The following is a 105,190-nucleotide window of genomic DNA, read 5'->3' as shown; positions in this document are numbered from 1 at the left end:
GCTTGCACTCGCAGCAGATCGAGACAGAGACAGGGCGAGTGAGAATGAGCGTTAAATGTTTTAAGATTTACGGCTCTAATTACACACCGCACGGGGCCATGCGGTAGCTGGTGGTCCTTCCCGCCGCCTTAAGGTGATACGTCACCCCTGTTACTGCACCGGAGGCCCCAGACACCGGAGACCCGAGGGTTTCCCGGGGCCATCTTAACAAACAGGAGCTTCTGCCGGGTGTACTGCCTCGATCGACTTAATTACTTCTGGCAAGCTTCCGGGGACATGGCTACCGGCTAGTGCAGTGTATTGCTGCTTCGCTCGGTAAGTTTATTGCTAATCTCAAATGTAATCAAAAGTTTACAATGCATTCAACCGGATACATGCACATACATGTGGGTGTGTGTATGTGTACACCGGAAGCTGTCCTTCTGTGCTGACGCTGTGCGAGAAGAGGGTAAAACGAGGTGAAGACATAGAAGAAGTCGTGATCATAAACGTTTCAGGACGAATATTTACAACCTGCATTTCGGTGGTGGGGAGGTCACGCTGTAAGATTGAAAGGAAACGATCGGGCGTAGGTTTTTAGTGCAATTATCAGATTTAAAGAGGTTCGTTGCTTGGGTTTTTGTTTGTGTCACTCTTTAAGTTACTCTTTTTATACTTTATTTTAATTTTTTATTTTATTTTATTTTTTTTTTTGTTAAATTAGGCATTTGATTGGTTTTACTCCAAATCTTATAACACTAATTTTACTTTAATTACTCTTTAAGGTACTTTTTCAGTACTTTTATTATTTTTTTGCACATCCCTACAAGCTTCTGTTCAACTTTGATGCGTTTGTTGGCTTGTTTGCTCAAGTTTTTTTTCTGGCCCACTCTGCCTCGCACTCTCCCGTTCCACTTCAAAACAGTTCATCAAAATACTTTGAAAATTGAAAATGAGTTCCAAATCTACTCCGCACCCACATTGCTCCCGCTTATTCCCTCTATTCAAAAAAGTGTCATAGCCAAATCGAATGTGCACACACACACACACACACACACAGAGAAACAAAAAAGAAAATCACTGGAGAGAGCAAAAAAAGCCCCCGAAACCGAAGAAGAGTTTTGTATAGAACTTTTACACTTTTTCTTTGCGCATCCGGTTCTTTATTCGTTCGGTGCTCGGGTCGGGCCCTGGCCCTCCCGGCACGTGCCCACCCCGGGAGGAAGTGGTGGTCTGTTCTTGCTGTGCTGTGCCTTCAAGCTCTGCTAGCGAGACGAACTGAAACCTCCGAAATTTGTCAACTGGCTGTAAAACTTTCAAACAGGCTGGCAATAAGCAAAAGTCAAACGATGCACGGGGACAGGAGAAGAAATTGAACGGTACCATCGAACGTGGCGGCATGCAAGGCGTGTGGTAGAGAGGGTCTCATTTTCCGGTTTTGTGTCCCTGTGTTTTGGTGTTGGCTTCTCCGCTTTCTAAACTGTTTTTCCGCTCCCGGTTTTTGGGTATTTTTGTGCCCTTGTTTGGCAGGGTTTTGTTTTTCGCTGCGCGTGGTGTGATTTTGTGTTCTTGAATTTTTTTTCTTTCATTTTTCAATTCCTTTACCGTTCCCACGCGGACAAGAAAATTTACTCCACTGCTCAAACCGCTGTGAAAATGTGCTTTGCGTGAAATATCCTATCCGTTGCTTAGCAATCGTCAATAACCCTTGGTGCGTGAAAATGTTCAAGAAGCATCGTGTACCGTGCGTTGCTTAGCAAAAGCACTTGGTAACCAGATGTATAACGGCACGCAAAAGGGTTAGTTTCTGATGATTAGGATGGAACACGTGTGATTAAAAACTTGTTAAATATATTATATTAAAGAACATTATTATATCACCATGTTAGGGAGATGAATTAAAATTACGTGCGAATTGTTATTTTTTTGATGAACTTATTCTAAACCTTTTGACATTTTCGGTATTGTCTAATCAATAATATTTGCGATTCAATCCTATGGGCTAGTAATTATTACTAAGATGAAAAGCAATTAATTTTCACCGTCTTGTCTACCCATTGCTTTTTGACTAATGAAAATTTGAGGAAAATTAGAATTAAAAGGCCGCTATATTTAAATTTTCGTGAATTTTTCCACCTTCAAAAACTCACTTAATCTCCAATACTATTACACGTTTCATCAAACAACACTTTTTATAACTTCTTTTAGTCAACGAATGCTAATTTACCATGAAAATGAGCAAGTAAAATCATATTATTTGTCATATTTTTATCTATTTGGTTGGTATCACACATCACAAGCGAACCGAAACGAAAGAAATGGCTTCCCATTGGGTTGGAATTTCAATGGCCTGCCAGCTCCCCCCTCCCCCCCATTGTTTCATACCGCTAGATTGGCTCAATCTATAGGCAGTGTAGAAATGTTAGAATGCGGCCCAGTATATTGCTCCGTATGCCGCTCAGAAGCCTAAGACAACGCCAATCATTCTCCGACAATGCCCCGTGCGGTGGAATACATTCCGAGCTGTTGTGCTGGATGAGCCGCTGCGGTGTAAGGTGAGTCGCAAGTGAGTGAAGAAATGAAAAATGTTTATGAGATTTTTTTTGGCGTAATGCGATGAAACGGAAAACAAACCCCCCTAGCCAGGGAATTAGGAATAAGAAGAGGGGGGTGGAAGAGGGGATGGAAATGGATGTGACTGTGGTGGTGATTCCGGTGTCGTGTAGGATTTATCGAGAATTTCACGTGCCGCACGAAGGCGAGCGGTTCAACAATGAAATCATGTTTTATTGTTCTTGTGCGCATACCGTACTGGCAAACGTGACTTTTGCTAAGAAAAGGGGGAACAAAGGGAAGGAAATGAGAAATGAGAAATGGTAGCATTACGCGTGGTAGGTGTTTTCTACGGAAGCGCTTAGCGTTTTTTGGGTTAACGGTATAAAATTAAATCGTTCGTTGAAACGCTGAGCAATGCTCCTCTGCAAAGGGAAAGCAATTTGTCTGTGATTGGTGTTTCGTTTAGATGAAGATGTTATGCAACGGTAAAGCATAATTTTGACGGTACAGTACAGTAAGAATTTCACCATACATTAAAATTTTAGTAAGAGAAGCACTCTAACGATAACATAGAACTTTCAAGTGGCTTGAAGCATTGATAATAAAGAGATTTGGAGTTGAAGAGATCCCATTTTGGATGGAGTATTATAGGGCTTAAATGAAACAAGCAGAACGCATGCATAAAACATGCGTAACGATTGATATTTCATTACATTACATTACGCCTAAAAGTATGCAAATACAAAGTTTTCATTATTTCCCACGAATATCACGCATATCGGATGGTTTATCACGGAACACCGTTTAACATGAGCAATATTATTTAGTAAAATAATTTTAAAATCAAGTGTTTTGCCGCACAAAATTGAAAATAACATATTGCATACCTTCAGGCGTAAAAGACAAACTGGCGAAGATGTAGCAGTATTCTGAAAACGATTATATGTAAAACGTTTAATATTCTTCAGATTTGATGGCATCAAGTCCAAAATATGTTTATGATAAATTGAACATTCAGAAAAACAAAGTCTTGAATTTCACGCCTTCAACGCCTGTTCCTTAAATATAGGACAACTACTTCGGCTGCACTTTACTCCGTTCGGCTTCAAACTTCCGTTCGAACCGTTTTAAACACTGTGAAATGGAGCAATTCTATATAAAACGGTAAAGCTTGCGTGCAGCAGACACACTTTTTTCGCTCTCCCAGCGCGCTGACCTTGGCAAATTCACCCGGTTCAGTTGATGCACTTGGCTTGCAAACCGAGCGGAAGCAGGTCACCAACGCCAACAGAAGCACGAAAGAGAAGACAAGAAAGTGATAACAAAAAAGAAATAGTCAAACCAAAACAAAAAACATACAACAAATTCCCATCATTCCCCATGCAACATAAGTTTGATGCTTTCATTTTTATTTTTACTTTTTTCGTCTGCGACCGTTTCGTTGCATTGCATGCGCCGCAGGCGACAGCGCCCGGGCGATGTAGACACGAACCACGCAAATAAGGATGGAGAGTGTGAAAAATTCATTCAAATTAATTCATTTTATGCGCGCCTCCGTCTGACACTCTGGCTTTTTGTGTTTGTGCTTTGCCGTGTGCTCGTTGGGGCACACCCCGGTCGAGTGGGTGTCGCCGCAAGAAGGAAGGCCCTCGTCGACTCACTGCGGTGACTTTCGGTGACTTGTTTTTCGTCCTTGAGCTGAGAGTTTGAGCACTCAAGACAGAGAGAGAGACGGAGAGCGCGCACGTGGAAATAAGGAAAGAAAGTTTCCCTTTTTCCCCGCAACGCAACGAGAAGCGGTGGTTGATCATGGGCGAAAGCAATGTTTTCTTAAGGCTTATGCTTATCCCGGTGCTTCGCAGGCGTCCCTCAAACGAAAACGCAACGCAAACACTCACACAATCCTCGATAACTTGTTGTCAATAGGACGAGAGAGCAGGGAATAGAAATCTTATTCAAAAGCCCGTTTGAATCACAGCCAAGGTAGGGCTTGATGGCTGGATGGCAACACCATCGGCATAATGATGGCGCTTAGCTCCACCAGCCGAGGAGGACGATGATGATGATGTTGTAGCAATCAAGTGACAGCAAATTGGTTTGTTGTACAGGCAAGGCAGTGCTGTCCAGCCGCAGTACAGGTGTCGGTGGTCGCATCTAAATTGTTCATCTGGTTTTATTTCCTGCCTTTCGGTATTGTTAGCAACAGGACACAAAAAAGGGTTGCTCTCTGGCGTGGTGATGGTACTAAAGAAAACGTGTAGAATTTCTTAAAAACAATCTAAAGCACAACTGCTGCTGAACAGCTGAATGAATATGCAATGAGCGCAAACTGGTCGTGCTCGTGACGGACCAGCAACCAGCCCAGAGAAGCAGCTGTACGAAGCGCCAGCGATTGCGATTATGATAAACTCCAACACTAACAAGGCCGCTTTACTATCTCCTGCCCCATCATGCCCCATGCCCGCTCCACTACTGTCGTGTTCTCTTATTAAAGGAACAAACTCATCCAAACTTGCCCCTTCTCACGGCTTTCGTGGCTTGTTTTTGGGATAATTTTGCCGAACTCCATGCCCCTCTCCCACCCCACAGACCCTCAAAAACCGAACCGGAACCGGCCAAAAATATTAGGAAGCACATTAACACACCCGTCGGCCGCTCGGAGCTCGCCGTCAGAACGGTGGACTGAACGAGGGCGAACAGCCAAGCTAATCACTGCGAAGGGTCGTACCATTATCTTCATTACCATCCGAAAAGGCAATTATTTGATACTGAAGTAATGCACCCGACCGGGTCAGGACCGCGCCGTGGTAGGTGGTTGGGAAAGTTTTATGGGAAATAATTTACCATGCAACTTCCTGGTAAATGATCACAATGCTGCCGATCTCGCGTGCTCGTGGTTTGGCGGTTCACGGCTGCACCAGTTGACGACGCGGGGTAACCTTAATCCGTGCAACACGCTGCTGTGCAAACGCCCAAACCCTTTTGGCTGCCGAAGCGCAGACGTGTCGAACGTCGGAATGTGCACGACCCCTAGTCTTCCATCCCTGGCCCAGACAATCCATGCCGGTGGAAAAGCCACGATCTCTGTTGACCTTTAGCATGGCTCACGTTTATGCGCCCAGTGTCATGATTTATGCGTCCGGATCCGGTGCGCCCGGACCAGCTCACAAACACTGTGTGTGTGTGTGTGTGTGTGTGTGAGAGAGAGAGAGAGAGCGAGTCCTCGCGTGGGTTTGAAACGACATTGGTACGGTGTCCGGTTCCGAGCGAAAGTGCACCGGATGCAGAAGGTGCAGAACGCAATGTTGGCTAACCCTGGGATGCGAAAGGAATGGGTTGCGGACCATGCCGGATTCGCCTTTTCCCACGCTTCGCGTGTAGGAGACGTGCGGTGTGCTGCGAGTTGGACGAACCGTCCGGGTCCGGAACGACAAAGCGAGGGTCGTGACAAACGAGAACGAGAATGAGAACAATGCTGCTGCATACAGTCGTACGCTTGTGCCGTCTATGGAGCACTATGCAACAATATTGGGACAAAACTTAATTGGTTTAATGGTACAAGCATTTCAATATGCTTGTTCATATTTAAATGAGTGCCTTTAAGAGTGGCCTGTTTAAAGAAGGTTGATAAACACGTAATAAAATATCCTTAAGAAAGGATGTTTAAATGGATTATAATCTACAAATATATTGCAAAGTCGAAACAAATGCATTATAAAATTTAAACAAACATGATGCAAAGTGTTTTCTCCTAATCTGCATTCTTCACAGTTGCATGGATATAACAAACGCCTAAAAGTATGCAAAGTTTAATACATTTTTTTGTTCGCTAAATTATTGTTCTGCAGATTAAAATAAAGACAATTAGATCAATTTTAAACATGATTAAAATATTACGCAGTCCAGTAAAGCTTATTTTTTTTTATTCAGAAAGGACAATAACAATAACAAAATTATAAAAATTACGACCGATTATGTTTAATATGTTGCCTACTTTCGGGCGTTGCACGGCTCTTGTGGAGCAAATGGTGTATTAGCTTAAAAAAATCCTTTTGCATAAATTTAGGCGTTTTGGAGACTTGTAAGCGTAATGGGCAGCGAATCTCAAATTAAGATTCAAACCTGCGTTAATTTGTACCACTATGCAGGTAATGCCGGCGTTCTATTAAACATCATCCACTGTTGCAGTAAGCTCATCCCATGACGCTTATTAAGGCACAAAGACACAATTGCCGGTCCAAATTACACAAAGTAGATAATGGTGGTGGTACCATGGTGGATCCGTTGTACGGTTTAAAGGAGCAAGCTACGAGTGGGTGGGTGTGTTGTGTTCGTGGTGGTCTTTTTGTTTTCAATAATCTTGTAACACTTTGTAGCTTGTAGCTTTGCATCGCCAGACCTTAATGGCGTTAAGGAAATGTTTATACAATCTGTACTGATTAATGGAGTTTTTTTAGCTAATTTGTCGTTTTGTGAGCTACCAGTCTTGGTACATTCTTTGACCAGTTATATTTCAAATGACACAGAATAGCTATAATGGCGACAGGTATAAAGGCTCATCTATTCGATTCGCTCTCTTTTTGGAACCATAAAATAGCAAAAATATATTATTGTACCTAGCTATATGTCTTGTTATGATTAGACCTGATGGGAGGTAAAATTTGAGTTGGGTAAAAATCTTATTTTTCTCAGATTCATTCAAAAAATTCAACAACTCGTTTGCCGGATTTGTCCCATCTAGCAGTGCAGCCAGAATCGAGGTAAATCCACCACAACAAAACCAACTCAACAGCCAGCTACATTAAAGCCTGCACCCGTGCACACGAGCCTATTAAAATGCATTCCGAGCAGTGTCTCGCGTCGTACGGCCGTACTACCTGAACCATGGCGCAGCCGTGCCACACTGCAGATGCTGTATTTATGTCAAGGTTCAACGAAACAGGGTAACGATTTGCACTCTCTTTATACACCCGGTGACCCTATAATCGCTGGTTCAATCTGGCGCCGTCGTTTCGGAAGCTGCAACTTTGCATCAAACACGCGTCTGGATGGCACAAAACGGGAGAAAAGGGGAAAACTTTTAACAGCTTTTAACTTTGACCCGTTCAAGGTTGGTGATTTTTTCCGGTTATTTTAAATGGGAATGCAATTGAGAAAAAAGCTGCTTAATGGTACATTGGTGCAAATGTTTTTGACCTTTGTCGAGTTTTTTTATTAAAGGTACACTTTTAAAGCATCATGAATAGGAGAAAAATGCTATTAAAGATTCAATTGTGCCAGAGATGTCAATTGGTATTCGTGCAGTACAGAAATAGTAGCTGATCAATAGCAAATGCCATCAATATTTTAACGCAAATTTTTAGGATGAAAAAGGTTTTCAACCATTTTTTCATTTATATCCTTCTCCAGCATGAAACAAATTCCTTCATTATTGAAACATAAATTCTTTCTTCTTTTATTCAGAACGAACGACTTCGGCCTTTATTGCCTGATATAAAATCTTTTTTCAAGATTCGCGTTTTTCGGCATTCCATTTAAGAAGGGTCAGATCATATGTCATTTAAAGGTATGGGTTGCCTTTAAAATCACACAAAAATAACCCTCATGGGTCATGGGCCCTATGTGTAATTTCAACAGTTTGATCTCTCCAAACACCTTGTAGAGCACCTGGGTGGCACAGAAGCATTCAATCGGGATGGAGATTGAGCCCCATATCCTCCAAAGCGAAGTGCCTAATCAAATCAAACACATCAAACGCGTACGGATAGCGTCGTTGCATCGGCTTTTTCTAAGCCGTAAAAATTGGTCGAATTCGTGTTTTATTAGATGCTATAAATAGTAAAGACAACTTGAAGCTTTTTTAGAACCATTTGTTTGATATAAATAATGCAAGGCATCTAAAACCAAAACATATTTTGACACGCGCACAAAAAAAACCTGTCGGATTAAAATAAACCAACAAAAAAATCCATAAAACCAATTTTGCTCCAGTCTGGGTTTTTTTAAAAGGCCACCAAGCGTGTCTGTTTGCGTGAACGTTCTTCTTTCGCAATTCATCAAAACAGAGCAAACGAACAAATAGCTCGTTTGTTACTTTCTACGCGCTAAAGTGCCTCCAAGTGCCAAGTTCTGGGTGAAAAATAAGAATCATTTTTTGCCCACCCATTCGCTCGCCAGCCGCCGCCGGATGGTCAACCAGAACCCCGATGTCGCCCCTCGAGCCAACGAAGAGAGCTGGTGGAACTTTTACCCTCAAAAATAAATATTTTCTTGCCCTAGCCGGCAAGCAAAGGTAATAGCGATAAAGCTGACCACGAAGATGACGAGGATGATGATGATGATGATGATGATGGGATTCCTGGGGGACCATCGCGACCAATCTCGATGCTAGGCACGTTTCTTGCGGTACGATTAATTGTGCCCAATGAAGCCAACTGTCCCCGTGACGGATGAGGAACGCTTACTGGCAAGCAGTGCAGTGTAAGAGCAGAATATAATTATGCTATTAATTTCTTCTCCCTATCCGGCCGGGCATGGTCAAACATTGCTCCAACAATTTCCTCCCCAATAGACTTCACACCGTCGTCGGGGTGCTTGTGTTGAGATATGACTCTTTTTATGCAAAGAAATGTACCGCAAACATATTTGTAGAGTCATTTTTTAACCCTCTTTACTCACAGCTCACACTTTTCGTCGCTAAAACATGCTGCGTTGTAGTGTAAAAGTGTTCAAATGCTTTACAACTTCGTTGGAACATTCTAAAACTATGATCGAGAGTATGTGAGGTTCTATACAAAAAAAAGAGCGAACCACACTCCTTCCCTTCTACCCAACTCATGCCTGAGCTCGTTTAAAAGCGTTCGATCGTAAAACTATCCACACTTCCTTTCAACCCCCTGTTTGGATTGGGTTACGCGGTACTACGTGTATTTTTTTACGACCTACCATCATTGGATAAGTGCTTTACGGGCTTTTGTCGATGTTTTACGACGTGTCGATGATAGTAGTTTTTCATCTCTCTCTCTCACACTCTCTCGCGCGAGAACTTTCACTTGCAACAGCAGGTCCAACCCTTCACGGGGAAGTGCATTTTTCTGGGCAAATGTTGTTGCTGTTGCACCACGTATATGGGTTCATTCTTGCTGTGTGTGGGATAACCAAGTACACAGCAATAATGCTCTTTGAGAACTAACAAGCTACGACAGGCCCTTAGCGTTCGAGTGGAACCGCAACGTGGGCATGGCTTAATGGTTACAATATAATAGAAGAGGGAGTTTTAAAGCTTTTCTTCAGCTTACGAACAGGTTTAACGTTATTATCATTACATAAAAACCTTCTAATTGGATTTATTTTCCAACAAACGAGCTTATAACCTTAAAATAACAAAAATTGTTCTGGTTGCATTCGCTTTCAGCGACACTTTTTGGAAAAACGGATATACAGTCTATTCCCGAGTTACACGGTTCTCGACTTACGCGGATTCGGAGATACGCGGTTTTCTAAATTTGACAGATTAAATGTCAAATCAGTACAATTTGCTTCATATTCGGTATAAATTGCATTTCTGCTAACAAATTGGAACCGCTTAAAAGTCAGAAATATTAAAATTTTCTGCACGAATCATATCAAATATATGATAAAGTGCATAAAAGTACTAAATTAAATAAAAAAACTCCGAGTAATCAATAGTATTTTAGTCAAAAAACATGAAATTCGACTTACGCGGATATTCGAGTTACGCGGATTCGTCGGGAACGCAGAAACCGCGTAACTCGGGAACAGACTGTAACTGGCATTGGTTAAAATTCAAATTTAACGGCTTACGAACGGATTTTAACCAAACAAAAGGCCTTTTGATTTTAATCTTTTAAAAATTAAATAACTCAGCTAAAAAAAGGATAAAATAAACGATAATCATAAGAACAGAAGATTTTCAACTGTTAAATTCGTAAAAACATTTCAAAATAATACAAAAACAACGTTCACGACACGAGGGGTAGGACACCACCGCAACGCGATCAATCACAGCCGCCAGCTCCGATGTTGACAACTGATCGGCCCGTTTGACAGCTACGCCAACCGTCAACACGGCTCCGTAACGGTCGGCGGCGGCGGCTAAATATTCGAAACGAGCGGCCGCTTCCGTGCCATTGTGTGTGCTGTCCGTCCCGTCAGAAGGACGCGTTCCCCGTAAGTTTTGTATTCATAACGGAAAATCACCCACCGAATGGTGGTGCACCGATGGTTGTAGTGATGGAGTTGTCTCTGGTGGCTCAATTCGATGAGCTTCGGCGTTCGTGCGATGTGCTGCTGGACGGGACGGCCGAGGTGGAGTTTCTGCGCTTCGTCCAGCTGCAGGACGAGTGCCGGATGCAGTGGCTGAAGTCGATCGAGGAAGCCAAGCGCCTGCAGCGCGAGTTGGACAATGCGCTGCGCAGCATCACCAACCTCGAGTCGAAGCTGTTCCACGCCCGCAAGCTGCTCGAGACGGAAACGAAGGCCCGCCGGCACGCGGAACACGAGCGCGACACGATGGAGCGCAAGATGATGGCCGTGTGCGAGATCGTGCGGAACGAGCAGACGCTGCGGGACGAGACGCGCGAACAGTTGGCCGTGTTTGCGACGGAACCGAGGCGCCGATCGCGCCACGCCGGGCACGATGACCGTGAAATGACGGGCGGCGGAGGAGGCGGGGGCGTGGACAACGATATCAACTCCACCGGGTCGTTCCTGGTGGACCTGTCGCTGACGCAATCGGAGGACGACTTCCTGGAGCCGCTGAAACTGCAGGCGAAGCGCAAATCGTGGAAGAAGCACCGTCCGTCGTACAACAACAACGCCAGCTTCAAGATGCCACAGGAGCCAACAAAGCGCGTGATGGAAATCAGCACGACAGCGAACGCGATGGAACCGCGCACGGAGGGTGAGATCATCGCACACGCCAAGGTAACGGTACCGACCGGACCGGACGGTGGACCGATACAGGCCGAATCGACCTTCCGCACGTTGGCACCGCAAAGACAGCCTGCGGTCGTGACGAGCTGCGCATCGTCCAACTCGACCGCCGCAACCGTCGTGAACGTACCGACGGCTGCAACACCAACGGCGCCGGAAAAGCACCACGAGCCCATGAGGACGGTCATCCAGCGCCAGCACGACCTCGTCAGCCGTACCCTCATCAGCTCGGTTACGTGCAACCAGTGCCAGCAGCGCATTCGCTTCGGCAACAGCAGTCTGCGGTGCCGCGAATGTAAGGCCATGTTCCATGCGTACTGTCGCGAAAAGATATCGTTCCCGTGCGTACCGCAGTCGCAAACGAAGAACGGACGTCGCGGCACAGCCAGCACAGCCACGCCCAACGGTGGCCCGCAGACACCGCAAGCTGCCGGTGCCATCAGCTGTCTCGACGATTACTGTCCCTCGTCCAGCCCGCGCATCCCGGCACTGATCGTGCACTGCGTGAGCGAGATCGAAAACCGTGGCCTGACCGAGGTCGGTCTGTACCGGCTGTCCGGCTCGGAGCGGGAGGTGCGTGCGCTGAAGGAAAAGTTCCTGCACGGCAAAACCATCCCGACGCTCGGCCAGATCGACGTGAACGTGCTGTGCAGCTGCATCAAGGACTTTTTGCGCACGCTGCGCGAACCGCTCATCCCGAACGCGCTGCTGGGCGAGTTTAGCAGCGCCGTGTCCGGCGCCACCAGCCCGAACGGTGGCCAGCGCATGCGGCAACAGCTCTGCCAGCTGATCGAGCGTCTGCCAGCGCCGAACCGCGACACGCTTGCCTTCCTGATGCTTCACTTTCAGCGCGTCGCCCAATCGGAGGCGGCCAAGATGCCGATCGACAATCTGGCGCGCGTGTTCGCCCCAACGATCGTCGGCTACACCCGGGCCGATCTGGACATGAACGAGATGTGTGCGGAAACGTACGTCCAGTTTAGCATCGTGCAGGCGATGCTGCACATCTCCACCGACTACTGGAGCCAGTTCATCATGCTGCAGCCGGTCGACCAGGGTGGCGACGGGGGCAGCAACATGGGCGCACCGACGCCGAGGCGCGGTGGTGCGGGCGATCTGATGATGCAGTCGCTCTCGAAGGATCGGCGCATGGAGACGCCGATATTGCGCCGACCGCGCAAGGACAGGAAGTATTATGCGACACCGCCGTACAAGACGTCGAAAGATTAATCAAAGCGAGCGACCGCGCCGCACGGGCTTAGTTATATAGTTACTTAAATTAACCTTTATTATATAGTTACTGATGAACCATTTTTCTCTGTACTTTCCTCTTATCCCCGATCGAGGGTGTATAAACTTGTTGTTCCATCCACATTTTTGATTAATAAAAAAGAAAGCAATTCACTAACCACAACAAACCGAAAGGGATGTAATCGAATGAGCAATTTAACACTTCAGTCCAATATATCACTAAACATTTACAATTATCACCAGTTAAAAGAGATTAGCTAATTTGAGAAATAGAAAAACGTTGAACCTACACGATGCATCGCCTAATTTTGAGGTTTTTAGGAATTAGGTAATTCGCCGTAGTACATAGAACCGTATGCACACCAAATACGATATATTGTGAGCAAACAGAACAGTTTTTAAACGGCATTCTTATTGTAAATGATGCAAACATGTGAAAGTTAACAAAGCTTTTCTAATATCTACATCTCTCAAGATCGCAATCAAGCTACAAATTGCAGCTTTGTTAGTTAGTATGATATTTTATTCTTTTCTTTTGTTTTTGTGTGTACTGATTAACACAATTTTTCTACCAAAAATTATACTTAAACCCTTAAAAGCCTTTTCGAGACCTATATGACTTATGATACATTTTTTCTACGAAATGCTTTGAATAATTCGCAATATTACAGAAAATGTCCAACAAATAGTTTAACAAAATAGCTTCAAACCCTTGTACATGAGGTCTACCTTCCCTAGAGAGTATAGAAACTCAGAAGAACTCAGTTAACTTCAACTTGAAAAATTAATCATCATTCAACCACTGACACTGGTTCTGCCATCCCCATCCCATCGACTTGCCCTTGATAACCCTCAAAAGCCAAACAGCGATCACTCGTGTGTCGTAAAAGAGATTGATTAATTTCCTCGATACGTTTCGAATTATTACTCCTTTTTCCTTTAGCAGCTCTTCTAGATCGTTTTATCATCATTCGTCGAAGGACACACGACGAACACACCCGCCAACATTCCATGGCGATGACCACCGGCCGTTCGGTCGTTCGTTCGATCGTTTTTTTAATTCCTACGTGGTATTTGATCCTTGGAACGTTCCAATTTGATATCCTGTCGACACAAGCTTCCCAAGCGTCCGGCAGAAAAGAGAAGAAGCGAAAAAACTACAATTGATCGACCAATAGCAGCGAACCTTTCCCAGCTCTCTGTTGTCCCCCGGAGCAAAAGAGAAGATTGGCTAAATTAGAAGAATATAATCTCAGCGGGATATGATTCAATTTGTTTTCATCAACAACTTCCACGGTTCAGTAGACACCACAGCACCACCACACCCGGTTTGCCGGTCAAAGAATCATTTTCCTTTCCCCACAGACGGAACAAAGTTCCTAAACAGTGTGTGTGTGTGCCATGGCTCTCGATGTCACCCTCCCCATCCACAACCGGTATAGATTGTGGGCCGAAGAATTACTTACGCAGCGGAGTCGTCGTCCCACAAGTGATAAATTTTTGATGAAATTGGAAATAGAACGGTTTATGCTCCGGGGTTTCTCCGTTCCGTTTTGTGAGCGAAACACGGCGAGACACGGTGCGAGTCCGGTTTGCCCAAACACAGGCATAGGCATTGGCATTGGTGGCACGTGGAAGATGCGGAAGGATTGGGAAAGGATACTTGGTCTAATTTAATTACGTATGTCCTTAATTAGCGGCAACCGGAGGAATGCTGCAAAGCTAATTCGTCACTTTGGCACTAACTTTGGGTTTCGTGCGACACATAGCAGTGGCCGGTCCCAATTTGGATATGTGTTGGGTGTGTGTATGTATGTTCTTTTTTTCTTCCCTCATTACGCCATCCGATAACTTTCGTCCACTGAATGAAGTCCTCATTTACGATTCATCAATGGTTAAATTAGACGTGGGAGGGTTTATACAGCAGCAGCAGCAGTGTGACTTCAACGGGGCAATCGACACGTTTGATAAATTAATTATCCCTTCATCCCAAACCCCAGGCACACGAAAATGCGATATTCGGGGAACAAGTGCAGATACCCTCCCCTTCAAGGGCGTAGAGCGGATTGTTATCCTTTCGGTGTGTCCCACGGGTGTGTCGGGTGAATGAGTCTCTGCCGACATCCACCTCGGTCAGGATATCACACCTTGATGGAAATTTTCACACATTAGAGAGTACTAGAATTAGCGATGTATCTTGGAATTATTGAATTTAATTTTAACATTGTATCACTTGTACTTTTTTGTCAAATGATTCCATATTAACAGGGTACCAGGGTGTGGTACGGTCTTGATGACTTAGGAGAGTATAGTTTCGTCCAGGAAATTCGTATATTGTTTGAATAGATTAACGGCTTTTTGGACTTCAGGAAGAGTCGATGGTCTATGGATCCTACGAAGCAGGACTACGTGCAGCGTCTTGGATTCCAGGATTCCACATACAAGACTGACTATCATTCGCTAGATTCTTCAAAATTTCTCAGTTCCTCAAAGACAGATTAGAGTGATTGTCCGGTGTCGGATGAATGACATGACCAGCTGCACTTAACGCTAGCGAGCCTTTGAGTGCACTCTAGGGCAGTGCTCTACAACCTTTTTAGGTTCGCGGATCACTTGGTTTTGAAAATAAATTTGCCGCGGCCCACATCGATTAAGAGCATGTATTTTGTAGACTTAGTTCAACGTTTTTGATCAAAAATATGTTTTTATCTTATTCTAGACATGCCTGTTTAATACTTAATCTTGATTGTGGGGAAAAAATGCACGATATGTATAATAATTAGCTTTTCTTCTCCAAACATAAATTGTTCCGCGGACCACATCTGTTAACGCCACAGGTTGAAGACCACTGCTCTAGGACACTATTATTTAGGCAAAAGTTGCGGACGATAGATCTTTGTACTAGTGATGGGTAAAGTTGGCAAAAATCCGGAGTCGACTCCGATCCGACTCCGATAAATTCAATCGACTCCGGAAGGTAGGTCCGCGTTGCAATATCCGGAGTCGTTCGGAATCGTCCGGATTTGTCCGGAGTCGTCCGGAGTCGTTTGGAATCACCCAGAGTTGGAGTCGTCCGGAGTCGTCTGGAGTCATCCGGAGTCGTTCGGAGTCGTTCGGAATCGTCCGGAGTCGTCTGGAGTCATACAGCATTGGCTGCAGACGGAGTCATCCGGAGTAATCTGGCGTCGGCCGAGGTCGACTTTTATAGGAAGTGCACGTGCAAAGTGAAAGGCAAAAAACTCCGAACGAGTCCGAACGACTCCGGACGACTCCGGACGACTCCGACTCCGGGCGACTCCGGACGACTCCGAACGACTCCGAATGACTCCGAACGATTCCGGACTACTCCGACTCCGAGCGGATCTAGTGATTCCATTTTGCCGGAGTCGGAATCGGACTAACAATAGTCGGAGTCGGATCGGAGTCGTGGGTGCGCTCCATACAGCTCATCAGTATTTTGTACTCAATTTCATCTCCAAACTATTGCCAGTGGTCTAGTATGATGACCTAAGTTAGCATAAGAAGATCCATAATTTCTACCTTTAACGTCCTTTGTTATTAGTGATTGGTCCTATTCTGTTTAATATGTAACTCGTGATTCGTAAACATAAGATTTTTCATTATTTAATTGGCCTTCTAATGGGACCGGGACTCTAAACAGCGCCTCTTTGATGCTATGAAAAGATAAAAGCACTTTCGTTGGTTGCTGTTATGTCCTCTTCTCCAAAATTTGACTCATGTTGAGGACCTTGTGAGCAGTGAACTTCCTGTGACAATCTTGTTGAAGTCTTTCATAATTCCAAACTAGTTTGCGGGATAAGTTACTCGTAACCAAAGAACAAAGATGCCTTGATGTTGCGAATGTCCTTTCTGTTCTAAATGCATAGGACAATATTTGCAATATTATTTCCAATTCTCAATAAACTAGTAAAAAGAATATATGATAAAAAGTTAAAAAGGGAACACACACACAGTACTTCAAACCCTTTCAAACCCTCCCCATGCAGGACAGGCAAAACAAATTCCTATACCACCTTCTACGAAGGTCACGATGTTGCGATGAGAACGATTTGTTCTACAGCGCGATACGTTTCAGTGGCGCGCTAATCAGAATCTGCCATCCGTTCCGCTGTTTTTTTTTTCCTCGTACACTTTCGTGCAGTAAACTTTCAACATTAATCTTACCACAGCCGGATATGGTGGTGCTGGCGGGAGAAGATTTGATTTTACCGTGCCGAGCTTTCCCCAACTTCCGGCTGGGTCAGAAAGGAAAACATCACCGTTATTCTTCTCCCATTTACCCCGTTTAAACTGCCTCATCGCCATCATCTACAGTGCAGAAAATGTGTTCTTGTATTTTTTCCTTCTTCTTCTTCTTCTTTGCTGCTGCATCCGAGGACTGACCCGACTCCCGGGAACGACTTGCTAATCCATCCCCGTCATCTAACGTTTCACCCCTGGTGATAATCTCGGAGCCATCGGAGCGCTTCACGGTAGCCCACGGTTATTACTAGCCGGTCGGTCGGTCGGTCGGGTGGTCGTAGAACAATATCCTCCCTGACAGAACCTGCCAGCCGATGAAAGCCCTAGCGAAAGCGTTCTGTGTCACTAAAGCAAGCGGAACGGGGAAGAAAAAAAAACACACACAGTAAAAGGTAACCCAAGTCCTTCGTGGAACAAGGCCAACCCTCGGCTGAAGAATGTTGGACGCGGGAATTTCCTTTCCCCGTAACGACCCCGCCCGCTCGGTCGGCATGACAGCGAGAGCCGCATAGAATATCACCCCCCAGCCGTCACGAAAGGTTCTGCAGCGCGGCCACCGTTGCGGCATGTCTTCAAATTAATCTTGAAATAAAAATAGATTGCAGACTAAATTGGTCCGGAAGTGTTTTATAATCTGCGGTCTGCCTGCGTGCACACGCCAATCGGCGGTGTTTCCTCCGACGGCAATTCATAGTTGGGACGATTACCCAGCCCGCCCATCCGTGGCCCATTTTTCATCGGTCCATCGTTACACGCTTCGGTTGAAATGTGGGGGGGGGGCGGGGGTTGAAAGGAGAGGTTGCTTGCTACTTGGTAAAGAATTTTATCCCGTTTTCCCCCCACCCCGTACGTGGCTGGCTAACGAGGATTGGCAACATTGTTATCACGCCGTGTTCTTTTCCAGAGTTCCTTTTTCACATTGCGCGATACCATTTTTTCTCACCACTCTCACTCTGTAGAACTGCAATATTCTAATATTTATGTTATTTCATCTCGTTTTTAGTACCTTTTTTAATGTCTCTCTCACTTCGTTTCTTCCAGGTAGACGTCTCATTAGTTCATCATTATTGCTGATGAGAAAAAATGATGACCCTTTTCATCGAATAACGCTTCAAACGACGACGTAGCAGTTCCCTTAAAAAAGGATACCTTTTCACATTCAAATTCCACGCAAAATACGCACCAACCTCTCCACGCCGGTAGAGCAAACGCATTCGACAATCGCGATGCGTTCCGATCTGTCCGACGACAAGCACAGCGTGCAGTTGGCTGCGGCAGAAATAGCCGAATCGTCCGACACCAGCGGATTCTACGAGCTGGCCTCGAACGGTTCCACCAACGGTATCATCAGCGGCACTGGACACCATTCCCATCATCATCATTCGCAGCAGCAGCAGCAGCAGCAGCAACATCATTCGCCGCACCAACCACATCACCATCATCACCATCACAGTGGCCATGCCCAACAGCATCATCACCAACCTCATCATCACCAGCATGAGCTGCAGCAGGACAAGAACGCTAACCTGCTGTCGGTTGACTCCCTTACGACACATTCGACCGGCGGTGCAACGCTGAGGGCAACATCACGACCGAAAAGGGCCACCAGACGGATGCAAATGGTAAGCGTTGTGGCCAAGCGAGTAACTTGTGTCCTTTTGCCGGTTTTTTTTACAGAGCCCTTTAAGGTGGATTGTGTTGTGCAGGGTTACTTCATATCGTTGTTTTCAAGCGTTTGAACGCGCTACCTTACCAACCATGGCATACTTTACACACCGTTTAATCGACTTTCTTCGTAAAAACAACTCGTCCTCATACTACCCGGTCTCTTTCTCTCTCGCTCTATGCTCCCCAAGCACCCTGAAATTTCGCCCTTGCATGATGGGGTTTTTATTTTGCGATAAAAATAAGCTGATAGTCCACACTTTTTACGACTCTAATTACTGAAATCGATATCGCAACCCACAAACGTACCGGCAGACCACTCCGCACCGAAACGTATCGGGGCGCTAGGTCAGGCCACCATAACAGATGCCAGGTGCCACACTTGCGGGGGGTTGTTGTGGGCGCATCGACGAATGCGAAAATTCAATCAACCTAGTGGCGGAAAAGGCTGTACCTGGGGAACTGCCGAAAAGAAGCGACAAATGCTCCAAAGCCCTCCCAAGTGCCACCGTTGAATCCGGTCGGTATCGTGTGTCCGACGTGGCGGATATTAAACGCTTTTGTTTACTCTGTCATAATGATAATCGTGCCTTGAATCCGGTTCACGAATATTGGCAAACGGTGGGTACGCTCTCCCATTGGGCCATGGTTTGTGTGGAACAGCAGAAAACGAATGCACCACTCCAACCGGGGCTTTAGTAAGGTTTGGACTCACCTGCATCTATTTTTGCTGCTGAGTACTGGACTTGCGTTTTTGTGGGCTATAATATTTTCTCCCGTTTACTTTTTCTAATTCCACATTCTTCCGAACCAACGAAGGCCTGTTGAACGCGCAACGAAAGTGAAAGTCATAAACAGCTAGAAGTAAAAGGAAAGCGAAAGTGAAATGAGTTTTCTATCGTGGGATTGTAATCTTGTTCAATTTATGGCGCTATTAGAGCCTCGAGAACGGTTTGCAATGGATGATCCATCGGTATAGAGGTATCGTTTGAAGGGGAAAGGGATCAAACAGCTAGGAAAGTTAAGTGGAAATGGGGAGAGCAGAATTAAAATGAATTAGATAGGCTATTACTAATCGATGCAATAACTTTCGCATACATTGCTGAGTAATGAAGAATAAAACAAACACATTTCGATAAAACAAGTTAACAGCGTTGAAAGAACATTAGTTAGTTCAGGAGACCTTGGTCTTGGACTTCAGAGCAGTTGCTCCCAACCATAGACTAGGAATTAGTCTAATAGTGGCGAGTAATTAAGAATTGAGTCGCATATTCTCTCTTACTCTGCCTCTGATAAAAAGAATGCGGCTCCAAATCAATACCGGATTCCACTCCAAAATTCCGAAAGACTCTGCAAGACTCCGGAAGATGAACTCAACCGAGTCCAGACGATCGGATTGGTCCGGATTTATTCGGATTCTGGATATCTAGGATTGGACATCCAGGAATACCCTAATACCATGTTTCTGTCACTGTTCTGATCTAATTCTACATCTGCGAGAGTGTATCTGATCCTGTGTTTCAGGAAATGTATCTGCTAATGTTCCCAGATATTGCCCCATTGCACTTCCTCTGTGCCAAGCCTAAGTCACCAGTTCTGTTAGACTTTTACTGGTTTTGTTTACGTACTGAGCATATTTTCTTTAATAGAAATCGTAGATTTGTTGAAAGTTACTAAAGATGCACAGGGATCTAGTATATGCAGCTACTGACCATTCAAATTAGCCAGAATTCTGATCTCAAGGGAACGACCATTGTCATTTGTAGAATCCAAGATCATTGTAGAAACACCTGAACCTAAGTACAACTTTGAACTTTACCATTTATCCTATCACATTCTATTGATTCTATTCCAAATAAAAAAAAACACGGTTCGAACTACCAACTCCCATCCATGTGCAAACTTTTCTTACGTCCTAAAAACCCCGCTTTCCCTCATTCACGCAGGAAGCTACCATCGATCCGGACATGACGGATTCCAGCTCGCAGAGTGACGACACGAGCTGCGGTAGTAGCCGCACGGGCAGCCGGGGCAGTAACGGCGGTGGCCGTTCGGGCCAGGGCGCCGCCGGCAATGGTAACAGCAGCAGCAGCAGTGCGGCCCGCCGTCGCAAGGGCGCCATGAACGCAAAGGAACGCAACCTGCGACGGCTCGAGTCGAACGAACGCGAGCGAATGCGAATGCACAGCTTAAACGATGCGTTTCAGGTGAGATTTCCCAGCACGCGTGGTATTGTTGGTACGCGAAATTGTTTAGTTCTTTCTTCCGGCTCAAATATCGCACACGCCCTTGAGAAGTTGTGCGATGCTACTGCTCTTCAACTTGCCTTAATACGTTCTTCCGTTTGTTTGTTTTTCTTTTTAATGTCCAACTTGACTTGATGGCCGGCATTTGGATCGATCGGGAATTTGATATGGTGCGAATTCTAACGCCGGGTTTTCATCAATCGTGGAATCTACTATCTATCCTACCTAACCTACCTACCCCAGTCCCTGCGGGAAGTCATACCGCATGTGAAAAAGGAGCGCCGGCTGTCAAAGATCGAGACGCTTACGCTGGCGAAGAACTACATCACCGCGCTAACCGACGTCATTATCGTGATGCGGGGCGAAGGCGAAGCGGCCGCAGCCGCCAATGCTGGCCTTCCGCTGGCAGGTAGCAGCAGCAGCAGCACGTTACCGCTAACCGATGCTGGCACACTCGCCCTGCAGAACAACTGTCTTGCAGCAATCCCGACCAAAGCGCAGCAACCGGAAGTCGTGGGTCCGTGTCATGCAGCCGATGTGGATCCGATTACCACCTCGCTCGATCTTATCTCCGCGTCCGTCGGTACGGCGCTCGACTGCCACGAGCGCGTCCTGCAGCATCATCATCTGTCGCTAGTGCCGCATCATCCTCATCATCATCATCATCAGCAGGTGCAGGACGGTGCAGGCAGTGGTGGTGGTAGCAATAGTAGCAGCAACAGCAGCACCAGCACAACAAGCAATGGCAGTCGCAGTAACGCGAGTGTAACGCCAAATCCACCAGCCAACTCCACCGGCAGCATCGTGGATGTGTCCGCCGTGACGGGAACGAATGGGCACCATCCGCACCATCACCATCACCACCAGCAGCAGCAGCAGCAACAGCAGCACGGTAGCATAAACAACAATCACCTTAATACCCACCATTTCAATAACAATAGCGCTAGCAGTATAGATATCGAAAACAGCTTCTACGAGGATCCATTTCAGATGATGTAATCCCCCATTCTTGACTCCAACTGTACACCGCTCCCAAGAGGGGGGCATCCCATACACCCATGCTGCTACACACACACACTGATAAATTCTACCTGAATGCAAAGGAAAAGAACGAATCAGCGTGAAGGACATTACCCACCTACCCGATAGTCCGCCATATTGGTGAATTGTTTTGTGGCAGCTGGTTTCTTTTTTTATCAAAACTTTCGGAGTTTCTGGAGCGAACCGCCAATGTGGAAAGAGTGTTGATTTAAGGTTCTTTCTGCCGCGAAAAGAAATTGATTTCTTTCTGCCGCGAGATGTGTGCCTCCTGAAAAATGGAGTAGCTATATTGAGTTAATTTTCCTAAACTTCCCAGTTAATTCAGTCCTTACCCCAGTACTGTTTGCTAGAATTGCGTGCAGGTCACTGTTACTTGACAGCTCATGTCAACATCCAACAAAAAAGCCATGGCCTACTTTAGTACCTTCATTGAACCTCCCAACTTCAGGATCTCTTGCTTCTTGTCTTGTGGTCTCCAATTGTGCTCCAACAATTCTACAGTATATTTTAAAAATTAGAACAACACAAAAGGGTGAGTGTGAGTCTACAGCGAACATATTTGTGTTGTGTTTTCCCTTTACTTTGTAACTTCAGCTCCCGCCGTGTGCTACATTTTGATTTGAATTTATACGCTTCCGTTCCCAAGCCCGGGTTCGGGATTGGTTCTTAAAATCTCTCGGCTTGTATCTGATGCACGTTTCCACTTTCCAAGGGATCCGCGCTCGTCGTCCACGAACCTTCGTTCTTCCGACAAACGTTCCTCCGCAACCTACGCGCACGCCTGGTACCTGGCCACTGTTGGTTTCAATGTAGGCCACCGTGTCTTGGGCAATTTTAAGCGCACCAGCCTTCTACGATCCTGTGTGTCTGTGTTTCGTTTGCAGAACGTGGACACATTCAAGTGTAACCTGCACCGGGCGAATACAGTTTGTCCAATCGGTGTGCGCGATGTCTTCTTCTTATGCTTGAGGGGATAGTTGGATTTTTTTTTCTTCCTTTTTTCACCTCAGTTTTGTCCGTTGTTGGTGATTTATTATTATTCCACGTGCGGGCTGAAATTCTACTCCACTGGCAACGCCTTCCCTGCCTCAGCCAGCCAGCCAGCCAGCCAGCCCGTGGGTCAGCAACCAGTGGGTGGTCGTCCTTGAGTTCTGTTACAACGGCCTGGAACTGCTGGAAAATGGGACAAGGGGATGTTGTGTGGTGAAGGGAAGATTCTTTTCATTTTCCCTCATATAAAGAAAGTCCTGTGTGTGGGATGATGATGGTATGGAAAATGGAATCGGATGAGGCAAATAATGCACGTGTTATGTTTCAACGGAAAGAGAGAGAGAGAGAGAGAGAGAGAGAGAGAGAGAGAGAGAGAGAGAGAGAGAGAGAGAGAGGGGGAAGGTAGAGCATTTTAGTGTTCCAGATTGCTTCTAATCTTTGCATGCATATTCGGGGAAAAACTGTGCTGTCCATTCTTATTGTTTGCTTATGTGGAGTGGTAGCAAAATACATCACTAGCAGCAGTTGTAGGATAAAGACAGTTATTATATTGTTTTCTTTGTAATGGATTTTTGGGGTATAGTATTGTTTCCTTGTTTTCAATGATGATGTGCTAGATTTTGGAGCATCACTATCATAAAAAGGCAATTTTTTGGGGCAAGGTTTTGAAAACAGCATATGGGAATGTTAAGCGAAGAAGTAATACAGGGTTTCCTAACAATTCTTTATCTCGCTGAAAGAGTCTATTATATGCCTGAACGAATCTACAACTCGCTGAACATGTCTATATAATCCTCGAAACCGCTGTAAGCGGTTTACACGAATGTAGGCCTTTCCGAAGTGCGAAGTAGTATGAGAAATTGGCTGGTATCATTTAATCCGTTTGTAGCGGGAACGTACGACGATCACAAAAAATTCTAGCGATGGCAACACATTTTTTGGGCCCGGTCCTTCAACCCCACGATAAATAACTGTAGCAACCATCTAGTATGCCAGGAAAATGAGTTTCGGGACGAACGCCGCCGCTACGAACGTATTCAATGATACCATCCATTATAAGCCAGAGAATGATTGGAAAGCAAATTTTCTTGTGAACTCAAGACTTCGGTGCCCGGCCTTTATACGATTTTTGTTTGACTTTGGTTCTACTTCGTGAGTTTTGAACAGGTCGTGGACGCTAGAGTGTCTGCTGCCTAATCTGCCTATTAGCGCGCAGGCAAGTAGAGCAGCATAGCGCATAGTATCTGATTGTATGGCTCATATGCGCGTGTTGATTAGCACTGATAAAAGATACAAATACGTGGAGAGCAAACGACGCGCCAGGGTAGCTGAATGCCGTACCGTATGAAGTACCGCTGCCGTACCGTATGGAATTTACGTCCTATTGGACACGCTGTACTATGCTCGCGTGCTGTAATGAAGCCAACCAAACTAAACGATTTTTACAATTGGGAAAACTATGTATAGAAGAAGATAAGAGATGAGAAGAAGATGATTACACACAAAAAAAGAAAGAATTTTATTCCTTACGTTCGAACGTGGTTGTGCGTCTTATGATAACAAAGTATATTTACTTATCGCTGAATATAAGCTTCTCTCGTAGATCGAAAGGAAGCGCTGGCCGCTGCTCCATAGTGTCCAATATCCAATCCAGATAGGCATCTGTGTTGATGTAAACATCGGGATAGTAACTTTTTGCATGCATAGCTTTAAACACAGCAAAACCGCGCAGATACTCTCTTTCACTCAATGCTGCACTTTGTCGTGAGTGAAGCGCGAATCCAATACGTATATCGATTAGCGCATCTTCTTCTATCGTTCGTTTACGAGTCACGCAATGATTCGTCCTGTCTACGCTGAGTTGAACCTTCAATCCTTCCCACCGTTGTTGGCAATCTGTATGATCGATGTACCTATCACCAGCATTGACTACGTTGTAGCCCCACAATGAAGAATCATAATAGTCCATCGATAGGCTTGATAGATCATAGCTGCGAATAGTGTCGCTGATCGGCAAGCAGATGGGCTGCACGTTCGGTAAAGAGGTATCCACAGCGGCGACGAGCCGAGCTAATGCAATGTCGTTAGCATGGTTGGCTGCATCGTGCCGTGGATGAACAAAGACCTTGTCGATTGCAATGAATGGCTCAGGAAGGCCATCGAATCTTACAAAGATAGGGCAACTGGAAAACAAGATTTGAAAGAACATTTCTAATACATATTCAAACTACGCAACCGTATACTTACACTGCACTAGCATCACCATCACAAGCATATACTGGACCAACAACGTACCGGTCACTTATGAGTGTCACATATCCGAGTGGGAAACCGAAAGATGGTTTGTTTACTAATGCTACGATCCAAGGCGTTGGATATCTGTTCGTTGATACGCCGCAAGTTCCATTAATCTTAAGCAGAGCGCGCCTGGATGCATTGCGCTGAACTGGGTTCAAAGTCACCCGTTCATTGCGTACCTTGCTAGGGAACGAAGATTGACGTTCATTTTTTCGTACGTTCTCCATTATCCATGCAACATCTGCCTGCTCGATCTTGTGAAATAGGTATGGGCCGTGGTGCAGGGTTGAGAAAATGGATGACTCATTGACATGCATACCGTACAGAAAGTAGCGCGGCCGTTCTCCGTACCATACCGCGGACTGGAACGGACTTCCCGGATCGGAAGCCAATGACGCTTGGTAAACATCTTCTAAATCCTCTACCGCACACGAAGGCTCGGTGTCAAAGGTGATCGGCTGATCGATGTACAACAGTCGCCGTAGGCAACGTTGGTAGTCGGTCGTCTTTAGCTTTTTGAATGAGTTTATCAACCTTGTCGACAAAATCACCTCCGCGGGTTTGTTGCGATGCAGTCCGTCCAAGAAGGGCAAGCAGATCGGTTTGATGTGCGGAATCGTCAGATCAGCTGGCTCGAGCAGCTCGATCAGTGCAAACAGCTGCCTAGGATGATCGGGCGGCGGAAGGATTATGTTCTTGATATCTGCAAAGAACGTGTCGAAATGTGAGCCTACTCCCAGGACGAGATATCGCCTGCAACGAGAAGTAGGAGGAGGGAGAGAATGATAAGTACGGAGTAGTGGTGAGAGTTCGGAATCGGACCTACCGATTCCGATGCTGGAATCGATTTCGATTCCGAATCTAATTCCGGAGCCGATTCCAGAGCCGATTTCGGAGTTGACTTCGGAGCCGATTTCGGAGTTGATTCCGGAGCCGATTCCAGAGATGACTCCGGAGCCGATTCCGGAGTTGACTCCGGAGCTGATTCCCGAATCGGCACTGGAATCGATTCCGCAATCAGAATCGGCTCCGGAATCGGAATTGTCCTGGGAATCGCTATTTGCCCCGATAACGAAATCATAATTGACTCCAGAATTAGAATTAGCTCCGGAATGTGAATTAGTTCTTGAATTAAAAAAAGAAGTTTTAGAAGCGAAATCAGTCAGGGAATCTCCATAAGAATGGATCTTTTATAAGTACATTTTGATTTTTGCGGTTATCAATACGCAGTATGAATGGACCCAAACGCCGATCTAGTGGCGATACCGAAACTGACTCCGTTTGGAAGCCGTTTCTAATATAGGAGCCAATTCCAATTCGAGAGCCGATTTCGATTCCGGAACCGATTTCAATTCTGGAACCGATTCCGATTCCAATTCTGGAACCGATTCCGATTCCGATTCCGATTCCGGAATTGATTCCGATTCCGATTCCAGAATTGATTCCGATTCCGGAACTGATTCCGATTCTGGAGCCAACTTCGATTCCGGAGCCGATTCCGATTCGACAAAAACATCATTTTTCCCATCACTAGTATGGAGAGACAAGAGACATAGAGAGAGAGAGAGAGAGAGAGAGAAAGAGAGAGAGAGAGAGAGAGAGAGAGAGAGAGAGAGAAATAGAAAGAGACATAGAGAGAGAGAGTGTGTGTGGGAGAGAGAGAGTGAGAGGGAGAGATAGAGAGAGGAGAGAGAGAGAGAGAGAGAGAGAGAGAGAGAGAGAGAGAGCTTGGGGCAGTCATACTCCGCACAAAGATACTCACGAAACAACATTTTTCTGCACACTGGTTTTGGCCGCCAAGGCGTACCATTCACTGATAAGCACGGCTGTGCTACTGATTACTTCATCAACGTTAGCTGATCTTTTGTGTACCTTGTCAAAGGATACGATCCACGGAGCGAAAGTTGCTTCTTTGCCTGTCTGGCTGTTGCTTTCGAGGCTGAATAAGCCACATGTATCCAAATTGAACAGCTGCAAATTATCACTTCCCGGCTGTTGCTGCAACTTGTTCCACTCCGACTCGAGTGTCGGTGGAGTTATTTCAGCGTCTGGTACATCCGTCTCTTCTACCACGTTGTACCTCATCATGTTGTACAGTATCCAGTCGACATATGGTTCGATACTGAGGTAAATTGCTGGCGCAGATGAACGACAAGCCATCCCAGCCAGCTCAAATCCACGCAGAACGTATTGCTCCTTACCACGGAACCGCTTCGTTTCTTGGAGCGGTGCACCTGCCACCAGTGGCTTGCAAGCTTCTTCGTCCTCCCAGCGCTCTATTACGGCACACAGTCGCTTGTGCAGGTCCAGATTCAGCACAATTTGCACTTCCGCGTACACTTTCGTGCACTCATCGGGCTCCAGATACCGGACGGGAACGTTTTTTGCTACAGCACCGTGCATTTCGGCGGTTGCCACGTGTAAATTGGTCTTTGTTTGCGTTCTAAGCTCGGGCATTACGGGCATGCAGATAGGCAGCACGTTCGGGTGGCTAGTGTTTGCCGGACTCAGCAGCTCGATCAGTGCAATATTGTCTGTCGAATTGTTTTGGCCGTAGTTTGGATGTACAATAACCCGCTGAATTTTTCGCCTTTGTTTAAAAGCGGTACACGTTGAGGACTCATTACCATTGGAATAGCATTCCAAATAGTCATTAAGGACGACACCGTCTAGCGAAATGTAAGGTCTTCGATGGGGAGGGGGTGTACAATGGAAAACCACAATTAAGTTTGTTATTGTATGTACCTTTCGCAGGAATTACCACAAAATACTTACGTGCTACCGACGAAGCAATGGGCCGGCCCGACAGCGTACCGATCGCTGATCAGTGTAACTATACATCTAACACTGTCTGCATTCGGTGGTACCATGACTTCCCCCAACCACGGTAAAGTTAAATTATGTTGACCATACAAAGCGACGGATGATGTTAAACCGCAGCTGTCAAAGTTGAACAGCCGACGGAGCTGCTCCTCGTAGTCCACCCCCGTTGTTAGCACGCCATTCTCGCCCGGTAGCACACGCGGATCGACGTACCGCTTAATCCATTGCACGTACTTGGCCACGTCGGTGTAGACGGTGTACTGGAGCGGATCGCACAGACCGTCACTCCCGCGCACTGGTTGGAGCCGCGCCACCAAGCCGCGCACGAACCATCGGCCGCTGACCTCGAAGAACAGGCCATCGCCGCTATCACCATTGCACGTGCCCACACCGTTCTGTCTTCCTTTGCCACAGAACGTCTCCACCGGGAGATGGGTGCCGAAAACGGCCGGATCACTTGCAATACACGTTTGCGGATCCACCACACCAATCGTGGCTTGCTGCAGCTGCTCCTTTGACACAGCATCCCGCTGTTCGTTCGGCCCAAATCCAACAACCGTTCCATTTCTGCCCACGATCAACTCCAGCGCACTGTCCATCGTCCACAGACAGACGGGCTGCACGTACTCGGTGGTCAGGGTGATGCTGGCGGTAAGCTTGATCAGCGCAATGTCGTTGACGGTGCTGGCTTCGCTAAACCCAGGGTGTACCACTATCTCGCGCACACCGTACGTCTGCGCATATGCGCTGGCCTGCTTCGGGTGGATTTGTCCCACGTGTACTGTCACGAGCGCTGCCGAGATCACACCGCTTGGAGTGTACACGCAATTAGATGCTTGAGTGTGAAAAGGGGGGAAGAAAAAAAATCAATCATATCGTTTTCCGTCTCGCGCATCACTTCTTACCCGTGAGAATGGTCGTTTCATCGAGGATGGATCCACCGCACGCGTATTCTTGCTTCTCGCCTTTTCGGTGGTAGATAGCCGCATACCACGGCCAGTGACCAGCAATGGCATCACCGTTGTTGTTCGTGGAATTTGTTTGCACTTTGCGTCTGCCGCACGACAATTGATCCTCGTGTCCACGTGTTTGGGTCACCAAATACAAACATCCCATTAGCAGGAGATACTGTTTAACAGAATAATACATAATGGCACTATAAAACACACAGAAATGCACCACAAGGGAGCTCGAGTATAGCTTGCGATCGCACTCAACCGTAGCTGAGCTGGAAGTGATCTCCGCGACCGGTCGATATGGTACGAGAATAAACGATCAACGCTAATGCTGTGTGTGGTGGTCGCTAGAATTTTGGGAAATCCCCAGAACTGGTTCCAAATCGAAACATAATCATAACCGTGGTTTGGGAATCTTCATCGAGCAAGGTCAAATTGATAGCTCGATATGCGAGTTATGCAAATCAAGAATCTTCGCGCGTGAAGAAGACACAACCAAACTAGTGTTTGGTCGCGTATGGTGGTTTACAGCGCGTGAACCATTCGAAATCAGCGGTCGTTAAAACGTGTTTCGATCAGCACAAGGTCGTACACTTGTGGTCGTACACTTAATTTTTTTTTTATTGTTTGCAATTAAAAGGAATGTTTTATGGGTTGATAAACCATCGTATTGTTATGCTATTTTTGATATCTCATTTTAAGAACAGTAAGCTCTGTTTTTGTTACTATTTTCGGCAGGCTGTTTTAATTATTGTAAAAAGGTAAAACATATGTTTTTGATAGTTTATTGGACCATTTTTTAATAATTGATATCAAAAGAAGTCAACATTGGCAAATTACGTGGTCATTTTGCTATGAAATTAAGAGTGTACTGACTGTAGGAAGACTGTAAGGAAGCCGCATTCGAAGGTTAATGCAAGCGGTCAAACAATCCTTGAAATGTTAGGGTATCTAGAATGTTATGGGGATGGATGAGCGCTTATGGCACGTCTTAATCATTACTGTGCTAGACATAGATACGATGCATGTTATTAGCATTGTTGCCACGGTTGTAGCAATCTATTTATTTGAGTAGTGTTTTAGACCTTCTTAGAACTGGCGCTCGCGTATTATAAATTTTCGCCGCACAGTTTAAAAATTGGTCTGTTTTCTCTCGCTTGACTTTTGCTACTAACTTCCTCGATGGCGCCTATTCTTCGTCAGCTGATCCGTCTTGACCCCGCTTGACCCTGTTTTGTGACCGCTGCCGAACTTGTTTCTCATTGGCCCTATTTTTGGATCAGCTTGTTGTCTCGCCTTAAGGGTTATCTTTTCATTCTTTTCTCCTTTCCTAGCGCCATCTGGTGTTATTTGCTATAGCTATTCGAGCTGTCAGCTGACAGCTCGTTGTTTTGATATTGTTTGGTGCATCTAATATGCACGAGGATGATATCGTGCCAAAAAGCATGTTCAAACATGCTCAGTTACCAAACCGGGAATGAAAATGTTCAACCAATTCGATGCAGTAATTATTCTATCTGCATGATGAACAACGGCATTGAGGCAATTAGGTATTTAATGGCAAGTAAGACAGTATATTTCCATTACTCCTTCATTTCTGATGCTTCTAAAAGTTTAAGTAACTCTAAACTTATGAAAAACAATAACTGTCTTCAAAATTATTATGCTACTTTTGTTGGAGCCTTCCACCAAAGTTAATTGTCCTAGGTTTTGTAATACGCAGATTACCACTCAAAACAGTCGATGGACCTTTAATAACTGATATCAAATCATTTTAGCATCATATGGGCCAATATTGGCAAGGTACGTGGTCATTTTTAAGTGTCTTCAACGATGGATGAAAAAAGTTTTCCGAAAAGTGGTCTGGGGAACTGTCCAGGGTGCCGCAAAGTCAGATAATAGGTGATAATATGATGTGTCCGACTTTAGGTGGCCGCCACTGTACCTACTTTCGGTACTACTTAAATTGAAAAAATATTTGTTTATCGTGATTTTAAAATTCAAAACAGTTCTATCCTGCAATCAAATAATCTTTATTGAAAATCACACCTTCATTACTTTTCTGTTCTGGTTCTCATAATAACGGAATTGGTCAAACTATTGGCTGACAGCAAATCTGCCGAAAAATCTTGAACTTTGCGCTTTTTGTATGATATTTCGGAAAATACGCAAGGAAATGATGTGAAACTTCGTATATCAATTACAAACGCTTTTTTTTAATTCAAAATTTTAATATGAGCCAAATTTTAATGCGTTTTTGCATCATTTCAGGTTTTTGTTACACTGCTAATAATAGGTACAGTTATTCTACTGCATTCGATATAGACCAGTCGTATCTCATGGCAAAACAATACTTGTAATTATTTTCAATTAAGATGAAAAGGTTTTTTCACATGTTTTACATAAATTATGAGATTACTGTTATATTCTTTCGAATTAGCCTCGAATAATGGAAGGAATTTCAGTAAATTTAGCCTCATATCAGGTTTATCGAACAGCCAATACTAATATCATTCAAGTTTAATTCAATCATACTTTAGTAATGCCCTATACTTTGAAGTACAGTTTTTACCCCTCCTTTCCTTTCCTCAAACTTTCTCTACACGCACACAGCTCTGTCCCTGTCTAAATATATATAGATCTCAAATCTTTCAGTAACGAAAAACACCAACTTTCTCCTAAGCCCTTCAAATTCAATTACAACCCACCCCAAATACGCTTGTGTACGAAATGGACTAGCTCTGGAGACTGCCGTACTGGCTGGATGGAAGCTGGAGCCTAAAGATCTAAAATGGATTGAGGATATTTTTGCCCAAATACCTTCATGTGCATCTTTCTTCCGTTGTCAACGCAAAACGTACAAAACAAAAAAACGCTAAACGAATCAACGAGTTCCCTCTATTGGGCACTACTGCAAGCCTTCAAGGATGTCCTTTACGTCCTTCGATGATGAAGCATACAAAACCTGGGCCGGTAAAGAAGTTAGCGGATTGAAATTAGGTGACACGTTTTTACCTTAAGGAACACTTCGAGGACTTAAGGGACGAGACGCAGGCTTTCGAACACGTAAAACGTGTCCCTGCTTTGCCTACTAGCACTGTCGTCACCTTAAAGCACAGCAATTGGGCAGCAGGTACGGTGATACTGTAGCCCAGCCGCCAGGCGTTCGTTCTCGTTATCGCCGCCGACGTAACGTATCTTCGTCAAAAGGCGACAGATAATAAATTTATCGAAAATATTTTTCCCCACCCTACCAGGGTGCCTCATTCCTCAGCACTAACGCTTTTACGAGCTTTCCTGCATCATAAAGAGCAGACCCCACCCTGCGCCTTCGTTCTTACCGTTCGTTCTTTGCATATCTCCGTACACCTTTAGAAAGAGATAGATTTGTGTATGGTTCACCTTTCTGCAAGCCCAACCTTTGCGCAGTGCCCTACACCAAATAGGAGACTTTTTCTTGGCTGTTGGTATAATACGCTGCTTCTGCTCTAAAGAGCTTCCTTTTTGTTAGAGTTAGATACCCTCGTCAACTCGGGTCGAACCCGGGGTGAACTTGTTATACGCACCTTTCATTTTTCTTTTTTTTTTTACACGACCTTGGAATTCATTGCTTCTGCTCAAGTTCCGCAATTTTATTCCCACTTTCCACAACCCTCCCGTGGCACCGTGCACGGCAATGATTCTGTTGCGAAAGAATTCAAAAGCTGTAAAACGATTTAGAACGTGACAGGGAAGCAGCAAACTCGCCGGCGGCCGGGGTTTAACCATGGTTCCGTCCCTGTTTGTCATGGCAAATCGATTCCTGTTCCTTTTTTGGTCGTTTATTTGCCTACTTCGAACCTCCATCCTCCTACCCCTTACCTATCCAGAACGTCTTCCAGGGCATCATTCGATGAGGAAGGACGAAGCGGGTTTATCGGGCAATCGTTATCACCAATGACGACCGTGCGTGCGTGTGAAAGTATTATATTATTGCCGTTCTTGTACACCGTTCCACCCCGTCTATCTGCAGCCCGTCCCGAGATGGAAGTAATTTCATTCTAACCCGGATCGAATAGGATAATTTGACGATCGTGCGACAGACACACACACCACCACCACCACCAAGCCGGGGTTCCGGTGGAATGAATGTCAGTGTGGCAATGGGGAGAAATGATACACCGTGTGGGCCGTATCGGAACGATTGTGGAAAGAATCTGAATACATCAATCATAATTTTATCTTTTTCTCCTCCTTCACTTTCTCGTTTCAACTCGAGCAACTGGCGCCAATGTTGAAGAATAAAGGGCAAGGCGTCTCCATTTAAAGGGAAAGTGTAAAAGCAGCGCCTGCTATAGATGGCTCTTGCGTTGCCACGTGCGATACAATTAGAATTTTGTGCTTTTTCCTATAATCAAATAGAGTTATTGATTGTTATATCCTATTAGAATATAATTTATTGTTTTTTTATTTAACATTTCAATCCAGTTAATTGATTTTTTACGATTTTGCTCAACTTGTTGTGATCGGTTATTAAACAATACAAGTATTTCCCGATATACGCTGTTCATGCGGCAATAGTGTATCTCATATACTAACATAAGCCGAATTTCGAGGTTTTCAGTCAAATTATAGCTAGTTTTCGAACAATTGAGCTTGAAGTGGTAAGTTTAGTTATTTGATTTGTTATTTTTTACTAAATTAGTTATTTGATCTGATTTCAAGTGAAAATTACAATTTTGTACTTTTTAAAATGGTTTTTAAAATTCGACCAAAAGGAAATTTATTTTGCATTTCACATTTGATGTGTCAAATCGGTACGAGTTGCTTAAAGAGCTGTCAAATTTATAAAATCGCGTGTGTTGAGTTAGGCGTATATCTGGGAATACCTGTATAAGATCTTTCTCTAAATTTACTTTATTTTTTTTACCCGTACTAAAGGTTATAAAACAATTCAGGTTTAATGTTATAAGTAATCGCTTATTTTCTCGAATCGTTCTTGTTTTGGCTGATTTGGGTCCTCTGCAATTGGTTAGTAAACTAGTTTTAACACTTTTCAGAAATGTCTATAGCTAAAAACGCTTCAAAACGCTAAACTCTAGACAACCCTTTATAACATTGAAGTGTTTATATCATGTATTTAATTGTGAAATGATTTACCTTGCAATTTTTAAATTGTATTATTTTTTACATTTTGCAAAGGTTTTACTTACCTTTTGTCAGCTACCAAGCGTCTCCATTGAAGGTGTAGAAGCTGTTCGTCCTCGAGTTTTCCATTAATATTCACTATAAAAACAACGCTTCACGACATTCAATACCGCCAACTTATGTCTCCTTCTACTAAATTACATTTGGCACATGCTTTGTTATTAAAAAAACTCTCTTTCTCGCTCTCTCAAGCGTAAAAGACCTCCGTTTACATCTCCCATTTATTGTTTTATCACTCCCACTTGAACCACGACAATCAACAGGTGGCAATCATTCTTAGAGGCTCAATTATTTCTCACTGTCACGTCACGCCTCGCAATGCTTCCAACTTAACTCGAGTGTATTCTCAATTTGCTCAATCTTCTAATCCTTCCCAATCCGACACATCCTCATTCATCACACATCCCACCACTTGGTTGAAGCGATGTGCAAACGGCTTCACATCAATCTGTTCACACCACCCAATCCATGCGCCATTCCGGCCACGTGTTGCCGCCTGTGTTGGCAGGCGTGTTGTTGTCTTTTCGGCACAAAGACGCAAAAGCAGATAAACACGCATTTATGTGTTATAGGGCTAATTCTATCAAACCGATTCTTCGCCCCACTCACTCGGTTCGGCATGGTGAGGGATGTATTGAATGCTGTACCCCGAGCCTCGTACGACCCTGTATAATGCACTCACCCCCATTGGATGGGGTTAGATATCACGAAGCGAAGCGAGCGCAAAACAAAAAGATGTGTTCTTCAACTCCAACGCCTCCTTGGTGTGTCTGATGTTGGGGGATCCTTCCAAGAATTGCTTCGCCTGTTGCCTGCTTTTTTGCTGTTGTTTTTCATATCGAAAGTTGAACCGAAAGGAAAAATCCTTTAAGGAACCGTTTATAATAACATTACACGCAGATTTACGCCCTTTCTACAAAGACGTGCAGTAGCGCAACACACAACGTCTCGACGACTCGAGAGATAGGGGTTGCCTCCCTCGGGGCATGCGGGTGTCCCACGCACTTCCCCTCCTCTACTCGAAGGTGTGAAACACCATTAGCAACCGAAAAGTGTATATATGGGCAAGCTCCAGCTTTTGCTTGTGGAGCCAACCAACGTGATAACGCCAACGGGGAATTGAAAAAAAACAGGGCCCAAATTCCAACCCACCCAAGAAACGATGGAAAAGATTTCGTTCACAAGAGGGCAAAGGACATTCCCCCAGTTTACCCGTTTGTTCCGTGGGATGTGTGTACTTGTGTTAGCTTCGCTCCTGTGGAAGAATTCTCCGGTACGAGACATACGCCGGGTTTCACTCTCGCCGTGCAAATATGGAAGCTTTCCCTTTACCCTGCTACTACCCTCCACCCCCTTTTCAACGCTCTTTTTCTTGTTGTTGTTAAGCATATCATTCATCACCAAAGTGCCATAACGAAACGGTGCGAGGAGAGAGAGAGAGAGAGAGAGAGAACATAAAACACCCCCCAATCTTAGACCGAACGAACAAGGGACGCAACGGGACAAAATACGGAGAACACGGAGCAGCGGGTACGACGACGATTTATCAGGATTTTTGTCAGTTCAACGCGTCAACGAATTTGTTATTCTATTTCTTGGCGTCTGTGTGTTTGTGTTTCCCCATTTTTTAACTCCCTCCCAGTTCACGCGGTTCATTCAAACAAAATGCTGCAACAAAAAAGAAAAGGAGTTTGTTTGGTGAGGAAGGTTGTCAAACCCTTTCTTCCCTGTCAAAGCAGGCCGAGAAATGGGGTTGGTTGGTTGCTGCTTGAAAAGTAATAACTTCAGCCAACATGACGCGAAGCGCCGTTGTTTGCGGTTCGCGTGACACTCGTCGTTTGGAGTTGGTGTGCCACATTTGTATGTTTTTTTTCTTCTTCTTCAAGCAAACCTCTCGTCCTCCTCCATCTCGAGAATCATCCGAATCATCTGTTATCTGTTTGGATATGATTCAGCGGGACAACGCCGGGCGGGACAGTGACACACATCGCTGTGTGCTTGTGTTGGGGCGCCGCCGGTGCGGTCTGCCAACGACATGAGGACATTTCACTCGCGCAAAAGTGTCATGCTGTGTTAGCGAAAGGAGAAAAAAAACTCACATATTTATGTTAATCAAATTTGACATGCCGATTTCCTGGAATCAAACAACGCACTTCCGTGTTCCGTGGCGCTTCTCCTTCTCCTGTTGTAGTGAGATATCTGGTGGGAGAACTTGATGTAACGCTTCAAAATACACTCCATCACAACCAAGCAAGAAGAAGGGCTGAAGAGACGCGGGTGTTTGTTTGTACACAAGGAAAAGGCTTGCTTGGAGCAGTGCTTTTCCTCTTAACGGATGAGTTCTGCTCCTTAAATAGTCATCGCGCATCATCGCGGATTTGCCTCCAGTGCCAAAGCACACACACACAAGACAGCGGACCTCCTCATCCTCAGAGTGGGGTCTAATTATTGCTTGGTAATCAAATTATTTTTGGAACAGGGATTTACAGGTTGGGTAGTCTTGTAGAGAGGATACAAGAGAAAAGCAGCACCCCTGTAAACAGCAGTAACAACGAAACTGTGTTTTTAAATATCCTACTCGATAAGATGAGTAACTTTTCGAGGAAATGGTAGCAAACGCGATGCTGTCGGTTGTATTTAGACACTTTTTTGCACTTTTCACAACAGTTGTTTTGTTAAATCCATTTCGGAAGATCACTTTCGCTTTTCGAGTACGTTCTGTAGCAGATAAGTAGGCTTGGACACGACAGTTGTCACCAACAGGCTTTATATGCAGCTTTTAAAAAGGTCTTTAACACTTTGACCGCCAGCCTGACGTCACAGTTTTTGAGTGAGCACGTAGCGCATGGCAAGAGAGCGATGAGAGCGACAGTTTCTCGTGCGATTGTTATCACTCTTTTGTTTCATTGCGATAAGCGGCGTAGCACATGTCGTTCTCGTTCTCTCTTTCCTACCTCATTCGTTCTCAAGAGAATCACTGAGCGTCAGATGCAAAGCTGAACGGTGAGCAAAACCGTCATGCGAATTTATATGACACGGCGCTTAAAGTGTTAACATACAAAATTCGATCGTACAGGACGGGTTATGTGTCCCTTTTAAGGGGTTTCCAGGAGTTCTCATAGTTGTGGGACACTTCCTTGACTCTTTCTTATGAGAAGTGAACTTCATATGATGGAAATTGGACGCTATGGCATCCTTATTGAACAGGCCCCTTGGAAATTCTTATTGGATTTGTCCAACAAGGGTGCTATAGAGTCTAATTCCCATTGCATTACTTTCATTTCACGCAAGAAGGAGTCAATAAAGTCTCCCACAGTTATGAGAAACCCTGTAAATGGCAATTTGGAAGATTTTCTATTTCTGTTTAAATTTGTGTTCCACATGTTCCACCATTTGAACAATTAATCCTTTTTGTTCCATACCCCAAACATTAGTTTAAATTCTCTATTTATGGTCTGTTTACTCGCTGCATAACGCACATCTTGCACCTCGGTCACTGAACTGCATGCACACACAAACACCCTCTCTGTGGGTGTCTTTGAATGCAGTAATATTTTCTCATCCATTCCACACGTGCTGTTTGGCATGGTGCTCTTCCCAAGCCCACACTCCACCGAGTATGAGTTGCACAGAAACAGCCGGTTTAATGGAGCTGTATAATGCAATTATTTTTAACCCATCGGTGAAAAAGCACAACAACATTCCATTCCTTTCGAACGGGTTGATCTCAAAAGGGACACACACACCCGCCTAGAGGTGTGGAAGCTTAACGAGACTATTTTCTAGCAAACGACCATCATCATCATAACCATTTGGTTCGTATTTTCAACACACCATAGTGTGAAGCTCAGAGACGGAAACCAGAAAGTTGCACAAAACAAATTCATTAAAGGCAGAAAAGGGACGGTATCTGATGTTTTAAATTTACAAAGCAACATTATCGAGCTAGATGATTTTCTGTTTTTTTTATCATTACCGGTATAATTTTCTCGTTTTATCTTGCATTTAAGTTACCACATTAAACGGCTCGCTACGGGTAGAGACGCTCGATCGCTTGCAACATTGAACCATGGGCTCTAAAACAAACCAAAATTGTAAAATAATAGTTTAAAGCTTTAAATGTTAAGTAAACAAACTTCCTCCATGCGATATAAAATAAAAAGAGAAATAAAAAAATAAACCATTTTAAATAAAACAACGACGTCAAATGATACAGTCGCTGACTCATAATTGATGAGAAAATGGTATGGAAAATGTAGAAAAATAAGCCAAAAAAGAATAAGCAAAACATGTTAATTAAAATTTAAACATTACACATTATTTAGTAAAATTCGTTACTAAACCAACGATGCTGTGCGAATAAATAATTAAATCATAAGAACCTAACGAGAATGGTGAAATGCAGAGCTGCTACAGCAAACTTGCTATTGTTTGTTGAAAAGAGATTAGTTAAAAATGGAAATATTTTTTATTACTATAATTTGTACAGTGTAGTACAGTGTAATGAGCAACAGAAGTAAAAAAAATGAAACGATCATTTATTAAATAAAGAACATTATTTTTAATTTGTTTAATACAACAAAGCAAACAATTACCTAATTCCCCGCAAAGATGTAACGCAAGCTGTCCAGAAACGATGTGTAAATAAGGGGAACTAGTAAACCACCCGCGCAAACCAAACATACAACATAGCTGCTGGTACCAACACGAACAAGTACAAATGGATGATAAAGAAACGAATTGCCAAACAAAACAAAAAATGCAATGAAAAAATGCACAAAAACATGATAACAAAACAAACAAACATTCCAATGAAATGTGAAACAATGAAATAAAATGTAGAAGAGAAAATAAAACTTAAGATTAGTAAGGAAATTAAGCATAGCGAGCGAGCGAGCGCATGTCAAATGGCATAGAAGAAAGTACGGTTGAGTACGGAAAGAGTTGATTAATTTTAAGCGATCGTTAACGAACTTCAATAATAATTTTTGCCATTGAAAATAAGCTTATTAAATTGTGCGTAAAATAAGGAAACAAAAAATTCAGAACGTTGTAAAGCTATCTTGCTGGAATTTAGTCAAACAGTTGGTGCCAACATACAACACAGAACTTAAGACGAATAATGTTAATTAACTAATTTCCAGCCCTTAACAGTTATTATTATAAGTAATAGCTTGTCCACTTTTAGCAGTAAACTAAACCAAACCAGTAGCAATGCTTACCGTTTACCCGACACATTGTTATAGTTAAAATAGCAACAGAGCGAGCGAAAAAACAAGAGTGAACACATGGGATCTCCGTTTGTACATGTGTCGATGTCCTTCCATGGTGCAGCTATCTAAAAAAAATCACATTCACTAGCTATTAGAGAAACATGTAAGCAAAACGGACTAAAACTGACACCGCAGCCCCCCTTCTGGGGAGCAAATTCAGATGAACGTGTTTCATCGCACTGTAAAGTAAAACAAAAAAAAGCTTTGTTATATTAGTAGTGGTAAATGTATATTAAGCTCTATTCGATAAGAAACATTGATCGCTTTTAACACGGCAACGCAGCGTTGCAAGCATATTAGCATTAGAAAACATTTTACACTGCACTGCAGCATTAGACGGCCATCTGTGTACCATCTTGTTCGACCTTTAACCTTAACCTTCGTCCCTTTAGCTACCACCGATCACCATCATCTTGCACCGGGGCACGCATCGCTCGCTTGCACCCTCTCTAATTCGTGAGTAAATGTGTTTCGGTGCTCACACATCTAGCGTGTCTGTCGCGTGTTTTCTTAAACTGTTCTACCAAACCAATCTTCCTATTCTCGTGTGTATCTGAATGTTAGTAGAATGAAAGTTGAGCCAACACAATGGCAAAGCATAAGCAAAAAACCCCGGGCTACATGCGCATACAGCTTACCGTGAGTGTGTGTGTGTTGGGGTCAATAATAAAACCACATTCAAATAATGTTAACCGATTTTGTTTTACTGTGTTTTATTTGTAGTGTTTGTAAAATGATAAGTTGATATGTCGCCGACATCTTATTTATAGCATTTGCAACACTAATCTCTATTCTTCATGGTAGGTATTTCGAATCTTTTGAGACATTAATTATTTAATTCCTGTTTTTCGCTTCTTCTATAATCTATAATTATATTATTCTATAATTCTGTAGTTCTTTAGATCTTTAGTTCTTTAGTTCTTTAGTTCTTTAGTTCTTTAGTTCTTTAGTTCTTTAGTTCTTTAGTTCTTTAGTTATTTAGTTCTTTAGTTCTTTAGTTCTTTAGTTCTTTAGTTCTTTAGTTCTTTAGTTCTTTAGTTCATCAGTTCATCAGTTCATCAGTTCTTTAGTTCTTTAGTTCTTTCATTCTTTAGTTCTTTAGTTATTTGGTTCTTTAGTTCTTTAGTTCTTTAGTTCTTTAGTTCTTTAATTCTTTAGTTCTGTTACGAACCGAGCTTCTCCGGCAGGCCACGCGAAGGTTTGGCCCTCAGCAAGAGTTGCAGGGTTGTAACGGAGGAGAAACAAACAGCAGCAGAGTGGACAGAGTATTTGATACTTCGCCTACTAACCAGTCCTTCCCGCTAGTTGCTTCTGATCCAAGGTTGGGAAGCCTATGCAGACGGAAGGGGGCGTTTGGCTCGGAAATCCAGGGGCTCTGTCCTATTTCGGATATTTAGAATTAAACCTCTTTACTCCAAGAGCTTCTGCGTTTGAATCCTGCTTTATTCAAAATATGGCCTACTTTTATACTAAAATTATCCTCCCAAGTTTACCCGAATATCCGTTCGGACGGGATAATTCGTGTTTCCAGAAACATCTTATTTTGACTTGGAAGGATAAACAATGGTTACTACGATTAGATTGGTAAAAAAAAGAAATTTAGAATCGCGTGCGTAACATTCTCCCCACCATAATTCATCCCAATGGATTATGCTATATTGGCCGCGATTCATACATCATCTTCTTTTTTCAACTGTTGCACAAGTTTCGGAGCCCAATTGCATGGAGCTATCATACGTTTCTTTGGCGGGACTTTCTGCAAATTTTCTTCAGATAGCACTTTTCTTTTTGTTGGTGAATGCGGAGTCTTCTTCACAAACAAGTTCCTTAGTTCTTTAGTTCTTTAGTTCTTTAGTTCTTCAGATCTTCAGTTCTTTAGTTCTTTAGTTCTTTAGTTCTTTAGTTTTTTAGTTTTTTAGTTCTTTAGTTCTTTAGTTCTTTAGTTCTTTAGTTCTTTAGTTCTTCAGATCTTCAGTTCTTTAGTTCTTTAGTTCTTTAGTTCTTTAGTTTTTTAGTTCTTTAGTTCTTTAGTTCTTTAGTTCTTTAGTTCTTTAGTTCTTTAGTTCTTTAGTTCTTTAGTTATTTAGTTCTTTAGTTCTTTAGTTCTTCAGTTCATCAGTTCATCAGTTCATCAGTTCTTTAGTTCTTTAGTTCTTTAGTTCTTTCATTCTTTAGTTCTTTAGTTCTTTAGTTCTTTAGTTCTTTAGTTCTTTAGTTCTTTAGTTCTTTAGTTCTTTAGTTCTTTAGTTCTTTAGTTCTTTAGTTCTTTAGTTCTTTAGTTCTTTAGTTCTTTAGTTCTTTAGTTCTTTAGTTCTTTAGTTCTCTAGTTCTACAGTTCTTTAGTTCTTTCATTCTTTATTTTCACAAATTATTTTCGGTTTTTTGGAGTATTTCAGGTTTTTTGGTAGTAAGTTCCTTACTTTTTTAGTGTCTTAGTTCTTTGGCTTTTCAGTTATTTTATGTTTCAACTAATTACTTACTTTTAATGATGGGTAATCCGGAGTGGAGTCATGGATAAACTCCGACACCGGTGCTCAAAATAAGAATCCGGCCCTGGATCATAACCGGCTTTCCGCAATTCCGGATTAGTTCGGAGTCCGGATAAGTCCGGATCAGTCCAGATGAGTACGGATCAATCCGGATGAGTCCGGATGAGTCCAGATCAATTCGGATCAGTCCGGATCAGTTCGGATGAGTCGGGATCAGTCCTGATCTGTCGAATCCGGGCGGGTAGGATGGCGATGCAATTGCTAAATCCCAAAAGGACTGTCAGTTATCGTTCAGACAATTCTTGATGAGTGCGTTCCCTTTCAAATAGGCATCGAATATGTACGATTCCGTATAAGACCGAAAATACACGGACCGGAATTTCCGAAATTCCGCCTGCTGCCAAACCTATGTACAAACTGGCAACTGCAGCTTTTTCCGACTCCCGGAAACAATGGTATTTACCCATCAGCACTTCCTTGCCTTTAAAGTTCATTAGAAGTTTAGTTAATTAATGCATTGGTTCTAACAAATGTAATCAGTGAAAGATACACAAAATGTAGCTACTAGTAGAAAAGGGTTGACGTTTCTTAAACATCGTATATAAAAAGAAAGGTAAGTCAGCAACATTTTCTCAACTACAGCACAATTATATGAAATCAGAACGATTAATTATGAAAAATTGAGATTTTATATTAAACACACTACACTTCACACTTCACTCCTCTCCCTCAAACCCACCGACCTTGAAGCTAACCTTGCGGCACTCCATCGTACGCAGATTGACAACGGCAACGGTTTGACTGTCCGCAAACGATGGTACACAAACCAGCCGTGTCTGCTGTCCACCAGCACCCGTCCACATTTCCGTGCTAAATTCTCCCACATTCCCAGCGAAGTAAACGTGCGGACATTCACCAATAATGAACGGATCCTTCTCATAGTACGGATAGCATGGTAGCGTGTCCGGCGCGGTCGGTATCAGATGGCCCCAGCGCAGCGTAGCCTTCAGCGCTTCTAGCGGGCTCTCAATCTTGGAGTAGCGCATCACATCGAGCACATTTTGCCCCGACGTGCCCACGACGTATCGGTCCGCTAGATCAAACGCGTACGGATTCGGCACACCCCTGAACGAGGCAAATCCCTTCGACCGTGGAAACAGACAGTGGTGCATCGGTTGCTGCGGTAGCATATGATTGGCCGGATCGAACTCACCCGGCATCAGATCGATCGGGACGGATTGGGCGAGGTTGTGTATGAGCGAATCGACCGTTTTTACCGCGCCGAGCAGTGCATCCGTTTCGGTCGTTACCTTTGAGGAATGATGGTTTTTTGGCTTTGGGCTTGCTTTCACCGAATTGCCAGCGATAACGATGCGCACAATACTGGCCGCTTCCCAATCGTGACCGTCGAGCAGACCTTCGAGATTACCGAACACCCACTGCTGCAGTAGCTCCAGTGGGGTGGAGAAATCGTTCGCTGCTGACTGGAATCGGAAGAAAAAGTGTTAATTTGAATACATTGCTAAATCCATTACGTTCATATTACCTCATTAAGGCCCGAAATTAGAACCAGCAATGGGGAAGTTTGAAGTGATGGCAGTTCTTTCTGCGGCGCTCCTTGATAGAAGATGTAATCCTCCACGAAGAATCGTCCATCGCTTTCCTCGTACCCTTCGGTGGTTAAATTCGTGGTTTTAGGTGTGATAAAATGAGTAATTAGTTGCAATACTTTGAACATTATTTAGATTCAAATGCAAAAAACATAAGTTTGAAGTGTAATGACGTGTTAACATTAGGGAAACCATTTTTGATATTGAATTTGAAGAATGCTCTGTTATAAAGCATTAACATTTCCAATCATATTTACATTAACATTCACATAATGAGCTTTAGTAGTAGGAAAAATTCATAAGATTTAGTAAAATTAGATCATTATATGTGAAATTTTCATGTCGATTAAATTATATATTAGTTTATGTGATCGACTAGGGAAAAGCCGCTACGATCTCTTAGACGTTCAGAGTATCAAGCATGAAACTGGATGACTTTACCAGCTCGTAAAGTTCTTTGAGATCGTCCACATGGACAAAAAGGGGTGGAAGGGGGGAGGGGGAGTGAAGTTGGCCGACAATGGCAGGAGACCAAATGTCGAACGTTCCTGCAGCAGGTTGACATGGCAAAAACGGTGCTACGGTGCGACGAATAAGTAAGTAATTTTGGTTTGCTACAGTTTGATGAAATATTCACAGGTATGCTAAAGATGTATACATTCACTTACATGTATGAACATAACATGGAATTGAATTAGAACTGAGAGTGTTAATAAAATTCTCCCAAAATGTATGGTTTTTTTTAAAGGAAGACTCTAATTATGTAGGTAATTGTGGTGAATGGCAAAAAAATTAATAGCTTAGCTTAGTATGAGCAGCAAAACAGAAAAGCCTCCATGCTTGTATATCGTGTATGTACAAATAAGTGATTTTGTGTAAAAAAAAAACAGCATGAATGCTTAAAGCTAAGGAGTGCTAATAAGACCTTAAAAATACAAAAAAAATGTAACCACACACATACTCGTGAGAAAACAGTGAAGCTAGATGCGATTGTTTCACTTACTGTCTTGGCCTTGTGGTGGTGGTGTGGAAATAGGTTCAGAGAGAAGATATTTAATTCGAGAGAGGTTTCGCATTGCAATGGAACGAATAGAATATGGCATTAGGATTCAAATCGTTTGTTGCGTTGCTTTCTTCATCATTCGTTTTCACTGTTCTTCTTCGCAAAAGGGACCCAAGCAAGGTGTGGAACAAAACTTACCCATAACGGCACAGACAACTCCCGTCACAATCGAGTGCACATCGATTTTGCCCACCAGCTTGATGCGTTGCAGTGCGTCCTCCAGGATCAGAATATCGTTGTCGTTCGTGTAGTGTGACCGTGGCGGTTGCGGTGCTAGCTGATTTTCTTCCGAAATTTCACGCAATATGCTTGGTTTTAGTTCCTAAAAATGCAAAGTAAATGAAACATTCATCTCAAACCGACCGCCCAGCTGCAGCCTTTCATGCTCTCATACCTGGTGCTTAAACAGTGTACCGATGATGACGCACTTATGCGGACAGTCTTCCCTCAGATCGGCCAACCGCTTGATCGGCATCTCGGTGCCCCACTTCTTCTGTACACTGTCCTCCAGCAGCTTCAGCATTTCCTCCAGCCGGGAAGCGTAGATGAACGCGAACTGTTTGGAGAAATCTTTCTTCACGAAATGGTAACACTCCGACCGGTACGTGTACGGCACTTTTAGTCGCTCAAAAGCACCACCCTCCGAAGAGGGGCTGGAAAAGTTTGTATCGTCGGGAAATAACATGATGCTGGTAGAGTGGATTCGTGTTTTCTCTTCGGCGCGTTTCACTGCAGACCTTTGTAAAAGTGATGCTACGTGAACAGACCAAAACAAACCATTTTTGCGCCTACTTTGACAGCGCGCGAGGAATGACAGCACAGGGTGATTCGTTCCTTCCTTTCCAGGAATGCAAAACAATGGCCGTTTTTTATGAATTTGTGAAGGAATTCGGGCTTTTTAAATGCCTTTATGTTCTATTTTGCATTGTCTTTACATGATTTATGATGCGAAATATCCAATCCTCGCTTTGTTTGAATGCTTTCAACGTACACAAATGACAGCACAGGTAACAACACCCCCTGCAGGAGTGCACTCCTTTCGTTGCCTTTCGCTAGCTCGCCCCATTACAAAAAAAGCCTGTGCTCCCCTCCGCACAGTTGCGAGACAGCATCCAACGACGAAGTTATGTCAATCTGCCGGCTGCAAACGCGTGCATCGTCCATCTTTACCACCTCGATCCGGCTGTTCAGTTCTGCGATTGCGAAAAGCATGGAGAAGCACGAGGTCGTCCCCGACGTGGTGCCGGTCGCCCCGGCCGAGGTGGCCAAGGTAACCTACCCGAGCGGTGCCGTCGTCAGCGAGGGCAACGTACTCACCCCCACGCAGGTAAAGGACGTGCCGAAGGTGGAATGGAACGCGGACGGTGGCGCCCTGTACACGCTCTGCATGACCGATCCGGATGCGCCGAGCCGCAAGGAACCAACGTACCGCGAGTGGCACCACTGGCTGGTCGGCAACATTCCCGGGGCCGACGTAGCGCAGGGCGAAACGCTGTCGGCGTACGTGGGCTCGGGCCCACCGCAGGGAACCGGCCTCCATCGGTACGTGTTTCTGGTGTACAAACAGAACGGCAAGCTGACGTTCGATGAGCCGCGGCTGACCAACACGAGCGCGGACAACCGTGGTGGATTCGCCATCCGCAAGTTTGCCGAGAAGTACCAGCTGGGCAATCCGGTGGCGGGCAACTTCTACCAGGCCGAGTGGGACGATTATGTGCCGCTGCTCTACAAGCAGCTGGGTGCATAAAAATGGTGCCCGAAACCGAAGCCAGTGCTCTAAATTGGCTTAATTGGAGGTTCTGGAAACCCTCGTACCATATTGCACTTATTGCCCAATACGGGGAAGGAAAATGGTGGCGTCCCGGTTGCATCGGTAGAAATTGCTAGAAGCAAATGATGGACAAGAAAAAAGGAAAAAAACAAGGCAAACAAGAATAAAAATAAACACTACTGATAAACCCCCCGCTGTGTTCGCTGTGTCATAATGAGAAGGTGTGGGGGGGGGGGGGGGGGGGGGGGCAAAAAAGCAATGCTATGTTGATGGTAAGTTGTTAGAATTAGTGGTGGGAGCTCCGAATCGGACCTACCCGATACAGATTCCAATTCCGGAGCCAGTCCGGAGTTGACTTTACAATCTATTCCAAAATTGTAATTGGCTCTGGAATCAGAATCGGCTCGATTAACAGAATCAGAATTGATTTCAGAATTGGAATTAGCTCCGGAATGAGAACCAGTTCTTGAATTGAAATAAGACGTTTCAGAAGCTAAATCTATCCTGGAATCTCCAAGAGAATGGATCTTTTACAAGTAAATTTTGATTCTTTGTGGCTATCAATACGTAGCATCATAGGATCCAAACGTCTATTCTTATGGAGATGTCAAAACCGACTCCGATTTCGGAACCAATTTCTATTCCGAAACCGATTATGATTCCAGAGTCAATTCCGGAATCAATTCCGGAATCCGATTCTGGACCTACTATCAGGAATCTATTGCAGAAAGCTTTGATTTTGGCTGGAATGAAGTATTTATTTGCAACGATTCTCGTTCTCGGAAGTAGAGCTATTAAAATGCACTAAAACAATCCTATGAGAAAAAGGGAAATACTTTTAACCAGGTGATAGTAATGGACCCGCGAGGGAAAGAGAGGCCTGCTCCTCCAACTCCTCCCCTCCTGCATTCCCCGCTGACAAGCCCCATTTAAAGCTTCAACCCCTGCATGGATCGGGTAAGCGTGTCGATGTCCCAAATGACCAGTTGCCCATCCAGCCCGGACGTGCTGACGCGCTGCACATTACCCTTTTCCCCGCTGTACAAACACACGCAGGTGATCGCATTCTGGTGGATCGACTCCAGGTTGGTGTCCGAGTTTTCCGTGCGCAAATTGCGATCCAACGACTGGAAGATGCGCATCGCCGAAATGCCACTCTGCTCCTTCTTCGTCGACTGGTCCAGCTTGGCCGCCAGCAAAACCTTACCGTCCTCGCCCACCGTGTAGATCAGCGGCACGCAGCTATGGCCCGCCACCAGTATCGACTGGGGCGAAATCCACTCGCAGCACAGAAACGGCAGGTACTCCGTCTTCTGCTTCACGGTCACGTTGCCCCCGTTCGCCATGCCGATGTTGATCGCACTGTCGTGACCCACCCAGCAGATCCGGTTGCCGTCGGCCGAGAAGCTCACGCTGTGCACCCAGCCGCCACCGGTGGAAGAGTTCTTAAACTCGGCCAGTATCTGGCCGAGTGGCTTTTTCGGGCCCCAGGCCGTCGGTTCCGGGTGCTGCTCGATGTCCTTGATGAAGGCGGAAAACACGCGCACCTTGTAGTCGGTCGAGCCCGCCACCAGCAGCATATTGTTCGGGTGCCAGTCGAGCGACGTCACCGTCGAGCGGATCGGCTTCTTGATGTGCTTCGACACCCACCAATCGTTCTCCGACTCGAAGTAGCACACCGAGATCAACCGGGCGCCCGAACCGACCGCGAACTTGTTCTCCAGCGGCGACCAGCGGACGCAGGTGGCCGCACGATTGATGCGCAGCAGCACCAGCGTCGGTTTCCACTTGCCATCGTCGCCCTGCGTCCAGACGTACGCGTTCCGGTCGACGGCACAGGTCACGATGCGGTTCGTGTTCGGCGCCCAGTCGATGCCCATCACGCGCAGATCGTGCTGGTTCAGCACGTCCGTCAGCTTCCATTCCGAGCCGGTGCGCTTGTAGATGTGCACCTCGTTGTTGTTCGGCGAGATGGCAATTTCTGTTTGGAGTGAGGTTTAGAGAGTGAGTCGGCGCCGTTTTACATGACTAATCATCTCAGCAGGGGGGGTGGAAAGACAGTTCAAGCCTACTTACGGGAACGATCCTTATTCCAGGCATGGCAAGTGATGGGGCTCACCGTGCCACCAAACGTATGGCGCTCCGTCATTGCGTAAAATACTTTACAGTAGATGAGATCGAAACTTTAAAAATCACTTCCCGTAAGATAATGCTGCACAGCACCACGGAAGGAGGAAACGCCCAGCTTTTATCGCAGGAAACGGGAACCTTTGCTTTTCCTTCACCGGGATCCCCAACTCCAGTAGGGCAGTTTTATGAAAAAACGAAGCAAGTTACGCCGAAAGCGGGAAGAGGTGATAAAATTCGCGGACTCTGGTCCGTCTACACGAATTTTATCCGCAAAAACCCCGGGAGGAATCCGAAAAACGGGACACAATCGCTGCAAATGCAAAACACGCACTCACACAGCCGTAGAAAGATGATTCACCAAGAAGAAGCGGACGAGTGCTGTCGTCGACAGCTGTCAGTTGGCCGTGCTGCCAGATTAAACCGTCGCTTGGTGTTCAATTTGGTAATTGTTTACAATTTTCAATATTAACGTTTGTAAAGCATTGAAAATTTATAGAAAATGTTTGATTATTCCTGTAATGATTAGAATTAATTTGAATTAATTCAAATCAACCGATGAACTCAAACTGAGCACAGTCCGAAGGCAGAAGAATAAAGGCAGAAGAAATAAACCGACACAGAAGAAGACTGAAGATGTTGCCGGTACGACGATCCGTAAACGAATGACGTTTATTGTTCATTGCCGCGCGCACGATGATCATGACAGCGGTCATGATCAAGTTTGACACACGAAGCACAGTGGCCGCATCGTGGTCATATGTCTAAGATATTACAGCTCGGCTATCCTGACCTAGGATTGACCTCAATTCTATTCTAATTAAAGCAATACGATGCTGTCTAGTAATACATCATGTTATATGTTATTAGACCATTTCCTAAGTTTGTCTACCTCTAAAACTCCGTCATAAGGCATCTGCGTGATCTGAAATCCATCAACATCTCTAATTACATAACGGTCGTGGGGAAGTACTTTATGAACTATATAAGGGCCGCGGAACTTGCAGACGAGTTTCTTATTTGCATTAGTGGAATCTGTGTATTTGATAGCTACCAGATCTCCTTCAGAGAAACTAGGGGCTGGCTTGGTTCTATTGGCTACGTATTGTTCGTTTCGATATTGTGAATATTCAATGTTAGATAACGCTTCAGAACGAAGAAGGTTTAAGTCACGGTTTGTTGTAACATGCTTATCATTAAGGAATTCATGTAATTCGTCTAAGATCTGGCCTCGTTGCTCAATGCCGAAAAGAAGAATCGAAGGAAGAAAGCTTGTGGAACTATGGACAGTATTGTTGAGGGCATGTTCAGCGGATCTCAAATGCGAACTCCAATCAGAATGGTCAGAAGAATTGCATAATTTGCTTAAAATGGGGCGAAGTACACGATTAACACGTTCCACCTGCCCGTTCGCTTGAGGGGAACCGGTTGCATTAAGAACATGAGTGATATCATTAGAATCAACAAACTCTTTGAATGCGGTTGAAGTAAAGCATGTTGCACGGTCACTTATAATTCGCTTCGGTCTGCTATAATATGACATATATTGAGTGAGAGCTTCACATACTTCATTAGTATTAGTTGTAGCGGTAGCGTATAATTTTGTAAATTTGGTGAAGGCATCTATGACAACCAATATATATTTCTTGCGAGATGTAATGTTGGGTAGGGGTCCTAAATGATCAATATGCAACGTGTCGAATGGTACGGGTGTCTTTGGAATACTGTACATATTTCGGTTGTTAGTTCTTGGAGGTGCTGAATAGACGATGCATTTTAAACAATTTTTAATGAAGTTCTCAACTCTTGGTTTCATATGAGGGAACCAATAGTGTTGGCTAATGGTTTGGCAAGTTTTGCTGATGGCAAGATGACCAATCTTTTCGTGATTGTGTCGGATAATATTGTCTACCATTTCTCGTGGCACATATAATTGAAGATGATTTGTGGAAGACTGACGATATACCAAACCATCTTGGAGGATAAATCCTTGAACAGAACCAGCTTCAAGTTTTTGTCGTAGGGTATTTATTAAGGGGTCTTGGGATTGAGCAATCTGAAGTTGAAAATCAAGATCTAAGTCGCTGATTGCTCCAACGGCTTCAGTTCGGCTTAGAGCGTCTACATGAGCCATAGAAGTTCCAGATCGGTAATGAATTGTGTAATCATAGTTTTCTAAAAACAAAGACCATCTTGCTATTTTAGCCGATGCATTCCTGTTTTTTAAGGTTTCGACCAATGAATTGCAGTCAGTAAAGATTTTTAAAGGCAACCCATGTACGTATACATGGAATCTTTTAAGTGCATAGATAACGGAAAGCGTCTCTAGCTCGTAGCTATGCAACTTTGCCTCTTCTTTTGATGTTGTCTTCGAGAAATAAGCTACAGGATGAAGTTTATTATCTTCTTGTTTCTGTAATAATACAGCACCAAAGCCGAACGAGCTGGCATCGCAATGAAGCTCAGTCTCCTTTTTGGGATCAAAAATAGCAAGGATAGGGGATTGAGTAAGTTTCTCTCGCAATGTTTCAAATGCTTCACAACAGCTTGTATCAAAGTTAAATAATTCATCTTTTTGAAGTAAGTTAGTGAGTGGTTTAGCAATGCAAGAAAACGAAGGGACAAAGCGTCGAAAATAAGAGAAGAGTCCTAAACATCTTCTGAGTTGTTTAACATTAATAGGCATCGGATAATTTCTAATGGCTTGAATGTGCCGATCACTAGGTCGAATACCGAAAGCATTTGCTTTGTATCCTAGATAGTCAAGTTCTTGATGCGCAAATTTACACTTGTCAACGCGAAGCTCAAGGCCACATTGTTTGATTCTCTCTAGAACTGCCTGAAGGGTTTTTAAGTGAGACTGAAAGTCCAAGGAGGCTATTATAATGTCGTCCAAGTAGACGACCACTTTTTCATCATCGATAAATTCACGAAGAATGGAGTTAATAAATCTCTGGAACTCAGAGGGGGCATTCTTAAGACCGAAGGGCATTTTGGTGTACTCGTACTGACCATCAGGGGTGACGAAAGAAGTGTAGGGAATGGAAGATTCTTCCATCCTTATCTGGTGGAAGCCACTTTTGAGATCTAGTAAACTGAAAAACTTTTTGTTGCTAAGATGCTCTAAACATGTTTCAATCAACGGTAGTGGGTAATTATCCCTCACAGTAATTTTGTTTAACGGTCGATAGTCCACGCACATTCGAACCTCTCCATTCTTCTTTCGCACGAGTACCAGAGCCGAAGCATAAGGAGAATTGCTAGGTCTTATAACCTTTTCTTTAAGTAAGTTTGAAACGATTTCCTTCACTTGATTACGTTCCCCGTATGATAATCTCCGAGGTTTTGTGAAAATAGGAGTTTGATTAGTTAGATTAATTTTCATACAGTGATTTGATAGTTCATTATTTTTAGAAGTATTATTTATATAAGAATTTTCAAAAATAGACAAAATGGTTGAAGTCTCTTCGAGGGATAGAGAAGGGCCAGTATCAAGTTTAAATTCAGATTCAAATGTATCAATAGCACAGATTTCACTAAAGGCATTATCTAATATACCAGATTTGCTAACGTTCCTTTTTTGTTCCTCTATAGTTTTTGTAGGGATAATGCAAGTTCGTTTAAGCGGGATGTGATCTTTGAAATACATAAGATGAACATTAAGTGCTGGAAGTAGATCCTTCCCTATGATTATTGGCCATGCCATAGATGTATGTGGCAGTATAACAAACATGTGATGGAGAATCGTCTCCCTGAATTGAATTCGGCAGTGTATTTGGCCACGAGTATAAAGATGCGAATTTCCTAAACCTTTGTAGTTGGAAGGAACTGGATCAGATAGCAGGCATAAAGGTACGATCTTCTCATTAATAAAGCTTACTGGGCTACCTGTATCAAATAAGGAATATTCTTTGACTGTCATGATTATATTCCCTGACTTAAGAAAAGAAGCACTCACCTCGTGCAATTCATTTAATGGCAGTGTTTCTGCATTATCGATATCAACGCGATTGGCCGCATCCGGATAAGCAGCAGCGCTGGTTTCAGCATTCGGACAGCTTTTATAGTTGTGTCCCAGCTGGAAGCAACGGAAACAAGCTCCTGGTGGGCGGCGTTGGCGTGTACAAGCACTCTGATGATGACCAAACTGAGAGCAATTGAAACAACGGACAGTTGTTGGTGTTGTTCCCCGATTAGTTGTAACCCGTTTGCGATCACTGGGAAAGGGCGTCTCGGATGATTTAGCAACATATCGTGGTCGAATCGCCTCGAACTTGTTCAAAAGTGGCTTCAAATCCTCCACTTTTTCGACCAGAAAACGCATTCCAGCGGTGTGGGACGGACTGCCAAGCCCTTCGAAGATGATGTTAATTAATTCAGGCTCAGGAACGGATGCGCGACTGGCGATTCGCTGCATATCTAATACGTAACGCAGGGCTGTCTCATGGGGCGAGAGACGACGGTTACGCAGCTGTCGGTAGACGCCTTCGGTCGTGGGTGTCACATAAAAGTTTGCAACCAGCTCGTCTTTTAATTGTTGCAGTGTTGAAGCACGAGAGGCTTTAGCGACCATAGCAGCAGATCCTTTCAGTAAACGGTACACGTAGAAGAATTTATCAGAATCTTGGACGCGGCACAGAGAAAAGTGATGATCTAGCTCGTCAAGCCATTCAATGATGCACTTTGATGCATCGTCTCCAGTAAAAGGCTCAATAATTCCATCTAGCTTCAAATCGCTTGCCGAAAATTTTCCCGATTGATATTCAAGGGTTTGGACCCTTTGGCGAAGCTCTAAAAGTTCCAAGCGTCGTCGCATTTCGTTGAGTTCATTTTCGTTGTCGGCGTTAGCAGGAAGCGAAGAAGAATTCTCATTGTTAAGCGCGATGGGAGCACAAGCTACGGAAGCACTCAAAATGGTGGCAGAATCGGTATCGTTGTCGCCTTTCAAAATGGTGGATGCGCAATTTGCCGCGACGGTAGCTACGGAGGTGGTGGTGGTGGCGGCTATGGCGGTGCTCGACGGGGGGCATATCTCACCTCGTGAGGTTGTTGCGACTGCTTCCGCTGATGTTAGTTGTAGAACGTTTTCAGAAAACATATTCCGAATTTGTGGAATAGAAGCCGTAACGGGGACTTCTATGCCCTTACTTTCAAGAGCACACAACATCTCATCTTTTGTAGGCATCGCGATGGCGGATCGTGGCGTCACCTCGCACACACATACACACGCACACACTTTTCGCTATACTTTTTATCGTGAGGGTGCAAACAGCAAAACAGGTGTAGTCGATAGGACGTATCCCACTTCTGAGATGTAATGATTAGAATTAATTTGAATTAATTCAAATCAACCGATGAACTCAAACTGAGCACAGTCCGAAGGCAGAAGAATAAAGGCAGAAGAAATAAACCGACACAGAAGAAGACTGAAGATGTTGCCGGTACGACGATCCGTAAACGAATGACGTTTATTGTTCATTGCCGCGCGCACGATGATCATGACAGCGGTCATGATCAAGTTTGACACACGAAGCACAGTGGCCGCATCGTGGTCATATGTCTAAGATATTACATTCCCTTATTAAAATGTTTTGTCATTTTATTCGAATATTGTTTCACTGATCTCGCATTCTAGCAAAGATTTTTTGGATATTATTCAAACATCCCAACGGTCGAATAGAACACACCCTTGAACAGTATCGGAAGGGTTTGTTTGTTGGTATTGGATCAGCTGCCAGCGGCTGAAAAAGACACGAAACAAATCCCACTTTTCACCCCCCACCACGATACATATCTGCTCCACCACCCCCGGGATTATTGCCCGTTGTCTAGTTTTGTAGTTTAATCTTTTCGACCGTGTTTTTGGTTCTTGGTGTAGCATTGCTCCTTCTTTTTTGTGTGTCTGTGGTTTGATAAGATTACGAGAGTTCAAAGCCTCGTCACCTGTTGTATTCCTCCACTGTACAAGTGAAATCAAAGGAAGGTGAACTTTGAACCAAGAGACAGCACACAGCTCCATTCATTCGTTTAACACAGTGCATTGTGCGCGGGGTGTCGTCGTAGTGCCTTAATTTTATACACAATTTAAAGCCAAACCAAAGAACTGTCCCCAACCATGTTACGTGTACCGAAAACGCAATGGCTTGCATGTCTCGCCCGTAGCCAGTCTACCTCGGCCCGCCCAACCACCGGCGAGGAGTATCAGTATCTGCAGCGGTCCAAGATACCGATGCTCCACTTTCAACCCTCCCTGCCACGCTTACCCATACCGGAGCTGGAGAAAACGTGCGCCCGCTATCTGGCCGCTCAGCAGCCACTCCTGTCGCCCGATGCATTTGAGCGCACGAAGGAGCTGGTCAACCAGTTCTCCCGGCAGGACGGACCGAAGCTGCAGACACTGCTGAAGGAGTTCGATGCGGCCAACAAGCATACGAGCTACATCTCCGAACCGTGGTTCGATATGTACCTGCGGGATCGGGCACCACTCCCACTGAACTACAACCCATTGCTGATGATGAATCCCGACCCGCGGCCGCAGTTTAACGATCAGCTGCTGCGTACGACCAATCTGGTGATTAGCTCGCTTCGCTTCATGAAATCGTTGCGGGCAAAAATCCTCGAGCCGGAAGTGTTCCACATGAATCCGGCGAAAAGCGATACGCCCATGTTCCGCACGGTCACTTCCATGATGCCGTCCTTCATCTCGACGTACGTGGCGTACGCGTTCAAGGCGTTCCCGCTCGATATGAGCCAGTATCAGGGACTGTTCGGGGGTACGCGCATACCCGAGCTGGGCAAGGATCGCATCTATCGGACGGATTCGTCCCGCCACGTGGTTGTGATGCGCAACGGGAACATGTACGCGGTGGATGTGTTAGACGCGCAGGGTAAGAACCTGTTGGTGGGTTGGTCTTTGGGAAGATTAACACCAATTCTCTCTTGTTTTAGGCAACATTGAACAACCCGCTACACTGCTGGCCCGGTTCGAAAGGGTACTGAAGGACGCGAAAGCTCCGGCCGCCGATCCGCTTGGTCTGCTGACGACGGAAAACCGTGACACGTGGGCAACTGCCCGAACGCACCTTACCCAGCTCGGCACCAATGCCCGTTCGCTCGAGCTGGTCGATTCGGCCCTGTTCTGCATCTGTCTCGACGATTCGACGATCGAGCCGGAAAATCTCATCCCGGCCATCCGCGAGTTCCTGTTCGGCGACGGCACCAACCGTTGGTTCGACAAATCGTTCACGCTGATCGTGGCCAAGGACGGAACGGCGGGCATCAACTTTGAGCATTCCTGGGGCGATGGTGTGGCCGTGCTGCGCTACTTCCAGGAGATCTTTAAGGAAACCACAACGGCACCGTTCGCCCAGGTCGGACTGCAAGGCGTGGACAATCAGTCGAAGGACGCAGTCGTACCGATCGAGTTCACGCTGGACGATCGGGTGAAGGCGGCCATCCGGACGGCGGAAAACAATCACAACGCGGTGATCGATTCGCTCGACATGAACTACATGAAGTACGAAGCGATCAACAAGAGCGTGTGCAAGAGGCAACGCATCAGCCCGGACTCGGTGATGCAGCTCGGCTTTCAGCTGGCGTACTACAAGCAGCACGGTGCGTTCGTGGGCACGTACGAATCGTGCAGTACGGCCGCCTTCCGGCACGGGCGCACGGAAACGATGCGGCCGTGCACGGTCGCGACGAAAACGTTCTGCCAGGAGGTGGAGCGGCGCGATTCGGGCAAGAAGAAAAGCATGGCCGAGCTGCGCGACATGATGAACCAATGCTCGACGGTGCACGGTCAGCTGACGAAGGAAGCGGCCATGGGGCAAGGGTTCGATAGGCATCTGTTCGGGCTGAAGCATACGGCGCAGAGGAACGGTTTGCCGCTGCCGGCACTGTACGAAGATCCGGCGTATGGTGCGATTAACCATAACATCCTGTCGACCAGTACGCTCTCTTCGCCCGCCCTGCTGGCCGGTGGATTTGGGCCGGTTGTGAAGGATGGGTATGGCATCGGGTACAACATCCAGGACGGGTACTTGGGCAGCGTCGTGACGAGCTACAAACCGCACCGGAATGGGCGCGAATTTGTCGACTGTCTGCGGGCGGCGTACGAGGACATTGGCAAGGTGTTGGCCGCCACCGGACCATCGCCTAAGGAAAAGTGATTGTAAACAGAGGCAGACAGCGAGAGAGAGGCAACAACAGTACTGAGCAAATTGATTATTGTTGCCGAAAAAAGGTTAAAGGGTTGAATGTTTAAGAGCGAAAATCCTGTTAATTTTGTATTTTAGCTGTGTTGGTTTTTGGGATAGTTTATCTAATTGGTTATTCCTGTACGCTGTAGACGAAATAAAGACAAAAGTTGAATTGTGTAATACTCTACTACAAGTGCACTTTAAGAAGGTAGGGATGTTGAAATTTAGGGGAAAAATAGATTCAAGTTCCACATTTCCTTTTTCCCGAGCATTTTAGAGCTCTCTCGCTTTCACCAAATCCGAAGAGTAAATAACATTAACCTCCAAACCTAATCCATTTGTTGTTTTAATCATATGCATTTCGTTAGTATACATTATACTCTATATATACTGTATATTCTCTTTCGATAATAATTTCACATAACAAATAAATGATTAGTTTATCACCTTCTATATATCGACGCTTCACTGCAGTACGTTTTTTCTTTTAGTTTGTTTTTGCCTCGGCATCGATCACAGAGTATAATGCTACCAACGTACATCATTCATTTGTCTTATGTTTTTTGTTGTTGTTATTTGCTCTACATATTGCTGGACCAATCCCATCTTATGTTAGAGCTGCTGTGCCGAGTGCTTGGAAATGCCAAAATGTAACATAATTCCTATCAACCGAAACACGTACACGGTGCCGCCCTCAGACTGACGGAATCGGAAGTCGAACCACCACTCTCTCCCCTATTACTATAGGTTGTAAGCCCCTTAGTAGGATTTGATTCTATTTCCACACAAAAAAAAACCGTTCCGATTGCACTGAAATCTCATCCGTCGCGGCGCGCGTGGCCGTGTATCCCTGTTTACAAAAGCGATTTGCTAGTTTAGTATGCTTCTTTTTGCTTCGTTTTTATCTATGCATTAACCACACACACACACAACCGTTTGAAGAGTTGTGCCTGTTTTTGTTTAATTATTTGTTTGTTTGTTTTTTTTAATCATCATTTCTTGCTATCTGTTCTATTTCATTTAATTTCTATCTGTTTTTGTTTTGTTCTCTAACTTTACTGATTAAATAATGTTACTTTTGCGACGACACTGCGTTCCGTTTCCTATTTTGAGTTTCTTTTCTTTCGTACTACACATCGCCAAACACACAGGGCTTTCTTTTACGAAGATATCCCGCCGTGTGACGTTTGCGTATGTTACGCTCTCCCAGTCTACCCAAAATTGCTTTCGAAGGTGCAGAAAAGGTATAATTTGCTCTCATAAAGCAAACAGCAACCGAGTGTGGTGTGTTAATTTCGTTAAAGTATTCTATCCTCCTTTTTAGCTATGTACAAAAGACAACCGTTTTCCTCTTCCTCTTACTAGCAGAGCATCGTTCTAATCGGATCTAATTATGTGTTTGCAGAGGCCTGTCATGCAAGTAGTAAAAAAACAGAAAAAAACAGCCGGTTCTAAAATTATGAAAGTGGTGAACATAAGATAAGACACATACACACAGTACCTCTACGTTGGAAAGCTTTCAAGCCGTCTTACTGGTTTGCGATCTTCATTTTGGGCCGGGAGGAATTGCATCACAATCTTTGGATTAGTTTGTTTTTTCTTCTAAAAAATTTCAATCAACGGGGAAATGTTTTCTCGCTTGATGCAGCGTGCTGGAATCCCGTGCATTGCGTGGAGTTGCAATAAAAAGGTGCACTAAGTGCACCGATCCGCTGATCGTTTCACACACTACAGGATCCGGTTGTTCGTCCACGGGGAACTGTTCTTACGCCCGGTCCCTGCCGTCCTACCAGCGATGGTAGGGTTAGTTGCATTCACCGAATAAGGTGAACCTGGATTAAAAGGCGAAGAAGAACGGGAAGCGGAAGTGGGAACAGAGCGCCGTGTGAAGGACGAAACGAGCGATGTAAAACGCGGTGCCGGTGAAGGTGCAGCAGCCGCACCGGAAGATCGACGGACACGATCGCTGCCATTATTGCTAGAGGTAGTGTGAATGATATTTTTGATGCTATTGCTATTGCTGCTACTGTTGCCTCTATTGCTACTGCGCACCGCTGCCGGGTGGTGTCCCGCCGCCCTGGAGCCACCGATGCTGAACGCGCCCAACACACCCGCCGTTGAAGCCCGCCGTTGGTAAGCCGACCGACTGCTGCCACCACCGCCACTGCGCTGTCGCTCCGGCGAGGACGGGAAGGAGCGCAAGTGGCCACCGTTTTGGCCACTGAGCGCGAGCGCACGCCAACGATAACACTGGCAGCCGCTGGCGGACGACGGTGTGAAATAACCGGCGCGGTATTGTTGGTGGTACAGCACTGGCGGCGATGCGTAGTACTGCCACTGATGATGGTGCGGTGCTGCGGTGGTAGTGCGGCTGACTGAACCGTGCCGCCGATACTAGGTAGCTGCCATCGGCACGGTGCTACTGTTGCCGTTCGCACCGGACGCACTGGCACTGGAGATTCCAAACACTGGGCTAATGCGGAGAAACACGCGCCGCAGCACGGTCCGCAGTTCCGGCTTCAGATCCACGCACGTTAGATCGCACAGAAACACGTAATAGCTGGCGATGTGGGCGGCAAACTGGAACAGAAATAAAGAACACGATCCATCAGCGGTTCGATACAGTGGATTTGAGTTGTCCTACGCCAAACTTACCCGTGCGTCCGACATTTTCAGCAACCGTGTCATTACCAGCAGCAGCAGCGAGGTCCACGCGTCCCGGTGCGGTTCACTCGGCAGCGAGAGGAAGTAATCGAGCGCCTCCGTACACACGCCGATCAGCCGCTTCTCGATGTCCTGCCAGTCGCGCCGCCGGTTCTCGTCGCTGTACATCTTGAACAGTATGCGCAGCACGCAGGCGAGCGATTGCGTCTCCTGCTTCAGCAGGTTCGGCTTGAGCGAACCCTTGAAGCCGGCCTTCCACAGCACCGTCCGCTGGTCGTTGTTCGAGTTGAACTGCTTGGCGAACCGGTGGCTCTGCAGCAAGCAGTCCACCAGCTGCAGCAGGTGCGGCGTGTTCAGGTAGCTGTACATGCCCTGCTCCTCCCGCTGGCACTCCTCGCCGGACAGGGAGGAAGGGTAGGACGAGGCGTGCTGCTGGTGGATCGCGCTCAGCTCCGCCGTTGCCTGGGCGAGCGTTTCCGCGTCCTCCTTGCGCGAGGTGGCGGGAAAGAATACGATATTGTCGATCGTTTGTATCAGCTCGAGCTGGACGACGCATTTGATCAGCAGGTTGGAGAAGAGAACGGACGTGTTGGCGGCACTGCCTGCCGTCAGACCGCCCTGCTCACCTGCTGCCCCATGGCCGTCCTGGCCGTGCATGGAATGTTGCGAACCGGAGCGCTTTAGAATGCCGTGCCGGGGCAGGTCTCCATTCTCCTGCACACGTGGCGATGCGGCTTGGTTTGTTTGCACACCACCACCACCACCGATCGATTGTGGCAGCGGATCCGGCTTCCAGGTGAGCAGCTCGTTCGGTAGCGTACTGTTGAAGATGTCCAGCATGCACTGGCACGTCTTGCTCCACGTGTCCTCGCTAAACTTCAGCCCGTTCGAGATGACCAGATTCTCCAGACAGTTCGTGCCGGAGCGGGCCAGCTGCTCGTTGTTCTGCTGCACGCACCAGTGCAGCTGGCAGTACAGATCGGCCAGCAGCATCGGCCCGAGCACGTCGAAGTACTGCGTAAACACGTCGATGATCGCGTACAGCGCGTGATTGCACGTGGTCGTCATCCATTCGGCCTTCTCCGGCTGGTGCTCGGGCAGCTTCATGTTGTCGAAGATGCGGAACAGCACGTTGAACAGATCGCGCCACCAGTTCGCCCGGAACGCGTCGCCGTGCGTCTTCACGATCTCGAACAGGACGGTGAGGCCGCGCGTCCGCACGTCCAGCTTGCAGCGGTTCACCACGCACGACAGCGAGAACAGCATCGGGAACCAGCCGCGCACCCACACCCGGTCCTCCTCCGGCACCGACACGTCGTTCTCCATGCCGGCGTGCTCGGCGAACAGGTTGGGCGAATCGTTCACGCAGATGGCGCACGTCCGCACCAGCCGGATCGCCTCCATGCTCGTGTCGGGGAAGCGCGCGTTGCACGCAAACTCCGACAGGCACTTGACCGCGTCCTGGAACGAGTCGATCATGATGTGGAACTGGCTCTGGTACAGCTCGGTAATGATCTTGCCCGTCGTCAGGAAGGCCAGCTCGACGATCGCCTCGTCGTGGTCGCCCGCCGCCAGATGGAACACGGAGAAGATGTTCTTCCAGCCCGACTTGATGTTGTGCGCCTGGGAGTTGACCATCTGCGCCACGCACCGCACCACCATGTCGCGGATCGCGGGCGAGTTGTTCTTCTTCATGATGTGCTCGAACGGGCGCAGGAAGTCCTTCTGGAAGCGGAAGTTCGTGAACTCGCCCTTCTCGATGAACTTCATCGACAGCTGGCGCAGCGAGTCGAGCGCAAAGAACGCAATCTCCTCGTTCGTGTTGCAGCCGACCGCGTTAAAGTGCTCGCCCAGTATCTGCCAGATGCGGGACCACTGCAGTCGGATGCGCCCCATGTTGTAGTACGAAATCTCCACTATCTTCTGCAGCGAGAACATGCGCGGCTGCGGGCGCGTCAGCTCGTCCAGCGACACCTGGCAGAGCGCCTTGACAAAGTCCACGATCGCGTCACCGTCGAGCCGGATCGAGCCGGTAAAGATACGATCGACCGCGACGACGATGCTCTGCGAGCTCGTTTCGCCGATGTGCTCCTTCGCGCTCGGGTCCAGTGTGTCCCGGTGCGATGCAGGGCCGGACAGGAATTCCGGCCGTACGCCCGTGCCGATCAGCTGGGCCAGCTCCAGGTGCGAGATGCACTTCACGATGTCCAGCCAGCTCGAGCCGAGATAGTTGCCGTCCGTGTGCGCCACCATGATGAGCGTCTTGATCGTGTCGATGTTTTTCGCCTTCATCTCGTTGATCGGCGAGTTGGCGGTCAGCAGCGTGAAGCGGGCCAGTGCCTGCACGTACGCGTCGCGCTCCAGGCTCATGTGAAAGATGCACGCAATGCGCACCGCGCACCGGATGCCATCGAGGCAGAGCGACGCTATTTCCGGATCGTCACAGTCCTGCAGCCCGACGGAGAACGCGGCCAGAAAGGAGGTCCACGCCATCTTGAACATCGGCCGCACGTGCTCCAGATGCTTCGCCGAGGTAAAGGACGCCTTCACGTGCGATACCGATTCCATCAGATTTTTGGCCGTCGTCGAGAGCGCCTCCATCTCCAGGTTCCACAGCAGCTTGCGCTTCTTCTCGTTCACGATGATCTGCTTGCCGGCCGGTTTGTTCGCGACCGTGTTCTTCATCTTGATCTCGTGCCCCGCTATCTCGTCGTAGATCTGCGACAGGTACTCCTCCGGCAGGTCCTTGTTGTCGCTGATGCCCCGGTTCATCTTGATGTACTGCTCCTTGGTCATCTTGTGCTTCACCTGCGGCGAGTGCAGATCCGTCGTCAGCATTATCACAGAGAACGCCAGCACGTACACCGTGTCGGCGCTGGCGAAGAGCGTGTTGTTCGGGTTGCAGTCGCAGTACCGCGACGCGAACTTCTCCATCAGCCGGTCGATCTTCTGCGCCTCGCCCGGCAACCGGAAGCCCTCGAGGAAGTAGCGCAGCGCCGCCACGATGTCCAGCTCGGCAAAGTTCATCGCGTCGATGTACCCGCACATCACCGACTTGCTCTGCTCGTCGTTCTCGCCCAGATAGTCGCCGATCTGCGTTTTGTCTAGCCGCTCGTCCTCGTGCAGCCACCGGGCCACGTCCTCCACGGTCGTGCCGAGCAGGCCGCGCTCCTGCAGAAACGCAATGCCCTTCTTCGGCTTCCGGTTGAACATGTCGATGCCCGTCTCCATCACCTCCTTGCGCTGCTTGCGCTCTTCCAGCTCTTCGGGCAGATCGAGCACTTCGCGATTGCCGCCGGAGGTGTTGGTGCTGCCCAGCGAGTTGATGCTCACGCTCGAACCACCGTGCGATTTCAGTGCCATCTCGTGGGACGACGGTTCATCGACGGGCGAGCCGACACTCGTGTTGATCGAGCTGCCCTTCCGCTCCACGGCTCCGATACCGCCCGACGGCGGGTCGCCGAGCGTGGTTTGCGAGTTGGGATTCACGTACAGATCCTTGCTCCACTCCACCATGCACTTCAGGATCGAGACCAAACATTCCAGCCCGCGGATGCGCATCGATTTCTCCTGATTGACGGACGTGCCGAGCTCGAGCGCCTGCCGGCCCTGCCCGATCTTGGACAGGTCGTTCACCAGCCGCTCGAACAGATTGGCGGCGGAAAAGTCGCAGTCGTAGTTGACGTAGATGTCGACCACGCTTTGCGCGTCCGCACAGATGCGCGTCAGCGCCTGGATCACCATCCACTTGTGCTCGAAGGACGAGCTGGGCGCCTCGAGAATGTTGAGGAAAATTTCCTTAAAAAACACCTCGATCTGCTTCTTCAGGTGCGTCTTAAAGTTGGACAGCAGCGCGACGAAGATCGAGAGCGACAGCTCAAACACCTCCGGCACGGCACTGCCCCCGTTCTTCGACAGTGCCACGCACAGGTACTGCTTGATCGCCATGATGAACATTTCGTTCGAGCGAAACACCGGCCCGGCGTTCTGCAGGATCGACAGCAGCAGATGGAGGGAAAGAATCTTCGACCGCAGCTCGTGCGACTTCGGATCGGGGTGGCCCTCGGGGAGCGGTTTCATCGACAGCTTGCACAGCGCTCGAAACACCAGAAAGGCGTCCTTCTGCAGGATGTGCGTAAACTTGGCCGTCACGATGCTGTCGTTCTCGCTCGTCACCTCCATGCTTTCCTGGGACGGCACACGTGCGATGGAGGTCGTATCGGTACCCCCGTTCGAGATACCCCCGATGCTGGCCGTTTCGCTCGTTTCGTGGTGGTTTATTGCCGGCTCGCTTACACTGCTCGTCAGTCCCACACCGTCGACGGTGTGTTCCGACTCCTGTGCACCGTTAGCAGCCGCCGCTTGCGCTATCACACTGTCCACGATTTCCTCCACGATCGCTCGTACCGCATCGTAGTCGGGATGTTTCTCCGCCTCCGCCGGTTTGGTGGGAGATTCGTCCTGTCCGACAGTTGCGCCCGTCGCACTGGCGTTCGGTGACGCTCCTTGCAGCGTCGTACTGCTGTTACTCCCAACGGCCGCCCCAGCGGACGAGTTTGCCGCCGCGATCGCCTCGAATGCTTGATGTTCCATGCGCGTGAAGATCACATTCAGCATCTGGGTGAGCGTGGCCCGGGCCGTCGTTTGGTTGATCAGGTTCTTGCTCGACAGATAGATGTCGTAGCACGTCCGCACGCCCTGCAGCACCGTGCCCTCGTGCACCTCCACGTGCTGCGAGGTGACGACCGTCAGCAGCGCCTTGATGATCTGCAGCTGCACACCCTCGTCCGTCTGCGGGCCCATGAAGCAGTTGCATATGGTCGTGACGATCCGGTCGATCAGAAACTTGCCCGGATTGGACGAGTCGGGAATGTTGCCGGTCAGGTGACCGTAGGCGATCAGCTTCTGCAAGCAGTCAAGCGCCGTCACGACGATGCGCGGCGTGCGGCTCTGGCAGGCGAGCTCGAACGGCAGAAAGTACTTCTCCGCGTTGATGATGTTGCCGGAGTCGTTCTTCGGCAGGGGCAGCGCCGCCGACGGCACGGGCGTTTCGCCATTGGTGTCTGTGTGCCCCGCCTGTTTCAGCTCCTCCTTGATGTCCTCTGTAGAGAGGGGGCAAACGATGAAGAAAAAAATGTGTATTAGAATGGTAAATTGGGGGAAACATTACACCTTTTACTGCAAAAGAGACCTTTCGCCCCGAATCCCCAATAGTCTTCTATGCGCTGGAACACATTCAGATACACTTCATCCATCGCTTTGGCGACAGAATCGAACAAACCACCGTCCTGCCACTATCAGTGACGATTGAGTGATGACTAAAAACCCGTACACCGCTGCTTATCATTTGCTCGGCGGCTGAATTTGTGAAAGAAAACAATTGCGCACACAACAGGGAGGAAGAGTAAAGCACAACCGATGGTACTTAGGGTGACACGAGGCTTCGTTCCCTTCGGGATACAAGTTGTCTATGGCAAGTACACTTCTCTCGCGTTGCACAATCCCGGTGGCGCACACACAGCGAGCGTGTTATCTCTCTGCGCTTTAATAAAAACCCTTCCCTCTCTTCGGGCTGTTTGTGAAGAGTTTAACAATGTTTGTCACCTGGCGAACACAGAGATTATGGGGCAGGTGAAGGGGGCTTTTGAAGGTATTGGTAATTTGGGACAGAAACCGTGATTCCCTCCCTTTCCTTTCGCTTTTTTGCTCTTTCACCTCTTATGTTGTTATGCTGGGGTAATTTATGAACAAGCATGCAGGATTGTTTAATTTTGTAAAGCGTTATTAGCAACATTTTGAGGGAAAATTAAACCAACAAATTAATTTCTAGCAAAAATGGTAATTTTAGCATGATTCAATATAAACATATGTTACATACACAATCCTGATGATAAGCATATGCTGAACTGATTTTGTGTAATTAGGTCAGCCACATTGATTTGAAATGTTGTCTGTGTGGGCCGTATGTCCGTACGTTCGAATAAAAATATGTATACAAAAATTGTCAAACAATTGCGATTTTTGTTTAAAAACATTTAAAAGCAACATTTCCCATATTCGATATGGGTTAATGAGACAGAAGAAAAAAATATTTTTGAAAATTATTCAAAAAGAATAACAATCTTTATATCTATAACAAGTTATAAATTCCAAACGTCCATACAATTGAAGTTTAAGTACATTTCAAGCTATAATTGAAAGAAGAATATTATGAAACAACTTTTCAAACCTAAACTGTTCTTTTCAACAAAAATCGAATCAATGCATAATTTTCAATCTTTTGCATAATTAATTCAATCAAAACCCCATTCATTCAAAAACCTCTCCCCGCAAGAGCAAGATCGACAACACGTAAGGACGACGAAGCCTATAGGCGACAATTACCTACAACCAGGCAAGCGCGCGTGTGTTACTTGTGCTTTCGTATCAGTATCCCCCCTCATCGTACGGCGTACATCATAGTAGCCTACGGAAAAAAGGTACTGGTGGTGCCCTCTTTCAAGTAGGTTACTTAAGTGTTATTGATTTTTTCTCACTTTACACATTTGTTCCCCCCGGTTTTGTTTCCCGGACTTCTCCGACCGCTGTCAGCACGTATTCGCTTTTCCGTGCGGGCAATTATACGCGTACGAAGACGCGTGACACGGTTCGGGTGGCGCTCGTTGCACAAGGCAAAGGCTCTGAGTGACCTTCCACCGTCAGTTCCTTCCTGCTGGTGGAATGCACTTTCGGGTAAGGGCGCCTCAAGACGATGATGGCACGGGAAAGGGAAAGTAATAAATGTGCTAACAAATGGAATCGAAAAGAGGAACCGAAGGAGAGAAAAAAAGTAACCGACAGATAATCAATAATAAGGGGGTAAAAGGGTTCTTTGGCTCCGAACGCACTTCAAAACCCTCGGCTAAACGACATGCTCGAACTAGTTACCGGGCTTATCAGCAGACACGTTAACGTAACAAGACAGCGAGGGGGGGAATCTACAGTGAACGCAAATAACGCAATATTTAGGGAATATTAATCATCGGCCAGGCATGCTTACCGAGCGCCACATCGCAGGCCCGCTTCAGCTGCAGATGGTGTGACCGCTTGATGTCCTTATCGCTCAGGATCTTCTCGAGCGCTCGTAGGATGAACATTTCTTTCGTTTTTGTCGTTACCGTCGTCGCCTTCGTCGTCGTTCCGCTACTGTTGGTGCTGGTGGCCACCGACGGACCCGTCGTGCCGCTCGTTCCCTTCGTCGTGTTGCTGCTGCTGCTGCTTGTGTTGGTCGTATTTGCTCCACCGCCGGCCACAGTTTGCATAGTTCCGTTCCGTTTAGGGCCGATCGGTGGTGGTGGTGGTGTGTGTCCTCGCACCTCGATGGCACTTTTTACCCCCTGTAACGCCCTGACGCTACCGTATGCATCAAACACTCACTCACAAACACACCGGATGTTCGCTGTTTTTCTTAGTTTTGGTTGATGGTGCCTTTCAACCCACCGACACTTTCACGAGCTGTGTAATACCACGACGTCGAGGACGATGTTAACCTTCGCTCCGATTTCCGAATCGTACCACCGGCTAGACTCACCTACTTTACCTTTAGTCCGTCTCTTTCGGATCGTATCAAGCGTTCATCTTAGCAAACGTATCAAACCCTCCCCATCATTCGCCATCGCCCCCCCTGTTGTTACCCCAGCTGGGAGTTTAATTCACCCGTCGTCAAACAATCGGACAATCGTCGTCATACGTGGTAAGGTTTTTTTTTGTTGGACGGATGCTTCGTGTGGAAATGACGCTAGTTGGACACTTGGCAAAGAAAGGGGTGGGGGGTAATCCGATCTGATCTCTGAAGACGGCGGTGCAGCTCCGGTCAGGTGCAACGGGGAATATGGGAGTGACCCGAAGTGCAGTGTGGCAAGACGGCCAGCAGACGGCACGGCAGAACTCAACACGTCTGCGTTTCTGTTCGCTGCCTACGACACGCACAACTTTCACCAGCTTTTCCTGCTTCGTTAATCGCTACACTAATAGGCTAATCGCACAACACACTGCCACGCTGTATGGCGTAGCATTTACGGGTAAAAACACAAGCACGAATGATACAATTTTCGGACCAATTTACGGGTCTCTCGTTCTCGATTACGGTGGCAATTTTTCACAAACTTTTTTTCTCTCATTATTTTTTGATTATTTGGCACGTCACGTTGACAGCTCGGGTGGTTTTAGTACGGGCTCTTTGTTCTAAAATCGACAGCGATTGGTAGTGATGGGCAATACATGGGAGTACACAAAACAAAAAGAGCAGTTTATTCTTACTTTTGAATTGAAATGAGCTTATTAGTGTTCCGAAAAATGAACAGAAATAGATGGCACTAAAAATAAGTAACGTACATCAGTTCATTTTACAAAATATTGTTGAAATTCCGATACAATTTGCACATCAAATGTTTGTACTAAAACTGTACACGGTTTATACATCTGACGTATGCGTTTATTTTGGAATCGCTAGTTGACAGCTGATTCATCGCCCTCTTGTAAACATTGACACCCACTCACACACAGACGTTAATTTCCAGTGAAGTTGTGCGAGCTTATTGTTTCGGGGTGCTAAAAAGAAATATTCAAGTATTGTGCGCATTTCCTCGCAATGGCTTCGCAAAAGTTTTCCAACGAGCCGCCATCGTACGATCAAGTCATAGCGGATAGCTATCATTCGAACTATGGTAAAGAGAGCATGTTCCATACCAAAACAGCAATCCACCTCCCCCAGTTGCGAAAACATTACTCATCTTTCTTTCTTTTTTTTGCAGCAACGAGCAACGGGAACGGAGGAGCACAGCCTTCCGCTCCACCCACAGTAGCTGCTTCTGCGGCTTCAGCAGCCCCGTCGGCTTCCTACCCAAGACAGGAGTACGTTCAGCAGCAACCCATCGCGACCACCCATACGTACGTGACGCCGATGGTCGGATCGGTTCCGTACTACGGCGCCATGGACGGGGGAAACAAGGGCCCGGTACCGATCGTACCGCAGGTAACCATACAAACCGTACCGCCCCAGCGGGCGGAAATCATCAACCACCAGATCATTGTCGTGAACGGGTGCCCGGTGTGCCGCATCGGCATGCTGGAGGACGACTATTCCTGTCTGGGAATATTCTGTGCCATCTTCTTCTTCCCACTGGGCATACTGGCCTGTCTGGCGCTGCGCAATCGGCGCTGCACGAACTGTGGCGTACAGTTCTAAGGCGACGAACTGTGGCGTACAGTTCTAAGGCATGGTGGGTAGGGAACGGATCGAATCATGTATGCCAACCATTTACCACGCACGGAATTGGTACTAGCTAACGGTATGTGATACTGAACCATTAGATAGGATGATATAATCTCACACACAGATATCAGGAAGCGAGAGCGGGAGAGGAAGGGGAATGAGGAAAGGAAATGGTACCTTGTATAATTTACAATGTTTTCTGTGTGTTTTCAGATGCTATTCATTGTAATCCACATTTATTATTATTGAAAGACAAACAAAAAATGGACAAAAGAACGACAAAATAAATAAACTATAATCTCCCTTTAAAATTTCCGCAGCGCTTTGGTTTGAAGCAGTTTAGGTGTGATATTATATCATAAATAATATTCCTTTTTAAAACGACACATTGATAAAAATAGTCATATATATTGGAACATGCTTACACTTCTAGCACAAATAAGTAATCTTAAGCGAACAACATCACCCCCATTATGGACGTGCATGCTATTCCACTTGTACCGTGTCTCTTCACTATCCACTATCGCATCCACCGTATCTCCTCTACCAGGGTGCACCTTGCGATGTATTTTTGTTTTGTTTTGTGTTGCCTTCTCCCGTTCAAATTCTTGCACCATTTCGGAAGTGAGGTGACCGTTACATTCAATTCGTTTGTGTTTTGCCTTCCTTTTTTTGTAAATTTTACCCTCCTAGCTTCTAGCTAGTAAACGAATGCTTTCAATAAATACATCTGTACGCGATAAAGAAACGGGGTGGAAAATAAGTTAAGCAACAGGGGGGAGAGAAAAAAAAAACAACAAGGAATTCGCCCGAGCACGGACACACACACACCACACACCCGCGGCCCTACAAATCCTTGCCCAATCGCTCAATCTCGTCGATGATGTAGTTCATGTCCGACTTGTCGAGCGACGAGTTCTGCAGCACCAGCCGGAAAAAGTTCGGCTTGTCGTGGATCGGCTGGTACGTGATCATCATCGAGCCGTCCTTCATCATGCGCTCCTTCACCTTCGGTGCGACCTTGTGCAGCCGGTCCCGGTACTCGGCCGAGTCGCGCGGCACCCCGCGCAGCCCCGGCGGCACGTACCAGAAGCAGACGTTGGTGCACTCCGGCTGCTCGATCACCATCTCGAAACCGGGCCGAGCCTTAATACTGCTGGTAAAGTGTTCCGCGTTCTCGAACACCTTGTCGATGTGGGCCTCGAACCCGGCCGTACCCTTGGCCCGCCACATGAACCAAAACTTGAGCACATCGGCCCGCCGGCCGCACTGGATGTGCTTATCGCCGGTGTCGTACCGCGTGTCGTAGAACTTGTCCTTCTGGAACAGGTACGTCGCGTTGGTCGAGTGCGCCTCGGCCAGGATGTTGCGGTGGCGGGTCAGCAGCGTGGAGCACTGCTGCGGTGCGGCCAGCAGCTTGTGCGGATTCCAGGTCACTGAATCGGATCTGCAAAATGGCAGGAAGTGTGTGTTCGGAACTGAATTAATTGGATACGTACGAGAAGCAATTGGAGACAATTTATCAAACTTTTCATTCAAACGCTGCACCGTGCTGCACGGTTAACGGCCTCCAAAAATGATTTCATTCAATGTTTTATCCACCCCGCCCTCTATGAAAGCCCAACTAGCCACGCCGACATGACCCACAGTCGCGTTACGGTTAGCCGGTTTAGCTCTGGTTTTTGCCTGTACCTCGCCCCACCAATGTGCCAATGTGCGACCGCCACAGATCAAGGATGCGTCCATTTTCACCGTGCCGTGCCATTGACATTGGCCTTACTGTGCAGCATGGCACGGTTGTGAAGGCGGCCCCCAGTACCAAGAAATAGCTACCTTCAGGGCCCCCGGGGGCAGCTTGTGATGTTAGGAGGGGCGGCTGTGAGCGATTAACTACACCGCTACAGCAAAACCGGACCGGTAGTAGACAAATCTTTTGGGCCAATGTCGTTGGCATAAAGTGCAATAAGCCAAACGTGTGCTGTAAGTGTACCAGGCCCCCAAAACCGTAGCCACCACGTAGGTAGCTAATGAGGCGAGTGACGGTGCGAATTATATTTCCCACTCGCCGGAAAATTGACCCCAAACAAGCGATCGATCGAGCAGCACCGTCGCTCCGTGCGGTCTGGGGAGTTAATCACTTTGCCGGCAATTATTGCATGCATTTGTTCCGATGCTTGGGCCTTTTTTTTGCTTTGCCTGAGCTAAACATCAAGTGGTCGTATGGAGGACACTTGGGTCAGGTGCATGGAGCCGGAAATAAAGAGCGGTAAAGGCAGGGGCAATCGCGGTACAGATTTCTTCGCTGTCACAAAGCTGAGAGCGGCAGCAATTGTATCATGAAAGTATAATCATCAAATAGCAGCACCAATTGAATGTCGATCGATCGATTAGTAACTGATCATTAAAAACAAAAACTAAAAAAAAAACTATGCCGATCTCGAACCCGATCGTGTCACGCTAAACCACCTCCCGCTGCCAAAGGTCGCGCATCGGCTTGGAAGCTTTGCCGCGCAAAGTACGGTGCGGAAAGTAAAGGCCAAATGAAGAAACTTTTATTGCTCGCGCGTTAGGGGAGGTAAGAAGGGGTATGCAGGTAGCACTCATTCGAATGCATTGTTTAGTAGAACTCCGTGCAAGATGGAACTGAACCCTTTTTAGCTTGCCTTTGCGTCTCCTCGCGCCAAACGCGCAAGGTTACGCGCAGTGGAGGCGAGAGTGGAGCCACGTGGTAGTAATGGCTGTGTGGCAGTGTCAGAAGCATTCCAACTCGATCGAGCTACATTCATTTCCTCGTTCAGCTGGACAGTACAGTACGGCAGACAGAGCTTGTAAGAAGCAAGGGGGAAGAAATGTGCTGTCCATCATCGTGGGTCACAGCCCCCCCAACATCATCAGCAAGAACTCAACAACAAAAACCAGTAAGAATGGTTCTATTCTTCCTTGTGGCTGAAAACCTGTTTTCAGGCTGTGTTTTTTACCCCCAAAAAAGGGATAAACACGTCCCGAGATCACAACCAAGCACACGCAGCACGCAAACGCAACCGCTGTACACACTTCCGATTGTTGGTTGTGACGCGGTAGAAGCAGGCTTACCTTTCGATTCCCTTCAGCAGGGTACGATACTTCTTGGACATCAGTGCACCGCCGCCCCAGGCCGCATCCACGTGCATCCAGAGATTGTACTTGGCGCACAGGTCGGCAATCTGCTCCAGTGGATCGAACGCACCAATTACGGTGGTGCCTGCCGTGGCCGACACCATGAACGGGAGCGCTCCCTCGGATTTGGCACGGAGGATTTCACTTTCTGCAAAACGAAACAACGCGTTCGAATCAATATCGTAAATGATGTTGTTCACCTTTTGCCGGGTGTTTTTTTTTTGTTTTGTTTCTAACATACCCAAATGCTCGACACGAATTTTGCCTACGTTGTCGGTCTTGATAGCGTAGACGTTGTCTGAACCGATACCCATGAACGACGCCAGCTTCTTCACGGAGTAATGTGCGTCTTCCGAGGTGAAGATCACCAATCGGGGAAGAGCATGCAATCCTTTCGTCTGTAATGAAGCAAAAATAATAAGTAAATTGAATGTTGGTTGAAGTCATCAATAGGTACCGATTACAAATAGATAAATGTTCAATTCGAATCTGTTGCCAGATGATCATATATGTGCGATGATAATCAGGGAAAGTTCAGCTTTCAAATAAACAGAGCCGTTTGAGTATTCTGCTTGATACTGCAAGTCTACCAATTGCATCTAATGAGTATTTTATTAGCAATCAAGAACTTTACTAATGCCATACACTCTACAGAGTAATTTAACCTTTTCGCTTTACCACTTCAAAGAATTCATGTGGCATGCAATTAAGGCTTAATTAACCCTGACAATCTACCATGTAGGTATCTTTTAAGCTAGTGAACAGCTTGCGGAATATGCGGAACCTATCCCAAAGGATTTGAAAGTGCGTCTTAAACTCAAGTCTCGTAAGAACGACCTTCGTTTAGTAGGAATCTTGTAATTTATTATATTGTTCATATTTTCTATAAAACTTTAAGAACTCGAGCAAGTGATCGACTACTCATAAAAGTCCTTGGTTGCTTAATCAATTGCCATAGGTTGTCATCCTTAGTACATAGGCCATACGAAATATCAAAATATCATTATAGATCAACAAGTCGTTCAAGTTTAAAGAGGCTGTCAAGCAAATTTGTTACAAGACTGCCATTATTCCTCCCAGGATCATCCTCTAATATGTCCAATTCATATCAAATATTCTTACTGAGTTGACACTGTCGGTAGGTGTAATCGAACGCTTGATGTAAATCAGCTTATCAATCAGCTGTTGAGATTACGACCGTCTCGTCTCGCCCGGCAGTGTTATGTTATGACCTTTTCGATGACGCTTATATTTCCACAACAAACTAATTTCAGTTTAAACCGCTGTTAAAGTTTACAAACCCAATGTCAATGTGTATGATTTGTTTGGTATATTCAGAAATCCAGCTCAATCCAAGCTTATCTACCACCGAGATTGTGTAATGTTGAAAAGAGGAAGAAAGCGACAACCGAGCACGATGAGATTAGCGATCGAGTCAAGGTCTACTATCGGTTCAGCTAACAATATGCAATCGTTGTCAGTGACGTGCAACAAGGGGAGATTTCCCACCTCATTAATGCAATTGTGCCCTCTAGGAGGCTGTGGCTAGCATGCAAAGTGAGCACCTCTCTCTCTCTCTCTCTCTCTCGCACCTCTATCTGACATCACATAATGATTGATCATGCTGTCGATAGCGTGATCACAGCGTGCGGGTTTGATGAATCAAACGCGATCACTAAGCGATCTGATACGGACGTAGTATTAGCGATAATTAGTGTCTAGTAATGGGTGGATAGGGGCAGCCCCCGTACACACCCGCACACAGTAGTCTGCTTGTCTAGAGCGCAGTAACTCGTTGCGCTTTGTACAATAACTCCCCCATTTTGCTTGGAGTTTCCTTGTGCTGGAAGCGTTTATCTTTCGAGAACTGCTGGGTACTTCCATGAGGGGATGGAAATTCCAAGCTCTCGTGAATGGAGTTGTTTGCTGTCTTTTGTTCCTGTGCCTATAGGTTTAATGGGAAAATTCTTACAAAGTTTCTACCTTTGTTGCATGATTGTGCAAGCATGCAGGAAGAATGAATCGAAGGAATGCTCTACAGCGCTTGCACGGTAACAACGCTCGGCTGTGAGAGATGGAATGAATATTAAACAAAAAGGTGGCAAAAATTGAATAAAAGTGAGACCAAAACAAACAAAAACCAACTAACCTTCACGTGAAGTGATTATAACGGCACACGAAAGCGATCACCACCACGATCGCGGAATATCAATCAACCAACCAAAAAAAAAGAGAACCTGTTCCACCCGTAGGCACTGTTTGTAAACAGATGAGATCTCGGTTGATATGCATGGGACGGGTTCTCTTGGCGCCCCTTTTTAATGTTTTCGTTTTAATTTACAAGTGTCCAATTTATGATTTTGAGGAAACAGATCGAAGAAACCGGCTCAAACCACTTTGCGAGACAGAAAATGGCAATGTTGAGCCTTTTTTTTGGTCGTTTAACACTCCCTCTTCCTCAAGACGGGAGGTCAAATGGATCCTTCACAAACACCGCTAGCTTTTCAATGCCATGCCCACCTGCACCCTTCACTTGACAAAAACAGTTCACTGATCGATGGAAGTGGCGCGTGTCGCCCGAAAGCCTCGGCAGTTGCCGCCGCCGGTGCGCAAGAACACGCGCGTGGCAGGATTTTGTGATCGCGAGCGCACAGTTCAGCGCCTGTTGCTGTTTCCCACCCCATAACAGAGGTTCGCGGTGTTTTCGCGATGTATCGGGCATGGACACACACACACAGCCAATGTTCAGGGCCAAAGTCATCATTGGCTGTTTAAGGGGCCAAGAGCCTTTCCGCCGCCAAAGAGGCGTACGGTGCAAATAAAAAAATCAACAACACCAGCTAGGCCTACTGGGCGCAGTAAAAGAGATGTCACGGTGTGATTGGCAGCTAGGTAGCAGGAAGTAACACTTCCCCTTTTTTAACGGTTGATTGGATTCCTCGGGGAAGGGGATGGTCGGATGAGTGAGCGGGTCGGTAGCTTCTGGTCGGTTTTTATGTCTTTCATGGACATCGCAGGGGTAGTTCTCGCGCCTTCTGGCCTTCTGGTGTGCTATTTGAGGATCGGGGACCCCGTACACACGCGAAAGGGGAGCCTTTTTACAGCTTCAGAGTGCATCACCGTTCGGATGGGCAGGGTGGGCAGGCTATTTTAAGGAGCTTGAGTTCGTTCCTGTAATTAACCCCATATTCGCACCATACAGAGACACACACAAACATCCCTTTCACTTTAGCTACTGCCGGTGGCGCGATCGATGGTCGAAGCGACAGACGGGAATTATATTTAAATCATCATCATCAGCAGACGGCTACGTACAGATAACTCGTGCCAATGTTGAGCGCTGTGAATGGGGATGATGCCACACGCTAGTGCCGGCAAACAACCGCCAGACAAGCTGGCGTATAGTTTCGTAGAAAGGGAACGTTCTAGCGAATGGTTGGTGTGCGCCACGTGCGAAACGAAAGTGTGCTGCTAATGGCACTAGAACCATTTTGCGCTGCAGTTAGTACATTCCGTTTGAGGATAATTTTGCAGCGCACATTTGTGTACTTAATCTTAATAGCGATAAGTGTGGCCACAGTGTAGGGTTTACTGGAAGATGCTTAACTGCTGTACAATAATTGGAACAGACTGGTAATTACACGCTCTCTAATATGGCACAGTAAAACAGCAAAAAGTAAAATTGTCCTTCTTATTTTCCCATTCCACAAACATGCGCACACACACACACAGTAAAGCTAAAAGCCCTCCCCCATTTAGTGTCCTTTCTAATCGCCACCTACCTTAATGTCGGGCATGAACTTGTGGCGAGCGCAGCTAATTGCGTACCCGTTGGCCATCGAGCCGCCGGGCGCGAAAATTCCATCGCCCTCGCCATCCGGATAGCCGACGATCGTGCGCATTTCCCGCAGCACCACCTCCTCCATCAGCACAAACACGGGCGACACCTCGTACGTGTAGACGCTCGGGTTGAGCGCATCGGTCAGCACCTGGCCCGCAAACCCGTACGGATCGACCGACGAGAACAGCTGATTCATAAAGTACGGATGGCCCGTCTTGACCGAATGGCGAATGGTGGCGCGCGTCAGCTCCAGCAGCTTCTCGTGCGTGTCCGGCTCGTCCTTGAGCGCGAGATCGAGCGTCCGCTGCAGCTCCTCCGGATCGACCCAGTTCAGCACCTTGTTCGCCCGGTCGGTCGCATTGAACACGGCCGAGTTGAGCACCTCGGTCAGGAACTGCGTCAGAAACTGCTGATGCTGCTCGCGGTTCGGCAGGCTGGCGTACCGCTTCTCCGACACTGCTGCTGCTGCTGCTGCTGCCTGCTCGTCCACCTGGGAGGCTTTGCGGATGTCCGACTTCTTGGGCAGCACACTGGTCACCCGATCGGCACCGCTGACAAACAGCTGCTGCACGTCCTCGTCCTCCGACACGCCGGCACTGTCCGAGCCGCTGGCATAGGTGGCATTGTCCTCGATCACCTCCAGCCCAACACTACACACACCGTTGGCGGGCATTTTGTGTGTTTTATTTGCTTTCGCGTAGCACTGATGATGTGGATGATCAACCTGCTGTATCTGTTCCTGGTCACACTGTTCCTTGGTGGAGGCGCCTGACTCTCGCTGAGCTGCTCCAAATATCACGCAACACACGGGCACGTGGGGCGAAAGGATGCTGTGTGCGGTTCCGTTGCACCTGCGGGCTGCTGCCAACTATAATGGACACTGAGTGCAAAGAAGTGTATACGAGATGCACACAAACACACGCACGCACACGCACTCTTTCTCTCGCACACACATACACACACACACGCACTGCTGCTTGCTGCGCAACGTTTGAAGCGGTCAGGCTCAAACTAAATTCCTTCGTCCATTGGCGCGCGCTCTTATATATGAAGCGTACTGGCCGGTTCTCGCTACCTAGCCTTCCCACCCCGTGTGTGTGTTTGATGCGATCGCGGGCATATCGAATGCATCTACAGCGGCGGCCCCATTCGCGGCCGGATTATCAAACCCCTCAGCAAAGCAAACCGACGAACCACCGTTCGGCTCCTTCCGTTCGGGGCGCGCGATCGGAAGGTTGATCGTGTGTGTGTGTGTGTGTGTGTCGGTCGATCGTTCGGCTCGCGTCCCCTAGTACACAGAACGTACGGGGTGGCATGCACTACAGAACGACTACGCGCGTGCACTCGACCGTTGGGCGATGTGCGAAATTGGTTGTAGCGCGAACGGGTGGCAGTGGCACGCGCCCTACCGCTACCGGAACGTGTCGGTGGTTTTGATTTGACGTACGGGCGCGCGCGCGCCACAGAGCAACACGCTACCGTGTTCACAATTCGGCGAGGTTAGTGCATGCGATGTTCGCCTGTCATTGTGCTGGTAAATCGATGGAGCAATTAGTTGAAGGAGGAGTTGAGCAGCAAAAAATATGAATGAATCGAACGTAAACTGGTGCGTACGGGGCACGATCGATTGATGCAAACAAAAGCGTTTTCGTGCGAAGATCATTTGCTGGTAGATGTGGAGCAAAAACTTTCGACAGGAGTGCACGATACAATGTTTGATGCTGCTGGTAGCAACGGGCTACTCCCTTGTGGTGAAGGGGCGATTATTTACTAAACTAAACACTTAAACGGGTTTTAATTGTTACCTGACCGTTACGCAAGCCACTTCTAATAACGCTTCCCGGTAGAGACATGAATGAGTTTGAGGCGCGTTGGGGGGATGTATCAATCTGCATGATCACCTCCCTTCCTCTACCAGCGTGCATTATTTGGACTCGTCCTTGGCAGACCGTTTCCTCTAGTGACCGCGGGTGCAAAAAATAAAAATAAAAAAAAATTATGCTAAACCATATCGACCTGACCGCCGTGCTCCATGTGGTCTGTGTGTTATGCTTGTTTGCCCGGAAGATCAGCGCTCGATCGTTAGGCGGCAGTCAGTCTCGGGTGCCAAATGATGCGGTGTAGAAAAAGTCGTTATTGTTTTGCCGTTTGCTTGGCCGAGCTAGAAAAGCATCACTTTCGCATATTAATGCTGGTGCTGCTCTACCTTGAACTTATAGCGCCTTCCGCGGCCTGCGCCTTCCCGCTTCTTCTTTACGCCTCACTTCGCTGTGCGTGCGTGGATCGGAAAAACATTATTATTTCCTTCTTTATCACAATCTCGAACACGCACAGCTGTACCACTGTTTGATAAAACATGTGCGAGCTGGTTGTTTTTTGTTGCTTCTTCTTTATTTCTATTGCTCCTGAAGGTTGAACTAGCTGGTCAGTTAATGTTTGCAATTGTAGTTATTATTCGTTTTTTTGATGGTTCCATGAGTCGCAAAAAACATTATTACCGTTTGATCGGTCAATTGGAACATCCTTATTAACGGTGGGAGTTTAAATTATCATTTGATTAACTAATGCATGGCACGCTTAACGTTTTGCGTAAAATCGGCGTAATGATTGTTGCGCACTGATTGTACGGAAATTTGGCTGTATTGCAAATTAGCAAATTAACAAATTTGTTTTCTTAACGAGGCGTAGTGTATTTGTAGCGTATTTATTTATCTCTGCATTTATTTATTGACATTTTTTAATTGAATTATTTTGGAGCATCCCGAGGGTAGTTCAAATTATTTGATCCTTCTATATATAACTCGTGATAATTTCTGCACAAATCTGCTTAATTAACTTAAAATAAAATTGAAACACAACCTTTTTTTGTAAAAAAAAACACAATAATTTGTGAACTACTATTGTTACTGGATCGAGCAAATACTGTATCAGTTCTGAAATGGTAAAAGGTTTGCGGTTCGTTCAGCATCTGTATCAGGAATGGTATGGTATGGTATGCGGATCAGTTTCAGGAAATGAATAAGTTCTTTACAAGTTCCACGACCATTATGAGCTCAAGATCAGTTCCACTATTAATATCGGTTCGGGATCAGTTCTAGGATCTGTATAAGTTCCAGGATCCAGGATGTCCCAGTGCCTTTTGGTAGCAATTCCAAGACCGTTGCAGGTTCAGGACCAATTTTAAGTCCACTCAGGGCTAGAAACCAGAGATTACCTTTGTATTAAAAAAGGGTAAATCCTCGAAATTATACTGCGTAGCCCTGTCTCAAAAGCCTTGTATAGGCCGGCTTGTCCGCGTAGGACGTGTATTACAAATAGAAGAAGAAGCCCTGTATTCGAGACGGTTTCTTTTTCTTCTTCTTCTTCTTCTTCTTCTTCTTTTTCTTCTTTTTTGGTGCATCATACATTATCGGTCAAGGTCTGTCTAAGCCACAAATATATAAATGTCTTGGAATTGTTATTTCGATCCATTATATTCGTTTACATATCCTTTATATCCTTCATCACTCCAACTCATCGAAAAAATCACTGGGCAAACAGATCATCATAATCCGTAATGAGAATGATGTTAGATCAACAGATTAACGTGATTTGATATGCCATATATTTTGAACCATTCATTTCATCAGCTCTGTCACAAATTTACAGCAAAACAGTTTTCATAAAAAAATATTAAAATAATATTGTAAATAAATCACTTAATATTAAACTTTTTTTTTGCTGATAGGGTAATTTCATATCCAATAAAACAAAATTCTTTCAAACCAGCAACGGTCATCTGTTTACAATCCGACATGAATTTGAATTGAACCGGTTTCGCTCCGTGAACCGGTTCGTTCTCGGAATGATTGTTCCTCTCGCTGTCAAGCCATCACTACAGACTTATTTTCGCAGAAAGTAGATGCGTGTGTGAAACGAGCTTACATTAATTATTCTATTTCAGTGATAAAAACGTGCAACACCCTTTGAAAACCCAGCGTCAGCCAACAAAGAACACTTTTCTGCTACACAAGCACCATTTTCTTTTCGGTAAGTGTTAACTGGCAGCCGTAAATCGGCGGTGCAAAGTTGCACCCCGCTCGCACAGGTAAAAATAAGACGAGCCCTACACTGACGCCATCTTGGATTTTCACTTTTCGCTTTCGTCCGCTGTTGCTGCTTTGTGCTGCAGGCACGGTTGGTGTGTTTTTCGGGACGCTGCGGGAAGCAAACGACGTGGACATCGATCCCTGGCGTCAACGTGTCCATCGCATCGTGTAGACGTGTGCGATGAATGTAGGTGAAACAGTCGTAAGTAGGATTATGAACTCGCAAGATCAAACATTGAGCCAGCAGCAGGCTGCCTGGATGGCAGCCGCCCAGGCAGTCCAGCAGCAGACCGCAGCTGGTGGGGGCTACGGCGGAGCGTACGGAATGAACCAGCAGCAGCAGCAGCAACAGCAACAGCAACAGCAATATGCTCAGTTTTACGCGCTGTACCAGCAGCTGCAGTACAGCAACTCTGGCGGTGGCCTGCAGGGCAACATGGGACAGGCTGGCTTCGGGACGGCCAACAGCAACAAGGGCGTTAGCGGCGTGGGCGGCACGATGAACAACTCACCAGCCGGATTTTCGGCTGGCCCAATGTCCGATAACGGTGTCGCCGGTGGTATGGGTTCGCCTGGCATTGGAATGGCGGGTGGCAAGTTTTTCAGCTCTCCTCAGCAGAACCAGCAGCAGCAGCAACAGCAGTCCGGTAATGACGGAATGGGCTTCAAGCAGGCGCCCAGTCAGTTCGGGCCGATTCGCTTCAACATCAACAAGCATCCGCAGCGGGTGAGCCCGATCGTGGCCAGCAATCCGCTGGCACAGGCAAGCCAAATACACGCCCAGCAACAGCAGCAGCACATGCAGCAACAGCAACACCAGCAGATGATGGCCGCGTTCCAAAACCAAAATGGTACGGGCGGTGGCAAGAAGAAGCGCAAAAAGAACAAAAACAACAACATGAACAACCAGCATGGCAATGGGAATGGTGGCGCTGGTGGTGGTGGTGGTGGCGGCGGTGGTACAATTTTCATGAACGGTATGCTCAACCCGACCGCCAATATTCCGCCACTGATGCCGGCGGGCTCGCTGCCGGTGTCACCTGCTGGCGGCAGTGCCGGTGCCAGCTTTGTAACGTCTCCCCCCGATCTGAGCAAGCCGCCGCCTCCGCTGCCGGCAGTGCCAGGTGGTGCCATTCCCGGTGGTGTCGGTCCCGGCGCCGGCATTGGGCTCGCGCCGCAGCCGCAGGCCCCGACGCCGCCGATCGTTGGGCCGCCGAAGAAGCCCGATCCGTTCCACAATCCAACCGACGATTGGCCGCAAAGCTTGAACAACTTCGTGGCCCGATGCTACGCCAAGTGCAAGACCGATTTCGACAAAGATCAGATCGACATCTGTCTGAAGGGGCGCATTACGGCCGCGGCCAACAAGGGTGAATTGTGGACGAAAGACTGGGACAACGAGCCAGTGCCGAGCGTGCACAGCGAGCGCAACCAGCAGCCGCTGCTGCTGCCGAACCTTGGCAGTGGCGTGCTGGGCATGGGGTCGCCCAACAACAAGGGCGGCAAGCTTGGCGGGCTGGCCCAGTACCAGAGCCCGCTCGGAAACGTCAAGGGAGGCGGCCAGCACCCGGCGCCGTACGGGGCTAAGAAGCCGGCACCCAACCAGGCGGGTCTTTCGCAATCGTTCGGCACGAGGCTGGGCGTCAAGTCGGGCGGAGGTTCGACCGCGGGCAGCCGGAAATCTTCCCGCCCGTCGCGGTCGCGTTCGCGCTCACCCAGCCGGTACAGCAGCAGCGGCAGCCGCAATCGGCGCAGCCGTTCGTCCAGCGACGATTCACGGTCGCCACGCCGCAAGGGACGGCGAACGTCGAGCAGCAGCGACAACGACAGCCGTGCCGGGGGTTACGCGAGCAAATCGTTCGGCAAGGGTAGCAGCAACAGCAAGCAGCAGCAGCACCAGCAGCAGCAACAGAAGCACAAGAATCAGAAAAATCAAATGAATAACAGCAAAAACCAGCAGCAGCAGCAGCGCAAATCACACGGCGGATTTTATTCAGAGCACGGCCAGATTGGCGGCGCGGTCGAGGGCGATCTGGAGCAACTGAGGAAGCGTGCCGCGCGCTTCAACGGCCAGGGCGGCAAGAAGGTGCCGCCGGTCGTTGCCTCCAACATCGTGTCGCCGTTCGGTGGCAGGAAGGACCGCAGGCAGACCATGCCGACGGTGGCGTCGCGCATCTTCGTCGACGAGGCGGGCGATCGCGACCACGAGGACGATGAGGTGGATCTGTTCGATCTGCACATCGTCGGCACGTGTCGCGATCTGGAAAAGAGCTTCCTCCGTCTGACGAAGGCACCGGCCGCGTCCGAGGTGCGCCCGGTCGAGGTGTTGCGCCACTCGTTGCAGAACGTCAAGAAGAGATGGGTCGAAAAGCAGGATTACTTCTATGCCTGCGATCAGCTGAAATCGATCAGGCAGGATTTAACGGTAAGTGCGGAAAAGGTGTGCAATCAGGAAAAAAAGTAATTTATGTTGACCAACTTCCTCTTTTTCTTATTCTACAGGTACAAGGTATTCGAGACGCGTTCACCGTACAGGTTTACGAAACACACGCCCGCATTGCGATGGAAAAGGGCGACCATGAGGAGTTTAACCAGTGCCAGACGCAGCTCAAAATGCTCTATACCGATGTGGGGGGCGAGAACCATCTAGAGTTTACCGCGTACCGAATCCTGTACTACATCTTCACCAAAAACACCTTAGGTAAGCATCAGCCGGGTCCTTACTGTTGCTCGCAGTATGCAATAATATCTTTCTTTTTCTGTGTTTCCTCCCTCGGGCAGATCTGACCACCATTCTCAAGTCCTTGACGGCGGCGGATAAAGAGAGTGACATTGTAGGGTTCGCGCTCCGGCTCCGGTCGGCCTGGGCGCTGAGCAATTATAGCACTTTCTTCAAGCTCTATCGCGATGCGCCATTGATGGCCGGGTATTTGATCGATTGGTTCATCGAGCGTGAACGCAAACTTGCACTCAAATCCATTATTAAAGCGTACGTATGCATCCGGGGCAATCGGTTGGGCGTGGGGTGAACCATTTTGCGGTGTGTGGGGGAATGGGTTGTGGGCACAACAGGTTTCTAGGTGAGCGGTGGGCCTCCCTTCCTGCCGGAACCGGCGGTTGTGATGTTCGTGCTTTTGCTATGTGTTAGCTGTGTTCTCAGAATGGCCATAACCGGGACCTGGGAGAGTGGGTGTCCTTTCCCCTTTTGCTGCTGCGTGTGACGTGATGTCGGCAGAAACAATTCCTCAACGCGCTCATCGATGCATCACCATAACAAACATTCCCTTGTTTTTAGCATTCCCCTATTTTTCTCTCTCTTTCTCTTTATGTAAATGTTTAGCAAAATAATCCATTTAACGATTTCACTTATGTGTTTAGTTATCGTCCCAATGTGCCGGTGGAAATGGTCAGCCAAACGCTGGCATTCGACAGCGAGCAGAAATGTTGCGAGTGGTTAGAGTCGTTAGAAATGATTATGGCCAGCGTACCGGTGCCAGCGGCTAAACCAGCGCCGGCGGAGGGATCGTCGGATGCGGTGATGGGTGGTGCGGCTGCTGCTGCTGTTGCTGCTGTGGATAGTAAAAGTGTACCAAGTGCTACGAGAAAAGTGATCGACTGCAAGCTATGCATGAACTTGTTGGCCAATTTCTAGTTCGGCTGCGCTCAAAACGCAAACGCGCCACGCACGACGGCGTATCGTAGGGGGAAGCGGAGTCAAGTCAGCCATGGAGTTGTCTTCGTTTCGATGATGCCATGCCCCGTTGGGAGTTCGTTTACATCCAAGGCAGAAAGAAGAGCTGATGTGGCGATGGCGGCAAATTCGGCCAACAGATTGCGCATTCTCTTCCGATGTTCGACTGTGTACAAGCATGGCGGTCATGGCCTGTTCCGTTTGCCGGACGCATATATCTAGCATGTAGCGTAACCGCCGTCTTCCCTTAAGTCGTCCGTACCAATGGCCAATGCTGGACGGCTCTCCTCCCGCTTTCTTGGCAAATCGTGCTTTTCTTCGACCCGTTACGCATCGCAGCGAAGTGAGTGGCGCGCAACGTTCAACGTGGGGAAGGAGAAAAATTTGTTTTAGAATTTTTCTCCTTTCGGCAATAATCCTTCAAATGCTGTTCGTGTTTGTGTGTGTGGTTACGGAAAGGAACAATCAATATGGCCCACACACACACTGGGCGAGATACGTAGAGCGAAATTGGACTTGCGTGTGATTTTGTGTGTATGTGAAGTGCGATTTGTGTGAGTACGGTGTGATTTAGGGTCTTTTTTTTAAATGGTGTGAGTGAAATTGAAATGCAGTGAACATCGGACTAATCGGCGCTCGAGCAACCTCAGCGTGAAAACGTTAATTTCACTACTTTAGATGTGCTCTCTAAAAAATGTCGCCATAACTTGTTCGAAGAAACATTATTCCGTTTCTATCGTTACAAGGCAACAGCACATTTCAAAATTGCTACAAAGCTATGGGCAACAATCATCACAATAGCACAAAGGACACACTGCTGCTACCGTAAAATAGTTCTAGAGAAGCTCCAGCCGGTTGTTTTCATGAATTTCGTCGTTTTTCGATGTGCTGGAGGAATGGCGCTGCTACCTTTAGCCCTGCCTCGTGCCACGCGTTATCCTCCATAAAATGCCAGCAAACGGGAGCTCTTGATGCAAATTGATCGCTCCGAGCGCATCCAGAGCGCTGTAGTTTTCCGCCATCCCCGGGTTGGGATTTCCATCATTTTCAATCTGAACAGAGGAAGGGATTCCTAACTCTGGCAATCGAGCAAAAAGTGTCTTCTTAGTGAATTGCAGAGTGTGACCGAAACCCGAAACCCTTCCGAGAACGGCGAGCAGTGCGAAGTAAAGAAGAGGAACTTTTTATGTTTATTTACCTTCCGTTTCATTCTGAACCGCGCGGCACAGCACAATCAGCCCCGAAGAACTGTTGCACGCGAAAGGGACATGTGTGACGCTAGATAGTCGTTCAAAATTATGAACAAAGGACAGCACAAAGACTGGCTCGTGTGCCGGGCCGATGCGCAAAAGGAAAATCCGTTCAGTGATGGGGACAGATCGATGGCAAGAGCTCACAGGAGTGTGCGTATACGTGCACGGGGAAAGGAAAAACCCAACATTTTCGCCGGGTTTAACCTGTTTCCGATCGAAGATTCCACCTAAATGACCACAATTCTACATCACACACCGCATCCGAAGACCGACGATTTGCGTATATGCGTATATGCGAATGCGCTCAAAGAGAAGGAGGTTTCCGGTCACACCGACTGCTGCTGCTGCTGCTACTACTGCTGATTGCAGAGATGGGGAAGAATGGGGCTATAACTTTCCACTATCCAAACAATCCATCCTGGGGCACACTCCTTTAAAACCCTTCTATGTTACTCCTGTCCGGCAACTCTCGAACAATTCCCGTCTAATCTCGAAAGAGATTATCCCTCATCCCTCAAGACTTATCCTGTCCCAAAACCACGTTGACGCCATTGTTGTTGTGTATTTATGACGCTGACACAGTCAGTTGACTAGTTACTACTTAGATGAAACCAGCCGCCGACCCACCAACCGGGCGCGGATGTGCTACACCGACTTCGTTCACGCGAAAACCATCGAAAGGGGATCGTATCGTCGTTTGCAAAGCCTGGCAGTAAGAACTCAACAGCAACTGTAACATATCCCGGTACAATCGTTTGTCGCCGTAATCATCGAACATCATTGCACACACGCAACATCACACGTGCAAATTAACTTCTTAACATACAAAAAAGGAACGTAATGCCGCATTACCATTACCGTTTCATCCTCCTGTCTGGTTGGTGTGTGCTTTTTATCTCCCCGTCCCGGTAAAAAGACACACGTGCTGTTGACAGTGTTGCACAGTGCTCTCCGCTTAGGATAAGAAGAAACAAAAAATGGGCCACTGAGGGGAGGTGGACCGTGCTGTTAATTTCGATCCATTTCCCCCCCTACTGTTATTATTTGCTATGTTGATATGTGTGTATATATATAAATAATATAGAGTATAAAAATTATCTACTAGTTAATCCGGTTTACGCGCGCGCGCTACACGAGATGAGATGTAAGTTTTCAGCGTAAAAAATAGCGAGAAGAGCAAACATAAAAAATCACATTCGTTGCCACGGTGTACAGGGAAATCGTATGTTATCGCCACCTCCTTCTCCCTTGTCCATTGTTTTGCACCAATCATCTCGCAATCTTCCCAAAACCACCAGCCCCTTGCGCGAGCCTATGAAGGGGAGGGGCGGGGTTTTTGGGCGTCATCATCCACTGTACTTGTAAGAATTTCAAATAAATAAAAGTTTTAGTTGCAACAATCGCGTGCTGTATTTCCATCTTCCAATATCAGGCAACACAATACGCTATATCACATAGACGCGTTGGAGGAAGAGGAGAGATGTAAGTATGACGTTGGTAGCGAAACGTTACCGAACAATTCTACCTGGAATCCAAGTACTTTTGGGTAACATTGGAAATGCAGCAAATGCTAGCTGGAAATTGAACAGCAAGAAGTAAGTAAATTATGTAAAACTCGATCAGATTTCGATTGGAATTTCCACGGCAGCAGCAGCAGCTTTGCACTGACACAACATAACAGCAGCGCATAAACAAGGGCGGGTGAATGAGAGAGAGAGAGAGAGAGAGAGAGAGTGCACTCAGTCGGGCGGCTGCAGAAAGCGTGCGACCGATTGTTTACAAATCGTAGACGACGCAGCCTGTCAAATGTGTGCAGCAAGAGTTGGGTTCGTTTGGTTGAAGTGCAGCAGCAGCAAGCAGGCAAGCGCAAGTATCCCGACAGACGTCTATGGGCGAGTATTTTCCAAAAAAAAAATCGTACGCAATACGTGACTGTGTGGAGCATAGCGCAATAGAGGAGACGTAGGAGCATCGTGTGAGGAAAACGTGTGACGACCAAAAGATCGGATTTGGGGATTGCGCTGGTAGTACGTAAAGAAAGCAAAGGCTCTGTGGCAAAGGAGGCGACGATTGTAAGAGGGCCTGTGTAAACGAAAGAGAAAAGAGAAAAGAAAAAAAACAGCAAACACTCAAACGCACAGAAAGCTGTCAAACAGTTCGGTGATAGAACTTTTAATTCATACAAACCTCATCGCAAATCATTTGGCTGCTAGTGGCCTGTGATGTGCATATAAAGTGTTGGGGTTGTTTTGTTGTGTTGAGAGAGAGAGAAAGAGAGACCAGACCAATTGTGGGTGGTTGCGACAGGACAGGAACACCCCCCAGTCCGCAGAAGCAATGGAGTCCAACAGTCGGCCACCGATCGGTGGCGGGCCGGAATCGTACGAGCGCAACACCATCTCGACCAACACATTCCAGATCTGGGAAACGACCGTCCGGCTGGCACAGATTCAAACGCTCATCGACAAGGTCTGCCTGGCGACCTGTCCGGACGAGGCGATGATCTGCTTCCTGCAGGAGAGCGACGGCCAATCGATGCTGGACATCATCTCCGACGATGAAGGTTTGTGTGTGTGTGTGTGCGTGTGTGCTTGCACGGCCTACTTCAAATAACTAAAAATCTGTATCGCCTTTCCCAACCCCACCTGCCTATCTCCCCATCCCTTTCAAAATACGCAGAGGAGGACGACAGCGAACCGCAACAGCTGCGCGGCAAGAACAGCCTCAAGCGCATGATACAGGACATGTACACGCGGCCCCAGATGATCGGCACGGTCAAGATGATCCTGTACCACTGCCTCACGACGCTGGCGGAAAAGCTGACCCAGGACATCAAGTTTCGGTCGGAGAATGCCGAATTCTTCGACGATCTCGAGCTGGTGCTGAGCCGCATGACGGACGAGGCGGCCGAAAGTACCAAGCGCGAAATCATGCAGTACTTGTCGATAGCGAAGAAGCGGCTCGCCAAACGGAAACGGGTGCGCGATCAGCACCAGCAACACCAGGAACAACGACAACAGCAGCAGCAGCAGCAGCAGCAACAACAAGCGCACCAGGAATCTTCGTCGTCATCATCTTCTTCTTCCACTTCTTTCTCGTCCTCATCCTCGACTAGCTCGCCCACGCCGGACAGTAGAATGTTTCCACCCCATGGGTCATAGGGCAGCAAGAATTTGGTTAAATCAAACGGAGCAAGAACCAGCATGCGTTTCTAACTTGTGCTGCAACATGCGGATGCTGCCGGATGAATGGAGGAATGGAGTGATGAAAATAGTTTAATTTTTATTTATATATCTGCTAACTTCCCGGAACACGGGGGCCACCGAGGGAGGATGGCGTCGAGGAGTGCGTTCTAATTGTGCGGTTTTTTCCTAAAAAAAGAGGAAGCAAATAAAATTATCATTTCGTTTACGTGAATAAATCATATGTAGGGTGCATTTTAAGCATTTGTTTGTGAGCAGTGTGTCCTTTGTTTTGTCGATTCCGAAGATTCTGTTGAGAAAGGAATGTTCTAGTGGAGCAGATCCTGGCAAAATCATTGAATGATACTAGCGAGAAGCAATAGTCCGATTCGATGATGTTCGATGCCATGCATATGATTAGCCGATGTTTATTAGGCCATCGGCCATCCAGAAAAGTGTTTAGAACAGAGGCATGGGAAGGCATTTATGAATGAACCATACAGCCATTAAATCCATTTTCCCTTTAAAAACTCAGACCAATGGTGCTTTATTCGCAAAACCCCACTCATAACATGCACCTTGAGCAACAAGAAGATGCGTTTTCATCCGTGCCGTGCCAAACATCAAATCTGTCAATGCAAATCATATGCACTGCTTGGGTACTGCTAATTGTGATGCAGCTGTCCTTTTAATCATAATGTTTAGCTAAATTTTAAGTTATAAAGGCTCCCTTGTCGAAGATAGCTCCCCAGCAAGCAGATACACCCGGTAGCAGGATTGATCATACGGCATTCGGCGCGCTTTAGCTTTAGCTACATCTACAGCACACCATGCCGTCCGTCTGTCGGGGTGCATGTGGTGAGTGTTGCCATGCCAGCATTGGGTTGTCTGAGAACATTTTTTTAAATTCAACATAAATTAAATCGCCACTGCAGTCAGCATGGAATAGCATATTTACGGGTGACCTGAAATAAAACCGGACCAATAAAATCCGGCAAGCGATCCGTTTGTATTTTTGGGATCCGTGCATCCAGGGTCCACGGAGATTTTGGTGACAGTTCGTTCTTGCTATAGCGATTTTGCTGACAGTTTCAAATTTCCATACTGAGTTTATGTCGGCTTGTGATTGCACGTAATGAGATGAATCCTGTGATCTCACTATGCCATCGTGAGTGTTGGTGCAGTGAGCTGTAGGTGGTTTGGCGAGAAAATAGTATTCTTCACGATGTGGCTTTATTTCGGATGCTGGAACTAATGAGTTTCATATAGAAAGCATTCGCATTTATTCGCACCGGATCGACGACGGTCAGTTTATTTTTTGCATTTTCGACTCAACCAAAATACACCTGAAACTCTGGTTTGTAGCAGACTGTGCCAAATTGTTATCCAGATCTACTTTCATATATCCTGGGGTGTCTTTTACTTCAATCTTAAGAGAGTAGCTGCGATCTCAAAGATTTTGAAGTTAGAAGGAAAAGAGCCGACAAACTTTCAAATTGAACCATTATACTGGACCTTAGGTGATGTGATTATAGTGCATTTTTGTGAAGCTCAATGTAAAGGACTCTAAACAGGAAGCCATCCATGCTGATTTCAGGTGGGCGTTTCTGTTCTTTTAAGTGAACGAGAGTGAACCGAGTCGTTCATTACTGTGAATCTCAAGTGCCACAAATCGACTAAACGATCACTAAAAGGATTCTTAACGACTCAAGTTCTCAACCTAAAAGGAATCTAAAAAGGTTTCGTTTAGCAGACGGAAAACGACTGATGTATTCTAAAAATTGCAAAAAAAAAATGCTGGTGGCGCCATCTGTTGATGGGATATCCAGCTGGTAGAGCTTTCTTCGCTTTGAGTACTTTCTCTTTCCCTCTGTACTTATATATGGTTTGTATGGCATTGAAGTTATGCATCGCTAGAACTAGAGCGGTGATACGATTGTTTACATACTAAACTCCAATGTGAACCATTAGAAATGAAGCAAGTGAGATTTGAGTAAAGGTTGTTGAAGTTGATACCCGCGTTTCTGACCACACTACCATTCTTATAGATTTTTGCTTGAAAAGTTAGAAGGCTATGTATGCAATGATTAGATGAAGCCTATGTTTAGATGATTAGATGAAGCCTAGGCAAAACACATTGCACGAAAAGGGCAGCAATATAATGATGAGTTATAAAATCCTATCTATTGTGGAAAGTAGTGAAGGTAATTTTCCAGTCGTTTAAGCTTATTCTGTGGCGCTTGGGTATAGTGCACTTTGAGAAGGTCAATGTAAAGGATTCTCAGTTTACAGCCATCGATACTGAGAAGAATGTTCATAGTGAGAAGAATCGCAAATCGTCTCACATGCCCCTAGCATTATTTCCACATTCTCACTTTTATCTCACTTCCGCCTCCGTCAACGTGTAGACGCTGCTTTAGCCTGTTGTTATCGCTTCATGCGTCCGCGGCTTGACAACGTCACTGCTTTCTTTGGTTATTTGTTGTCAACAAAATTAAAGCACTTCCCGCTTTTGGTTTACTAAAAACAAAGAAAAACAATCCATGATTTCGTAATTTTCTACCAACCCCTCCCCCCGCTCAGTTTGTTAGCCGCACAGTGGCCTCCGCTGTTCTGGTACGTGCTGTTGCCCGCTTGAAGTAAGGGGCCAATTTCATCGCGACGCTTACCTAGAGCAGGCCGCGGAAAAACGCCGGTTCTGGCGTCTTGCGTCGCGATGGAATACAACAACACCTACAACAAACCGTAGTAAGTATCATCATCAGCACGACAGCATCCACCCGCAGGTCCATTAAACCCACTTTGCTTGTTGGTTTTAGCTGTGGCATATCGCAGCCGACCATACCACCAGCAGCAGCAGCCGTCCCAGGCAGCTCCGGGTTCTTCCCGGCCAATGACACCGCACCGTCACCGTTCCTTAAAGTGCCCAATCCACCGTACATCAAGCAGGAGACGGTCCCGGTGGGCGGAGAATCGGTTATTCCGGGTGGAACGGTAACACCGCCCGTCAACTACAGCCAGGATCATCATCATTATGGCACGGCGGGGAGTTACGGCGAACCGGGCGATGTGGAGAAACCTCCCCTGTTCTATCGCAAAGCGTTTGACATGCCGTACATGGCGACACCGTACGTGCAGTCCCATCTTGCGCAACAGTTTCCTCAACATCTTCCCTCACATCCTAACCAACTGCCGCCTCACCAGCACCATGCAGTACACAGTCAGCCGGTTCCTCATTTCCAACACCAACAGCAGCAGCAGCTCCTCCACCACCACCAGCAGCCACTTGCGCCACTACCTACGATCGTGCCATCCGATATGCATTCACCACAGCAACTTGGACCGGAGCAGTTACAGCGAGCCCAGCCACAGCAACAGCACCAACAGCAACAGCATCCGTCGAGCTTCCACGACTACTTTGACCACCTGGATCCTTCCTCCCTGGAACCGTATGCGTACGTGCTTCAAAAGCCTGCCCCGCCGGCTCCACCGATCCAGCCCAGTGAAACTGGTTCCCCGCTGCCTGCCTCATACCCGACCGCCTCGCCAGTTGCTCCACCAGCAGCAACACCTTCCCCGTACACCCCGCTGTGTGAGCCGCCGGACAGCAGCAAGGTACGCTTCAAGTGTGAAACCTGTCCGAAATCGTTCGACACGAAGCAGAAGCTGGAAAAGCACAACCGCACCCATCAGCCGAACGGCGGGGGTGCGGCCGGGCTCGAGTTTAAATGCCGCATGTGCGACAAAACGTTCCGCACGAAGAGTACGCTCATCTGCCACGAGAAGGTGCACGGCGAGAGTGGCCTAGGCAGCAGCTGCTCCTGCGTCGAGTGCGGCAAGGTGTTTGCGACGGAGGAAAAGCTACAGGTGCACCGGCGGCTGCACACGGGCGATAAACCGTACCAGTGCAAGGTGTGCCTGAAGTGCTTCAACCACCAATCGAACCTGATCGTCCACGCGCGCATCCATGACAAGGTGAAGCAGGCGCTCAAGTGTGCCCGGTGCAGCAAGGTGCTGGACAGCGAGGAGCGGCTCGCCGTCCATATGCGGCTGCACACGGGCGAAAAGCCGTACAAGTGTTCGTACTGCGACAAGCGCTTCAATCACAAGAGCACGGTCAGCACGCACGAGAAGGCGGCCCACATTGCGGCCAACTCGTACCGGTGTGGCCGCTGCCACAAGACGTTCAACCAGAAGTGCCAGCTGCAGTACCACGAGAAGCTGCAGGAGGAGCACACGATCGCGTGCGAGCACTGCGAGAAGGTGTTCTGCTACAAGGCGAGCCACAAGGAGCACCTGTTTAAGGTGCACTTCCCGCGGCCGAAAAAGAAAGCGCAGCGGAAGGGAGGAAGTCTGCGGGAAGGAGATGAACAGCAGCAGCAGGAATCGGGCACTGGCGGTGCAATGGCTGGAAGCAACGATGGGGGTAATCAGGGCCGGAACAAGTTCAAATGTACCGTGTGCGATCGTCGGTTTTACTACGAGCGGGCGCTCGAGATGCATATGGGCGTGCACGATGCATCGCGGGACGTGAACGTGCTGTACTTTTCCTGCGACTACTGTCCGGAAACGTTCACCGAGGAGGAGACGCTGCAGCAGCACGAGGCCCGCCACGTGGCCGACGGGACGACCGATTTCCGCGCAAATATGAAACGGGCCGAGGAAGAGGGAAACGCCACCACCGGGCACAGGTGTCCGCTGTGCTTTAAGCAGTTTGAGGATGAACCATCCTTACGCGAACATCACCGTTCGCACCTGTGCCCATTTCCCGACTGTGCGCGGTGCGACCCAGTACGGCGTGATGATGCGTTCGACCTGACGCGCAGTACGTACGATCCGGCGGACGATACGCAACCGACGGTGTGTAACGTGTGCCATCGCGTACTGCCAACGTTCGAGGCGTACCAGAACCACTTCCACTACCATACGTCGCGCGTCCCGTTCTACTGCTACCACTGCCGGGAGGAGTTTAACGACAAGCGGGAGCTGTACAACCACACGCGGACGCATGCGCCGCGCGCACCCGAATCGTACACGTGCGAGGTGTGCGCGAAGGTGTTCTCGACCAAGGGGAACTTTAAGCGGCATTTGAAATCTCACGAAGCGGTCCGGGCGTTCGCGTGCGATCGCTGCTCGAAGCAGTACGACTACAAGAGTGCGCTCGAGGTGCATCTGAAGCGTTCGCACGGTATTGAGCTGTGATGCCGTGGTGTAACGACGGGTGTGAGGAGCTTGTGTCTTCCTGTTTCAAACAAAAGTGAAACCAGAAGGGGGAGGAGGGGAAAAGGAATTAATATTTTGCCTGATTGCGATTGATCGATGACGGGGGGGCTTTTATTATTATTATTATTATTATTATTTTAATAAAACCGGCGCTTCATCCTCCCGACCGGGGACGGACAATACTTCTGCGTGTCTTTTCTTCTCCTGTGCCTGTGCTGCACACGTGGGTTGTGTGAAGCGTGCTCGACTAACAAATGCATTAAATGGTAGATAAATATGTACAAGCAAAAGTGGTGACACTTTTTATAAATAATAATAACCTTTGGAACGGGAGATTAAGGGGGCGCAGGGGACGCTAGCGCTAAAAGTACTTTGTACAAGATTCGGTGATCACCACGATCACCTTTCGAATTGAATATCTCCCCTCTGCCCTGTAATAGTATCTCCCCCTTCGATTAGCTCTTAATGTTGTTCTCCATCGCGTGTATGATCTGTTCTATGCTGCGGCCGCGCGTTTCCGGTATGAAGATCGCGTTGAACAGGCCGGCCGAGAGGCAAACCGCACTGAACACCCACATGCAGCCATGCAGCCCGATCAGCTCCACCATCACCGGGAAGTACTTCACCACCAGGAAGCTAATCATCCACAGAAACGCCGTACAGATCGAGCCACCAAGACCACGCACCTGGAAAAGGTAAGAAAAATCGATTAAAAAACGGAATAAAACACTCAAAACAAGGCATGAAAATACCTTCGGGGGCAGAATCTCGGACAGGATGACAAACGTCAGTGGCAGCAGGCCGACCGAGGCGATGAAAATCACGAACGAAAGGCTCGCGACCGGTATCCAGTTGATTGCGCTCACGTCCACGTGCTGGCTCTTCAGGTAGCCGTGCGTCCCCATCGCGAACAGACCGATCGCGGCGAAGAAGCTCGACACGATGTACAAATGCTGTGCAAAAAGGTTTTTGTTGTTTGATTAGCTCAAAAGTTGTCCCATTTTAAATTCCACCCGTAAACTTACCTTTCGCGGGCAGCGATCCACAATGATGGTGGAACCGTACGAGCCGATGATCTGTATCGCACCCACCACGATGGCGGCCATGTTGGGATCGAGATCGGACCCGGCGTCGGCAAAGATCTGGGCGGTGTAGTTGATCAGGGCGAAGCAGCCGGACAGCTGGTTGAGCGACACGAGCACCAGTCCAATCAGCAGCGCCTTCCTCGCTGACGGGGGAGCTGTTGGAGAGCAAAGCGTGTGTGCTTAGTGTGCCATGCTTTTTGATCACGCTGTCACGTGGGGCTTCCTTACCAAAGTCGGCCAGGGAGATTCTGCTGTTCTGCTCGGTGCTGTCCTTTTCGCCCGACACCTGCACCAGCAGTCCATCCATCTCGGAGCGCAACATCTCCAGATGGTCGGGCGTGGAGGTGTAGCCGCGCAGATACTTGAGCGAGCTTTCCGCATCGCGGACGCGGTTCCGGCGGATCAGGTACTGGGGCGTTTCGGGAAATTGGAGAAACAGGGCGAGAAAGACGATCGGCAGCGTGAACAGTATGTAGGCGGTCATGTGGTAGGACAGGTAGCTGCCCATCACGAACGACACCAGCGTGCCGATGTTGAGGAACAGGATGAAGAACGAGCCGAGCGTACCGCGTATCCTGCAACGAAGAATAAGTGCATTTAGTGTTGGTGTCTTTCAGAAACTTTCAGAATTAATCAGAATTAATCCGTATTCGTTCCTCACCTGTCCTCAGCAATTTCGGTAATGTACATCGGCACCAGCAGAAAGACGCCGGCTGCTCCGAGCCCGGCCAGTAGTCGGGCGATGTACAGCACCTCCACCGTTGTCCCGAACGCAACGCAGCCCCAGAAGCAGATCAGGGGGACAGCCGTCGCCAGCAGTGACGCCTTGCGGCCAAACTTTTCCGCACTCCAGCCGAACACAAGCGTTCCGCCGAATGCGCCGATGCACAGCAGGGAGGCGATCCAGGTCGCCTGCACGTCCGTCACCGGGCCCTGGTCGAGCGGCGAGTCGGTGGATATCAGCAGCGGCAGGAACGGGGACAGCCAGCCGATCGCCGTGCCCAGCGACAGCGAGATGATGTTGGCTGCCGGAAACGGATTAGATAAGGAAGGAAGGGAAGGTAAGGTAAGAGATGCATACAAGAGAGGGAGATAGTTCAACAAGATAAGTCCAGGCGTGCGGTGTTGGCTCAACAATGGAGAAGACCAACAAACAAAACCAAACAAAAAAGGGGTGGGGGTTGCTTTGGTTGTTGCTCCCAAGCAGCTTGCCTATCTTGCCGACGGACCTGCCACTGGGTTCCGACCTTCACCGAGTCCATCTTTTGCGATTATCAACGCCCTGACCTGGCACGACGACGATGACGAAAGCAATGTTTACGTCTGTCCGTAACGTTCCAGGTAAAAATAGAGCCTACTACGATTGCAGTAGATGCACCCCCCGCTTTAGTAATGCCTTCCCAAGCAGAGCACAGTAGCGTTACAGGGTGATGGTGCACCGGGTGGTCCGGAGAGCCATGGCCCTTGCCTTCTCCATCTGTTTTTTTTTTCGGAGGGAGAGCCTTCTCTTTTTCTAAAACCGCACTAAGCACAAACGATAATGTGTCTGTGTGTGTGTGTGTGGGGAGGTTAATAAATGTTTCGCCCAATTGGTTGTTCCGGTTTAATCACACCGCACCCGAGGTGCGAGGGGCATTGTGGAGCTATTTATCGAGCAACCGTTTGGCTAAGGTCACGAATTATCACCCGAAGGTGAGATGGGGGGGGGGGGGGAGGGGTGTTGATGTTGTTGTTGGTGCCTGGGTAATGGTTGGGGCCTCATTCCCGCTTCAATCAGAGCCGGTTGGTGGAAGGTGAAGTGGCTACTGGCACTGGCATGCGTCCTTCGATTTGATCTTCAAGATAATGCCTACCTAATGCCAGAGTGTTTCTCCCCTGCTAAGGGAGGGCGGTGGATCGTTGGGGAGGGAGATATTCGATTGTTTGGTAAACATTGGCGCGCAGATTGAGCGATTGGTGAACTAGCAGGCACTCAATGGTTTTATTTCTATTATCGTGTTGATTGTTCTTTTTAGTGTGCCCTTAATGGCGTTTTATTTGATGGGATCAACGGAGAAGGTAGAAAGCCCTACACTATGTTCTCATTACATTAAGTTCTCACGTTCTTTTCACCTAGAATTTCACCCTCTTTGCAGTTGTCTTCGCTAGACCTAACTACAGAATAAATTCAGGGAAAGACCGAACATCACGAAGGTGTTCGACCTTAGTTCCAGATCAGAGATTGTAACATATAATTCAGAATCAATTGTAGGGCTCGTGATCAAGTCCAAGGTTGGAATAGTTTGAAGAACAGTACAGGTTGGTTGGTTGAGAACCACAAAATAGAAATTCAGAAATAGGTCTAGGACCAGGTATATAGGCCCAGAGCTATGTCCAGCGAAAGATTTAGCCCTGGAATAGGGTCAGCATCAATCTGAGGTCCAATTCGATGTCCTTAGCAGAGTTGGTATAGGTTTGGGAGCAGTTCCACCATAGAAAATAGTATTCTGGGCAATATCTGCAGACATTGTAGGTCTTGCTTAATAGTAAGATGCTTAGCCCTGAGTAAGAGGAGTTCGAGATATCCGCCCAAGATGGAAATATTGCTTAGCAGTGCATCTAAAAGCTAAACTACGGCACAGGTACGACAAGTTCCTGGATTTCGATTGCAGTTCCAGGTCTTGAGCAACAACAGCAGCAGTTCAAAATTGAGATATGGTCTAACATTGGCGAAGGTTCATGACACCAATTTCATAACATGGATGGTAATTGATGACAGTGACTAACAGCAATAATTTCTGAGCACTAGAGAGTTTACAGAATTTTCGTCATTTTGATTTGTGATCTTATTCCAGCTACAACTAATGATCTCCAATGAAGTTAGAAACTCATTTCAGTATAGAAAAAAACACACATAGAACATCAAAATCAACCACACAGAATGACTCACATCACCACAATGGGTCGGTCCACTGTCACACAAATGCGAATTGTTATCCACCACACTCTCTCCACCGTTATACAGCTTAAACCAACACTTTTCGGCATCGTTCTCTCGTCGTAACGAATTTATACAAACACAAAACAGCCCATCGAATTGGAAACTCGGTATCGAACATCAACGCGTTGCTGGTTCTAAGCCTGGGAGTTGTTGAATATTCTAGCACTCACAGGCCTAAAGACCCCGCGCGTATAAGGCTTGTTAATAGAATTCATTCACTTGCTCTATTTGTTTTGTTATCTGTTTTATCGTGTGTCATCCGTGTACACTGCACATTGCAACATTGCCCTGTTTTGGCTTAGCAACCAACAGGAGCTCCTCGTTGCAATACTTTAAATTTAACCCTTTTTAATTAGATTTTTTTCTCATTTCTCATTCTCAGATCCTTCACAACAAAATGGCACAGTCACAGTAACAGATAATCCCCAAAATAGAGGCAAACTACCCTACCGGCACAAGCTTTGTGCTGCACTTTCGAGAAAAATCGATCCCGGAAGCTCGTGAACATGGGCCGCATCGCGTGACACCCTGCCGTGCGAAGGTTCGCGCGTTCTGGAAAGGGTAAATATAACTTCTCCAGCGGAGGAGGGATGGTGACAGAGCTTATCCGTATGTGCACTTTGCTGCGTTATCTTCGGGGAGGGGTGGATTTGTGTGAGACCTGCAAGCAACTGCAGCTTCCGCCGATGACTGAACGACGGTCACAGTTGCCAGGGAAGCTTCTGCTTTCGCTCCCGAAATGGACCCTGGTGCCGACCGTTTGTGCGCGATTTGAGGTGAAGATGCTGCCGCCCCATAACAACATATGAGCAAATAAGGAGAGAGCCCACCCAACGAAAAAAAAACAACTCTTTCCAAACAGCCGGTCGGATGAACAGCCAACAAAGCAACAGAATGGGTCGTTTTGTTGAGAAAGGGTGGCTTAGGGTTGCAACAGAGAGCTGTTTTTTCTGTCTCCCCCCAAAAATACCAGGTGCCCCGGGGGTATAAGATGCACCAAGACACTCCCCCACATTACATCCGACCTTTTAGGGCGTCTGTCTGTCACAAGGACGGTTGTTGTTCTAGCCAAGGGAGGATATGACAGCGAATGAGCAAAAGAGTGTGTGTGCTGGTAATGGAATTTTCCAACGAAAGCTTCCCCTTCCCACCAGCGAGAGCAGCTCGAGCGGGTTGTTGGGGAAGGCTTACGAAATCCACAAACACCAAAATCCCTCCCCCCTCACCTCCCCCTTGAACACAGACAGACAGTGTAAACAGTGCGCGGCGTAAGGGTAAATCCCGGTATCACCCCGCGTGTTCTTCAAACAATCTCGTATCGTCTAAGACTTTGCTTGCGTTGCCTTAGATCGTTGCAGTTTTCGGGGGCCATGTGTGTGTGTGTGTGGGAAAATTGGTTTTAAAATGACGCTCCGGCGGACGGATTTCGATTTCGTTTTGAATTAGTTTCACCCAGCACCTCGATCAAGCGCGATCGATCCGTGTCGTGTGTTGCGATCGTTTTCAAAAACACGAACCACGATCACATCACTCCATTGTGTTGTGTGTGCAACTTGCAGCGGCATTTTCAGGGGAGAGGGGGGGGGGGGAGTGTGAGAAAAAGAAGAAGCGGCAAATGAATGCCACACGCACGTGGCGCACGCGTGTGTGCTTGTGCTTTTTTTTTTAATTTCGTTTGAGAGTGAGTGGGAGGAAGAGCAGAAACACCCCGGGCTATACTATTATTACAGACCTTAACGGTCAATTGTATTGTGCAGTGTTTGGTGCATAAACTGTACATGGAAGGGGAAGAGCAGGGGGAGTACAAGGGAGAAGGGTTCGTCGCTTGTAACATTGAACTTGGAGCACCAAACGACGGGGGCACGCCGCAGCCAGACGCTCACGATCACGATCATCATCCCTTAGCCGCATCGGGCCGGTCGGTGTTTACCGGAACACAGCCGAAGCTTCTACTTGCTATTTTTAACTCTTTCACTTCTTCTTCTTCTTCTTCTTTTTAGAGCGTACTTAACGTTTAAATTTGGACAACATTAATTGCTACCAGGTGATATGTGAGACCGATTATTACCTCCGATCGCGGCCAAATAAAGCTTCACTATCTTCCGGTCCGGCTTAATCGTTCCGGAACTGCCATGCTTTTGGGCCGTCATGGCTGTAGAGAGCGAGCGAGAGAGTCACTTTAACACCGCGGGACCGCAACACACTTTTCGCTATCCGCGATCAAACACACTTCCTCCTAAACACGCACGGACACGTGCCTTTTTCTTTAAAGCGATTCGCCTGCCTCTGCGACTGTTGCAGTGTTGTGTTGTGCCTTTTTTTTTAGTGTACTCCACGAAACACGAGCCTCGGATGAACGAGCGGCCACTATCGGGGGAAGATCAGAACGGTGGCAAGAATCACGCGGCACGTGCAACCAACAGCAAAAACACACACGGCAGCAGCAGCAGCAGAAAACACGGCACCTGTTGCTCGTTTGGAGGATCGACGGCGAATGCGATTTGTAGCGGCGCGTCCAGTGACTACGCTTCTCGAAGCGAGCGCCGCCCCAGAACGTGTGTGTGTGCCTGTGTGCGCGTTAGAAGTCAGGCGCAAGAGTATGACTTCCGATTGTTGGCGCAGCGGCTTGTGTTTGTCGCGTGCTGCTATCCCCCCCCCCCCCCCCCCCACGCTGTAGCTTTGCGCACACTTCGCCCCACTGTGTGTTGAGTGTGTTGCTCTGATAGCGCTGACGATGATCCCTTAAGGGACAGACAAGGCAAGGTGGCAGCTGATGTGACGCGATGTTTATCTCCCGACCACTGAACTCCGGAGAAGGGTGGAGAAGGTTAGGGCGCGATGTAACCGTCCCGCGGCATGGGCGACACGGCCCCACGCACGGCCATTGGCCCTTCTGTGCTCGGGCTACGCAACACCAGCTGCCTATTGACGAAGGGATACGAAGATACGCAAATGAGATTAAGTGAAAGGCATCGAGAGAAGGGATGCGAGGTACATGACGCAGATTTCACTTGTTGTCCACTTGTTAGGTCCACCGGCACTTGCGGAAGTTTGATTGTACATTGACCGGTGTGTGTGTTTTAGTCCCTTACAAACCCCCTTACCGAAGGAATGCGTTTGTCTGGTCAAGGACACGTGCACGTAGAACGGATGCTCCCTTGTTCGCCGGTGCTCCACTCCACATCTTCCATCCAACGAAGGTTAGGTCATTGCCAAAATTTGATCGTCCAACCGGCTCCTCCTCCCCCCCCTCCCCTCCGGCTACGGTGTGCGGTATTGTTGCAGCCGATATTTAATGATACCCTTCCACCTCCCACCATCCACACCAAGAACGTGGCGGATTGTGCTGTGCGCGTCAGCTTCCCGATGCAGAACGACCACACGAGTGTCCAGTGAATGAATGGAACGGAATTGGAGGCAATTTGGAGTTGCAAAAGTGCCGGGAATGCTCCACTGAATGTGTGTGTGTGGTACGTAGTGTATTTCAATTATCGTATTAAGGAAACGGCTAAAAACGGCTCAGCCGCGCGCGTACGTCATGCTGCGCAAGTGGTGGGTCGTCGGGGCAAAGCGATTGTCGATTTGCGCGTTGATTTTTGTTTTTTTTTGGTGGCCATTTGTTTGATCAGAGATTTTCTCAATTTCAGGGGAGCATTTTGTGCTATTATTTTTTGTTGTTGTTATGGGTGAATAATGTTAGTTGATTGTTGAATGTTAAATTTAGTAGCGGGTGTGTTTGGCCACACCAGAGCCTTACACTCATCTCCCATTAACCAGTTAATAGTAGCTAAGCACAATGGGGTAGATATTTTTACGCATTCTTATAAGTGTGGATACGCTTTTTATTTTGGGCACATGCGTAGTAAAGAAACACGTGATTTTACTTGATTACAATGCAGGGTTTACCGATCGATCTCAACATCTTTCAATTCGATGTTTAATTTTTCCACGACAATTTTTTGTTTGACAGCTAGGGAGTCTAAAGTTACTTAGCAACTCACACAAAGTCCTTAGCAACCCCACAGGATGCTCGGTCCCTGGCTGCAGCCTCCCATCCATGTAGACACCCAATCTCCGACAGGTCTCGCTTCACCTCGTCGAGTTCACTGTGCTCCCCTGCGCCTTATGCCGAAAAGGGGATCACTGTCGAACACCTTCTTGGTGGGGCATGAGTCCGGCATCCTCACGACATGCCCCAGCCAACGTATCCTGGCAGCCTTCGCCACCGTCAGGATGCTCGGTTCGCCGTACAGCTCAGCATGCTTGTGGTTCATCCTTCTCCTCCACGTTCCATGCTCGAACACACTACCAAAGATGGTCCGGAGGATGCGTCGCTCAAACACGCCCAGAGTGTTTGCATCCTCTGCTCGGATGATCCAGGGGATTCGTGTCCGTAGAGGACCATCGTGCTAATCAGTGTGCGATAGAGCTCACATTTCGTGCGGACTCGAAGTCTTCTGGATCTCAGCAGTCGGCGAAGGCCATAGTATGCCCGATTCCCCTGCACAATGCGTCTCCTGGGATTTCGCTGCTGATGTCATCCGCGAAGCTAAGAAATTGAAGTTACCGGTAGAGGATCTTGCCAACGGATGTCGTTGTCTAGCCCTGCGCCTCGAATGACACCTTCCAGGGCGCCGTTGAAGAGCAGACAGGAGAGTCCGTCACCTTGCCTCAGACCTCTGTGAGATTCGAACGATTCCGACGTCAAGTTCGACAATCTCACCTTGCACTGCACCTCTGCAACTCCCTATATGCCAATCTCCAAAGAGATCTCCATCCATCATGGCTACCAATAACAGAGCTAAAGACCCACCTGTAGTCTAGATAGGCACCTTGGTCTAAGTACACTGGACGGTCCGCCATATAGTAATTTATGGACCGTGACACAGCATTCAAAAATAAAAAATCGTACAACGTCCCACGTTTTCTATTGAATTCCATACAACATTTTGACAGCACCATCCGATAAATTCATATCCGATGGAGCACTGACACCAACCTAATGCATGCCATGCGAGTGTATGTATTTGGAAGGTGAATTCGCTTTTGCTGGGCGCCGACATTGGGAATTGGCAAAGGGGCATTGGGGAATTAAATACCGGAGCTCCAGGAATTTTTATCTTAAGTCGAGAAATGTTAATTTGCTCTGAACAACTTCACCATATGCCTTAACAGTGTGCGCCCATACTGTTAACATTGGCTGCCTGAATACCAGACAAGCATCATCTTCATTTCATGTATCAGATGAACTCATTGTTCATCAGCAGCAGCGTTAGTCTTTTTTTTTTAATAAATATTGTCATAAGCGTACATAGATAAATATTGAAAGGGAATGTTCAAACATCTAAATAAGGAAGATTCAATATTTACTACACGTCGCGCACACACACACTATTTGAAAGCCGAAACAAACTGGGCTACATTTGATATTTATGAGCTTGAATCCAATTCAAGCTAATTTTGAAACCCCTGTAATCACTAGTTCTATGTCTATTTATAGTTGATTTCGGTAAGGGTAATAATCATCAGCAAGTTCAGCACCAACAACAAATTTTGGAAAAAAGCTGTTTAATCAGCAGTTAAACACGTGTTGTACTTCTTCAGGGATTTAAAAAAAAACATTTATGCGTCCGTATAATTTAACCATGGTATGTTTGGGGGACAAACATTCAACTCAAAATATTGTAGATCACATATAAATTTGCTGAAAATGGCCCGTAGATCGAAATAACTGATGCATACTTTCAGCAAGAAGTAAAAGATTTTCCATCATAATCGCATCTATTGCAATCGTTTCATGCTCTCACAATCTCACTCAGTCAGCGAGGGGCATACTCTTCAAGGTCGTACAGTTAGGACTACCAAGCCTTAGCAACGGCTCAGAATTTTTGTCTCTTTTAACACCCTACCATGTGCTTTAAAAAGGCCATTTACCGCAATGAAAGAATGCTTTCGGCCACCTCACTTTGTTAACCGGTATATCCAAAGATATTCAGCGGAGAAGACTGTAACCTGAAGAATGATCGTTACAGATTAGGGCGTTTAAGCTTGCCAGTAAGGAAAGGCCTGTCTGTCGAGCATGGCCTCGTAATTGACATATCATGTAGTGATCTAATAACACTTCGTCATCTGACAATTAAGACCACGATAGAACGTTGAAGAAGTCTCCTTCCCATAAGCTTCCCAGCAGAGCTCAGAACATATTTGTTGAGTTCTGTAAATGCTGGGACAACCTGAAAGATCCATTTAAGTTTCGTCGTTCTTCGTTTGAAAAGGCGCAATATTTGCTCATCAATTAACCTACTTTCGATTTACTTATCAGACATGTTAATTCTAACGCGAACGGTAATTTGTAAGCCCTATAAATCTGTGCTTGAAGCCGCTTGAAAGCTTGGGCGATCTAACCCCAATTCCAGCTCTCCATTTAGCCACCCCTATTATCTGCCAACTGTAATTGTTGCTCCACTTACAATTGCCAATTAAAATCACACTTTTGCACTACTGACAGTATCAGCAATAAACGGGTTAGTGGGTCGTAGGGCGGTTCCGTGCGACACTTCAGCAAAGCATCAAAAGATAGTTCCTCTCTAACACAAAAACGCAACGGCCGTCGTCGTCGTCGTCGTCTTCGGCCAAAACCTCTAATTAGCCGCCCCGTTTATACTAATCAAAGCCTACTACTAAAAAGCCACCTTCGTTTGCATCGCGCTTCACATTTGACCGAGACAGTGAAAAAAGGTGTCCACCAAAACCAAACAGCCAACAAAGCAAGCGCGTCCTCAGTGCGCGACGGTGCGCACGACGCAAGTCCTTTCAAGGATTGTTGCGCCTCAATTGGCTGCGTATTGTTGTTGTGGCGTTGATTGAAGGAGAGACAGATATAGAGCCGCCGCACTGGCATTATCTACGCGCGGGTTAAGGAACTAACCGTTTGTAGGAAGTTTTGTAGAAGAGGTACAGTGACAAAAGAGGGTGCTGAGTGCAAACTAAACTAAGGTTCCCTCTCTCCTCTCCTCTTCTTATCCCCTTTTCCGCCTATTCCCATGATAATAATGGGCGATATCCTTCTTCTAGCTCTGGTAATTGCGCCCGCAACCGGACTCGGCAAGCGTGGGGCGGCGGTGCGTGGAATTTAATCAAACAATTTTGCGCCCGAGCACCGGTTTCGAGTGGCCCCCCCCCGTTCCGGTAAGTGTACCTCATGGTCGTCGTGCTGCTGCTACCACTGCTGTAAAAAGCGTGACGTATTCGAGAGTGCCGGTTTGGCGCGCAGTGCCCTACGGGCGCGCGTAATGTCGGTTTGCGCGACCTTGCAAGAGAGGCAAGCAATGCAAACCACAAACAAGCCGCCACACAATGTGCGCGGTGCGTATCTAAGTATCGAGTAGGTGGGGGGAAAACACCGGCAAAGCGATGAACCGCGTGCTTCCGGATTGGTTTCCAAAAGCGGTATCCCCTTCGGCGTGAACCAAAGCAGACTGATTGGTTATTCTTGGCGAGTTTTATTTTCGGTTACTTCGGGCCATCCTTTAACGGGAAAGGGGAAGTGTCCGTTATTTCGGAAGTGTCTTGGTAGGTTGACCTTCTCACGGGGTGGAAAAACACTTTCGGTTACGGCGTGGAACCGGTTCGTGTTCGCGCGCGCGCGCGCACGCTTACGCTCACGCCAACCGGTTCATATGCGCTCAAGTGTTCCGTTTCGTTTGATTTGCGTTTATGTTCGTTTGATTAGGGGGCGACCGTTTGATTAGATGGCGCTCCAGCAAAGGTCAGCCGATCGAAGGCACGGCTACCGATGAAAAAACATTGTTTTGCGTATAATTAACATCCAATTTGCCAACCGGCATGTCGCGGGATGCCGCACGAGCGGTGCAAACGCAATCAGCTGATGGGGAGTTTAGCCGGCCGCGTTCACGACAGTGTTTCTTACGGTACATGTAGCGGAAGAAACATAACTCACCCACACTTCACACCGCTCCCACAGTGATATGTTGTGTTTGCTTTGCGCGTATTCCACGCATGTCCGGCTG

The 105,190-nt window shown here is 47.2% G+C and overlaps 13 protein-coding genes across 16 annotated transcripts; 7 read left to right on the top strand and 6 right to left on the bottom strand.

Annotated features, from left to right (window-relative positions):
• Window positions 1-10,627: 10,627 nt before the first annotated feature.
• Window positions 10,628-12,908, top strand: LOC1279880 (rac GTPase-activating protein 1). The gene has a single exon (XM_061657805.1). The coding sequence runs from the start codon at window positions 10,777-10,779 to the stop codon at window positions 12,718-12,720; it is 1,944 nt and encodes a 647-aa protein (XP_061513789.1). The 5' UTR covers window positions 10,628-10,776; the 3' UTR covers window positions 12,721-12,908.
• A 5,132-nt stretch (window positions 12,909-18,040) lies between these two features.
• Window positions 18,041-22,415, top strand: LOC133393569 (protein dimmed). The gene is made up of 3 exons (XM_061659074.1): window positions 18,041-18,626; window positions 20,616-20,876; window positions 21,159-22,415. Exons 1-3 carry the CDS (start codon window positions 18,231-18,233, stop codon window positions 21,912-21,914), a joined length of 1,413 nt encoding a protein of 470 aa, XP_061515058.1. The 5' UTR covers window positions 18,041-18,230; the 3' UTR covers window positions 21,915-22,415.
• Window positions 22,416-28,173: 5,758 nt separating this feature from the next.
• Window positions 28,174-29,196, bottom strand: LOC1279878 (serine protease hepsin). The gene is made up of 3 exons (XM_061662982.1): window positions 28,973-29,196; window positions 28,246-28,902; window positions 28,174-28,184 (listed from the first exon to the last, which is right to left on the bottom strand). The coding sequence occupies exons 1-3, from the start codon at window positions 29,181-29,183 to the stop codon at window positions 28,174-28,176; spliced, it is 879 nt and encodes a 292-aa protein (XP_061518966.1). The 5' UTR covers window positions 29,184-29,196.
• A 13,442-nt stretch (window positions 29,197-42,638) lies between these two features.
• LOC1279877 (DNA polymerase delta subunit 2) lies at window positions 42,639-45,525 on the bottom strand. 2 transcript variants are annotated; one of them, XM_061659621.1, is made up of 5 exons: window positions 45,040-45,525; window positions 44,784-44,967; window positions 44,586-44,594; window positions 43,519-43,643; window positions 42,639-43,456 (listed from the first exon to the last, which is right to left on the bottom strand). In XM_061659621.1, the coding sequence occupies exons 1-5, from the start codon at window positions 45,328-45,330 to the stop codon at window positions 42,689-42,691; spliced, it is 1,377 nt and encodes a 458-aa protein (XP_061515605.1). In that variant the 5' UTR covers window positions 45,331-45,525; the 3' UTR covers window positions 42,639-42,688. The 2 variants fall into 2 exon arrangements, with proteins under 2 accessions (XP_061515605.1, XP_061515606.1); XM_061659622.1 differs by lacking the exon at window positions 44,586-44,594 and having other exon boundaries at window positions 45,040-45,513.
• On the top strand, window positions 45,515-46,611 carry LOC1279876 (protein D3). The gene has a single exon (XM_319656.5). The coding sequence runs from the start codon at window positions 45,622-45,624 to the stop codon at window positions 46,390-46,392; it is 771 nt and encodes a 256-aa protein (XP_319656.5). The 5' UTR covers window positions 45,515-45,621; the 3' UTR covers window positions 46,393-46,611.
• A 542-nt stretch (window positions 46,612-47,153) lies between these two features.
• On the bottom strand, window positions 47,154-48,937 carry LOC1279875 (actin-related protein 2/3 complex subunit 1A-B). The gene is made up of 2 exons (XM_319655.5): window positions 48,493-48,937; window positions 47,154-48,397 (listed from the first exon to the last, which is right to left on the bottom strand). The coding sequence occupies exons 1-2, from the start codon at window positions 48,563-48,565 to the stop codon at window positions 47,346-47,348; spliced, it is 1,125 nt and encodes a 374-aa protein (XP_319655.3). The 5' UTR covers window positions 48,566-48,937; the 3' UTR covers window positions 47,154-47,345.
• Window positions 48,938-54,219: 5,282 nt separating this feature from the next.
• Window positions 54,220-57,077, top strand: LOC1279874 (carnitine O-palmitoyltransferase 2, mitochondrial). The gene is made up of 2 exons (XM_552786.3): window positions 54,220-55,430; window positions 55,492-57,077. Exons 1-2 carry the CDS (start codon window positions 54,659-54,661, stop codon window positions 56,712-56,714), a joined length of 1,995 nt encoding a protein of 664 aa, XP_552786.3. The 5' UTR covers window positions 54,220-54,658; the 3' UTR covers window positions 56,715-57,077.
• A 4-nt stretch (window positions 57,078-57,081) lies between these two features.
• On the bottom strand, window positions 57,082-67,591 carry LOC1279872 (brefeldin A-inhibited guanine nucleotide-exchange protein 1). Of its 2 annotated transcripts, none has more exons than XM_061659619.1 (3): window positions 66,448-67,591; window positions 59,400-64,510; window positions 57,082-59,324 (listed from the first exon to the last, which is right to left on the bottom strand). In XM_061659619.1, the coding sequence occupies exons 1-3, from the start codon at window positions 66,707-66,709 to the stop codon at window positions 59,139-59,141; spliced, it is 5,559 nt and encodes a 1,852-aa protein (XP_061515603.1). In that variant the 5' UTR covers window positions 66,710-67,591; the 3' UTR covers window positions 57,082-59,138. The 2 variants fall into 2 exon arrangements, with proteins under 2 accessions (XP_061515603.1, XP_061515604.1); XM_061659620.1 differs by lacking the exon at window positions 66,448-67,591 and adding an exon at window positions 64,600-64,878.
• Window positions 67,592-67,897: 306 nt separating this feature from the next.
• Window positions 67,898-68,972, top strand: LOC1279871 (membrane protein BRI3). The gene is made up of 2 exons (XM_319651.4): window positions 67,898-68,113; window positions 68,201-68,972. The coding sequence occupies exons 1-2, from the start codon at window positions 68,038-68,040 to the stop codon at window positions 68,632-68,634; spliced, it is 510 nt and encodes a 169-aa protein (XP_319651.3). The 5' UTR covers window positions 67,898-68,037; the 3' UTR covers window positions 68,635-68,972.
• Window positions 68,973-69,049: 77 nt separating this feature from the next.
• LOC1279870 (cysteine sulfinic acid decarboxylase) lies at window positions 69,050-77,649 on the bottom strand. The gene is made up of 4 exons (XM_319650.5): window positions 75,600-77,649; window positions 72,059-72,215; window positions 71,755-71,965; window positions 69,050-70,108 (listed from the first exon to the last, which is right to left on the bottom strand). The coding sequence occupies exons 1-4, from the start codon at window positions 76,329-76,331 to the stop codon at window positions 69,508-69,510; spliced, it is 1,701 nt and encodes a 566-aa protein (XP_319650.5). The 5' UTR covers window positions 76,332-77,649; the 3' UTR covers window positions 69,050-69,507.
• Window positions 77,650-79,536: 1,887 nt separating this feature from the next.
• LOC1279869 (leukocyte receptor cluster member 8) lies at window positions 79,537-86,090 on the top strand. The gene is made up of 4 exons (XM_319649.6): window positions 79,537-82,171; window positions 82,249-82,447; window positions 82,528-82,735; window positions 83,125-86,090. Exons 1-4 carry the CDS (start codon window positions 79,928-79,930, stop codon window positions 83,396-83,398), a joined length of 2,925 nt encoding a protein of 974 aa, XP_319649.5. The 5' UTR covers window positions 79,537-79,927; the 3' UTR covers window positions 83,399-86,090.
• A 712-nt stretch (window positions 86,091-86,802) lies between these two features.
• Window positions 86,803-93,074, top strand: LOC133394103 (zinc finger protein 600-like). Its single transcript, XM_061662981.1, has 3 exons — window positions 86,803-87,253; window positions 87,370-87,850; window positions 90,692-93,074. The coding sequence occupies exons 1-3, from the start codon at window positions 87,028-87,030 to the stop codon at window positions 93,072-93,074; spliced, it is 3,090 nt and encodes a 1,029-aa protein (XP_061518965.1). The 5' UTR covers window positions 86,803-87,027.
• Window positions 93,075-93,178: 104 nt separating this feature from the next.
• On the bottom strand, window positions 93,179-99,328 carry LOC1279867 (facilitated trehalose transporter Tret1). 2 transcript variants are annotated; one of them, XM_061660995.1, is made up of 6 exons: window positions 99,229-99,328; window positions 94,842-95,205; window positions 94,409-94,755; window positions 94,121-94,335; window positions 93,848-94,048; window positions 93,179-93,781 (listed from the first exon to the last, which is right to left on the bottom strand). In XM_061660995.1, the coding sequence occupies exons 1-6, from the start codon at window positions 99,308-99,310 to the stop codon at window positions 93,551-93,553; spliced, it is 1,440 nt and encodes a 479-aa protein (XP_061516979.1). In that variant the 5' UTR covers window positions 99,311-99,328; the 3' UTR covers window positions 93,179-93,550. The 2 variants fall into 2 exon arrangements, with proteins under 2 accessions (XP_061516979.1, XP_061516980.1); XM_061660996.1 differs by lacking the exon at window positions 99,229-99,328 and adding an exon at window positions 97,611-97,737.
• Window positions 99,329-105,190: the final 5,862 nt, after the last annotated feature.

The sequence above is a fragment of the Anopheles gambiae genome, chromosome 3, assembly GCF_943734735.2.
Source record: "Anopheles gambiae chromosome 3, idAnoGambNW_F1_1, whole genome shotgun sequence".
In the NCBI taxonomy this organism is placed as follows: Eukaryota; Metazoa; Arthropoda; class Insecta; order Diptera; family Culicidae; genus Anopheles; species Anopheles gambiae.
This window is presented reverse-complemented; position numbering and strand designations above follow the sequence as displayed.

Excerpts from the sequence above, each read along its gene's own strand:
- LOC1279871 (XM_319651.4), top strand. The coding sequence starts at position 68,038 with ATGGCTTCGCAAAAGTTTTCCAACGAGCCGCCATCGTACGATCAAGTC. Across the intron at positions 68,114-68,200 it reads TAGCTATCATTCGAACTATG|CAACGAGCAACGGGAACGGA; the intron begins GTAAAGAGAGCA and ends TTTTTTTTGCAG.
- LOC1279877 (XM_061659621.1), bottom strand. The coding sequence starts at position 45,330 with ATGTTATTTCCCGACGATACAAACTTTTCCAGCCCCTCTTCGGAGGGT. Across the intron at positions 44,968-45,039 it reads GTACACTGTTTAAGCACCAG|GAACTAAAACCAAGCATATT; the intron begins GTATGAGAGCAT and ends TTGCATTTTTAG. Across the intron at positions 43,457-43,518 it reads TAATTTCGGGCCTTAATGAG|TCAGCAGCGAACGATTTCTC; the intron begins GTAATATGAACG and ends TTCCGATTCCAG.
- LOC1279880 (XM_061657805.1), top strand. The coding sequence starts at position 10,777 with ATGGTTGTAGTGATGGAGTTGTCTCTGGTGGCTCAATTCGATGAGCTT.
- LOC1279876 (XM_319656.5), top strand. The coding sequence starts at position 45,622 with ATGCTTTCAACGTACACAAATGACAGCACAGGTAACAACACCCCCTGC.
- LOC1279874 (XM_552786.3), top strand. The coding sequence starts at position 54,659 with ATGTTACGTGTACCGAAAACGCAATGGCTTGCATGTCTCGCCCGTAGC. Across the intron at positions 55,431-55,491 it reads GGATGTGTTAGACGCGCAGG|GCAACATTGAACAACCCGCT; the intron begins GTAAGAACCTGT and ends CTCTTGTTTTAG.
- LOC1279872 (XM_061659619.1), bottom strand. The coding sequence starts at position 66,709 with ATGCAAACTGTGGCCGGCGGTGGAGCAAATACGACCAACACAAGCAGC. Across the intron at positions 64,511-66,447 it reads GGCCTGCGATGTGGCGCTCG|AGGACATCAAGGAGGAGCTG; the intron begins GTAAGCATGCCT and ends CCCTCTCTACAG. Across the intron at positions 59,325-59,399 it reads TGAAAATGTCGGACGCACGG|TTTGCCGCCCACATCGCCAG; the intron begins GTAAGTTTGGCG and ends TTTCTGTTCCAG.
- LOC133393569 (XM_061659074.1), top strand. The coding sequence starts at position 18,231 with ATGCGTTCCGATCTGTCCGACGACAAGCACAGCGTGCAGTTGGCTGCG. Across the intron at positions 18,627-20,615 it reads CCACCAGACGGATGCAAATG|GAAGCTACCATCGATCCGGA; the intron begins GTAAGCGTTGTG and ends TCATTCACGCAG. Across the intron at positions 20,877-21,158 it reads GCTTAAACGATGCGTTTCAG|TCCCTGCGGGAAGTCATACC; the intron begins GTGAGATTTCCC and ends TACCTACCCCAG.
- LOC1279869 (XM_319649.6), top strand. The coding sequence starts at position 79,928 with ATGAATGTAGGTGAAACAGTCGTAAGTAGGATTATGAACTCGCAAGAT. Across the intron at positions 82,172-82,248 it reads CGATCAGGCAGGATTTAACG|GTACAAGGTATTCGAGACGC; the intron begins GTAAGTGCGGAA and ends CTTATTCTACAG. Across the intron at positions 82,736-83,124 it reads CTCAAATCCATTATTAAAGC|TTATCGTCCCAATGTGCCGG; the intron begins GTACGTATGCAT and ends TTATGTGTTTAG.
- LOC1279870 (XM_319650.5), bottom strand. The coding sequence starts at position 76,331 with ATGCCCGCCAACGGTGTGTGTAGTGTTGGGCTGGAGGTGATCGAGGAC. Across the intron at positions 72,216-75,599 it reads AGTTCATGCCCGACATTAAG|ACGAAAGGATTGCATGCTCT; the intron begins GTAGGTGGCGAT and ends GCTTCATTACAG. Across the intron at positions 71,966-72,058 it reads AATTCGTGTCGAGCATTTGG|AAAGTGAAATCCTCCGTGCC; the intron begins GTATGTTAGAAA and ends TTCGTTTTGCAG.
- LOC1279867 (XM_061660995.1), bottom strand. The coding sequence starts at position 99,310 with ATGACGGCCCAAAAGCATGGCAGTTCCGGAACGATTAAGCCGGACCGG. Across the intron at positions 94,756-94,841 it reads ACCGAAATTGCTGAGGACAG|GATACGCGGTACGCTCGGCT; the intron begins GTGAGGAACGAA and ends TCTTCGTTGCAG. Across the intron at positions 93,782-93,847 it reads CCGAGATTCTGCCCCCGAAG|GTGCGTGGTCTTGGTGGCTC; the intron begins GTATTTTCATGC and ends TACCTTTTCCAG.
- LOC133394103 (XM_061662981.1), top strand. The coding sequence starts at position 87,028 with ATGGAGTCCAACAGTCGGCCACCGATCGGTGGCGGGCCGGAATCGTAC. Across the intron at positions 87,254-87,369 it reads CATCATCTCCGACGATGAAG|AGGAGGACGACAGCGAACCG; the intron begins GTTTGTGTGTGT and ends CAAAATACGCAG. Across the intron at positions 87,851-90,691 it reads TTTCCACCCCATGGGTCATA|CTGTGGCATATCGCAGCCGA; the intron begins GGGCAGCAAGAA and ends TGTTGGTTTTAG.
- LOC1279878 (XM_061662982.1), bottom strand. The coding sequence starts at position 29,183 with ATGGGATGTTTGTATTTGGTGACCCAAACACGTGGACACGAGGATCAA. Across the intron at positions 28,903-28,972 it reads TGAAACGACCATTCTCACGG|CATCTAATTGCGTGTACACT; the intron begins GTAAGAAGTGAT and ends TTCACACTCAAG.
- LOC1279875 (XM_319655.5), bottom strand. The coding sequence starts at position 48,565 with ATGACGGAGCGCCATACGTTTGGTGGCACGGTGAGCCCCATCACTTGC. Across the intron at positions 48,398-48,492 it reads CTGGAATAAGGATCGTTCCC|AAATTGCCATCTCGCCGAAC; the intron begins GTAAGTAGGCTT and ends CACTCCAAACAG.